General features: G+C 39.9%; 4 protein-coding genes and 2 long non-coding RNA genes across 16 annotated transcripts; 1 reads left to right on the forward strand and 5 right to left on the reverse strand.

Moving 5' to 3' along the window:
• Positions 1–4,874: 4,874 nt before the first annotated feature.
• On the reverse strand, positions 4,875–48,083 carry LOC121895047 (ceramide synthase 2-like). 5 transcript variants are annotated; one of them, XM_042407894.1, is made up of 10 exons: positions 47,802–48,083; positions 40,804–40,922; positions 40,634–40,691; positions 40,417–40,467; positions 28,479–28,571; positions 22,815–22,835; positions 13,476–13,604; positions 12,780–12,886; positions 11,126–11,279; positions 4,875–6,463 (listed from the first exon to the last, which is right to left on the reverse strand). In XM_042407894.1, the coding sequence occupies exons 1-10, from the start codon at positions 47,817–47,819 to the stop codon at positions 6,281–6,283; spliced, it is 933 nt and encodes a 310-aa protein (XP_042263828.1). In that variant the 5' UTR covers positions 47,820–48,083; the 3' UTR covers positions 4,875–6,280. The 5 variants fall into 5 exon arrangements, with proteins under 5 accessions (XP_042263828.1, XP_042263802.1, XP_042263791.1 ...); XM_042407868.1 differs by lacking the exon at positions 47,802–48,083 and adding an exon at positions 43,088–43,518; XM_042407857.1 differs by lacking the exon at positions 47,802–48,083 and adding an exon at positions 43,082–43,518.
• A 1,522-nt stretch (positions 48,084–49,605) lies between these two features.
• On the reverse strand, positions 49,606–55,107 carry LOC121895089. Its single transcript, XR_006095671.1, has 4 exons — positions 54,769–55,107; positions 54,628–54,684; positions 54,086–54,522; positions 49,606–53,458 (listed from the first exon to the last, which is right to left on the reverse strand). It is a non-coding gene; the product is annotated as an uncharacterized LOC121895089 (long non-coding RNA).
• Positions 55,108–55,613: 506 nt separating this feature from the next.
• LOC121895072 (ceramide synthase 2-like) lies at positions 55,614–66,908 on the reverse strand. 2 transcript variants are annotated; one of them, XM_042407909.1, is made up of 5 exons: positions 66,780–66,908; positions 63,990–64,055; positions 62,048–62,228; positions 60,575–60,692; positions 55,614–55,902 (listed from the first exon to the last, which is right to left on the reverse strand). In XM_042407909.1, exons 1-5 carry the CDS (start codon positions 66,862–66,864, stop codon positions 55,891–55,893), a joined length of 462 nt encoding a protein of 153 aa, XP_042263843.1. In that variant the 5' UTR covers positions 66,865–66,908; the 3' UTR covers positions 55,614–55,890. The 2 variants fall into 2 exon arrangements, with proteins under 2 accessions (XP_042263843.1, XP_042263838.1); XM_042407904.1 differs by lacking the exon at positions 55,614–55,902 and having other exon boundaries at positions 59,461–60,692.
• A 4,285-nt stretch (positions 66,909–71,193) lies between these two features.
• LOC121901044 lies at positions 71,194–72,447 on the reverse strand. Its single transcript, XR_006097165.1, has 2 exons — positions 72,225–72,447; positions 71,194–71,799 (listed from the first exon to the last, which is right to left on the reverse strand). It is a non-coding gene; the product is annotated as an uncharacterized LOC121901044 (long non-coding RNA).
• Positions 72,448–76,216: 3,769 nt separating this feature from the next.
• On the reverse strand, positions 76,217–99,770 carry lins1 (lines homolog 1). 3 transcript variants are annotated; one of them, XM_042417654.1, is made up of 7 exons: positions 99,356–99,770; positions 99,195–99,284; positions 94,528–94,660; positions 92,486–93,094; positions 80,625–80,705; positions 80,280–80,466; positions 76,217–77,080 (listed from the first exon to the last, which is right to left on the reverse strand). In XM_042417654.1, exons 1-7 carry the CDS (start codon positions 99,692–99,694, stop codon positions 76,234–76,236), a joined length of 2,286 nt encoding a protein of 761 aa, XP_042273588.1. In that variant the 5' UTR covers positions 99,695–99,770; the 3' UTR covers positions 76,217–76,233. The 3 variants fall into 3 exon arrangements, with proteins under 3 accessions (XP_042273588.1, XP_042273603.1, XP_042273595.1); XM_042417669.1 differs by lacking the exon at positions 80,625–80,705 and having other exon boundaries at positions 80,280–80,463; positions 99,356–99,768; XM_042417661.1 differs by lacking the exon at positions 80,625–80,705 and having other exon boundaries at positions 99,356–99,768.
• Positions 99,771–104,893: 5,123 nt separating this feature from the next.
• Positions 104,894–119,529, forward strand: asb7 (ankyrin repeat and SOCS box containing 7). Of its 4 annotated transcripts, none has more exons than XM_042410200.1 (5): positions 104,894–105,374; positions 106,118–106,247; positions 107,642–107,894; positions 111,606–112,211; positions 117,279–119,529. In XM_042410200.1, exons 3-5 carry the CDS (start codon positions 107,684–107,686, stop codon positions 117,416–117,418), a joined length of 957 nt encoding a protein of 318 aa, XP_042266134.1. In that variant the 5' UTR covers positions 104,894–105,374; positions 106,118–106,247; positions 107,642–107,683; the 3' UTR covers positions 117,419–119,529. The 4 variants fall into 4 exon arrangements, with proteins under 4 accessions (XP_042266134.1, XP_042266143.1, XP_042266123.1 ...); XM_042410209.1 differs by having other exon boundaries at positions 106,197–106,247; XM_042410189.1 differs by having other exon boundaries at positions 104,895–105,374; positions 107,683–107,894.
• Positions 119,530–144,179: the final 24,650 nt, after the last annotated feature.

Here is a 144,179-nt window from a genome sequence, read left to right on the forward strand (position 1 = left end):
TATTTTGAAGTTGAATGATTTCTGTAGCTCAAAGTATAGAGGAGTTGAAAGCTTTCAAAAAACGTACGGAAGAATAACTAGAAAATGCAATTTCTGTAGAAATTGCGTGTGATTGCTGAAAGTGAATTTAGATTGCATAACCGGAAGCTGAACACTATTGAAAAATCTAGCAAGATTAAAATCAGCAATGGGTGGAATTGAACCTACACTCTCATGTTTGTAAGACAGACATGCTATGCACAGAGCTAACATATCACACACTAAAATCAGGCCAGATTCTGGTATTTAGCCTGTTACTTGCATGAAATTGACAAAAAAGAAGTTAAGCTCAGCTCATTAAGCAGATTGACATCACCTGGACTCCTTCATCCTTCAACTCTACTGAGCTCTGCCCTAAGCGGGGCTTGAACTCACAACCTTTGGATCTAAAAGGAGTTGAAAAGTGACACGAGCTTAAACCACTGGACTACCCAGACAGGAGCTCTACAGCTGGAAAAGATGTATTTAACAAAAATAGCAATCCACATTTTAGGTAATATTGTTAATGTAAACTAAAGGGGAATTGACTTATAGTACATGATAAACAATGGAAAGCAACTTTGTACATGACAGCAATATTATGAGGAGCACTGCAGTGAGCAGGTATTGAACACACAACCTTGTCATCTAAATTGAAACTCATCAGAGAACAGTGTTCTAAACCACTGAGCCAACAGACATTCACAAATATGAGAGGAAACAATCTCCATTTTGATGAGGAGAATGTATTTGTCTCAAACTAGAGCTTGAAGCCCAGAGATTTGTACATCATTAGTGAAAGCAAGACTAGTTTAACATGAGAATGAATGATATGTGTAAAAAGTGTTTGAAGGAAGAGAGAATCTGTAAGTTTAAGAAACCAGAGTGAGAGAAGACACACATCCTGCAGACTGTATTGCAGCCAATGAGAACATGACAGGGACTCTCTATCAATTAAGGTTCAGATCTCAAAAAACTATAAGTCCTATGTGAAATTTATTTACATTTTGAGAGAGAGGAGGCTTGTGGCAACATACTGAGACAAGATATGTGCTTGAGGAGAGAAAATTGTGGGAGTGACAGCAGTTTAGAAAAATATTCCTGGTCTAAAATTATCTGTGCTCTCCACTGTGCCTGATCACATGACACACTGGTGAGACCTGAAAAAGTCTGAAACACCCCTGACTGTGGGCATAAATTGCTGAAAAACTACAAAAGATATCACTTAACAATCTGATAACTTTGAAAGTTCAAACTTTTGTGAACATTTTACAGTTTGAATGGCGTCTGTACGATAAGGGACTTCCGAGCAGTTGAGTGTCAAAATGACCAAAGTTCCAACTCAGTTGGACGGCTCGTCCCATAGACTGCCATTATAAATTTTAATGTTTTAAGAAATTATATAAAATCGCTGAAACATGTTACATTTCAGAAAAATACAAGCACACATCTGCTGAATGAGTTGCACAGATTGATGTTTGAATGGTTTTTATAACACAAAGTATGCAGCAGTTGAAACGCAGCAAAAAACGTACGGAAGACGGAATAAGAATAAAGACTGAGAAGAACAATGTGTGATTGCGTCCAGCAATCACACAATAAATAATATTTGGATAACAAAAGTGTGATGAACAGGTCTAAAGTGGTTATGAGATGTAAAATGGTCTTTTCTCTAGTGGTTTGCAGGTGTATTACTGGTTTCACCTGTCTTAATAATACATTATCAAAAATGTATCCCTGATCACTCTCAGTCATAAAGAGGGCATCAACATTCAAATCAGACAGAAACTGTTTCCACTTTTCTGTTGCACACATAGTCAGCCGTCTGAGCCTGCTCCATGACTTGATAGAGATAAGCAGGGTGATGAGCACCTTCCCATGGGCAACAGTGGAATTACAACTAAAAAGACCAGTTCGCATATATGTGAATTATAACAATGCGTAATCATCCAGAAGAGCAGTTGTACTCCATACTATGTTTCATTATATGTATATTTCATTGCTGTAGCATAAAAATGAAACAAGCACTTCAATGTTAAACTATGTGTCAAAATTATAACTCTACCTAAAACATACTGGACTTGACAGGACTATATTTAATGTAGGCTGAAAAGAACATAAAGGATGAATACATTTCCCATAACATGGCAACAACTTCATACTACTCCATGATACTGACTCTTCCTTCACAGTGCTGAAATGTGTGCCTCCCAGGGACTGATATGACAATCACCTGCATCATCCACATACTCCAAACCTCACTCAGTATTTCCATATAATAAATAAACCTACAACCTTCTTCACTCTGTGCTTGCGTTATTGATTTTAGAGGAGAACAGTAACAAATACTTCAAATATTTCTTTAGCACAACAATCATGACATTGGGCAAGAGTAAACGTTCTTTGAAAGACTCTTATCCTCTAGTGATTGTGCTGTAACTCAAATATACAGTGTGTGCTTTAAAACCTTCAACACTTATTGTCTGTGATGTTCAGCTCAAAGATTGTATTGTTTTGCACAAAATACCAAGAATTTTGTTTAAAAATTATTTGTACCTCCATAAATTATTATTATTGCCTTGTTGACACTTGCACTCACCCACATTTCCAGTGCCTTCAGGCAATCCTTGGGTCCATTCCAGAAAAGCAGTTTCAAACTCTGAGATTTAGGTTCCAGAACAGCTGATCAGAGTTTGTTTAATAAACTCTGAATATGTTCAGTCTGAGTTAAGCACGTGCATGATGAATGAAAAAAGCCATCATCAATGGAGCTCTGATGCTACGAGTCACCATGGCAGCAGGTAAATAAAAGGCAGAGCCTCTATTTTAATCCAGTGGATGTAGAGATATTAATGCATGTGTATGTGGATGGTACACATTTATCATTAAAAAAAGAGTCAGAGCAGGGAAAAGTGTCAATAAGTTAACACAATAAAGTTTTTTCTACCTTTTGTAAGGTAGAATCATAGTCACTGTTGCCTGTTGTTTATTTTTTAAGTGTATATGTATTGGAAAATGAGATTCTGTGTGTGAACCTGTTGGATCCTCTGTTGATCAGCACGTGACTATTTAAAGACACACCTGATGGCAATCAAGTACAGAATGAATCTGATGGAGCAATAAACGGAACATGTAGTTCTCGCCTCTTGTTTTTTAATGTAACCCATTAATAAAATAGAGTCAATCCCAATATCCCAGTGTGTGCTGGAATACTATTTTGATTGATTGTATTCGCCCTGCATCAGCTGACACCCAGGAGAGAGGCATTGCTATGCACATCTTCAGGTTTTTGACAGTAAAGTTTTATTCAGTGTTGTCCATTAATTAATCATTTTACATTAATCAATTTACATTTCCTTAATAATGGTAAATGGGCTGCATTTATACAGCGCCTTTCTAGTTTTGCGACCACTCAAACCACTTTACAATACATACATACAACATTCACTCATTCACACGCTTCTAACCTGCCCATCAGGATCTAATCTAATGCACATTCACACACACACACACTCACACACTGCTGGTTCAGTCATCAGGAGCAATTTGGGGTTCAATATCTTGATCAAGGACACTTCCACATGCGGACTGGAGGAGATGGGGATCAACAGCCAATCTTCCAATTAGTGGACGACCTGCTCACACAGCAGCCACAGCGCGCAATATGATGATACAGATGGGTGACACATTAAAGGAAAAACCAACATAAAGTGTCTTAGTAAGGTGTTGAGCCACCACATGCCACCGGAACAGCTTCAATGTGCCTTAGCATTGATTCTACAAGTCTCTGGAACTCTACTGTAGGGATGGAATACCATTCTTCCTGAAGATATTCTCTCATTTGGTGTTTTGATGATGGTGGTGGAGAGCGCTGTCTAACACAGTCCAAAATCTCCCATAGGTGTTCAACAGGGTTGACATATAGTGACTGTGAAGGCCATAGCATATGATTCACATCATTTTCATACTCATCAAACCATTCAGTGACCCCTTGTGCCCCATGGATGGGGGTTTTGTCATCCTGGAGGAGACAACTCCCATCAGGATAGAAATGTTTCATCACAGGATAATGGTGATCACTCAGAACAACTGTGAATTGATTTGCAGTGACCCTTTCCTCTAAACAGACAAGTGGACCTAAACCATGCCAGCAAAATTACCCCCACAGCATAACAGAGCCACCAGATTCCCTCACTGCAGGGGTCAAGCATTCAGACCCGTACCAGTTTCTCCTTTGTGGAGAAAGCCCATATGGCGGCCATGATGATAAAGTGGTGGAATCTTACTGTGTATCAGGCTGTAGACTACATTACATTTTAAATATATTTATTCAGCTTTAATATGATGGGGAAAAACACAGGAGGTAGCAGCTGAAAATGAAAAATAAGTTAAAGATTTAAAACATATATAGATTAAAGACATAGAGACATGATGGTAAGCTCACTATCTGATCCGATAATAATGTGTTTGGTGATTTGTACTTGAAAAGGCATTGAGATTAAAATACAGTAGATTTTAAAGTTTTAGACATCTATTTGTATCTGGGCTGAACAGCATTCAGTGATGCTGCTTGATCCTGCTCACTCAGAAATATTAACATATAATCTCCAATATTATAGGATGATGATGATGTTCCATCAGTGCAACCAATCAAAACATTAGTGATAGAGATAATTATTCATTGATCCTAAGCGTCTAAAGCTTCATACCGATTTTTTAAATTTAAACTGAGATTACACATTATGTGCTTTAAACATTTCAGTGCAGGAGTTGCTCGGTGCACCTTGTTCCTGACAAACTGACAGCTGTCTTGTGTGCACAGAGTCACAGTGTTATAAAAGAAGAACATGCAGAGGTTTTATTCTGAACTGCGGATTTTTATTTGACAGACAGGAAACCTTCACTAATGAATGAGCTTCAATACATGTTTTGATACGGACTGAATGAATGAGGAAATCAAGTAGCGTGTCTGGCTCTGTTAGAGGGAGGAGACAGACAGAAACTCAGGGTCTGTTGAAGAAAACATGCCGGTGAGCAGGTTAGCTTCACAAAGTAAGTTACCATGGTAATTGACCCAGAGTTCAAGTTAGCTCTCTTTCAGGCACTGAAAACATAGAGTTTCCCTCATCTCAGGGTGAACAAACTCAGAGTTGTCACTACCCCCACTTTCTAGAATACACCCCTGGACGTCTGGGCCCAAAGCTGGATGCACCAAAATTCCAGATCCCTGTCTCCAAAAGTCCCATGTTTCCTGCATGGTAATTGATGAATTGCAGATTTGTTAGACAATACCAAACCTAAGAACAAGATCAACCAAACCAAGTCCTGCACGTTTACTGAATCTTGTAGCACCAAAATCCAGTTTAAAGACCTTTTAATTTATGTTGTGCATAGTGCACAATTCTAATAAAACTGTGTACAAACTATTTGACAAACAGAAATCCAGGAGGTACATTGTATTATTCCAGTACAGGAGCACTGGTGGGTTTTGTAGACTTTGTGTACACTGAACATGATGGGAACTTGGAGGTGACATACGAGAAAGGACGGGGCAGGTAGAGGTACCTTAACAGGTTGGGAGTCCCCTAAAAGGCGCAACTCTGGCCAGGCATGGGCCCTGACATACTCCAAAACAGATGCAGATGATGAAAGCAGGGTGGATGGTAGATGGAGTTCTGTTTTTGCTACAGTACACTGGTTGTCTGCATGCACTTCCACATATGCAGTTGATGAATACACTCAGAGTGGTCTTCATTTGGGCAGTCATTTTTGGGCAGTGCACAGATGTCTGTGCGACCCCAGCAGGCATCAGTGATGACAAGAGACAACAAAATCTACATCACATTGACCCTCACCACTAAAAGTTATTATTTGAATTTATCTGGACACAAAGACATGAAATGCATGTACATTTTTCTCATCTGATTCCAATTAACACCCCAAATGTATGTTTTAGATGAATAAAAATGTTCTATCAAACTCATTGCAGACTTACTGGAAAGATCATCACTGGAACGTCCCATTGTTTGTCAAGTTATCTATGGGAATAATTAAAAGATACAAAAAAGTACATGGCATATACCGTAGAAGTTGATTTCAAATCTCAGTTCAAAGCACTGTGAGAACAGTAATGCTTTTTGGGCTAGGTCATGTTCCAGCATCTGGAATAAATCACACATTTTGCATATTTTATTGGTCCATATTGGATGAAATGTATTTAGCACTGTTCTGTTTCTCACATCTTTGGCTCTACTGATAATACTCAGCGTGAGTCATTCTTTGACTGGTAGATGTTTTCTGGTGGAGACAAGCATCCAAAGTTCTGGTCCTCCTTCTCATCAAATGCCAACCCATTGTCAAGCTTGTGCTGTCCTTCTTCATCCTCTGTCAGGCTGCTCTCATTCTCCTCCTCGTCTTCATTGTCACTTCTCTCATCTCTGGTAAGCTGTGATGTAAGAAAGAGAGAAATAGATGTAGAAAAGCAGATATGAAGGGGAGGGTGGAAAGGAAGTGAAAATGGACAGAGAGGGAATGGGTGTTCAGCCAATACAACAAGCAACTGATGGGACCACCAGCCAAAGGCAAAGTAACCAAAACCTCTACCTGAGAGTATGTTTGAAACCTAAGCTGCAGCAGAGAACACTGAGCTGGAGTTTTGGGTTCTTGTAATTTCTTTCTGTTTACTGGCACTCTCTGATGGGTTCCTCTATCAGAAATATGTTTTTTTGCACTAAGCCAAATTTGGCAATGAGCGGGGTCCAAGTATTTCAATGAATAACACCAAATATGAATCTCAGAAGGAGTGGAAGAAGAAGAAGAAGAAGAAGAAGAAGAAGAAAAGGAAGAAGCAGAATAAGAAAGAAAAAGAAAAAAAAAGAAGAAGCAAAACTCTTGATTTTCTTTATAATAATTCATAGTGGTCATCATTGTTGATGCTCTGTTGAGGTATATGAATATACTTTCAGAAACATTTGATGTAGCTTATGACCTTCAGTGAAAACATGTTTCATGACTACATTTGTATTGAGTTTTTATTTTGTTGAAGATCTGAAATGTATCCCATGTCTAGTAATTTATACACAAACACTGCTTCAATGTGAGAAGTGTCAGAACTTATGCTGGAAAACGCAAAGATTCAGATCACATGTAGGATGGCAAAAGTGAGATTTGAACTCTTAACCTTTGCATTGAAAAAGGACCACCTTACCACTCAACTACTGAGCAAACCCAATCACCACTGTGTGTGCACAAGCATGAAAATATCTAGGGACATACCTAGGAGGAGCTTTTGATGGGATGAATTATGAATTGAATGTTGTGTTTACTGAGTTGAATATATACTTTTTGTGGCATTTTACACAAATTGGATATTTGAGATTTGTCACTGAAGATCAGGAATTTGAGTTTGGAAATTGCAAAAGTAGCACAGGATGTGGCATGTCAACTTTAAAGACACAAGAGCTCACAACAGATGGCCAGAAACAGGAGGATGCAGAGACCTTGGTACCAGGCTAGATATGAACAGGTGACCTTACAGTTACAGGGATTATGTGTGACCACTAGACCATCAGGACAGCACAACTGTAACTGACAGCAGTTGACACTAAACATTAACTTAGTTCTACATACAACTGGTAAAGTACTGCATTGAAGTCAATGAGAGTAAATAACTTAATGATCTGTAACACTTAACCATGATGAAATATTTTTTGCTGGTTATCGTAGTGTCATGGTGTTTTTGTAAAATGGCGAGTTATTATAGCGGTCTCGTATGCCTTTGACTCCCAGTGTACGGCCCTGATGGTGGATGCCCTGTCTTTTGTTTTCACAATCTCAATCTACAATGGAAGTCCATGGGAATTAATACAGCTGGAGTTAAAATATTCACCAAAATTACACATTTACAGATAAATAGCAAAATTGTGGGAGTGACAGCAGTTTAGAAAAACATTTCTGGTCTAAAATTATCTGTGCTCTCCACTGTGCCTGATCACATGACACACTGGTGAGACCTGAAAAAGTCTTCAAAACCCCTGACTTTGGGCTTAAATTGCTGAAAAACTACAAAAGATATCACTAAACAGTCTGATAACTTTGAAAGTTCTTTTTGTGAACATTTTACAGTTTGAATGGCGTCTGTACGATAAGGGACTTCCGAGCAGTTGAGTGTCAAAGTGACCAAGGTTCCAACTCAGTTGGACAGTTCGTCCCATAGACTGCCATTATAAATTTTAATGTTTTAAAAAGTTATAAAAAATTGCTGAAACACAGATTGACGTTTGAATGGTTTTTATAGCACAAAGTGTGCAGCAGTTGAAACGCGGCAAAAAACGTATGGAAGACGGAATAAGAATAAAGACTGAGAAGAACAATGTGTGATTGCGTCCAAGCTTTCAAAAAACGTACGGAAGAATAAGAATAACTAGAAAATGCAATTGCGTGTGATTGCTGAAAGCGAATTTAGATTGCATAACTGGAAGCTGAACACTATTGAAAAATCTAGCAAGATTAAAATCAGGAATGGGTGGAATTGAACCTACACCGTCATGTTTGTAAGACAGACATGCTATGCACTGTGCTAACATGTCACACAGAAATGTTAGGCTAGATTCTGGTATTTAGCCTGTCACTTGCATGAAATTGCCAAAACAGCAGTTCAGCTCAGCTCAGCAAGCAGATTGACATCACCTGGACTCCTTCATCTTTCAACTCTACGGAGTTCTGCCCTAAGCAGGGCTCGAACTCACAACCTTTGCATCTAAAAGGAGTTCAGAAATTACATGAGCTTAAACCACTACACTACTCAGACATGCTATGCAGAACAGGAAAAGATGTCTTTAACAAGCATATCAATCCACATTTTAGGTAATAGTTTTAAGGTGAGCTAGAGTGGAATTGAATTATGGTAAAGGATAAAGATGTGAAGCAACTTTGTACATGACAGCAATATTATGAGGAGCACTGCAGTGAGCAGGTATCGAACAAACAACCTTGTCATCTAAGGGGTAGCTGATCATGAGAGCAGTGTTCTAAACCACTGAGCCAACAGACATTCACAAAAATGAAAGGAAAAAATGTCCATTTTGATGATGAAAATGTATTTGTCTCAAACTAGAGCTTGAAGCCCAGAGATCTGTACATCATTAGTGAAAGCAAGACTACATGAGAATGAATGATATGTATAAAAAGTGTTTGAAGGAAGAGAGAATCTGTAATCTTCTTGAAAAGCCATCTATACATCTTGACAGGGCCAAGCCAAAGGTTTCAGCCTATTCGAGCCATCTACATGCCATATGTAGATTGGACCCATGGAATGATTTAGTTGTTTCAACAATCTCACTCTCACTACATCACGTTAAACATGTAGCTTATGTTTTTGCTGAAGTACTTGCCACATAGTCCAATAGCCAAATCACAGTTGTGATTTATTGTTTTCCTATTTGTTGCGTTTTGCACTTCATGGCCACCATAAAAAATAGCATAAAGACGCAATGAAGTGTAACACTGCTTAAGTTTAAAAAGTTATTACGACATATACATATACATAACACACACACATGCAACGTTAATGAGTAACATTACATTTCTGCATCATATAATTTTAACTTGCATGTGACACGGACATTTTGTGGGGTGAGTGAAAATTCAGAATTGAGTCATATGTTGTGCTATACAGTTTCCCAGGCATACATCAAAACAATACACCTATGTGAGTGCCTGACCATGAATGACTGAATGACCTGGCGATCATTTACATTCACTGTTCGACTGCTAATATGTTACTTCATTAAGTTTTAATATTTTTTTCTGGTGATAAAGTAACCATTTAGATTCCAAAGCATGCTTTTGCATCCTTGTAGAACCGGATATGAGTATGAATGTATAGGTGCATGTGTGTATAGAGATGTATGTATAATTTTTATGATGCACAATCATGTATAGATATATTTCTGTTTTTATTAATTTGAATTCTGCTTCTATTCAGTTGTTAACTGTGAGCATGAATACTAATGAACTCAAACTCTAACAGCGATTCACCTATTCATTTTCTATGAGCAGGGTGGGGCAAGATGAGACTACAGACAGTGAGGGGCAGATGCATGATGTAGACAGGCAGAATTCCAATCATATGATAGTTAAGTCAGAGTGCTGCTGCACTGAAGTCTTTTTATGTTCATGCATTTCAATGGTTATGGTTTAGCTGGATAAATACTTCTTCTTTAAGGTGCTACCCTGTAGGCGTTGTCATAGCTGATGTGAGCCAAAAATATAACTACATGTCAGGGCTACAGCAGCTATAGAGATGCCACATGTAGACAACAAGAACTGTGATCGGTCAGCTTGGGCTGCTGTTTCTCCCCTACAAGTTTCTGATTGTGGATGATCACTCACTGCAATCGCCATTCTATATGAATGGATAAAGATAAACACAGTGTTTGCATAGCAGCAGTCTCCTATTCAGTAATGAGACATGGCCAAATATAAGTTACCTGAATGTAATTCCAGTTCTGTAAGTATGATGTAGCTCACAGTCACACTGTATCAGAAAGTACATGAAAGAATGTAAACATAGTTACAGTGGGGAACATAATTAAAGCACAACAAGACCTGATCATGTACGATACATGTGTTGTGGTGATGATATCAAGGTGAACTCAGACGCTGTACTATAAATCAAGGCCTACACCATAAGTATTGACTATCATAAAGCTTTAGGATGGAATCACCCATTCAGATTCATTTTTTAAAAATATTATTTTGGGGGATAATGTAGGAGACTGCTGGAAGAGGTGAGGTGCCTCTTCACTTGACAATGTAGGAAAAACATTTGACAGTGTTTCAAGAACAGACTCCATTTTGTTCTATTTTAAATTCAGTGACCGATCACAACCCAGCAAGTGATGAGTTCATCCAGTCAGGTTGTAGGTGGATTCATGTTCATGATTTGCCATATAGCCTCACTGAAATCATGTCTAATGGTGTCTCAGTGGCTTTACCAGACCACAATGAAAAGAGTGGAAACTTTGCCAAATGACTATTTTACACTAATCCAAAAATATTTGAAAATATTGATAGATGACAGATACGTCTTACTGAGCAGACTTACAGTGCCAAACATGAATTTTCTGATCATGCAGAGAATGAGGTAGGCCCAGAATATGTGCAGACAGAGGAGGACCACCAGCATCACATTGAAGAAGTAGTAGCCAAAGAAGGCGGGGTAGTGGTGAACAGGATAGACCCAGGTACAGTGGATCAGCCTGAAACACAGCCACATTACAAAAGTTGGAGTCAAAAAGTTAAACTCTCTGATCTGTGTACTGTGTAATTATATTACATTGTGTGATTTACCAGTAAACAAATTAAATGCTGTTTGAACCCAAAAGAAGGTTCTGGTTATAGGACCTTCAGTATATTCTTACTTGTATCATATGTTTTTGGATAAGAACCTGTTCAGCAAATACCTTCACATCTCATAACACTAGGTTTTTTTTAGATCCACCAAGATAAAACTAATATAGTCTAATAGCCCTACAACAAATCCTCCCTTCATGAAGGTTCTAATGTTCAGTTTCTACTGACACTGTTTTAGAGAGGCATTGATTGATTGAGGTTGTAGTTTGAGGTACTATTGAATGGTATTGTGTAATACTGAGAGAAGTAGACTACTATGAAGGAGAGAAATGACAGGAAATGAGGGAAGGAAGAGATGTGGTTAGCAAAGGTTCCTTGATGGTTGAATTTTTTCAATGATGGCAATCACAAAACCACACAGAGGAAAACAATGGAGGAACTGTTTTACAGGTACCTGGACTCTCTAGATTATACACCTCTTCAAAAACGGTTGTGGAGCAACATTAGTTTTACAAATTTGACTATCCAGTGCAGGCCAATAGCTAAGCGTTCTAAATTAATCATTTCATATTCTAACCATTTCCTCTAGTTTGAGATAAAACACCCTACTGTGTTATATGATGAGTTTAGAGTAGATGGAGAGCAGCAACATGCAGCTTGTTGGTAAAATCAGAGGTACTCCTGGTAGCTGAAATGCCACAGTGGCTCCTCTCTGACACCCATTCAAAATACAGAACACGGTCATTGCTGAGCAGCAGGCACAGTAATTGCTAACTAGCTCAATGTAAAAAAAAAAGTTCACCCAATAGTGATCAATAAAGTAACATCTCTAAGTATTACACAATACAGCATGAACACAAACTATAGCCTCAACAATGAATATAAAGCTGAATCAACACCTCTGTAGAACAGGTTCATCACAAACTACAAACATTAGAACTTTCATGATATAGATGGATCTCATAATATGACAACCAAGTGTATGTTTTATACTACACTGTATTTGGAAATGCCACCAGTGAGGTAAAAATAATGAAGTGAGCTCAATAGCAAGGATTCTCAGAGAAAACAGGCTGTGATGAACAACATTTGAGTATGCAATACAAACATTGCAATTATTGTCAATGACTGCAGTAACACTTCCTGTAGTATGTGTGCAAACAACCTAATCTGTTTGTAGGTTTGATTGTTATTCCAGTTCAACTGAGCTCATAAAAAAAGTCAAACCCAGTAAACTTCAATTTTAAATTAATTTTTTTTCTTCATACAAGCAGTCAAACTAGTATTCAGTCAAGCTGTGTAGAAGTGTTGACTGCATAATGAAGAAATTATGTGTCTTTAGAGTCTGTTTCATTTGGTGCACAAATACAGATTCACACTCAAACATATATCATTCATCAGCTTACCAAAACGGGAAGATGATCAGTCGTGTAACCATAAACACTATGGCAAACAGAACAAAAAGACTCTGGCAGGTTTTCTCCCATTTGGCATAGTTGAACAGTTTAGCAGACTAAAAGAAGAAGGAGTTGTATAGTTAGTCAACCACATTCAAAGACATAGAGAAAGCTCGAATTGAATTACCTAAATGTGTGGATGACCACCACACATTTTACATCTAATATGAATGTTCGGCACCAATGCAAAGTAGAGAGTGAGTGAGTTTTCACATTCATCTGCTGAAGGAGGAAAGTTTCTCTGTGCTCACCTTAAATTGTGTTAAAGCATGTTAATATGAGCATTATTTGTGACATCACAACTAGTTTGGAGCCAGTTGTGGTCCATTATACAACTTACTCAAGTGTGATGTAGTAACTTGAAGCTTTCAGTGCACATACACTGAGGATGGACTTTACAGTGAAGGAGGAGACATTGTGTGTCCAGCAGCTAAACTTTTGAAATTAATATTTACATATTCAGAAATTGTGGGTTTTTCAATGAGGAGAAGGACTAATTAGCGATTTTAAGAGATTTTAACAAGGTAATGGAGTATTTTTATATGTTTTGATCTTTAAAAGTGTTTGGCACCAAATTTAATCAAGGGATTTGTCGCCCAGTATCAACATTCTATCAGGTGATTGTTTAGCGTTGCTGTGACTGACCTCCAGCAAAACATCAGAGGCATCATGGATGAGCATGACCAGCGTTCCTATACGAATGTAGTTGACACACCAGGAAAATGACAAGAGGACCAGGGTGGCCAAGTGGTGGATGATTTGCTCCTTAAAGTCCTGAAAGGAGAACAAAAAAATTACCTGAGTCAATTAATAGGGAGAACACTTTTAGGGTACATCTCAATTCCCTTTTACATCCACGTTTCCCTCACTTTCATCTTTTCCTTGTGTCTTAGTCACTCGCACTGAAGATGCCAGAGAGGAAACAAGGAGACACGTTTTTAGAGAAATGAGACATCCTTTCTTCTGAAGCAATATGTGAAGCAATGTCTGTTTCTGATGATGGTGGCAGCTGATCACAGTTGGATCAGCTGTCAGTCGGCTTTAACAGCTGTACGACTTTTGATGGAGTTTGTATGTACACATACAGTACTGTGCAAAAGCTTTAGGCACTAAAAATAAAGTGAAGATGCCTTCAAAGATAATGCCATGAATAGTTTTTATTTAAGTTCATATAAAGTTGAGTAAAGTTGAGTAAACAGAGGAAACCTAAATGAAATCGATATTTGATGTGAGCAGCCTTGCCTTTAAAACAGCAGCAGTTCTCCTCAGTACACCTGCACACAGTTTTTCAGGTACTTGGCTGGTCGGTTGCTCCTGCATCTTGGAGAAGTTGCCACAATTCTTCTGTGGATTTAGGCGTTTTAGCTGCTTCTGTCTCTTCATGTAATCCCAGACTCACCCTACTTGAGATCAGGGCTCTGTGGGGACCATTACATCTGTTGCAGGACTCCTTGTTCTTCTTGCTGCTGAAGATAGTTCTTTATGACTCTGGTTGGATGATTGGGGTTGTTGTCATACTGCAGAATACATTTGGGATGATCAGATCCCTGATGGTATTGCATTATGGATAAGAATCTAAACATCTAATGTGCCTAAAACTTTTCATAGTACTGTATGTGCACTGTCCTAATACTAATAAAGTGCCAGAGCAGCAATATTTTCTCTCTACATTCCCTTATACTGTTTGACAAAACCTGTACATGAATGAAAACTTGCATTTTGTATTTATTCTGTGTACAGGTCATTCCTGGTCTGTGTACCCTTCCGTCCAAAGCTGTGTTCAACTTGTTTGATAACAGGATAAACAAATATACAATGCATTATTTTGTTTTTCCGTCTTTCATGAGAATTAAAAAGAACAGAAATCCATATGCTCTTCCTGTTTTTGTCTTCAAATCAGCAGTTGAAATAGAAATTAAACCAAAACCAGAAAACAACTTATTTTTCACTTTTATTGTTATAGCTATTAGGGGTGTTCCCGAATACAAATACATTATTCGGGAAAGCACAAATAGTGGGGTTTTTTTTTGTTTGTTTGGTTTTTTTTACGAATATTTGTTTCATGCAAATATTTTAAAAATTATTAGTTTTCGGGAAGAAAAAAAAACATGTCAAATACCAGCACATAGGTCAGTTACATCGCTATCTCAGTCCCTCTCCTCTGCTCCACTGTTACATCTATCAGCAGGTCTCAACGAGGGGAGTCACATCCACCTGCTACATAAAGCACATTTCTGACTTTGGACATTACACCTGGAGTTAGGGGTGTTCCCCATACATAAAGCTGAGCTCTCTGTGTTATGGCTGTAAAAGTGTGTCTGGTATGAGGCAATGAGTAAAGTTTTAGCTCAGTAGTCAGCACAGTTGTGATCTGTTATGATCTGGGAGACTCCTGTTTGAGACCCGGTGTGGGGACCTCCTTTTTAAGGTAGTTTATTCAGGAACACTTATTGTAACACTTTAATTTTCTAAAATTAACAGTGTAATAAAAAAAAAAAAAAACAGGATTTTTAAGCCTCTTTTCACTTTTATTCAAATACAAATAATTTTGCTGCCTAAACAAATACAGATACAAATACAAATACTGGACCCTCTGCACATCCCTAATAGCTATATTATCTGCCCTTACTGCATCTCTACAAAACATTGTCATTGGCTATGCTTGCTATAGCCTAGGTAGATAGATAGATAGATAGATCGATCGATAGATAGATAGATAGATAGATAGATAGATAGATAGATTTACGCATTTACACATCAGGCATAGCAGTGTCACTTCATTAATTATTTAAATCTCCCGACAGGCCGACAAGATCAGGATCTAATGCTAATTAATGTTCTGTGTCCTTCTACACATCCAAAAGGTCAGCTGTTACACACAGACAGTCCAGGTTCATTCAGTGAAATTGCCGTCCTGATAAATCCTGAGCTCCATCAGAGCTGTCTAAAAACTTTTATTTCAGAAGCTTAAACTGTTAAGCTTAATTCTATTTCCCCCTGGACAGTTTCCTCTCCTGTTAAATTTATAACCACAGTTTTTACAGACGTGTGTGAATGCAAAAGATGTCTCGGTGGGGGGATCACTGCAGGGGGGGTTTAATAGCCAGCACATCCAACTGAAATCACAAAAATGACAAACACAAAATAATGCATTGTATATTTGTTTATCCAAACAAGTTGAGCACAACTTTGGGTGGAGGGTGCATGGACCAGTCCTGCTCTGACACTAAATGCACATGAGCCATTTCTACTGGCAGAATGTGTTTATTTTATTTATTCATTATTTGCATCTGAATTTATTGATATTCTGATTATAGATTCATTATTTAATAATCCAGATTATGATTAAAATGCTGTATAAACACTGGAAATTTCAAGGAAAATGGAAATTATGTAACTCATCAGGGGCACCTGGTGGTTGAATTAACTGGTGATATTCCCCTGCATTAGGCCGTGATGGGTGACTGTGTCGATGCCTGTACAAAATACTGTAAACATCAGTAGCATTAAGTCGCTTATAAAATGTTCGTATTGTCAGTCTTATATTTTGTCATGAATCTGATGTCAAGTCGACTTGAAAACTGTTTATACTTTCATACAACCTATAAGTGAAACATACAGTCTGAGGTATGCATGTGTACAGCTCGAACGTAGTGTGGAGTTAGCTGCTAGCTGTTTTAGCTGTGCCAGGTTGTGAAAGTGTAATGCCCAGTTTAACTTGTGATACAACACCTGTAATGTTATCTACCATCGATCATGTTTATATTAAAGGCTACAGGCATGTATCTCTCTCATCACATTGATATACTTACACTCAGCACACTCATTCATCCATATTGTACATGACTGTTAACTCTCATTTAGCAAATAGCAACAGAAATTGGATAATGTTTACACAAATGTAGAAACCAAAATGGCTACAGGGGAGCAATAGTCTTTATAAGTTCAGTTAACATGTCACAACTTTGTGGGTTTTTGAAAGCCTGTCTGTGGATGTAACACTAACTAATGTTGTGCACCTGTCCTGATAGTGCCTGCTGATACTGTGCGCTCAATGGCCTACTATTAGTTTTCACTATGGAGATTCATGTACACTAACCTATCCATCATAATTTTGAAATGATGTTTGTCTGTTTAGATTGCTCAATGTCCACAGTACCAGTCCAAGAGAGCCAGTATTAAAGAAAAGAGGAAGTAATTGCAAATGTCAAGACATGTTCTTGTTGTCAGTCTCATATTTGTATAAAATATCTTTATTAATCTGATGTCAAGTCGATGTGAGAACTGTTTATAATTTCATATAGCCTGTATTATACAGTCTGGAGTATGTTTACACTCAGCCCGAACGTAGCATGGTGTCAGCTGTGGCAAAGCGTGGTACATTGTGGACGTTGATAGTGACAGTCTCAGCACTGCATTTCTCTCATTATTAGACTCAATTGGCTTCTCTCAGTGTGTAAATAATCCCACTCACCGTCTTAACCACACCCTAGACCTTGTTCTAATTTATGGGATTGAAATTGAACATTTAATAATTTTTCCACAAAATCCTATTTTATCAGATCATTTTTTAATAACTTTTGAATTCCTATTACTGGATTACACACCATTAGATAAAAATGTCCTCACTAGATGTCTATCTGATAGTGTTGTAGATAAATTTAAGGAAGCAATTCCGTCAATACTGAATTCACTGCCATGTCTCAATACTACAGAGGACTCTTATGTTAACTTTAGTCCCTCCCAAATTGATAATCTTATTGATAGTGCTGCAGGCTCACTAAGACAAACACTCGACTCCATCGCCCCCTTAAAAAAGAAGATAATAAAACGTAAGAGGTTAGCTCCATGGTATAACTCCCAAACCCGCAAATTAAAGCAAACATTGCGAAAATTGGAAAGGATTTGGCGTTCCACCAAAGTAGAAGATTCTCGCTTAGTCTGGCAAGATAGTCTTAAAACATATAGGAAGGCCCTCTGTAATGCCAGAGCCGCCTATTACTCAGCATTAATAGAAGAGAATAAAAACTGCCCTAGGTTCCTTTTCAGCACTTTGGCCAGGCTGACAAAGAGTCATAACTCTACTGATCCATGTATTCCTATAGCTCTCAGTAGTAACGACTTTATGAGCTTCTTTAATGATAAAATTCTAACTATTAGAGACAAAATTAACCATCTCCTGCCCTCAACAGGCACCGTTCTCTCCCCAAACACAGGAACCTTGGTAACGGCAGTAAATCCTGACATAAATCCTGACATATATTTGGACTGTTTTTCTCCAGTAGACTTGTCTGAACTAACTTCAATGATTTGTTCAGCTAAACCATCAACCTGTCTCTTAGATCCCATCCCAACTAGGCTGCTTAAGGAAGCCTTACCCTTAGTGAGCACTTCTTTACTAGATATGATCAATCTGTCTTTAGTAACAGGCTATGTACCACGGTCCTTTAAAGTAGCTGTAATTAAACCTCTTCTTAAGAAGCCTACTCTTGATTCAGGTGTTTTAGCCAATTATAGACCTATATCTAACCTTCCATTTCTATCCAAGATCCTTGAGAAAGCAGTCTCTAATCAGTTATGTGACTTTCTACATAACAATAGTTTTTTTGAGGATTTTCAGTCAGGATTTAGAGCGCATCATAGCACAGAAACAGCACTGGTGAAAGTCACAAATGACCTCCTAACTGCATCAGACAAAGGATTTGTCTCTATACTTGTCCTGTTAGATCTTAGTGCTGCATTTGACACAGTTGACCATCAAATCCTTTTGCAGAGACTGGAACATTTAATTGGCATTAAAGGAACTGCATTAACCTGGTTTAAGTCCTATTTATCAGACCGATTTCAGTTTGTACATGTGAATGATGAATCCTCCGTGAAGGCAAAAGTTAGACACGGAGTTCCACAAGGTTCTGTACTTGGACCAATTCTATTCACCTTATATATGCTTCCTTTAGGTAATATTATTAGGAAACACTCCATAAATTTTCATTGTTACGCAGATGATACCCAATTATATTTATCAGTGAAGCCAGATGAACCCAATCAGTTAAACAAACTCCAAACATGCCTTAACGACATAAAGACCTGGATGACCTGCAATTTTCTACTACTAAATTCAGATAAAACTGAAGTTATTGTGCTTGGCCCTAAACACCTTAGAAACACATTATCTAATGATAAAGCTGCTCTGGATGGCATTACCCTGGCCTCCAGCACCACCGTAAGGAATCTGGGAGTTATCTTTGATCAGGATATGTCCTTTAACTCCCACATTAATCAAATTTCAAGGACTGCCTTTTTTCACTTACGTAATATCACAAAAATCAGGCACATCCTGTCCCTAAAAGATGCAGAAAAACTAGTTCACGCATTTGTTACTTCTAGGCTGGATTATTGCAATTCCTTATTATCAGGCTGCCCTAACAAGTCTCTAAAGACTCTCCAGCTGGTCCAGAGCGTAGCTGCACGTGTATTGACTAAAACTAGAAAAAGAGATCACATTTCTCCCATTTTAGCTTCACTACATTGGCTTCCTGTAAAATCTAGAATAGAATTTAAAATCCTTCTCCTAACTTACAAAGCCCTTAATGGTCAGGCACCATCATATCTTGAAGAGCTCATAATACCGTATTATCCCACTAGAACACTGCGCTCCCAGTATGCAGGCTTACTGGTGGTCCCTACAGTCTTTAAAAGTAGATTGGGAGGCAGAGCCTTCAGCTATCAGGCTCCTCTTCTATGGAACCATCTACCGGATTCAGTCCGGGGTGCAGACACCCTCTCTATGTTTAAGAGTAGGCTTAAAACTTTCCTTTTTGATAAAGCTTATAGTTAGGGCCGACCAGGCTCGCCTTGGATCAGCCCTTAGTTATGCTGCTATAGGCCTAGACTACTGGGGGACTTCCCATGATGCACTGAGCTCCTCTCTCCTCCTCCTCCTCTCCATCTGTATGTATTCATGTAACATCAATGCATGTCACTAACTTTGCTTCTTCCCCGGAGTTTTTTGTGCTTTCTCATCTCACAGAAAAACCTGACTCCCAGGCCGAACCTTCGCGGTCCTTCACAGTCCTGATGGCATCCTTCCCTGGCTGTTGCTGCTTGTGCTTGTTGTTGTTTGTTGTTGTGATTGTTTTTCTTCTGTCCCCCCTCCCCCTTTCCCTCTCTCTTTCTCTCTCTCAACCCAACCGGTCAAAGCAGATGGCCGCCCACCAAGAGCCGGGGTCTGCTTGAGGTTTCTACCCGTTAAAGGGGAGTTTTTCCTTACCGCTGTCGCCAAGTGCTTGCTCATGGGGGAATTGTTGGGTCTCTGTAAATTAAAGAGTACGGTCTTGACCTGCTCTATGTGAAAAGTGCCTTGAGATGACTTCTGTTGTGATATGGCGCTATATAAATAAAGATTGATTGATTGACATCCAGATTAATTTGTGATATAACTTGTGACATCTGTATATACCATCAACCATATTTTATATTAAAGGCTACACACATTCACATTCTCTCTAATTGCAACGATATTCTTGCACTATTCAGCACATCAAGCAGGGGAATATCACCAGTTAATTCAAGCTCTGTTAATGTTTTTTCTACACCACAGCTGCCGTGTTGCCTATGTCAAGGATATGATTTTGGTGGGTCTAAATGATGCAAGGTACAAAATGCAGCCAGTGCTTTAAGAAAATATTGTAACATAACGCGTTATATTGCATGGCTGCAATAAATAATACCACAATTCGCTCACATTTTAGATGCATTCAGGTTTTATTATTGTGAAGTGTTTATATGACTATCTCTTTTCTTTCCTCAATGTCTCCATGGCATAACATTAGTTGGGAAGGATTCAGCAGAAACCTTACAGTTGTAGCGATCAGTGGTTTGACTCCAGCATGAGTTGTTTTGTTGTTTTTATGTCATCAGACAGCGAACAATATCTTCATAGTTCAGAGGTCTAATACTTTCATATATTTTTGTCGACACTGAAATTAATGTTCCAACAAACTGTTTCTATTGTAAAGTCTCAAAAGACACAGACAAATTAATGTGATAGAGAAGCGAAATAATTGGAATGTTTATTTCCTGGTTAGTCGACATGGGGACCTCAAAAGCCAACCCTACAAAACATCTGCCTCTATCACCAGTTAATTCAACCACCAGTTAATCCATCATACCAGCACGCAAACAGTTCCATTCATACTTTTCGGGGGTCCGTGGACACATACACATTCCACATGTGCACACTAAACAGTTCTGCAGCGTCATAACTTTCCAGCATTGTCAGTATTAGAAACCGCTGTGCAGTATTTTTCTGATCAGCCTTTCAATGCAATAATCTGCTACTCCAACCAGATTGCTGGATTGTATTTCATTGTCTTGCTGGCACTTAAAACAACATGCCCACACCAACACAGCCCCTTATATTGTTTTACATATCCTGTTTTTAGGGTGACTGTATAACATCTGTTCATTACAGATGAAAAATAGCCTCTTGGCTAACTCTGGTGCATTTACAGCAATGTTTATTAATGTGCACTGTCCCTGTTAAATAAACCAATACATAAAAATAAAACACACAGGACTGTTTTCAGCAAGGGCGAAATTGAAGTGGTTATGGCGTTTTAGACTTTTCTCTGACTTTTGGCTACTTAAAATAAAAATGTCCTGACAGCTCTGATGGAGCTCAGGATTCATTTATAAGGGCTGCTTTATTACAAACAATTCTGACCTCCTTATATACAGTCAATGGTGTAGATGTATAGCATAACACAGAACATTAATCACCGTCAGTTCCTGACCGATCCAGTGTTAATGAAGTTACCACTGCTGTGCCACATGTATAAATGTGTGCACGTGTGCAGCATCATATTTCTCCCCCTCCCTCCGACACTCCACGTTAAGTTCCACTTATTGTTAAAGACACCCTATCATTCCAGTTGCCGTGTGATGCTGCAGGTATTTAATAAAGTCAAAGGAAAGAATCTGACACACAGCCAGCTGTGGGCGACATACAGAACATCAGTACTTCTGCATCATCCTGGACTACATTCAGTGACACCTGAACAACATTACTGTAAGATTGAGACATTAATCTGACATGTTGCAGACTCGCCTGAGTAACATCAATAGCTGTATTTTGACATATGACATATCAGTAGACTATATTACAAATGCGAAATACTAGAGAATTAAAAGAAGCAAAATACATGAAACTCTGTGTGTGCGCACCTCTGCTAATTAAAGACACGCAATTTGAGGCTTTTGTGCTCTCTGCCTTTAATACATTCATGACCTGAACCCTTGTCATGTGCAGCACCATATTCTCACCCTCCCTCCGATGTGACGTTAAGTTTGACTCTGTTACATTAAAATACCAGTTTTGAGGACCAGAAATATGTGGGGCTTGGCTCAAACCATTTGGGGCTGAAGCAGTGGCAGCTCACAGGACCTATGGGACGTACCCAAAGCTTTGGCACCGCACTCACAGCTGCTGTGTTCATTGTTGCTGTTGACATGAACACAAACAAACCTTTGTCTTTTTAGCATGAGCGTTGCAATAAAGGGGCATTTGAGGGGATACAGTGATTCGCAACTTAAGAAGAATGTGAGGAGGGTAAAAGGGGGGGGGGCAATGGCCTCTTACTTTCTATTGTTGCTATGGTGGTTGCTATGAACGCTGTTATCACTGAAATCACGTAGTTGCATGTTAAAAAAAATAATTGGTAATTGTCGGTAACCTCTGAAGGTAACTCATTTTGCTCACCATTTCCACTAAAAAAGAAAAAACAAACAAAAGGCTTAATTTTATCTACTGAACCTTCAAAGTGCTCTCTGAAACTAGGCCTGGGATGGCTTGTGTCCATGAAATAAGAAAATTAAAGCTTTGTCGTAAAGCTAAACCAAATACATCATTGGAAAGGTCTTGGCCTGGGGAGTAACATATGTCAGTATGAAGATTCTGCATGGCTCCTGCTTTGAAATACTGACCTTTGAACCTTGACCTTGTTGCTGTGAAAGAAAATTGAATAGTAGGTTATCATTTTATAAATTTTTTGTATATATGTTACAAATGTTTTCAAACTAAGGAGTCAATGTTTGTTATCAACTGAATGTGATGTAATATCATTGTCATTTTGGGGACACATGTTGGTGAAGAAAACCTACTCCTAGGCTAGTTGAACTCTTGAACCTGTTTCTATCTGAGGGTTGCTTGCTGACCTCTGGGGTTAGCTAGAGATATCTTTGTCTTAAGCCTACTGTTTTAGAGACCATGCTTGTTTGTAAGAAGGTGTAATGGTTTGTGGAAGTGTCCATTTAGGGACCAGACTGTTTTTAGCTTTGCTTCTGGAGAGGTATAAAGCTGTCTAGTTTGAGTTCACAACCTTTAGAGAAAGGACTGGCTTTAGGGAAAGGGCCAGCTGAACAACATGCTTTCTCTCCAAAAATACAAGATGATTGTATTTTTGTTTGTGTTTGGACATTTGTATAATTGTTACTGATGATGTGATGGATTGTACAGTGTTTACAACTGCTTCAACAAGTAACAATGTTTAATGCTTTCTTTATGTCTCTGTGTGCCTCTTTCTTGAGAGTAAATTTCCACAACATTGCATGTTTGAAGGCTTATAATCCACAACTCCAGTCCACAACTGGAGGTGCTGTCAAATATGGGTAAAATGTGGTTAAAATTAATTTTCACCTATTAACAATTAGATATTTAAAATCTGATTACACTAATGTGTTTACCATTCCCTCAAACTCCTCTGTATTTTTCCTAGAATTAGAAGTTGTAAATACTGAACTGAGAGTACACTAATATTTTTTAAAAACTACAATTCCCTAGAGCTGTGCCATGAAGCTTAATACAAATCAGCACCACAGTTGTAGTTCTACCACCTTGCAAAGCAGGGTTGTAAATAGGGTTGTAAAAAGATATAAACACTTAATTTATCAAATATCTAGTACAGGCGAACCAGTAATTACACTGCGTCTAGATGATCTATGTTAAGAAAAAGTAAAGGTGTTGATTTATTTCAGATATTTTAGCCAAAACAGGAGTCGAACGTACCCAGTCTGCCCTCAACACAATGCCCTTCCATGAGTCACATCATCCAACGTTGTGTGCATGTATATGTGTGTGTGTGTGTGTGTGTGTGTGTGTGTGTGTGTGTGTGTGTGTGTGTGTCTGTGTGTGTGGTCCAGGTATTCCTCACGTTGTGGGGATGTAAATCTGTTTACACAGTCATGTTGGGGGGACTCACCTCCCTTATGGGGACAAAAAGCAAGTCCCCTTAACGTAAATCATTAATTTTAGGATGAAGACTTGGTCTAAAGTTAAGATTAGTTCAGGGTTATGTTAAGGTAAGGGTAAGGGTTAGGGTTAGGCATGTGGTGGTTATGGTTAAGGTTAGGATAAGTCTCCAGGAAATTAATGTAAGTCAATGTAATGTCCTGTGAAATGATGGAAACACGACTGCATGTGTGTGTGTGTGTGTGTGTGTGTGTGTGTAATCTTAATCAGTTTGGAATAAATTCAGTGATTAAAAGTAAGTAGCAGATATAATAGTAAATCAAAGTTTTGTAGCTTAATGCAAAGCTGGCTGCCTTCATCTCCATAGTAATGGTCGATGAGGCTCATGGGTAATGTAGCCACTTAACAAAAAAACGTAGTTTCTCAGAATCGAAGGAGAAATAATTAAAACTGGTGGCCTTAACATTAACCTATCGTATTTCTGAGTTTTCAAGAACACGTGTTTTGTTGTGAAATGTGTAGTGGTTGGTGGAAGCAGGTAGCTCTCTGGAGAGCTAATATCTGCAGGGTGTTTCTAGTCGGATAGTTGTTGTGTTGTGTGATTATGCTGGTTATTTGTTGACGTTAGTGGGAGTGAGGCAAGGCACTTGGGAGCGTGCAAAAATGTCACTTCCATTGGATTTTCACAGAAAATCTGGCCCAGGCCCTTCACATAGAAATCAGTCCACAGGCTGTAACAGACAACTGAGAAAGTTGGGGAAGGTCTCATTGTTTACGTTACATTACTACCAGTTCACTCATTGGCAATAAAAAACGATTAATACATGTAAATTGCTGCACAATTCTACGTATAGAACCTTTAAAATAAAACCTGAACATGGTGACAATTCGGAAAATACTTCCAGGAGGGTCCTCTGGTCAGCCAATTGCAAAGCTTCAAATTCTGGATTCCAATTTCATTTCATCCTTGGGGTGTTCTAAAATCTATGTTTTTTTATTGAAAGAACAACATCAACAACAGTTACATAAAATAACACAAATAACATAACAGCTCAGATAACTTCACAATGCACAGACAATGATTCAAACAACATGCAACTATGTGGTTTCAGTGATAGCAGCGTCCATAGCAACCACCATGGCAACGATAGATCCTTCCAACACACAAATAAGCCTTGGACTTGGGATGAAACCCTCCATGCATTGTAAGGAGCTTTCTTGTCATGATATCAGTGGCCTCTATCTCCTCCTTTGGCCAGCTTATTATACCAGCGGGGTATCTGATGACTGGCAGGGCATACGTGTTGATGGCCCGTATCTTGTTCTTCCCATTCAGCCAACTTTTCAGGACCTGCCTTACTCTATGTAGGTATTTGGCTGTGGCTGACTTCCTTGCGGCCTCCTCAAGGTTCCCATTTGCCTGCGGGATCCCAAGGTATTTGTAACTGTTTTGAACATCTGCAATGCTGCCTTCTGGCAGTTCAACCCCCTCGGTCCTGATCACCTTCCCTCTCTTAGTACCATCCGACCACACTTATCTAGTCCGAATGACATACCAATGTCGTTGCTGTAGATCCTGGTGAGGTGGATCAGTGAGTCCATGTCTCGCTCATTCCTGGCATACAGCTTGATGTCATCCATGTAGAGGAGGTGACTGATGGTTGTTCCACTTCAAAACCAGTACCCCTAGCCACTCTTTGAGATGATCTGGCTGAGGGGGTTCAGGCCTATGCAGAACAGCAGCGGGGATAGTGCATCACCTTGGTATATACCGCACTTGATGGTAACTTGTGCAATTGGCTTTGAGTTGGCCTCCAGAGTCGTTTTCCACAGCCCCATTGAGTTCTTGATGAAGGCTCTTAGTGTCCTGTTGATGTTGTACATTTCCAAGCATTCCAGTATCCATATGTGTGGCATTGAGTCATAGGCCTTCTTGTAGTCAATCCAGGCAGTGCACAGGTTGATCTGCCTGGTCTTGCAGTCTTGGGTGACTGCTCTATCGACCAGTAACTGGTGCTTAGCACCCCTGGTATTACTACCCATTCCTTTCTGGGCCCTGCTCATGTATTGGGCCATGTGCCTATTTATCTTAGCCGCTATGATGCCTGACAGGAGCTTCCATGTTGTACAGAGGCAGGTAATTGGCCGGTAGTTGGATGGGATTGTGCCTTTCTGGGGGTCCTTCATGATCAGGACTGTCCGCCCTTGGGTTAACCATTCTGGGTGCGTCCCATCCATCAGCAGCTGGTTCATTTGTGCTGCCAGGCGTTCATGGAGTGCTGTCAGTTTCTTTAGCCAGTAGGTGTGGATCATGTCCGGGCCCGGTGCTGTCCAGCTTTTCATACCTGACACTCATTCTTGGATGTCTGCCATTGTAATGGTTACTGGATCTTGTTCTGGGAGATTGCTGTGGTCTGCCCTTAGATCCACTAGCCACTGAGCATTGGTGTTATGTGATGCCTCCTTCTCCAATATGCTCTTCCAGTATTGTTCAGTCTCAGCCCTGGGAGGATCTGTTCTTGTGTTATTACCTTGCCACTGAGAGTACACTTTGGATGGTTCAGTGGAGAACATCCTATTAATTCTCCTGGCTTCTGATTCTCCTGTGTATCTCTTCAGGCGGGTAGCCAGAGCTTTGCTTGGCAGTCTCCAGTGCCTCAGGTATAGACAGCTTGTTGTACTTCCTGGGTATTCCTTTCGTCCCCACACCTTTCTGTAGCTCTGACAGTTGACTGACTTCTCTCCGTGTTGCCTTGATCTTGGCCTCCAGCCTCCTTCTCCATGGAGGGTAATGTTCTTTGTGGCTCATGGTGTTCATCTTGTAGCCAAGCATCTCTAGGATCACTGTTGCTGTGGTGTATATTAGCTGATTGGTCTCAGTTACGGTCCTAGTAGGGATAGTACGTAGCGCTGCATTCACATCCTCTAGCAGACTTTCAGAGGATACTTTGTCACTTAGCCTTGGTAATCGGCTACAGGGGTGCTGGGTGTCCAGCTTACTTATGATAGTCATTCTTAGGTCAGTTGCCCTTGTGTTAAGGTCGTAAGGGCTGGTTGGGGCTTGGTACCCAATCTCGGAGTGTGGGGAGGATGATGATATCTCCCCTCTGACCTGTCGTCCTGGCTCCCCCTTGATGTAGCATGTTCATTGTACCTCATCAATCTCTAGTTGTGATAGCAGTTGCCGTTTGCGGATGTTGGAACATTGAGCTAGTAGTTGTTTCTTTGTAAGCTTAGATGTTGGGTTTCGAAGCATCCATATATCCCACAACCTCTGCATGTAGCCCCTCTCATCGGGGTTAGTTGTATAGTAGCATTCCAACAGATCCCTATTCTCTGCTCTGCTCCATCTATGTCTTGTTCCAGTAGCCCATTTCTCATCAGGGTGTCCTGGTTCCCCAACACCTAACGCGGACCTTGTTGACAGGTAGTTGGTAGTGTATATATATATATATATATATATAGATAGATAGATAGATAGATAAGACAGTGCCTCCTTCCTGTTAAAAAGACAAACAGTGCGTCCATCCAATCGGCGATGATTCTTGTCGATGGGAGAGCATCCAATCAGCAACAAGCTTTGTCGATAGCAGGTACCTACCTTTTCTGGTAGAAGTTAATGTTGTTGCGTTGTCTGCTTTTGCGGTTGTGTTTTCTGCTTTTGCGGTTGTATTGTCTGCTTTTGTGGTTGTGTTTTGTTATTTGTTGTTGTGTTTTGTGATTTGTTGTCGTGTTTTCTCTTTTGTTCTTGTGTTTTGTTATTTGTTGTTGTGTTTTGTTATTTGTTGTTGTGTTTTTTGATTTGCTGTTGTGTTTTGTCATTTGTCATTGTGTTTTCCTATTTGTCATTGTGATTTGCACTTCAGGGTCACCGTACTTTCGTGAGAGTTACATGATGGTTTGATTGTCCTCTCATTGAAAACATTTTTTGTCAGAATTTGAGGGGAAAATATCACTGAAGCCAGAAGCCACTGGTACCAGAAGCTCAAAACAAGAATTACTAGCAACAGCAAAATAAGCTGTTTGGCATTAGCAGGGAAGATTTGGCAAATTTTTCATGGGCGCAACCCACATACTCAGCTCTGCTGCTCATCCCACAAATGCATGTTCCCTACAAATGTGGCACCATTTAAAAGGGAAATAAATAGGCTTTCCAACAGTATAAGATTTATTGCCAAGTTTATGATGACAAAGTATATGAATGTGACTATATTCACATATAATTTGAGAAACATTAAAATTCCGCACATACTCTGTCAAAACTTCACATTACTTCTACCTCTAACGACATACCTTTTTTAAATTAGAATTGTTAATACAAAAGTAAGCAGATAATTATTCATCAGGAGTGCAGGAGATTGAGCCAACTTAATTTCTGGCCTCTAACAACAACTACTCACCTTTCTCTTGACATCAAAGGCAACGCTGAAGAGAAGAGAGCCATAGAAGCTCATCTCCAAGATGTAGTACCAGTACTGAGACTCCAGCATGGACTGCACAGAAACAGAGACAGAGTCAGAGAGATGGGCATGTAACATGGAGCTACAATGACTCTCAGTCACACAGAGAAAAGGTTTTTCCCTCATGGCTGTGCTCTTTGTCCTAACTCATTTAGCTGAAAGGAAGGGACTGTAGAAGAATCTAGTGTTCACTCTGAGATGTCATATTCCACTCCATTTTTCAAAGGCAAATACAGGCTGATAATGAAGCAATGGGATCATACATACTCCCACTCAGGGCCGGCTAAAGGTATAGGCCATATAGGCAGTCGCCTAGGGCGCCACCTTGTCTTGTGGGTGCTGGTCAACCTCAAAAGAAAAATAAATTAATAATGACTCGCCCATGGGCGCCCTTCCTCATTTTCTGCCTTGAGGTAAAAAATTAACAAATACATAAAGAAAGACAGAAATACACTTTGCACCCCTGTTCCTCACAATGTTTCATCTGCCCTGCACCTGACAAAAGAGGGATAATGCATCACAGACAAAGTCTGTGACGGGATGTCAAGAGGCAGATATTCACATTTTAGTTAATAATGAAAAGGCCAAAACCTTCAGGTGCGCCTGGAAGAAAATGGAGAAAAGAGGAGGAGAAAAAGAAAGCCCAATATAGAGGTATGTCGTCTTATGTTAACATTAAAATGCCATTTTGTGTGTAACTAGCTAGCTAAGTAGCAATAAAGCTAATGCTAGATAATGATGCTATGATAGCTGCTGGACTCAGAAAACATTACAGATTGAAAGATATTAGACTGAATTGCAAGCCAGTAGCTAGTTATCTGGATAACTGCTCCTTCCTAGAATGTAAGGCATTGTGCTGAAATTTCAGTGACCAGTATCAGTGATAATGGCAAAAACTATATCCATAAAAACAGATTTCTGCACTGGGTTGCACCAGCTATGTGTAAGCTGGCATGAGGGACTTCGCACCATAGCACACTGTAGTAAGCTGGATCGATACTGAAATATCATATCAATAAATTAGGTCTCTACTGCATTACTGTGTTGTAAAATAGCAGCAATTAATGAAAAAATGATGCTGTGCCGCAGAAAAACTGCTGTTTTTACCATCACCATCCGTGACATTTCATGATTTACACCTACCCCAGCAGCATGTGTGTAAATATTTCGTTGTTACTTAGAGTTATGTTGTAACTTATCTGGTGGTGCAAGCTTTTCTTTTAGTTATGGATAAATATCTACCGTCCAGATGCACTCAGGAAATATCTACAGAAGTCCCCAGCTGCTGGGGAAGTTACATCTGATCTCCCATCTACACGACTCTCTGAAGCAGGTCAGTTCAGCCAGTTATCTGTGGTCTCTGTGTAATTGATAATACACTGCTATGTTATCATTATTATTGTTGTTGTTGTTGTTGTTGTTACTGAATGTTACAGTTACACCTTGTTACTAATTAAATGTAGGTCTTAGTCAAATTGAATGAAGTTTATTTGTACAGTGCTACTTTATATGCAGTAGAATGGCACAAAGGAATTAGTGCAGTGGTGTAACAGTATGGATGTACTGTATGTTTGAATACAGCTGCAGGTCAAGCAACATCTAACACCATATCAAGCACTTCAGCTACCTCCAGTGAAACAAAGCCTGCAGCAGGTGAGTTCTGTTCATTGTATATTACAGCTGCAGTTATATAACTAATGTCAATATGGCCAAATCCAGATACATTTTGCTATAATTCTATCAAATATTCACAATCAGTTATGAACATACATAACTCATCCTGTACATCTGTACATTTTTGTCCATTTGTCCACAATAGGATGCAAGGGAATCTATTTTTATTAAGCCAGTACTTTGGCCAAACCTTTTCTAACCTTCACAGTGACAGAAAGCCATGGGAATTGCAGCTTGCACACACCCAGCAGTTTTGATGGCATAAACTTTACTTTCATTTCTTTCATTTTTATTTATTGATTCAGTTTTTTCGGTTTTTCATTCACTTTTAAGGCAATATCACCACCCACTGGACCTTTTTCAAAAAGAATGTTTTCAAATGAGCTAGAGCCACACTGCAAAGTTTCAAGTCAAATACCAATATGATCTATTATTAAATGGTTTCTTACATACATGCATTATCATGGTAACACTAGCACAATAAAATACATTTAATCATAAATATAATTTCTATAGTAAGTAAGGGAATATTGCTAACTTAAATACTAATCAATATTAGACTGCAACCATCTATATTTATTCAAGTTGTCTACAGGACACAGTAAAGGTAGAATAATTTATTCCCATCAAAAATAATTTAAATCTGGATTCCTGACCTTTTTTCACTCATGTAATTGAACAGTACTGGTCAACCGTTATCTATAATTTATGCTTTAGATCATGTGTTGTAATTTATGAATCATTGTGTGTCCTTACTAAAGGATTACTAACTATATTTGCATGTATGTTTAAATTTGCCTGCAGGTATAGGAACAACAGACACAACATACACTGTTACTATTCTACAGCCTACAGACACCATCAACTGGAACATATCTTGAGGTATGAGAGTCCATCAAGACAGCACCTATAGATCCTGCTGACTGGCCAGCCCTGTCTGATATGATGAGTTAGTCAGTAGAGGGTCATATCAGGTACAATAAGACTCTGTATTTCCAAAATGACAGGATGGGAGAAGTTCCCAACACCACCACTTTCACAGAAAATTAGTGGATGGACAGAAAATCAAGAGCATCTGGGTGGTATATTCCAAGCAAAAAAATGTCTTTACTGCTTCTGCTGCAATCAATAATGGACTTAATGACTGGAAAAATTGCAGTGAAATACTCAAAACCCATGAAAACAGAAAACACTCTATACACGACATCATGGAAGGAGTAATCTATGGAGTGTAATCTATGAATAATCAAGTGCCATAGTCTTGGATGTTACTAACAGGTGGTTGGTAGTATTTAACAATTTATTCATTTTTGATACAGGATTCGTTTGTTTGAGAAGTAATTTTAATTCATAAAAAAGTAAGTATTTTGGTCTTGAAACCATGGTGGTGTCTGATTTTGTTGTCCATATTTTTACTGTAGAATGAGTGGGTGGTGACGAGGCAGCACTGGTGGGGTAACGTGGTTGGGGGGAGGGGACACCAAATCCTAATCTTACCTAGGGCACCAAAATGGCGAGAGCCAGTCCTGCTCCCACTACAGTGCTGAATGACATCATGAGAGTCAATTTGACAAAGAACTGCAGCCAGAATATCAGACAGATTTATATTCCTTCCATTCATAAAAATTTGAGCACAGCTCTGTTTCTAAATAAAGACACAAGTGTTGTTTCATTTGCAGTCAAAGTAACAATTTACAGGTTTTATGGAGAAGAGAGGCTATAAAATGTGTGCCATTGTATCATAGTTAAATGACCAGGGGACACACTGTTTATAAATGATGAATAAAATAATCAACCCTGCCCCGAATACTCTATGGTTTGATTGTACTGTAAAAGAAATACACAGAATTTTTGGTTGATAGTTCCATTTGTCATCTTACCTGATGCAAGTGATATGAGTGCAGACACTGACATTAATAAGTGTTTTCAGTACAAAGAGCATTCACAGTGGAGAAGTGACAACGTAAAGTATATCAGAAAGTGACAATAGCTCAAAATTGAGTTTAACTGTCATTTTTGTAGGCTAAGATTTCTTGTTAGTCCAAAAAGGTAAACTACATTAGTTTATTGTATAGCAGTGTCATGATGATGTTATGATGAGCTTTGTGAGCATAGTATTCATCATATTATCACAGTACATGCTGATGAGGAAAGTCATGTCACCAGGAGGTGGAGAATTCAAATCTGATGCAAAATACTAAATACTTACTCTATATACTATACAGTACATACTACATGTCACAGTATACTGTTTTTGCAGCAAGTATATAACAAATGAAGCCTACTACATGCCTAATACTAAATGAGAATGACAAAACCTTCTGTGATGGACGTCATATAATCTGCGACCTCAGACAACAGACTGATTTAAAAATGAGAGGAACTGCTTCCCCATCATCTGACAATTTTTTTCAGCTGTTCCCTTGTCTGATTTTCTTCTTTTATAAGATTCCAGCAGGATGTACGCTATGAGGCATGCAATGCTGCCCTTCACATGTGCAGTTCTTCCTTCGTCTGTGTCTGTTTTCTGTGTGCTGTATTGTGGGACAGTAATGTCCATGCACTGCATACTCAAAAAACAATCATATTGGTGTGTAGTATGGATTTGGGACACAGCATGGGATTACTATCTTTCCCACATACTGTTCATGGCCACCTGTCATCACATGACTGAACTTCCTGACTGAAGGCCGCATGGCACTGAACCAGCCTCATTCACTAAATAAAGACTGTGATTTTTGGTTCAACATGTAGTTGCAGAAGAGTGAGAGGATCAAAGAAACACACTGCTACCTGTAGTATTCCTATAATATTCGTATAATATTTGTTGGGACGGGCAGTAGTGTGTTTGGTTATGATCAATAATTCATAATTATCATAGATAATTATGATTTATGAAATCAAGATATTGTTAACCTTAATCAATACTTCAGGGACCAACAGTTGGGTCTGTGAGGAACACAGTTGATTATTTGCAATAATTATCAATTATCGAAGATAATTATCTAATTATAACAATTAATAGAATTATTAATATGAATTGGGGAATATGGGGCACCACCCGGAAACCGGGACCAATAACCAAACAAGGTAGTCTCAAAAAGGGAGTTCAGATAAAATGTTAATATCTGAGAGACATCAACATTCAAGGGTGAACAAAGAAGGGTTGAATTCGAGCTCTGACTCCTTCAATCAGCCACTTTTCACAATATGTTACACACAATAATGACAAAAGAACTTGTCTTTAAAGATATTACAGTGTTTATTAAACTTAGCAAGGTCAACAAAGTTAATGAATGCTCTGTTCAATAAACTACTATTCTAAAATCTAATTCTACCAAGCAAAACACAAACAGCTATGTACAGGGTTGAGCACATGCAGAGGAATGCATGTGTGTGTGTGTGTGTGTGTGTGTGTGTGTATGTGTGCGACAAGATGGCAACGGGGCCTGACGTGATGACGTCGTCGGTCTGCGACGCGGACGTGACTGTGGGAGGAAGTCACATCACACGAGAACCGAATGGCGAAAGTACAGTGGTGTCTTGGATAGACCAAAGCAAGATGGCGCCGCCTGGTGGTCGGCATCTTGCTTTGGCATTTCGGCAAAAAGATGTCGGTGCGTGTATGTGTGTGTTAGTCACAAGAGAAAGGGAAGAAAGAGGGAAAGCAATCATGAGGGGAAGAGAAGGAGTTCCTTTGTCCACAGACAGCATGCGTGCGGACGGCATTCTGTTATGCACGTTGTCTGGTTTCTGATCAACAAAGCAACTTACTTCCTCACGCACGGTGGCACAAACACAGCAGTAGTCCCAAGCGGGACAAACACAAAACAGTCTAGTGTGATGAACACAACTAAACAGGCAGCAAACTTAAAATACTGCTCAGAGTAAAGCAGAGAAAAATGGACTTGGCGGTCCGTCAACTCACACAACAAGAACAACAGCAATAAAGCTAAAAGCTAAATGCTAAGCAACAGCACTGATGCTGAAAAAAACACACAACTAACACTGCCTCTGCCCAGACTAATGCCTCTTACTTGGTCGCTTCAGAAAGCGAGCAGGGTATGTGTGTAGTCCGTCTTTCTGTCCGGCCCTGTCCTTGGCTCGGATGCAGACGGTGGCCGTTCTCGCACGGTCGGCGAAAATCATGGCAGCTGGCTCTCAGTGGCGTGGCGGAGAGAACAGCAGAGTCGACTCGATGAAGAAGAGCGGGGCAGAGAGGTTCCACATCTTCCTGAAGAAACTCCGTTTATGAAGTTTATAGATTTATAAACAAGGTTCGGGAACAGAGACCAAGCCGAGTACACATCCCACTTCCGCACTACAAAGTATTTAGGCACACCCCATCCGTTCTTCTCCCCTCGTCTCAGTTGCAAGTGACCCGTGACAGGGTCGCATCGCAAACGCTTACCCCTCGCCCGCGTTCCTTGGACCACGTTCCCCAGCAATACCATCCACGACTCGATCCTGCAGTACCAACAAGATACCTCCTTCACCACCACATCCACGCAGAGGCCGTTTACACCGCTGCTCCTCGGAAGAAAAGCTACTCCCTCAGACGCCACACTGCTGATCAGCTGGGACCCATACACACCCACGCTTCAGCCGATTCCGACCCGGCTCGTTTTCCTTCAAGCAACATCTTCAACCGGACGCTCACTCACCTACAGAGTGCTCCCAAACAGACGGACACACCGTTCCAGCGAAACAATAGCGTTGCCAAGCTTTTCCAACTCTACGGAAACTTTTTCCTCACCTTTCCGGCCGGCAGTTCAAATCGTCCCGCTCTTCCGGGTTCACCGCCTAACGCTAACCAGACGCACGCCGCACACCGATGACGTCACCACGCTGACGCTGCCCGCTACGACGGAGCCCCGACTCTCCAGCTCCGGCCAGGGCACACTCCACTTTCCTTTCTTCCCTCCTTTTTTTTATTTTTATCTTCCGAATTAACCCTTCATCCCATTTTCCTGCTTATTTATTAAGTGCTCACGTAACTCCATGGTTCATACTAACTCACTTTTCTGTTTTCATGTTTCTTCGTTAACGCTTCTACTTCTCTTCAGGAACTCTCACCCTCTTCTCTCCAAACAATGGGCCATCGATCATCCCCAGCGTATCATGCACGCATTCTACCCGACTCAGACACCACCTCCTCGTCTCAAAAGCCGTGCTTTTCCTGCTCCACACAGCCTCCAGCTCATCACCGATGTATCCAGCTGCTCACCTCCGGGTTCCCTGCCCAACGTCTCTGATACGGGGCACACCCACGGCACCACACTGCCCACTACAGCGGAGCAGCGGACGGCTCCCACATTTGCCGAGGGCCAGGTCGAGCGACCTCATGCCCACAGCCATACATGCATCCCCTCATCCTTCATCCCTCGACCCTTCATCCTTCAACCCCCATCACTATCATCTCTCTCTCCTTTCCCTTCCTTTCCTCCCTTTCTCTCTCTTCTTTTCCTCCCTTTCTCTCTCGACCAGTATGCTAAATATTTCTTTCTTCCCCCATCCCTTCATCCCTCGACCCTCATCCCCTCATCCCGCATCCCACGACCTCGACCCTCACCCCCTCATCCTCACACCCCCAACCCTCTCCCTTCCCCCTCCATCCCTTCCCCCTCCCCTCATCCCTCTAAGTCTATCCTTCCTCCTTTTCCACACCTGCTCTTCCACCACTCACCCAATAAACATCCCTCACCCCCCCCCCATTCCTCATGCGTCGTAAGTATTCCCTTCATCCCTTCATCCCTTCATCCCGCGACCCTCATCCCTTCATCCCGCATCCCACGAACTCGACCCTTACCCCCTCATCCTCACATCCCCGACCCTCTCCCTTCCCCCCTCCATCCCGACCCCCTCCCCTCATCCCTCTAACTCTATTCTTCCTCCTTTTCCACCCTACTTTTACCCTCACCCTTTCATTTTTCATCCTTACCTCCTTCCCCCCCCCCCCCCTCGTTTTTGTTTGTTCTTGTTTGTTTGTTTGTTTGTTTGTTGTTGTTTTTTCTAACCCAACCGGTCAAAGCAGATGGCCGCCCACCTAGAGCCAGGTTCTGCTTGAGGTTTCTTCCCGTTAAAGGGGAGTTTTTCCTCACCGCCGTCGCCAAGTGCTTGCTCACGGGGGGAATTGTTGGGTCTCCGTTAATTAAAGAGAATGGTCTAGACCTGCTTTACGCTAAAGTGCCACGTGACGACCTCGTCGTCATTCGGCGCTATATTATAGAATTGAATTGAGTTCCCCACCCTTCATCCCTCCAACCCTCACCCCTTCATCCCCCGTGCCTCCCTCCAGACTTTCTATCTTTTCCTCCTATATCACTTCGGCCTCCATCCTCCCATATTATCCATAAAACAGCACCTTTTTCGTTCTTCGCTTTCTAGCCACAGCCGACACGGCTCACTCAAATCCATCCATTTTCTTTTCATCCATTCTACCTTCATCCGAATCTCAAGGCACCATGGAGGGTGTGCCCTCACTCTTTCATTGCCGTCAACCGACTATTTAAAATGCTTCAACACAACGAATCATCTCCAATACAACCATTCATCATCAATTCAGTGCTCCAGTCAGCCTCTATTCCCCCACCACTAGTTCATGACATCAGCGGGCCACGGAGCTTCCTTCTTCCGACCCACTCCATTCGGTTAACTCCAAAGAGCCATCCAGACCATCAGTTTTCCTTTAAACGGTTATCCCACAGTTCGCACTCAGCCCCCACACCCAACCATCTCCCCCTTTTTCCCCCCTTCTTCGACTCCCTTCATGCAGCAGGCTTCATAGGTCCTGACAGTCTCAAGCCCCATCACAGGCTACTGAAGTCTTGACAGCTAAAGCTAATCGCAGGCCACGCACTTCTCTTCTCGCTTCCGACGGCCATCGTACCCATCCAGGTGCATCACGCCTGTTGATACCCACGTACAGTATCCTTCCTTCAGTGGTGCCTATGTTAGGTGCAGTGGCCCTCAGAACCCCACCAAGCACGGTCCATGACACCACTATATCATAAAGCACTAATCGCCATTAACTCCAAAGAACCATCTCAACCGCCAGACCATCCATTTCCATCCATTTCGTACGTGATTGTCCCACAGTTTCCACCAAGTCCCGACACTCGACCCTTCCGGAGACAACCACAGTGCCCGTTCTCGCAACATACAGCTGCACTGACCCAGTGTCTCTCTCTGTTTCCGGGGCTACAGCAGTTTAGGTGGTTCACCTCCAGTCGGCCACCTCAACTGCCCCCTCCCCCACCCTGCTCGATGAACCACGTCAAGTCATCATCGAAGCCCTTCTTTGGGGGAAAAAGAGGTCTTAGTCATCCTCGTTCCCACGCTATATTGTTGCTGACCATTATAAACAAGAAATCCTCAAGGACATCATATCCAGCCTCGCTCCACACTTCGGCATGTTATCCAAAGGTCAGTAAGGCCGAACCCAGCCTTAAGTCGAAGCGCTTGCCCCCGACTTCATCATCATCATCATCATTCATCATCATCCTGGCCTGCTATGCCAGAATTCCCCGTACAGGCCGCCTGCCTCCCTACCCTGACAAAGTCGTAGAATCCGCGTCTCTACAGACGTTCTACAGCATGCAACGACGTCTGATATTCCCATTCATTCTTCGGAGACGAGGACGCAACTCCCAGACACCCTCATATTTAACCTTAAGCAAGCAAACCAACCAGCTTGGCTTCTCTTGCCCCACTTTTCTATTCACGTAAATTCTTATTCGAGCCTTCAGAACAATTCAAACCTACATAAACCAGAGGCTAGCCCACCACGCATATCCACAAGACCCGCTCTCCACCGCCAAACCAGGCGAGTTGCCACATGTTCCTGGTTGCAAACCTGCAAGTTTTGCACAAGTCGGCGATTTTTCCAGAACCATACTCCAGCCACATTCTTGAACACATCTCCGCATGAAGTTCTTTTGGGGGCTCTATCCAGGCGATGGACTGGAGAGACAGTTCCCCCACTCAGAGTCTCAACCTCTCCCCCCTGTTCCCTCCTACCTCCCTACTGTCGGCAGTCGTCGTCCAGTCGACATACCATACATCCATCATCGTCCCTTAACCCTCCATTCCATGTTCCTCAACTCTCACACCTCACCCCTTTCCTCTCCCCATCGCTTCATCCCTCCATCCCTAATCCTTCATCAGGTTCTCCAACCCATCCATCAACATATCAGCTCTCTTTCATTATCTCAATTAAACTATTGAAATCTAATGTTCTCGGTGTGGTCTCAGTTAGTGAAATGAAGTTTATAGATTTATAAACAAGGTTCGGGAACAGAGACCAAGCCGAGTACACATCCCACTTCCGCACTACAAAGTATTTAGGCACACCCCATCCGTTCTTCTCCCCTCGTCTCAGTTGCAAGTCCCTCCCACCCTAACCCCTCTTTTCATCAACCATCCTTTCTCCTCTGTTTTAACACAGGAACAGGGGGGCTCTATCCAGGCGATGGACCGGAGAGACAGTTCCCCCACTCAGAGTCTCAACCTCTCCCCCCTGTTCCCTCCTACCTCCCTACTGTCGGCAGTCGTCGTCCAGTCGACATACCATACATCCATCATCGTCCCTTAACCCTCCATTCCATGTTCCTCAACTCTCACACCTCACCCCTTTCCTCTCCCCATCGCTTCATCCCTCCATCCCTAATCCTTCATCAGGTTCTCCAACCCATCCATCAACATATCAGCTCTCTTTCATTATCTCAATTAAACTATTGAAATCTAATGTTCTCGGTGTGGTCTCAGTTAGTGAACTTCCTTCTCGAGGGAATTTGGGGACACTGGTTGCAGCAGCGGTCTCTCTCGGATCCAGGAATGTGTTCGGGTGAACACAGGCGAAGTCTCCTCTTGTCCGGCGAGGGGAAAGACTTCGATGGGGGGAAAACACATGCGTGGGCTACCCCCTTTCGTCAAGCTGACTCACAGAGGAACAGAAGTTACCCCTAGCTCAGCGACATGGGAAAGGTGTGTTTTTCAGGGTGTGCTCAGTTTTTAAAGGGGCGGTGATGTCATAGCTGCGTCATAAGGACGCTCTGCTGTGCAGGAGCATCTCCGCCAATGAGAGTCTGTATGTTGACTGTTCCCTGCTGAGGTGTGAAAATTGCAAAGCATCCTTGGAAATGGAGTTTGCAATGGACTCCCATTGTCTGTAAGCAGCATTTTGGCACTATTCCTTTGTCTCGGGGGAAACAAAGGAAAAAGCACCTTGTGGTCAGGCCTCACAGGTTACATGTAGGCCTTCTCTGTGTGACCTTGTGGTTTGAGGCCCAACATATTTCTATGATCATTCAGTAGTGTCTGTGCTGGTAAAAGTGCACCCCCAGACCAAGCCACCTCTGTAACAAAATATTTCAAGGGAGACATGACTACAGATACAGTTTTTGCTACAGGTGATACAGATGTGTAACCATGGAGTGGAGCAGGTAATGTGACTGAGGAAATTACACTGATCACACTGTGCTCAGCTACTACAGTTACATCATTCCAGGTAAAGTTTATATTGTCAAAACTCCTGTGTGTTTTGAAAAGTAAGCATTATAAAAATGCTTAATGTCCACACACAGTAAACGAATAGGCCTACAAAAAATATGTATTTAACATAATAGCCGTTCTATTAAATCAAAATTATAATCGCAATTACAATACCAAGAATTAGGCTAGGCATATATGATAATCCTGCAGTCCTAGGGTTAGGGTTAACCCTCCCATTGGGCCATCCCCCCTGTTAAAAATGAGCAAATCATCTACTGCTTGCGCCTACTGACTCCAAATAAAAATCTAGTTACCATGGCATGATATTGTGCTTGTACTCTAACCTGCTCAGACCACAGCTGCAAACAACAATATCTGGCAGAGTCACACACACAAAATCTGTTAAATTGTGTTTTTTTTCACGCTGATATCTAACTTTCATCTGGTACAGATTGGTGACATTGACATTGGTGCCATGGTGACATTTGGGCACAGTCTGTCTAAGATGCAGGCAAGGAACTTGAATCCTTTTGGGCTGTTGTTGAGGTTTTTTTTAGGTTCCTAGCGTATTCATTTAAGTAGAACAAGGTGGAAGATTTCAACATAGAGCCAAACAGTTACTTGCTAAATCAGAATAAGAGGAAAAAGCTCAGCAGAAAAGAATTGTGTTTGAATTTATGATGAATGAATGTGATAATTATTATATACACACCTGCTTTGGAAAACCTGTCCATACTTCCCGAGTGTCATAAAACCACTCTTTCTGCAATAACATGGAGAGAAAATCTTATCTTATTTGTACAGCTTATTTGAAATGTAGACGAGTAAAGCTTTTATTTAAGATATACTGTAGAGCTCCACCCACAAGGCTGCTATAGGCTTTAATGTAACCACAGCTGCCTCAAGTTCCAATCATAGCAGCTACTCACATCGTAAAGTGCTACTATTCCTCCAATGAATGCCAACAAGTAGAACATAAATCTCCAGCTGTAGGAAACAGAGGGGAAACATGTATAGGCTATGAGTATCTGAGGTTATTATTGCATAATTGCATTGCATTATTATCTCTCTCTCACACACACACACACACAGTTGTGACCTGGCCTCTCTGAACTTCTTCAGGACTCCAGGACGGTCCTGACTGCGTCTTCTTCTGAACCAGCGCTCAACTTTTCTCACTGACAAACTGCTCTTCTTAGACAGCCCATCAATGTCTGCCTGGAAGGGAGGGAGCACACACACACATAAACACACAAGCAAACAAGTAGAGGGATTAAAATGTGTAAAATTTAAATGTATGTTTATCTTTCAGCAGAGGGAACATCCCAGTGTTTCTGGTATGCCTCCCTCTGTGAAGAAATAGACTGCTGGTGGTTGTACTTTGTTAAAAAAATTTGTTCTGAATCAATGAATACGATCAGCAATGATTTATGTAAATGAACTAGTGTCACCAGGATGTTGTATATGAGAAAGGGTGATGTGTTGCTGTTGAGTTTTTAAAATCATTTTTCCAAAGCTTTGAGTACCACAAATAAAATGTCATTCCCCTCCACTGTACAGGGAATTGGAAAATTTGTCAAGCAGACATCAGCTAAATGTTTTCCCAGATTGTGAAACTAGGAGAAACTATGGCACATAGACAAAATATGGTTTTCAGATATGTTTTTAAAAAATCTTGACAGAGTCCTCCACCTAAACCTGTAGTGGGGAGTTTGGTGAGAAAAGATCCTACCTCCAAAATATTTATTGTAAAATCTAGGATCAGTTAAATAACCATCATCAAGTCAGTGTTAAGGACATGATGGAGTAAACTCAGGTGAAATATGACCAGACTTCTTAGATATAGTAACAAATCTGGCTGCTGCATTTTGGACCAAATTAACAGCTCTTGCTTAGGCAAATTCCTGACAGTATGGCTCTGAGAAATTCTTGGATTCATGTTTGGATCAACAAGCAACATTTCAGCCTTCTTGGTATTCAATATTCAATTATAAGTAGTTTTGTTCTGATATTGTTTGAAGATGCATGAGAAACACAAAACAAAAGTGGACAAAGTACTGATCCCTGTGAGACACCACAAACACCACCTTGGTTGTAAACCAAGCAAGCACCAGCCCCCTGAAACCAATAAGGTCCTCAAGACCTCTAAGAGTTAAAGTTGGTCATATCTACATACATACACATCTGCAACATAACTTGTGATTTTTTTTATTGGTTGTGGGTGAGGGGGAGCAAACTGACTTTAATCTTAGAATTTAGAATTTATTTTTTCATTTTGCATATACAAATTCATAATTCATAAGAGAGAGGAAGAGGTGACTTTCTGTCAATTTGATGGATGAGTTGACCTTTTGACCTTCCGGTATGTCCTTCCGACCCTGCCCCCAAACCAATCATAAAGCGCCACGTCATTGAAGTCCTGCCCCAACTATGTACCAATCAGAAACCGCTGCATTATTGAAGTCTGCACTTCCTATGCACCAATCAGGAAGAAAGTGGGTGGGTTTTAAAAAGATTAATAAGAGGAGAGAGTTTAACTGCATTTATCACTGAACATTTTTGATTGCATCAAAAAACAAAAAACAAAAAACCTCAACATGGCAAAGGGAACATCTGAATCCTTGGCTCCTGATACGAGTAATGAAGAAATAGTGGAACTACATAACAAACTTGAGATGATCAAGAGAGCTCCCATAGCAACGATGATCAGCGAGACGCCTGTGACGAGTTATCACGAATCTTGGCCTGTTCCCAAGAAACGTATTATACATTTGTGTCGAATCCAGACGCCTGCGGCTACCCCTCTTCAGAGGGAATGGAAATTAGATGCGGGTGGCGCATGGGGTTATGCGTTCAACTATAGCGCAAATGAAGTGTGTTTTTACCAGTTGGACGAAGGGGAGAGTTTAGGACCTCTTACTGTCAAAGCAATGCTCAACTCGACGGATTGGACTGTGTTTAATATGGTGGCTTCAGATAATCTCAAAGCAACCCACGTACATGTGAACGAGGAGGAGGAGGAGAAAGATGGAGTGAAAGAGGAGGAGAATCTGTTTGCAAATCGTCAGCTGTCATTGACTGACGGACCCAAGGACGAATTTGTCTTGGGAGTATTTCAATTCTGAACGTGGGGTATTCAAACAATCACTACGCCTTCCTCTCACGGTTTGGTTGAAAATGATGGACGAAAATGCGGTAAGGATTAAAGACCTCTTTGCCATCAGTCAGACCTCAAGAGACATTTTGCTTCTGAAGAAAACTCTCTTTGCTTAGACGGTTCATCCTCTTTCATAAACCCTGCCCTCCTCTAACCCGGCCCATTTAAAAGACTTGATTGAATAGACTGAGACCAGGCTCTGAGAAACAATGTCTCTCACTCTTACACCACCATCTTCACCGATCCCTTGGACTGTGCAACCTGCTCGTCCATCTTCAGCGCCGCCATCACTGACATTACCGCCGTTGTCACCAGTCCCTCCGGCTGGGTGTCCTGAACATCCTTCTTCTTCAGCACCACCCAACTCACTGTCACTGATCTTCTCACCAGGTTCACTATCTTCACCGGGTTCTTCTTCAGCATCATCTGAGCCACCCGACTCACCAACTTCTTCTTCTTCAGGATCTTCATCAGATGGCTCTCCACGTAGAGGTGATGATGAAGCAGACAGGGTGCTGACCACCATATTTCTGAAGACGGTGAAAACTGTGGTGGTTCGTCTGTTGGGTACTGCCGTGATGGATGACGGATGTCAAATCAATCATCCGAGTCAGAGGCAGCATGAATGTCTGGAGGAACTTCCCGAGTATTTCTACATGACTCACTTTGAAGAGTTGAACAAAAGACTCTGGACGGATTGATTCATTCCTGCCATCCAGCAAGCCCTTGAAGTACAATGTATTCACGTGTTTGACAGCAAAGTCAAGGGCATTTCCGAGGCCTTTCTTTACGAACTCAGATACACGAAACACATGTCACACAAAATCGCCAAGCTCTTCTTTAAGCTGACTAGAGGAGAGATCAGAAAAATAAGGGCTTTGCACGTAGTGGAGAATTTTTTGAATGATAACTAATGCAGATGGGTAATTACTTGGGAAAAATGGCCACGCATATAGAGGAACATGTTGCCATCGGTCAGTTAATTGATGTTTTGGATCAGGTTATCAAAAACAAAACGAGTGATGTGATCAGAGATGTTAAAGGTGTTAAACTGGAATACATGTTGGATGTAGTACGACACATTAGCGCAAGGACTGTACATGTACCGTGGCAATTGATGGTGCAAAACACAATGCATGCCATGAAGGAACGTTCAGTGTCATTTTATGAAATCATGCGAGAGATGAATCCCTCAAGTGTCTGATCTGGTTACTCTGTACACTTTGTTTGTAACCATCTCATCCTGGTAGCTTAGGTGGAGTTGAATGACTCTGTAGAGCCATGGAGGATGAAACGGGGAAAAAAGTAAAGACTGACAGAGTTAAAGATTTTTTATCTGAGCAAGATGCCCATACTCTGCATAAACCAGCCAGATTACATTTTCCTAGAAATAGAGTTTTTGTACCACGACCTCTATACCAATTTCAGGCAGACCTTTGTGACATGCAAGCCTTAGCCGATCATAACGACTGATTAAATTATCTATTAACTGTTATAGATGTATTTTCAAAAAAGGCCTACGTACGTCCGCTAAAGAAGAAAACAGGCTCTGAGGTGACTAAGGTGTTTGATTCTGTTTTACAAGACAGTCAGACTCCTGAAAAGTTAAAAGAATTCTTTGACAAGACTTTTGAGGCATTGATGAAGAAACGAGGTATTAAACATTTCGCAACAGCCAGCGATCTGAAAGCCTCGGTGATTGAAAGAATTAACCATACGTTGAAAACTAGAATGTGGAGGTATTTTACGGTTAAAAACACCCGTAGGTATGTAGATGTCTTGCAGGACTTGGTTCAAAGCTATAATAACAGCTATCATAAAAGTATAAAAATGACGCCTAGGCAGGTGATGACTGAGAACACCCTCCAAGTTTTTCAAAACTTGTACGGTTCACTTCCCATACAGTACCAAGAAAAGTTAAAGATGAATTTTAAACAGGGAGATCTTATGAGAATCTCCAAACTGAGAGGAGTGTTTGATAAAAAATATGAACAGAGTTACACCGACGAGATGTTTACGGTGTCAGAATGCATACCGCGACTACCCCCTGTGTACAGGTACATTTTACGAAGCAGAGTTGCAAAAAGTAAAAATAGCTCGAGATAAGAGTTATCAAGTGGAAAAAATTTTGGACAAGTGGGTCGTGAGAAGGTCATTGGTATGTTGGAAAAACTGGCCTGAGAAATTCAACAGCTGGGTTAAGGCTAGTGACCTGAAAAATGTATAAAACACCATAAGTGACTCTCAGGACATCATTACATCATGGATCAAACCTCAGGCGAGGGGTTTTATGTCATCCTACCCTCCAATGCTAGTATCGATGTATTTAAAAATAATACAAGTTCCAGTTATCATGTGGATTTAGCGCAACATATTGATTTAGAGGGTCCGTGGGAGGTGGCCTTGACGGAGATTTCATACCCTCATACCTGGTTTAACCTCCCTATAGAGTCAGGGTACTATGAATGGAGGAAAAAAACCCCAACACCCTGACACCGAGAGCGAAATCCACTGTCAAAAGATTAGAGGGGGCTATTACGCCGATGTGAATCAGTTCCAGAAGGAGTTGAATGCCTTTCAAAGAAAAATAGGTTCCGATGTTTACATAAATTTCAGCCATATTCACAGAAAATTTGAATTTCAAGCGGGAGTTCAATATCATTTGCGTTTTTTCCCGCCCATGACTTATATGATGGGGATGAAGCCAGGGGAATGGTTCAAGTTTGACGATAGGATGGCTCCCTACCCACGGATATAAAGGCGGGGATTTATCAACTTTACTGTTATAGCGATGTGGTATGTCATCAGTTGGTAGGTGACGCTTACGCTCCACTCTTGAGAACCGTCGGAATACAAAGGACATACGGTGACATAGTCACACCGTCTTTCAACCCTGCCTACTACCTGCCTGTGGCGAAGAAACACATTGAAAACATTCATATCGAGATTAAAACAGATCAAAACGACCCGTAAACCCGTAAATTTTACATTTGGCAAGTGTATTGTAAAACTCCATTTTAGACGAAAACCTAAACTCGAAAACCTCCTCCCTGAAAAAATGATAAACCACGATCCTCACCGTTTTGTGAGCTATAATGAAAACCAAGCGGGGGGCGCACTCTGTTTTTTACGGCTCGCCCGTCATGTACGGGAGAGGGATATGCTCTATATTTTCAAAATTATTTTGTTTTGTTTCACCTATGGTGAAAAGAGATTTTGCCATCACTAAACCTCATCTTAAATCAGCCGCTAAAAACACTCAGAGGTGATTAGCCACGCCGTTGGTAAAATAACGGGTCAACAGGAACAGGGGTCTCAAGAAGGATTATGGTTATTATTATTAAGGATTATGGGGTATTATGATTATGGCTAGAAGAGCGAGGAAGAGACCTCCCGGGCAGCACGTTTCAGAGGGATCTAAAAAACGTCGGCGCACTGAAAAGATAAAATCAGTCAGTAGAAACAATCCTAAAGGAAGGAAGTCTACCCACGCTGCAAGGTCCAGAGATATCTTTTAACACTTCGTTGTTAGAAGCAAACAAAGATGGCTCTTTTACATCACAAATCGGCTGAATGCAGTATGGCGGAGCAGGATTTATTTTCGGCCCCTTTGACACAGCTATCTATCGAAGAAAAGCTGTACACAGAAGTTTTACCTTTATTGGCCATTACTGACAATGGTCCGATTGTCCGTTTTTTATTCCCAGCGACGGTGAAAAATATTTGGATTTGAACGACACCTTGCTACACCTCCAAGTAAAAATTACCAACGCTGACGGCACGGACCTGGCCAACGACATCCCCATAGGTCTCGTCAATCATCCTCTGAATACAATTTTTGGTCAATGCGACGTTATTCTAGGAGATAGATTGATATTGCAATCCAGCGCCACTCACCCCTACAGAGCTATGATTGAGACCCTGCTCAACTTTTCAGAAGATTCATTAAAAAGTCAGTTCAGCGCGGGGTTATTTTACAAAGACACGGCCAGCTCTATGGACTCTGTGGTAACAAATAACGGCCCAAACAGAGGGTTAGTTCAGAGAGCACGGTTCTCCGCCAATTCTAGAGAGGTTCATCTGTTGGGCCCTCTTCACGCTGACATATTTTTCAGCGAGAGGCTTCTTTTGAACTCTGTGGATTTGAGAATTAAATTGAGCCGGGCTAACGACGCTTTCAGTCTCATGTGTGCCCCAAACAGTAATTTCCGATTAAAAACACAGGGAGCCTCTCCGTTTATCAAGAAAGCTACCGTTTCCCCCGCCGTGCGTTTAGGTCATGCCGTGGCCTTACTGAAGGGTAACGCTCTTTACCCCTTATCCCGCGTTAATGTGAAAACTTACTCCATCCCTGAAAATTCACGAATATGTAACCAAGAGAATCTCTTCTTGGAAACGATACCTAAATACATTGTTTTAGGTATGGTGAACCACGAAGCCTTTACGGGGAGAAGAGATCTGTCCCCCTTCAATTTTATCCATAACGATGTGGAATACCTGGCTTTGTGTCAGGATGGCAGACAGGTTCCTGCCAAAGTTTTCCAGCCACAATTTAACCAGGGGGTATCCTTCAGAGAATTTTATAATATGTTTACAGCTACAGGGAGACACCTGAAAGATTTACCTCTGAGTATCAACAGAGAGGAATTTGAACAGGAATACTCCTTGTTTGCGTTCAATCTCAACGCCGGCGAAGACGCTGACGCCTTGTCCCTCATTTCCAACGGAAGTTTAAGACTGGAGATGAGATTTAGAGTACCCCTACCTCATACGACCACCATTATTGTTTACGCTTGTTACGAATTTATTTTAGAGATCAACTCAAAACGACAAGTGTTGGTGGATTATTACTGAGAAAATGAATAATCACAAATTGGAAGGTCTCATGCGTCATTTATTGGGTGATGCATTTTGTGGTGTGTGGGCCTCTGACCAGTTACCTTTACTGACGTCATCATGATGATGTGATTAAAAATGAAAAATATCAATGTTGTATAAGGAATCAAAGAGCTGATTCTTTCCACCACACCGTCTGTTCTTTAGAAATGTTCAAAGATTGTTACCACTTTTAATAACGTGTGTGAAAGAGAAAAAAAGACGGACTAAAGACCATATCGTTGTACGAATCTTTCATTATTTCATTAAATTCATTCAAATTCAATCCAGCGTGGGGATAAAATGATTTTTTTCCGTTTTCTTTTCATTGCCTTTGCCGGCGTGACTTCCTCTTCAACTTCATCTTTTCCTTCATACAATCCCTCAGTTTTAAGCCGACGATATTCCTCTTGAGCTTGGGGGTTAGTCACCGAAGTTAGAGGGATGTTGAGTTCTGATAGAGTATTTAAAAAACCTGTTCAACCCTTAGGAGGTAGGGTCTGTGATTTTTTTTTTATAAGAAGCGGATAGATTTTTAAACAAGTCAATCATGTGTGATCCTTTTATCGCTTTTCCCTTATAAATAAACTCTCCCTTCGACATCCACCCGTCCTCGCTTTTGGCTAATTTATTCATGATATACTGAGCATTTTTACGATCGCGAGGAGGAAGGTTTTGTAACTCATCATATGCCATTTCATCCTGGCTGCTTCTTCTTCTTTCCTCTTCTTGTTCTTCATTTTGAGCCAAGGTTCTATTTCTGTCGTCAGAGTCTTTAGCAACAGTCAGAGCTACCTTCTCCCCTTGTTTGATCAGGGTTAGGTATCTTTGCAGCAGAGTGTTGTATTTTTTATTTTTTTCATAAGGATTCAACCCCGGTTTGTTTAATATAGCCTTCATTTTCACATCTAAATCATTTTCCGCCGTACATCTCACAGATGGAGTCTGAGCGACCAAAACTGTCTGACTCATACGATTAAACTGTTGAGGCGTCACCAGGCGTCAACATCTTTTGACTAGCCCTCTGTGCCATTTCTTTTTTAGTTTTTATTAATGAGTCCTCCTATGAGTTGTCCGACGATAGGAACAACCGCTGAAAGCGGTAGTGGTAGAAGAAACCCTCCAGATTGTTTCATCAGAGCCTTGTGTTTGCTTTTTAGGCTGTTTTTTTTTATCCGTCAACAATTTGATAATTTTCTTTTGTCTTTTGAGTTTGTTATATTAACTTGCTAACAGGAGTATATTGCCCCTTAAAACATTCAGAGAGAATTCGCACAGAGACTGAAGAAAGTCTGAGGAGCAATGACTAAGAATATCTTTACGTCTCCGAGGTGTAGCATAATACAAAGCTTGCAATAAAGGAGCGTTTCTTTTTATCCGTGCTGACATGTCGAATTAGGTAGATCTTGATATGGGTAGATAGACGACCGGCCACTGAGCAGGTAACAATCCCGACCTCAGTCTGTATTGCTCTGGACAAGTAGGGGTGAGGTTGATGATTAAATATCCATGAGGATCTTTAGTAGCATCTTCAAAACTTTCTTCAAACTTTTCTGAGAAGGAAAAATTTGTTGAGCTAAGATATTAATCTGCAACTTGTCTCGCAGGTTTTTAAACTCCAGGTAATTGCTGTTCAAACTGATGGTCCAACTATGTGAAACACATTTTGCGTCAACATCATGAAACTCATGTTCTTGTGATGCCTGTATTGTGTGAAAATCCTGACTACTTCAGGATGGTCGGAGGCTTGAAAAATGACATTGTCCAAGATAATCAAATGATTCTGATCAGGAGGAAACAGGCTTTCATCTTCGAAAGAATCAGGTAGTCCTTCAATAAATTTAATATTTTTTATTCTTCTTTTGCAGTTCAGCATACATGGGTTGAAACAAAGTATAAATCCATACAATATTTTCAGGTATCCGAGACAAAACATCTTGACAATTTTCCAACACATTTTTTACAAAAAAAGTTTTTCCACAACCACTCGGACCCACAATCTGACATGAGAAAGGTAGTTGCAATCTAGGATCAAAATCAATTTCTTCTGCAACACCCAAGTGTGACATTTTTTTTTTTTTTTTTTTTTTAATATCCAAAAGGCAAGGTTTGACCTGTGGGAAGCAACCGTCAAACACCACTCGCAACTTCTTTTGAAATTATGAGTTTTTCAGAAGAAAACACTTTTTATCACGCACAATGTTGTGCTGAGGGGTTTCAATGAAACCCTCTGCAGTGAGGTTTTGCACATATCCCTCCACCAGCTCTTTGATGCTATCAAAGTTTACCTGTTCGCAACATTCGCGAGTCTGAGTAATGCCTTTCACACGCAGCACCACTCGTTTGTTTGTAGGCTGATAGGCATAACTTTTAGGACCCACAGCCACAAAGTCCTGTATGCTATCGTCACCCAATTCGTCTGTCAAATCCCCCAAGTAATTACCCAATTTGAGTCGAGGTTCTCCCTCTTTTGTGACATATATCAAACTGTCTGTGTTGTAGTAGAGAACCCGCTCTTGCATTTGCTTCAAATAGCTGTACAATTTTAGACGGCCATAGGCTGTGGTGAATGCTGCGATGAAGACATTATCGACCTTGTTTGGGGGTGCGATATAGCGATCACCGTGACTCCATTGAATGAGAGCCGTTGTGTCATTGAGGAATGAAAAGTATTTGATTTTGTACTTTTCTGAAAACATGTAACTGAAAAATTCTTCAGGGTCACTGATTAGAGCGGTCTGATTCAGGCTACTTCTCTGCGCAAACTTACCCAAAAAGCTATTTAAGCAGAGTTTAGACACTTGTCTTTTAGCCAGGTTTGATTTAATTTTGTCAGCGTCCAGCAAAATACCCTGATTGGTCATGTAATCATTAATGTACTTTTCTCTACTTTCCTGATCGGTAGCCTCAGGGGGGTAACCTGAAGCTTCCTGTTTACCCTTCAGAAAAGTGTGCATGTACTTGACAAAGATAGAATCGCTCTGTTGATAAAAGTGCCACACCTCAGTGATCTTACCTAATCAGTACCCCATCTCCAAGGCCTTGTTAAATTCAGGAGTGACCCAAACACCTGTCAACGCTCTGGCGTCATCGTTGTGTGTACATGAACCATCCTGAAAATTAAGCTCGGCGCATGTACAACACAGGGCGAACACCAGTTTACCAGCAGCTGTTCTGTAAGGTAAAACAGGGAAAAACAAACCCCGAGGTGGGTAGACAACGGCCCTGATTAACCCAAAGTAGTTTTGAGGCTCTTGGAAATTTGTGTAGATGATGTTAGGGCGTCCTAGAGGGTAAGGAAATGTGCAGTTGACGTAGGGATACAAGGATGTCACATCTACATACTGTACAGTTTCATCCAGCGCCACTGTATACCTCAGCCTCACAGCACTCGTCCTACTGCCATACAGAGCATCGCGGGGTGAGAGGTTGAGGAGCTTTGTAATGCTCAAGAAACTCTTTCAACCCCTGATGGGTTTTTTTTTCATCTCAACCCAACGATGCTCTCTCATGACCATCACTGTGATGCCATGGACAGACTGTAAAACCTGTAATTTCTCCTCACAGACCGCATGCAACTCTTCAACCATGGTAAAAACGACCCAGAAACTCCCATGCATATTTCACACCTTGCACCTCTGCATAACCATCTACATAGTAACCTATCTGTTTTTCACCCTTGTTCAAAGCGTGTTGAATAAAGATGTTCTCTGTACGCGCAACCCACTCTAACCACTGACTGCTGGCGTTTGAAAATTGAAATTTGAATTGCCTGCGATAATTGTCGGATGATGGAACGGCCAGGGTATTGGGAGGCAGGAAATTTGTGCGAAACACTTTCATGCAAGCTGAAGCAATGGTGACGCAGCTGAATGGGTCTACACTGGTTTCATCAATGTAGCCTTTTCTGAAAATGCAGCAAGCCTCTGAGAGAATATCCACATCATTTTGACAGTAACGGATAGCTTCTTTTTCAAAACTGAACATGCCGTGATGCACCGTCTCATACCATGTGTCAAATTCAGTCTTTCCCTCTTTAGTCATTTGCCCGACACCGTAAGCCTCAGGCTGAGGGAAGGGACCTATGTAGTAAAAATGATTCTCTGAGCTAAACCCATGGGGGAAAAAACCCTTGGTTTTATCAGCATAACCTAAAGCTTTAGGCATGGCCGATAGACGCATGGTGAGAAAGCTGAGAGAATGTACTTGTGGTCGTAATCAGTGTGAAACAAATGACTTTGCTGCCTTGCATGGTGAGACTAGGCTTCATTTTCAGAGCGAGCATGGTTTTGATCACAATGTAGCTGTCAAACCCTTTAGCATTGTGAGCAATAAAGATTGATTTTCTGTACAAAGGTTGCCTGAAATGCATGATAAAGCGTTCAGTGCAATCCGCACCCTGAGTGTTCCATCTTATACCTTCGAGCATTTTTGTACATACCAAAAAAGGGACGTGTACGCCTGACAAGTCGACATACGTCTCAAAATCATAGAATATTAATTTCTCTGTATGTTCTGTTGACGTCGGCAAAGGTTGTATGTAGCAGCAGTGTACCTTGTTCTCTTTTTCAGACCCCGCAGATTTTTCACTTCAGTGTATGTTTTTGCCAACATTCTTTTACCGCCACCTCGTCGGTTTCTAATGACCTGAGCTACCAATATCAGATTACTGTCAACGTTAACAACCGTGTTGGATTGTACACTGTGTTCTATGAAAGACTGGAGTTGGTTTTGATCATGAGGTTCGCCGTTCAAAATGACAGAGGCACCATTAGGCAGACTCAAGCTGCACCAGGTCTTGTCGCCCAGCATGTTGGAAGGCTCTTCGACTGACATCCTCTAAGATATTCATCACACTGCAATAATATGCAGCATAATTAGCAATACTTTGATCTCTAAGGATGTTGAGAGGCTGAGTAATTTCAATGTTGTTAAATCTATCACGCCTCACCACCCTGGACGGAGATGAATTTTCCTGTTGTGCTGTATTTTCAGTAATGTTACCACCGTATTGTTGATTTTGTTGTGAGTGCCCTGACTCAATGTGTTGCAGGAAATCTGTCTGATTTTCTAAAAACCTTACAGCATTGTTTAAAGCGTCAAAGTAATCAACAGTTTCTGATTCATTTTGTGTTTCAATTTGTACATCGCTTAACACCGAGGGTTCAGAAGGTTCGGATCTGGGGGGTATTTGACTCATTAGCTCTTGAAATTGGTTTATGACATTAAGATTGGTGGTAGCATTATTGATATCAGGAAAGGGATGATCGATGTTAGAACTAGCAGAGTTTGGGCTGAGAGGTGACAGTGTTTCTTCTGATTCATTAACTTTGTCAATTTGGTTTAAGACTCTATACAATAGCATTATCGATAGCATCTAAGAAGGTAACAGCTTTAGAACTGGTGGAGATTTTGTTTATTGACATTAGTGTTTCCTCTGATTCATTATCTTCACACAATAAATTTCGGTTTGACAAACGTTGGTTGTCCATGATAAAAAAAAAAAAAAAAAGTCACACCCGGTTACATAGAAAAATGATCTTTCTGGTACATTGCACTTGAATTACACATACAGAAAATTACACTCTCCCCCTGTTGCACAAAGACAGCATTTGGTTCATAATCTGGTGTACTTCACCTATTAAACCAATCATCTGCTGCATCAGTTCCTGCTTCTCCACGCTGCTTCTTCTACACCCTTCATGATGACGACACCGTCCTCCTGGTGAGAGAGAGAGAGTTAAGTTTTGTGTGTGTGTGTGTGTGTGTGTGTGACGCAGAGAAAAAAACAATCGATGTAAGTAAACAGAATATGAAGCTTTATACATAGATCATGTAAGTTATCTACTTATATATGTAATCAGAAATAGAATATGAGGCTTTAAATCTATGACCGATATAAGTAATCATACTTAGTATGTATGCTGTATGTGTATTTATAAGAACCTTGTGCAGTGTTAACATAAATGTTAACATTTGACATACTGCATCAGAGTTAGCTTTTAGCTCGTTTTCATTGGTAGTCTTTACAATTAAAACATATAAGGTCACAATAACAAACAGTACGAAGCAAAAACAACATACAGTACACGTTATTCAGAATGTATAAAGTAATCAGAAATAGAACATGAAGCTTTACGTGTAGGTTCAATATAAGTAATCTACATATTATATGATGTTGTTCAAAGTTTTTATCTTCAAATTTCATTTGTAAAAATGGAACGTTATGCACGCTGTGTTGCGTTTCGAACCTGCTTCATGACGTGGTAACATCCTGTTTACACTCAAGTTAGCGGGGAGTTCAAACAAGTTTCTTCCACAATGAGTTAAAATAAAGAAACACACTTACTTGCGATGTTTTGTCCTCGGCGCCTGGCTCTATGACGATTCATCAGAGGTACTGGTCTCGAAGGTCCGTTGTTCGACCTCGCCGTTTTTTCTCTGCGAGGTCCTTCACTCGCTCGACTTTCCCCGGGAGGACTGGATGAAACCCCGGCTTCTGCTGCCGGGGATGTAGACTGAAGACTCTGAGTGTCGTCCCCTCTCTCACAGCGTCTGTGTCCGGATGAGTTAAACCCGGGCTGGATGGCAAGATTTCTGCGGTCGGGGAAGGAGGTGGCGTGTTTACACCGTCTTCAACCCAAGGATTTACCCCAGATGTATCGGGCGACCTTAAGGCCTCAGGAGTCGGCGGAATCGGATGGATGTCTGTGGTGGTGATTTGAAAACTGCGTGGTAAGTTTTGGCTCAAAATACACCGAATTTCTTCCAAGTTTTCCGCCGAAACTATGAGAAAACGACAATCAGAGACACAAGTTGATTCATTTTAGGTAAGCAAAAAATACAATTATTACAGATTATGTGAAATGTGTAGAAAATGTATATACTTACAATAATCATCTGTAAACCCAAACGCAAAAGGGCTCTCTGGAACAAAGGTATTTTGCTCTGTAAGAAATTGGCTTTTTAGAACGATGAATAACGACAACCAGAAGAAATTAAAATAATAATTTGTAAAGCGCGTTCAAATACCGGCGTTTTCCATGACTCTCTGTCTCTCTCTTCAGACGGCTTCTATCTAGTCGTCTTTTGAAAGACTATTTATGCAAAAATCTTTTGTTTTTCCATCTGTTAACCTTCACTCTTTCAGAACTTTAAAAACTTTACCTTTTGTGTGTTTTAAAAACTTTACCTTCTGTGTTTGTGTGGGGATGGGGTGGTTGTGTCAGGGTGGTTGTCTATTGTAGATGCATCACGGAACCTTACACCTTGTTTGATCAAGTTCCAGTAATTTAAAAACTATACTGTGTGTGTGTGTGTGTGTGTGTGTGTGTGTGTGTGTGTGTGTGTGTGTGTGTATGACAGGGTAGTGTCTGCTTTTGGTGCATCATGGCATAAGATATTGTTAGGTTTTGTTTGATTCAATATGTGGAGACTACGTTTTGCTAGGTTATGTTTCTGAATCAGGTAACTTGGTGGTATGTCTGTGAGAGGAAATTGATACGTGTGTGTGTGTGTGTGTGTGTGTGTGTGTGTGTGTGTGAGAGAGAGAGAGAGACAGGGTAGTGTCTGCTTTGGTACATCATGGCATAAGATAATGTTTAATTCAATATGCACAGACTACAATCCATAAGGTTTTGTTTCAGTTGATGGTACGTGCCTGAGAGAAATTGATGTGTGTGTATATATATATATATATATATATATATGTGTGTGTGTGTGTGTGTGTGTGTTATATCCCTAATAGTATACATTTGTAATCTTTTAAGAAAAGAGTTGGGCTACAGCCGGTCATCTGACCTGACTTCACCTACCAACAAACCATATGTTTCACTCCATTACATAGACGGCTGATGATGATGAAGCTACAGAGCTGTGTTTTTCCTGCATACAGAGTCTAATTACTTCTGTTTGTAACTCAAACACCAGCTACAAAAAACATGGTTTGCTCATTTACTCCTCTATGAACAGGGCTGATGATGTTGAAGCTACAAACCTGTGTTTATTCTGACATAATATCTTAATTGCTTTTTCTAACTCAAACACCAACCACAGAAAATAAGAAAACAGTATGGTTCACTCATTACTCCTCACCCTTTTGATCTCTTCTCTTTACAGACCTGTAGAGATGCAGTTGCTGACCTGTGCCACTGATCAGTGCTTAACCTGCATACAGAATGTTAAGAATTCTAATCAGCAACAACAACCCACTGTCTCCCTAATTGATGCACAGGAAGGGACAGGACTTCAATGATGTGGCGCTTTATGATTGGTTTGGGGGCGGGGTCGGAAGGTCCGGCCGGAAGGTCAAAAGGTCAACTCATCCATCAATTTGACAGAAAGTCACCTCTTCCTCTCTCTTTTAAGTGTGGTAGTTAAGAATTTGAAAATAATTAGATTTTTCAGAAACATAATTTTATTTCTTTTCAAAGTTATGCAATTATATTTCTCGTGCTCTATTTTCTTAACACATAATTTTATTGTTATTTCGGTTATGTTGCTAAGGTTATTACTGTGGAGAATATCCAGCCAGAGTGTAAACAGTACAAACAGGTAATGTGTTTTCTATTTCTGGGTTGATTGTGCGTCGATCTATTGATAATGCCTCAGGGCTTCTGTAGGGGGAATTGCAGGGAAGTGTGTGAGTTTCTTCATCCCTCTTCCCTCACTATTTTCCCTGTTTTAAGGTAATTACCGTACACAAAGCACTATAAACTTGGTGACACAGATTGTTGATACTTGTTATTTGTCATTGTTGTTCATTGTGAGTGAGAGAGGTGAATTTTGTACTTTTATGTTGTTAAAGAGTTTCTGGCTAACTCCGTCACCATGTAAGCTAGCTACTGCTATTGTCTCCCTCTAGCGTCGAACTGTTGTTCCGCCATTTTCTGCATTTGAGCTTGTCACTGAGATATCTTCTATGAGATTCTTAAAAACATTATTTTATTGCTGTAAGGAGTCAGTTCATGTGTTAGGTAAAATATGAAAGTTAAAAAGGTAAATGTATTTCATTTAAGTTACAGTCTATGTTGGTTAAAAATACAATTTACATTATTTAGAAAAAAACAGAGGATAACTTAGTTGTGGAAACTGTGGTCCTGAGACTGAATATATCCATACTGAGAAAATGTGTGAATTTGGTTGTACTGTACATAATTAAGACTCAGTGCAAACGAGTGAAAACAAGAGAAGTGTGCGGGTTTCTTCATCCCTCTTCCCTCACTATTTTCCCTGTTTTAAGGGCACAACATAAGCACACAAAAAAGAAGAGACAGAACCTTAAATATAGCAGCTCAGCACGGCTCAATAACCCAACTTAAAGTTTTTCTGCAGTCTGAAAAAAGTTAGATCTCGAAAGGTAACTTCAAACAACAAAAACAAAACAAGACAAAAAAGAAAACAATTAAAAACAAAACAAAACAATCAAAACAAACAAAAACAAAACAATCAAGACAAAACAATCAGAACAGGACAAACAAAACAATATATATCTAAAACAACTTACATATCCTGTACTCTGTATTTCATGTTTGTTCAATATGTTGTTTTTAAACGTTCGTTTAAACTTACTAAATGTTTTACATGTTTTCAGTTCTTACTACAGCTGTTCCATAAATTAACTCATTTGACTGTAATACAATGATATTTTACATTAGTCCTCACTAATTGTTTTTTGAACATGCAAATTCCCCTCAAGTTTTGTTGATCTTCTCTCATTTGAAACGACTTTTGGATACTTTCAGGTAATAACTGAATTTTAACTTTGTACGATTTATATACTGTTTTAAAGTCGACCAAATCTTAAATTCTCAAATCTCAAATTTTACAGTATTGCAGTTTGATATTTTAGCTTTGATATAATTTATATGTGGCTTCCAACATAATTTATTATCTATTATCACTCCAAGAAATTTAATTTCAGACACTCATTTATCATGAGTTTCCTGCTTGACTTAGTTGAATGCTTCCCAAAGATTATAAATTTAGTTTTACTTAAATTCGGCGTCAGTTTGTTAGAATCAAACCAACTGTTTAGCATTTCCAATTATTTTCCTACTGTATCCAAAAGTTGTTCCAAATTCTTACCACAACAAAATACATTTGTATCATCTGCAAATAATATAGTTTTTAATATTTTAGAAACTTCACTTATATTATTTATGTTCAAAATAAACAACAATGGTCCCAACACTAAACCCTTTATTTGCACATACTGATACCTATTCTCCTGGTAACTGCTTAACCAAGAGAGTGCTACCCCTCTAATTCCATATCTTTGTAATTTCTTCAATACTAAGTCATGGTCAACAGTATCAAATGTGTTTTTAGGATCCAATATTCTTTATCCACTGCATATTCTTTATTTTCTATTACAGTTGATATTTCCTCCACAAATTCTATGAGTGCAAATTAAATTGTCCTACTAGGTCTAAACCCATATTGCTGTTCACAAAGTCTATTATGTTTTGTGATAAATGTATCTTACCTTTTTATAGAATGTTTTTTCCAGTATTTTACAGAACTATGCAAGTAAAGAAACAGGTCTGTATTTAGAGAGTACATGTCTGTCTCCAGCCTTATATATAGGTATGACTTCAGCTGTTTTCATTTTGCATGGAAATACAGTGTTTGGAGAGACTGATTACAAATTTGTGTAAGAAGTTTCACTACAAACTCAATAATATTTTTAACCATAGACATATCAATTCCATTCCAGTCTGTAGACTTCTTATTCTTAAATGTTTTAACAATATCAATAATCAATAGTTTTACTTTCCACATCATCTCTAGTACCAGTCTTTGCAATCTCCTTAGCCAAACCAGGACCAACATTGACAAAGAAGTCATTAGATTAATCTGCAAATAAATCCATATTGTTAATAGTTGTATTTTTCTTTGTCAGGAAATAGGTTGGGTATCTTGTTTTTCCAATTCCATTTTTAATAATGTCAATCAATACTTTCCATGTATTTTTTAATATTATTTCTGTTGTCCTCCAGTAATTTACTGTAATAATCCCTTTTGTTGCTTCTCATACAGCCCATTCTCACTCTCATTCTCCCAACTTGCCATACTGGTAACATACTGAGGCTTGGTCAGGACCCCATGGCGTCACTTCTTACTGCACTGGGCACCCCTTTAGCGTCATTGTTCAATGTGAAGGGTAGTCTGATACACTTCTGTTGAACTCCAACAACATCTGAAATAGATGCCATGAGACTGATGACGTCTATACAAGATGACAAATTTCAGCCTGGTCGCCAGAATAAAACGTTGGCATTGTACATTTCTGCAAACCACAGATACATTGAATATCTACATTTCAACAACTGTAATATGTAACATCAACATTTCTGAAGTGACGTACTTCACATGACATCTATATAAGGTGACTTTCTCATTAGGAGGTGGAGGGGTTGGTGGATGGCTTGCAACGTTGTTGACAGAAAGTTGGAAATCTGAGAGCTGGTTTGAGACGACCTTGCCATTTTTATTTTATTTTTTATTTTAACCCAAACCATGAGCTTTCCCCAACCCTAACCAAAGTCTGCCTAAACCTAACAAGACCTTAACTACAGTGTTGTCACACATAAAATATAATTATTTTTTGACAGTGACTGCCGTGATACTGCATGTTGAAAAATGATGCTAAAGGGGTATCCAGTACATTAAAAAGTGATGCCATGGGGTCCTGACCAAGCTTCGGTATGTGACTAGCTGGGAATGTCTCATAATACTTGTCAGTTTGTTTTTATATGTTTTGTATGTGTGTTCTGCTTTGTTCTTTTCCTTAAACATTCTTTTTATAATGATTTTGTCTTCTTGCATTCCCTTAGTCAGCCACGCTTTTTCAGCAAATTTCTGTTTTACTACTTTGGTTACTAGAGGATACATTTTTGTAGAGAGTGGTTGTTATAGACAAAAATGTCTCAGAGGCTTCATTTACATCTTCCACACAGACTTTATTCCAGTCTTGTTTCATTAGGTCTTCAAAAGAGTTAATTGCACCTTGTGTTTTGTGTCTAATTGGGTTTTAAGTTTAAATGTCCTTGTTGGTACTAATACAGCTCTGAATGACTGCAAAGACCGGCATATGGTCACTTGTGTCATTTATAAGTGGTTCACTTACTACTTTCTTATCAATAACGTTGGTAAATATATTGTCAATCAGTGTAGTACTATGTGTTGTTATTCTTGGCCGTGTAATGGAGTGATATAGATTCATACTGTACATTGAGTTAATTAACTCTGTAGTTGTATTGTGTTCAGTCTGTTCAATCTACAGTAGGAGACAAATGATTCAGCTTGTTTTCATGGTTTTGGCTGTCAGTTATGAACATTTTCACTACCCCAGAGTCCAATAGCACAAGCAGCATCAGATAATCCAACAGGTTTAAAACAAATCAAAAACACTTTAATACAGTTATCCTAACCACTTATAAAGGAGTGAAACCCAAAGATAATGCACCTGATATTCTTCCACAGCAATGGAAAACTGGTCTGAGCTCATGTTTGAACCAGTAATTAGTTCTGGAAATCTGTCTGATAGCTCATTTGGTTCCCCTGACATATATGTGGTAAAACTGTGTCTAGCAGAGATGTCAGGTCTGCAGGTGTCCGCAGTAAAGCAGAGTACATTATATATAATGTTACCAATAAGTGATAGGTATTCTGGGAAAAACTATAAAAATTAGGTTGTAAAACAACTGACATTTTGAACTGAGATATGAACAGTGTAGTTTCATTTTGCCATGTAGTTAACAGTAATGTGTCAGTGGTACAGATATTCAAACTGTCACGAGTCATAGGACTGATATTTGAGTGGGACTTTGCTTACCTGAGCAGGATATCTGCACTTAGCAGTGTAGTACAGTTCCAGGATGGGGTGGGTTTCTGCTTTCAGATGGACTCTTTGCTTGATCCCAGCAGAGACTGCAAGTGGTGTTGCTATCCAACTGGCACACACACAAAGGCTTCAGTTCTAACTGGATACATACTCTACCTAACCATGAGGAGGACTTCAGGACACAGTATATTAAAGAATGAGATGCAGTTTGATTGATAAACAATAAATAATAGAACTATTTTCTATTTATTTATTTTTCACTATTATTATTGTTATTAGTAGTAGTGATAGTGGTAAGCAGCAGTCTAGTGGGTTTTACAGTAAAGGACCATAACAGCCATTTTCTGTGTTGTACCATAAAACCCTTCTACTTTTTGTCACAACATCATTTTTCAAACCATAAGACAGAGTCTTAGAAATCTAGGATATTTCTGTTGTTCCAGGCATCCATGGATTCATTGTATATCTGGTGCAGACTTTCAAATTAATCTGCACTTAAGATGCATCACTTGGCAAAGATAATCACTTTAACAATAATGAATTTAGACTTGAAGTAACTTAAAGTGTAAAGTTTTGAGAGTCTGTTAAATGTTCACACCATACAGAATGAATGGAAACCCAAGCCTGCCAGGAACTGATGGAAAACATACATCAAAAATATAAACCTGCATAACTTGCATTCAAAAATGTAAAATATACAAGAATTCTAGAGGGAGTGTTGAACTGAAATTCTTGAAAATAATCAAGATACTGTGGTAGTATTATGCTTCTAACTAAATGTATTTGCTAATGCTGTTGTACATAATGTAACTTTTAGGCGACAGGGTTGACAGCACCCATAGATATGAAACTGAAATCCATCTTCTCATCTTATTTCACAGTAGAAACAAACCTATTTACCAAAAATGCTACACTCTTCTTTTGATTGAAATTCTTTGATAATTTATGGTAATTTATGTTGTATTTAAGAACTGGGGCTGGAGATATTCCACATTTTTGTCATTTTCAGCAAATCCCTTGAAAAGACCAAAACCAACATGTTAGTCCATCTCAAAATATTTGGTGTTCTAGTGAATTTTTCTGGCAGCAGGACAGTGTGTGTGGGATTGAGTCAAAATAAACTACAGTGTGTCTGTGTTCATGGTAAAGAAGGAACATGTCACCCAGTGCAACAGTGTGGTTCATTTATGTGTTTTAATAGTTGGTGAACAACAATGGGTCTCTATGACACAAAGGAATAAGCTATATCAGGCTTTGAATACACACACAATACTTGTTAGTTGATCAATTCATTGTTGGTTTGAGTCTAAACATGGGACTTCCTTATAATAAGGAAAGTACAGAATATCACCAGATGTATCCTTTAAATGGTAATATACTGTCCAATTCTACAACAGAGTGAGTGATATACTATCGGTACAGTATAACCATGGGGAGAGTAGGTGCACAGCATGAGGATCTTACCTTTCAAACAGGTATCTGATGAGCAAGAAGGCAAAGGCGCAGGGGATGGTGACATAGAGATGTGAGGCTTTGGCATAGACACGGCCCTCCCTGTCCTCCAGGTCTATCCATGTCAGATTCACTGGCAGCCAGATTCTGTCCCACCAGAACCACTCATACAACATGTCAAACATCCTCCACCCTAACAGAGCCACCAGGTCACAGAAACACAAGGGAGTATGTTACAGTAGATTAACTACCAATGGAAATGCAGCTAATATCTTGGACAGGACAAATTGTCCAGAAACAAGGAGGTAATGAACTGATATCCAAGGCATAAGCCCTTTAACACCAAATGTGTCAACAAGGTTAACGTCCATCAGGAAATGCTGCAATCTTTGGACACTTCATCCATTTCCCTCATCCACGATTCTCTCTTTTCTTTCTCTTTTCTTTTAATAATTATAAATTATTACACCATACTGAGAAATTACTATCCGAATGTTTAACTATGAGTTAGTTTTATGAGATAGATGGAGATAAGATAAGATTTTACAAAGAAGCTACAACAAAAAACAAGCAAGCAGCCAGCGATCACAGTTGCTACAGTTACTGTAGTGTACATAAAGTTCTATTTCCAAAACAAATATTGACTCAGTGATCCCTCCCTTATTGTCAAGACCACTTCCACGCCTAGTTTAACAACCCTTTCTCTCACACAAAGACAGAGAGACCAACAGACAGAGAAAGAGAAGTGGAGAGAGGGAAAAGAAAAAAATGGACAATAAAATCCTGGGTTGCAGCCTAGCAACACATCACAGTACAAAGCAGTTAAAAATGGAGTCAATATGTGGTGTGTGTGTGTTCAGTTTGGAAGTAAAGTAACATAGAGGTACTGGGCTGACACAAGCTGATAAGAAATCTAGTTCTTTTCAGCAGTAGCTCATCCTGATGGAAGGATTTTTGTGGCCACATTACAGTATAAGCATTTCTACTCCAAACCAAAAAAACCTGTTCAGCCCGCATGTTGGACAGACAACACTCTGTCTGACTCAAAACATCAACAGTGAGATGTGTTGGGCACAGAAGTGGACCTTTAAGTAAACATACATAGCAATGACTCAAAAGTTTAAAATATTCAATTGCAAGTAGAAGTATTGCATGAATAAGTTTACTTGAAAGTAAAAAAAACATTACTTTATAAATGTAAATGAAATTGACTTTTTGATCTGCAAAGTAACTACAGCCATCAGCTGTCATATGTCCAACATGAAGGACACTTAGTGGATAGTTTTTCATTGAAGTAAAGTAAGCAATGACAAATAAAACCTCAGAATCATCAGTCATCAATAAAAAAGCTCAGATAGGTTTCTCATGACCTCGGGCTTTACATATACACCTTAAAAACACAGTTCTTGACTTGTGCCTTAACTGTTTGGTTAGTGCTTTGAGTGACATTAACAAAGATTGGGCTCTAGTCAAAGTACTTGTCATTCCACCTTTACATAGTTGCTGGCCCTACAAAGCTTACCTAACAATACAGGTCCTTCAAACTTTCAAACCGAGATGGTAAACTGTTCTCAAACATCTGAAATGCACAACTAATTTTAAAACCAAACCTTTTGATTTCTTGGGTAGACCACACATTGTGGATCTCACTGGATCTTTGTGTTGATCTTTCCCTGAGAACAGGGACTTCATTCATCCCAACTCAGCCATGACAAAGCTCACAGAGACTGAGAGCAAACTTCACTAACTGCTAACTGTAGCATCTTTTTGGATTAAACCCCCCCCCCCCCCCCCCCCCCCCCTTTGGCAGTCTTTGACCTCTATCATCAACACTGGAGATAAATTTACACCCGAACGGAAAGCTAAAAACTCTCACTCTGTCACTCATTCAAGCTAAAAACAAGGTGAGGGCTCATTAATCACACTCCAAGGTCACAGGAAAACACAGGCTTACCTTCACTGTCAGTGCCCCCAGATAGAGCAGATAAGGACTGTTTCCACCTTGGCTGCCTGCTGTTTGCTGTGGGAAATGGTGAATGAAACACAGATGGTAAAATCCTCTATTCCCCTGCTACGACAGGCAGCCAGCCACACTCTCTTTGTTTGACATTCTTTAGGGTCACACCCAGAACAGCCACTATTACCTGAGAAGGGTTTTTTCTCCCCTCCAGGAAGTAGAGGTAGGCTAGCTGATTGCCACAACACACAAGCTTTTTACTCCCTGCCCTCAAGGGATCTAATAACCTTGTTTGTACTGTGTTCCTGATAAAGTACAAAAGCAAGTTCTCCCATAAAACAAACCTTCCAGCAAATGAAGAGGCAAGAGGGAAATGATGTTAACTGTTGAATGTCATTTGATAGGCTTTTACAAGAACACAATTTAGGCACAGTATATAGGCAAATTGGTGGATAAACTATGAACTCCAGAAAAAAAACCTTTTCAAACATTACATTTTCTTTATAAACTGTTATTTGTACTAACAGTTACTGGTGGGTGTTATTACCTGCTGGACATTTCTGCCTGTTGCACTTCCAAGGAGTGATATCATAACTGTGATAAATTTCTTCTGTTTTCTGCACTTCTGCACAGCAACTGATCCTTCAGATCCTTAAACAACCCTGTCTCCTAGAAATTAAGTTCATACACTACTAGACTGTTTTCCTAACTGTCATGCATTAATCCTAATCACTGCCTGGATTATGATCAAAGGTAAAGTTTTTTCGAATTAATTAAGTGCTACATTTATATATTGCACTGATGTCGCAGGGAGGAGGTTGGGGTGGACATTGGACATACAAGAAGCAGGACTGTAGCACTAGAGAATGTGATGCACATCCTGAGTCCTGCATATGTTTAGGTTTAGACAGCAAAAGAACTTTGGTTCAGGTTAGTGAAAGATTGTGGTTTGCCTACATGTTAATGAACATGTTGTGCTTCAAGCCACTGCAGACTTTTTTATGTATTAAACCAAGACCATCTTTCGTTAGCCTTCACCAAGTGCTGCCAGAGTCTAAACACAACCATAAAAAGTTTAATAATTTTGTTGCTACTACAAGCTGATATTGTACTTCAAGATGTAAGGAATTTATTGTATCAAAGTATGTGCCTTAACTTTTGTAGACAGCTGAAGGACATCTGTACAATGAATCTTGTTAGAGACACCTGGTAGTAGAATTGACTGTGTCAAATTTGTTTGGAGGTCATCAAGAGTTTTGCATTGTTCATTGGTAAGGCTATGTGCTTTATTATTTTATGACATTGTTACTTTATTACTTTATTACCCTCTCTCTGTCAAATTCCTACTAGGACATACTGTATTTAAGCTGAGACTGTTTGGTTGTCCAGGAGAACAGCTGTGTGCCCTTCTCCATGCTGGCATGTAAGAGTAAAGAGAAAGATTCATCACTGTGTTTTTAATTCTTCAGAGAACTTCAATTCCCAAGAAATTCTCCTACAAAGATCAAATATTTTGGCAGAAAGAACAAAAATTAAATGTTGTCGCTGAACATTTCAGGCATACGTTCAGTATCAACACTTTTGTAACTTCCCAAATATGCTAATTAACTACACTTTCTCATTATGTTGAGAGAAAACGTCAGCCAGCATTATGTTTCTATCAAAATGTTTTTTCTGCAGCAATTCTACTAGAAATTATGTTCATATACGACTAATATATGAGCATAATTTCTAGGAGCAACACATCATCTGACTCTTCATTTGTCTCTTAAACTAATTTTTACTCATGAACTGACATTTTCAATTCCTTTTAGTGCTTAAACCTTGTGATAATTTAACTGCTTTCAGTGCTTATACTTAAGCTAACACTTCAACTACTTTCACTGCTTACACTTCAAATAACACTATTTTACAGTTAAACTGACACCAAATCCTTTCAGGACTTCAATTCAACAACACAACATTTCAATTTCTTTCAGTTCTTAAACATCAACTCCTTTTGGCCCCCTCAGTTTGACTCATTTTAGTGCTTGAATTTCAACTCACTCTGTATTCAGCACTTTCACTTCAGCAACTTCATACTTCAGGTTCAATGCATAGCTTAGACATAAATTGTCCCTTCCGCCTTCATTCAACCCTTAAACTTCAACGCTTCCATTTTAACTGTCACTTTTTTTTTCCCTGTGCTTCAACTTCAGGTACAACTTGACCTCATTTCATATCTTCAGCTTTTACTGCAGTAAACAGACATTCCAAAAGCTACAACCATGAATTAGAAATTTTCTGTGGCAAACACACAAATATTTTAAATATAAAAATGTGCCTTTAGTTTACAATATGTGATTTACAATCATGTAATTTCCTTCAGGCTAATACCTTTTACTGTGATATTAACTATGATTTTAACTCCTCTAGACTGATATCAGCTTTAAACAGTGCAACAAGTAGGTATGTTGGCTTAAAGTAGGTTTAGAGCCAGCTTTATCCCTGTGTGGTTTAGGTTGGGTGTTTATACTGACAGCAAACAAAGTGCAGGTACTCAATGTCAAGCTAAAACCAATTTAGCCCTTTAATGACACTCCCAACTAATGATTAACATGGCAGCAAGATGGATAAGTACAGAACCATGGAAGCCCTTTAAATCTTTCAAACATGAAAGTTGTGTTAAAAACTTTTTTTTTTCTTTTTTTGCATATCCTCTGTTGTAGTTATTATTCATATATCCAAATGTAATGCAACACACACAGAATATATATAGATTGATGACAAATTAAATTAAAGACCCACATAAAGTGTATTTATAAAGTGTTGTTCCACCACTGGCAGTAGGGTCTAAGAATGGAGATGTTGCTAAATCAGTCCATCTCCCCATCCTTCACCTTGGCTCAGAGCTGCATGATCTTGAAAACGGACACATTGCCAAGAAACAGGTATGAATATTCATCACCCACAGAGGATAGATTTGACTTAAATTCATCCTACTTCACCAGGAATTGATACTATGTAGATCATAACGTTTTTCTGTCTTGGGATTTCCTCTTTTCAATGAAACAGCAATAAAATGGGTTCTATCCTATCTGACAGGTAGATATCAAAAGGTGGATGTTCATGGGGTGCGTTCTAGTCTTAAATCCGTGACTTGCCATGTCTTCCAGAGATGTCCAAGAGACAATTTTCTTTTCATGAAATATTAATTATTAAAAAATGTTGCATTACTGTACAGAATATATGATGAGTGACAAGTTTCAGGATAATTCAATGAAGCTATTTGTTGGGTCTTGGCTGCATGTTTTGCTATCATAATGATTATCAAAGATAATCATTGATATCAACAGAAACTATCAATAAGAATTAATAAGAGGGAACCACCCTGGGGTAAGGGTAAAAGATGGCCAATTGATTAATTCAGTCTCATAACATTTACTAAGCTAGTAAATGTTATGAGATGCTGAAAGCATTCACACTAATAAACTAGAAAATGCAATTTCTGTAGAAATTATATTTGATTGCTGAAAGCGGATTCAGATTGCATAACTGGAAGCTGAACACTATTGAAAAATCTAGCAAGATTAAAATCAGCAATGGATGGAATTGAACCTACACCCACATGTTTGTAAGACAGACATCCTATGCACCAAGCTAACATATCACACAGCAATGCCAGGCCAGATTCTGGTGTTTACTCTGTTAATTGCATGAAATGTATCAGTAGCAGTCTGATTAAGCAGATTGACATTACCTGGACTCCTTCATCCTTCAACTCTACTGAGTACTTAACTCTTTACACAATAAAGAGTTAGAAGAATCACACACATTGCAATTCTGCAATTTCTAAAGAAATTGCGTGTGGGAGCTGCAAACCACCAGACACAGTTGCTGCTGCTGCCATTATATAAAATCATTATATAAAATCATTGGAATAAGTTAGAGATGAGAAAAGTAATAACACACATCTCCTTATGAGGATGTATATTTTGACATTGAAATGAAGTTGATACAACAAATCGTGTAGGACTAGTTAGACTACAAAAAAAATGGCGAAATAATGATAAATAAATAAATAAATAAATTAGAAATGCATTTCCTGCTGAAAATGCGTGTGAATGCTGAAACTGAAAGGAATCGCAAAGCATTTCTGAAAATACTAAACACTTGTTCAGGATCCCCATCTGTACAAATACAATGTAATTACCATGGCATGTTACATTTAAGAGATTTGGTAGTTAATAAGTAGTATGGCGGTGTTTTATTTATGACCACAAGGTGGGGCTATTGGTGCCATGATTCAGTATGTCGTGCAGATTCTCATGGAAAACCTGTGTACCGAGTTTCATTTCATTAAAGACAGCAGAATTGCTGAAATATCATGTTATGAGGTTACTTTAGTGCCCCCTTTGAGCAGAACCTTATGAACCTTATGAGTTACACACTTCTGTAAGGTCACCTTGTGTACAACATCCCTAAATTTGGTTGCAATCTGATTCAGTATTGAGGAGTTATTGACCATTAAGTGCATTAGGCCACGCCTTCAAAACTTTGCTAACCAATAACAGACAAACCGTAAGTGATATCTGTAAACAAATGACAAAGTCCTCTAAATATGGTATGTACCAAGTTTGGTAAAGATTACATGAAATATGTGCCAAAAGAAGCAAAACATGTGTTTATCAAAAAAAAAACCAAAATGGCAGAAAAATGTTATGGGCGCAAATGGGCAGGGCCTATATCAATCTAATCAGAATCATCCAAGGAATATCCTGACCAAATATTTTTTTGATAGGTCTTATTGTTCATGAGTTATTAGCCAAAACATAAAACATTTAATAACTGACCACATGGTGGCGCTATTGGTACAATGTTTTAATATGTTAAGCATTTCCAGATGGGACACCTATACATCAAATATGAGCAGTTTAGCACTTTTAGTTTTTGAAATATTAGCTTTTAAACATTCCTCCCATAGACTTTCCATTATATATTTTAATATTAAAAAAATATATATAAAATCAATGGATTATGATAGAAAGCTGAAAAGTAATAGCACACCTGTCCCTTAAGAGCTGAACATTTTGATATTTGAATGGTTTCTGTCTCTCAAAGTATAGAGGAGTTGAAAGCTTTCAAAAAACGTACAGAAGAATAAGAATAACTAGAAAATGCAATTTCTGTAGAAATTGCGTGTGATTGCTGAAAGTGAATTTAGATTGCATAACCGGAAGCTGAACACTATTGAAAAATCTAGCAAGATTAAAATCAGCAATGGGTGGAATTGAACCTACACCCTCATGTTTGTAAGACAGACATGCTATGCACAGAGCTAACATATCACACACTAATATCAGGACAGATTCTGGTATTTAGCCTGTCACTTGCATGAAATTGACAAAAAAGCAGTTCAGCTCAGCTCATTAAGCAGATTGACATCACCTGGACTCCTTCATCCTTCAACTCTACTGAGCTCTGCTCTAAGCAGGGCTCGAACTCACAACCTTTGCATCTAAAAGCAGTGAAGAAGTAACATGAGCTTAAACCACTGAACTACCCAGACAGGATCTGTAGGATTTGAAAAGATGTATTTAACATGAATAGCAATCCACATTTTAGGTAATACTGTTAATATAAGCTAAAGGGGAATTGACTTACAGTACATGATAAAGATGGAAAGCAACTGTCATCTAAATTGAAACTCATCAGAGAACAGTGTTCTAAACCACTGAGCCAACAGACATCCACAAAAATGAGAGGAAACAATCTCCATTTTGATGAGGAGAATGTATTTGTCTCAAACTAGAGCTTGAAGCCCAGAGATTTGTACCTTAGTGAAAGCAAGACTAGTTTAACATGAGAATGAATGATATGTGTAAAAAGTGTTTGAAGGAAGAGAGAATCAGTAAGTTTAAGGAACTGCAGTGAGAGAAGACACACATCCTGCAGACTGTATTGCAGTCAATAAGAACATGACAGGGACTCTCTATCAATTAAGGTTCAGATCTCAAAAACTATAAGTCCTATGTGAAATGTACTTACATTTTAAGAGAGGGGAGGCTTATGGCAACATACTGAGACAAGATATGTGCTTGAGGAGTTAAAATTGTGGGAGTGACAGCAGTTTAGAAAAACATTTCTGGTATAAAATTATCTGTGCTCTCCACTGTGCCTGATCACATGACACACTGGTGAGACCTGAAAAAAAAAATCTGAAACACCCCTGACTTTAGGCTTAAATTGCTGAAAAACTACAAAAGATATCACTAAACAAGCTGATAAAGTCATAAATTTGAAAGTTCAGTTTTGTGAACGTTTTACAGTTTGAATGGCGTCGTACGATAAGGGACATCCGAGCAGTTGAGTGTCAAAGTGACCAAGTTTCCAACTCAGTCGGACAGTTCGTCCCATAGACTGCCATTATAAATTTTAATGTTTTAAGAAATTATATAAAATTGCTGAAACATGTTACATTTCAGAAAAATAAAAGCACATATCTGCTGAATGGGTTGCACAGATTGACAGTTGAATGGTTTTTATAGCACAAAGTATGCAGCAGTTGAAACGCGGCAAAATACGTACGGAAGACAGAAGAACAATGTGTGATTGCTGGAAGCAATCACACTATAATAAAGATTTGGATAACAAAAGTGTGACTTCTTTCGGCACTGATGTAGAACTGTGGCAGTTAATCCCTAAGGCTGTAACTCCTCATTATGTAAGAATTGCCTTCAGCCACCCTGCCAGCAAATTCCTCGAAGAGAGTTACTTTCGTTACACTGTCCCCATCACTAACAGCAATTAGTAGTTGTTTTTTTTTGATAACCTCAGCTTTGCAGTCATTGTCAAAACTCCAAGATGTAACTCTTTCCTGAGGGCTTGTGGCCAACTGTGTACAATTAAAGGTCTAAAGATGAAAATTGGATAATGGTACTATCAACTGTTAGTTGTGTTAGCTCAGTGGTTAACAATGCTGCTTTATGAACAGTAGATGGTTAGTTCAATCCCCTAATGGACAACTTTTATCTTGGTAGACAAAGACGACCCTGACAACAGCATTGTTGTAATTGGAGTTTGAATTCATGTTATGTCCTACTTTTTTGCAAACATTAATTTTTGTCTTGTTGATTCACAATCATAAGTTGAAGTCCTTGCAGTGCAAGAGGATGTGGTTTTTCAACTTCATAACCAATAATCATCATATTCAAATTCAAAATTCTAATTCAAAACAATTTTATTAATCCCACTCGGGAGATTGGTTATTAGCACTTAGTTACAAGCTTGTTGTACACAGAAAAACACAAAAACATACAACAACATACATGTGTGTATGTGTGTGTGTGTGTGTGTGTGTACTGTATAAACATACCTGGTTTCTACATACTGCAGTTTAGATTAGTCCAAGGCTAAGTATAGAAATGAGCTAAATGGGTGATAGTTAAGCAAAGAATATGAAACATACATCAGGGAAAATAAAACAAAGACATGAAACAAGAGTTAAATTGTCATAAAATACAAAGCAAACATAGGTGTTTGGATCCTATGAGGTCAGGATCAATAAATGTTAACATCACCTCTTCTTCAGAGAAGCAATAATTTTGTCCATGGGTTGGCAGTATATTCTCTCATGTTGCTGCTTGTTGTAACTGTCCATTGTTGAATGGAAACAACATTATAACCAGAACACAGTGCCTTAATTAAGATGTGAAGGGCTGTTGTCATATGACGTTTTACATTCTCAGTGGCTGTAGAACTGCAGTTTCCGATTATCTGTTCAGTATTTCATGTGTTGGCAGCATCACAGTAATGTTATGGAGGAGCCCTAAAAAGAAAAACAATAAGAAACTTTAAATATGACATTCTTATAGACATTTTTACAGTTATAATTTGAAATAACTTGCACAAACAGTAATGTCAAAGTGTCTCTGTTAGTTGGTTAGTAAAACACAGATCTAATTATCTTTACAACTAATTTAGGGAGGAACTCCTCTGCATCAAGGAGGCAGTGTCACCCTGAATATCACGACTGTTCTGTGACAATTTGTTTCCCGCAGCAGTGTGGCTGATCACTTGTGAAAGGGTCAATAGTAATTGCTATTGTGTGCAGCAGTTGATGTACAAACAGTGATGTGGAAGCAGCAAGATGGAGCTGGTAATGACAGAAGAAAAGAGTATATTGTTGCAATAAATTGAAGATGATTCAACAAATCAGCTTTATAATGTATATAATACATAACAGTCAAATACCTTAAACACCACTGAATGGCAGAAATCAATTTTCTGTACAGCGGCACTTCACAGAAACTTTTGGAAGGCTGCAAACACCCATGAAGTTCATTCAGTTATCTGTTGTAGGTTTCTGAGCAGCCCTCCAGTGTGAAATGGGGAGACTACAGTAGGAAATACCTGATGTAAGAAATGAATTACAATTAGACAATGTGACAGACAATAAAATAATCAATACCTGAAGAATTATTGCTCAATCAGTAATGAACATTAATATGTACTGCCAACATACCACAATTTAAATTAAAAATAAAATAACTTAATACCTCATGTTCTTTTGTGAGAAAACGTCGGCACTGACAGAGGGAAAACATGTCTCGTGTGACCTGAGAGGTGTAACATCTGGTCCATGGCAGCATGATGTCTCGGTTATAAACAGATCCAGTGTCTGATGACCAGACAGCCTTGAAAAAAGATTGGAACTAGCAGAAGTTAGAACATGCTTATGTGTGCTCCAGGAAGTCATGGTTCAGACAGTTAAACTGGTGTTGCAGTATTTGGTCTGTGACTGTTATGAAGTGCTCCAGTACTGCACAGTGCTGTATTAGGGGAGGCAAAGACTGGCAGGTATTGACACAGAGGACATAGGAGAACTGCATGTCACATTCCCGGACAACTAACCTAACAAAAAGTCAAGTTAAACTCAATTATATTCTTGGGCAAGGACATCCACCCTGCCGGGGAGGGTAGTAAAGAACTAGATGGGATTAAAAGTATCGGTTATCACCTGGTAGGTATCAATATAACAAAATGCATGTGTTACATTCAGAATACATACTTTCCTCTAAATACCAGCAGCTGTACACAAATACTGTATAAAATGTGAAACAGTTTTGGCCTATACATTTATCAATCCTGACCCACCCCGATTTTCCTGCCAAAAAGGTTAAAGCTCAATAACAATATTGTTACCCAAAATGACAGAAACCCTAACATAATTCAATATCCAGATAAGCTATCAGGTATCAGCTATCAGGTAGGTACATTGCAAAATAGTTGTAATGTACTTATCTTATAAAACAGTTGACCTGTTGGAGAATACCACTCAGAATTCATAATTATAAAAACTGATATATTGGCACCATACCATAACCAATATATTGCTGTGGTTGAGAGATAAAAATGTTGTCCTGCAGTGTGTTGTTTTTTCATCAACAAAACACTTGTGCAGATCAGTTTAACTTTAGCATAGTAAAACAGTCACATCAAGTTTTAAGGTTTAGTGGTGAGGATCCTCCGGTCCACCCTCCCTCCCATCCCAGCCTCAGAGAGACTAGGTCAGCCGGATGGGGTGCTCATGCCTGGCTGCGCAGAGGATAACCCTATACTCTGAAATTTGTATTTGTAGTTTTACTTTTTGGCTTCTCCAATTATTGTTTACTTTCATAATTTGGTAAACTCTATCATTATGATACTCTATTTCATTTTATCATTGTTAATTTAAATTATTCGATCTCTTGAATCACACCACTTTACCATAATTATTATATGTTGTACACACTTTTATTTTTCATAATTAGTCAAGCTCCAACGATAGTGTAACTAGTTTTTACACAAATATCTAATACGATGCAAAAAACCTGATTCACTAGTACATTGATCTTGAATTATCTTTAAGTCTGACTGTTCATCTTTAAAAGTTTGAAGATATTAGACAGTAGACAGGATTGTGATAACTGTGATATGTTTTCATGACACCAGAATGGAGACAATGCTGTGGTTGAGAGATGAAAATGAGGTCCAGCAATGTGTTCTCTGTTGTTGCAGCAGTGATGAGTTGTGCATATCCCCTTGATTGAAACAGCTGCAGAATTGGCTTACTTGTGTGAGACAAAAGATCCTCATTGAAATTGCCACAGAAAATGATGGGGTGATGATCTATGATCTCCAGCGCCTCCAAAGGGCTTCCCATGTTTGACAGGAATGATCTCACACTGTAATCTGGAGGTCTGTATACAGCTGCAATCAGTGCACTCACTGGGGCTTCAACCTTCAAAACCATGAATTCAAGGTCAGGTACATTATGTATGTACTGAATTTCACATACTTGAATGTGATTTTTCACATAAACAGCAACTCCACCACCACCGCTGTTGGCCATTTGTGGGAAATTTGTGTAGGAAAGGTGTCTGTTGCGTTTCAACATAATGTAGCCCTGTAAATGCAGACTGTCTGCAACAAAGGAGCCATGTAGGTGTTCTTCTCAACTCCTTTCAGATCCAAAGGTTGTGAATTCGAGCCCTACTTAGGGCAGAGAGAGTTGAAGGATGAAGGAGTCCAGGTGATGTCAGTCTGCTTAATGAGCTGAACTGCTTTTTTGTCAATTTCATGCAAGTGATAGGCTAAATACCAGAATCTGGCCTGACATTACTGTGTGACATGTTAGCTCAGTGCATAGCATGTCTGTCTTACAAACATGAGGGTGTAGGTTCAATTCCACCCATTGCTGATTTTAATCTTGCTAGATTTTTCAATAGTGTTCAGCTTCCAGTTATGCAATCTAAATTCGCTTTCAGCAATCACACGCAATTTCTATAGAAATTGCATTTTCTAGTTATTATTATTCTTCCATACGTTTTTTGAAAGCTTTCAACTCCTCTATACTTTGAGCAACAGAAACCATTCAAATATCAAAATGTTCAGCTCTTAAAGGACATCTATGCTATTACTTTTCAGGTTTCTATCATAATCCAGTGATTTTATATATTTTTTTAAATATTAAAATATATAATGGAAAGTCTATGGGAGGAATGTTGGAAAGCTAATATCTCAAAAAGTAAAAGTGCTAGAATGTTCATATTTGATGTACAGATGTCCCATCTCAAAATGCTTGTCAGTTATTAAGTGTTTTGCGTTTTGCCTAATAACTCATGACCGGTAAGTCCTATCAAAAAATATTTGGACAGGATGTTCCTTGGATGCTGCTGATTAGACTGATATAGGCCATGCCCATTTGTGCCTTAATTTTTTTCTGCCATTTTGTTTTTTTAAAGAAACATATATTTTGCTTCTGTTGGCACATATTTCATCCAATCTTCACGACATTTGGTATATACCATATTTGGAGAACCCTGAATAAAAATTATTCATTTGTTTTCAGATATCACTTACGGTTGGTCTGTTATAGGTTAGCAAAATTTTGAAGGCGTGGCCTAACACACTTAATGGTCAATAACTCCTCAATACTGAATCAGATTGCGACCAAATTTGGGAATTTTGTACACAAGGTTACCTGTCAGAAGTGTGTAACATTTCAACATTTTGCCTAAAGGGGGTGCTAAATTCACCTTATAACTTGATATTTCAGCAATTCTGTTGTCTTTAATGAAATGAAACTTGGTACACAGGTTTTCCATGAGAATCTGCACAACATATTGAATCATGACACCAATAGCCCCACCTTGTGGTCATAAATAAAACTCCACCATACTACTTATCAACCACCAAATCTCTTAAATGTAACATTCCATGGTAATCGAATTCTGTTTGTAGAGATGGGGATGCTGAACGAGTGTTTAGTATTTTCAGCAATGCTTTGCGATTTATTCCAGTTTTCAGCATTCACACACATTTTCCGCAGGAAATGCATTTCTAGTTGTGTGATTGCTTTCTTTTGACCATTTTCCCCATGTGTATCAATACAATCCCCAGTGCAGACATGGCTGTGGATATCAGCCGTGCATGCAGTTTATACTGCTTCGAGTGCTTGTGAATGTGCGAACCAAGTGTACAGTCCATGCAGTCATAAATTTTGGCATGCATGTGGAGGTCTGCATGTTTGCAGATAAAAGCAGATAATAAAATTTACATCACATGGAGATTTGCAGCTGCATGGCCACTGAAAGTATCATTTGAGCTCAACACATATACACAAACCCGAACCACCTGCCCTATGACCAGTTTTGATGTAGCTACGACACCAACTCACAAGTGAGAATAAAACACACATAATATACTGTGTATGTATCATTTATTGACTTGTGACTTGATGTGAGTGTTGGGAATATTTCTCTAGTTGTGCTAAGAGCTTTAGGAGAGAGGATGGGTTGTATGGGAAGAGTTTCTTTGTCTGCAGCCTGGTCACCACCTCTCTGAGCTCTGACAGACAGAACATTGCTCTGGCTAATGTTTCACAGGACACCTGTCCTGAATGTTTACTTTGTCCCACTGGCAGTGGTGACCCTCCAGGTCTTCTTTCCATTGATGAGATAGGGTCACTCCGTAATTCTGTTGAGTCAGATGACACATGCTCTGTCTGACTGATAGATATCGGTGGACTACATGTATCCTGTTTGACTTCCCAGTCACTAAATCCACTTTGCTCACATAGAGACACCTCTGGTCCCATGTGTCTCTTCCAGGTTTCCTGTGAATCTTCTGAAACCTCCATGTTATCAGGATCAGACTCATCAGAACTGTCATACTCTACAAGGCGAGGCCCTGGGGCTGAATTGAACCCTTCCACTGGTGGTATAAGAGTTGTGGGCTGGAAACAAAAGCCGGATTCCACTTGATTTTGGCAAGACCTGGTTCCTGTCTTCCATTCAAATGTCAGCCCAGACACAGCAGCACCACAAGAAGCAGTCAGTGACACTCTTTGACATGTGACAGTGAAGCCCTGCCAGTCAGTCCTGAGGTACTTAAGGTACCGCACAAAGTATTCCAGAAAGCAGGTTTCCGTGGAAATGAGGAAGTCGAGGAGGATGCTATGGTCAAAGGAGATGCTCTGGAGCAGAAGCAGGAAGTGGCAGTGAGGGTTGCAGCCAGAGGCACAGGCTGCTTCCAGCACAGCAAAGTCATCCAATCCAGAACAAACTCTGCAAGGAGAGGCAAGAAGTTCATAGTCAGCTCAGTCTGCTAACACTACACTTATGCACTCAGACTGCAGCAGATGATGTCATTGACTAGTTCCTCTTCTCATCTTCACTGGTTTAGTTGTGGTAATCAGTGAACTCACCTGTCATAGTGTTTGGTCTGAGTAAAAATTTGCCTCAAACATGATGTTAGTAAATATGTTTGCCAGATCCTTTTCTGCTGACCTTTTATTAAATGCCTTCTATAAACTTTTAGTTTATAGAAATGTGAGACAATCCAGGTGGAAAGTGACACTCTTTGAAGCTCACCACAGAGCCAAGTGAGTGACACTGCGGGGAGCAAATGGTGGAAATCTAGTCGAGCTAGCCAGGGTTCAGGTGAGGCCTACTTCCATTTCTTGTTGAAAAGTTGATATAGCTAGAAGGCTCAGTGCTTACAGCATCCTCTTGACCTAAAACAAATGTTTTTTACCTGGCCATGACAAGAAGTCCTTATGAGACATGGAGTAGGTAGCATTGCTAGGTTCATCAAGCTGTTAAAGTGATGCTTTCTGTCATTCAGACATATTACATCCAGACATGTTAATGTTCCTTGTGGCTTTATTCACACATTACAGGACATTTATGGAAAGAGACAATGCACATGCGATATTTGGTACCTGGTGTGAGAGACAGAAGGTGTGTTTCCGTCCAAATGTTTTTATTTGCATTTTCAATTTGTGTGCTCCTCAAAGTAACACAAGAAACAAACAGAAATGCCATATTTCCATCATGTTTCCTAAATCGTTATTCACTTGTTTGTTTGAGCTTTGATTGCTGCTATTTTAATCACATCATCTCATTGTATTCTATTCTACTGCAATGGTTTAATGGCCCCTGACTGGAGAATTAGCTCCACCAGCTGTTTATCTTGATGAACCAACTACTAATATTCACATAACAGCAGTGGATGGAAATGCACATTAATTAGAATTTTCTTTTGCTGAGTGTCTGGAAATTCGGTTAAAATTTGCGTTACATTTGGATGGAAACCTAGCTAGAAAGCTTGCATAACCTACAGGCTCTTTCACAATGTTTTCTCTAGAGCTGTAGTCTGCTGGTTGACTAGTCGATTAGTTGGTTGATATGCTCTCGTCCAAATGAATTCTCATTTGTCGAATAATCTCCATATTACTTTCAGAAGGAGAAAACATCAATAGCTTTCCAGGATTAATCCATTATTTCCCGCGGCGGGAGGGACAGACCAACAAATTACCTGTGAAAATGGGGGTGTATTCAAAACACCCCCATTGTTTTCACAACTTTGAACTCGCCCAACATAATGGAGACTGCTGCTGGGTCTAACTGTACTGAACGTTTACTGAACGTAGTGAATGTTTACTGAATCAGTGTTTCTCCTATATTTATCACAATAAGAACTCCCAAGAACTCCCACCAGGCCAAGAAAATATTTTTTAATGCCAAAAATATCACCAAATATCCATTCATTCGAAAATCAATAGTGTTTGGGAGTCTCTGTGCAGCGCTGTTCCGGTACGTGAATCAACCTCTGTGTTGCCTGGGAAATTATTAATAGAGTACCTCCGTTAAGGAATACGACATTGCGTAGTGTATTTGCGTATTGAGTGGGAAAGAGTGAGCGGCAGAGAAGTGACGGTGGATGCAAGTGGAGCAGAGGAAAAGGTTAGTAGTAAGTTGTCAGTCTGGCAGTAAATGTACAGTACAGGCTACAGTGTGTCAGTTAATAAATGCTAAAAAGTCATGTCTATCGTTTCCCCAAGTGCTGGAAAAGTGAAGGAGGTTAGCTCCAAAGTTAAAGCAATGGGTTAGCCTAACCTGAGGGCACTAAACAGAGAAATAGAGAACAAAGAAATGTGTGGCTGCTGAGTTCACTGTGCACTCTGTCCTGTTACATCCACCGTCCCCCTCCCACCCCCCCACGACTAATCGATTAATTTAAGATTATGTACGATCTCAGTCGACCAAGATTTTCTTTGGTTGACTACAGCCCTAGTTTCCTCGTTTATTCAACTGATTTTGTGTAGAAGATATGATGATTTATATATAAAAAAAGTAATGTTAGAAGATGGAACGAGACACATATATCTGCATGACTTCCTTGTGCTGCTGCAGCCTTTCAGACCTCATAAGATTGCCATTGTGACTTACATATAAGTGACCAGTGTACTTATTCAGACATGAGACAGACATGTTAAATTGCCATCAGATTAACATAAAGGGGTGCATGTCTGAAAGGGGGCATGATGTTACATAGAAATGTAACGCAAGACTCTATCCAACTCAACCTCATTCATATCACAAAAACATTCAAAACATTCATCAATTATTCACATTATCCTCACAGGTACAGACATACTAAATGCTTATATGGTGAGAGGTAATGAAAAGATTAGACAATTAAGACATTTCATTCATTCATTGATCTATCTGATAACCAGACTATCAGGGCTCAACATTAGTCTACTTAATTGTTACTTAAAGAATCCTCGTCCTCCACTTGTTAGCAGATGTTTTGTGTTGCATTGCAATTCTCCACTGATTGACTGTTCAGGCCTAACTCATCTCAAATCTGCCTTGTGCTCTAGGTTGTAATACTTTTGTGTAGTTAATTGTGTTTCAGCTTTTACTTTGTTTGTTGGTGACCTTTCAATGGACAACCAATGAGATGATAGCACTCCATGATGTAATCTCAAAGTGACTTGTGACAGATAAAAAGCTCATTCTCTGTTATATTTGCAAGATAAGGTTTCAGGCTCCCAAGCCCTTGCTGATCATTGGATCTCACCTGTCTTCTTCTCAGAGGGAGTTTTTATTTTTTTATTTTCTGGTGCTTTCCTCCTACCTGCCATATGTTGCTGACTTACACTTCTGCTGCAATTTGCCTCACCTCGTAGTGAGCATAGCTCATACTGCTGATTATGTAAATGGAGCTTTGCTGAAACAGTGTCATTTTGATTCTGTGTTGACAACACATTCAAAAAACAAATATTTCATACTAATTCTTTTTGAGTTTGGTATAATGGGTCTGCGTTGGTACGCACAGCTTCGGGAAATGGCCACAGCCTTACACTCTGACACCCACATCAGTAAACCACTTTTTCCAATTAACTCTGTTTGTATGTCCTGTAAATTCAAAAAAAAAGAAAGAAAGTACACTATTTGCACTGTGTATCTGTTGTACCTGTGATGGAGGAATATGGAGAGGAAAGCTTTGGCTGCTTCCATCATGTCATCGTCCTGTTCTCCAAACAGCAGACTGACCCAGCAGCAGCAGTGAATGACCTCTGTCATCTGGACGCTGCACCTTCTCAGGAAGGCCAACAGAGTCTGTAGATACCCATAACCCTCTGTGACACTTTGCAGTCCTGCTGGAACAGGATAGAAAAGGTATATTAGTGTATGCTTTCCATGTACATGTGAGAAGAATGCCCCCTGCTTTAGAAATGTTGCAAAAGAGGGTGTCCAGAAAATCTGGACCACAGCTGCTTCCAATGTACCACTGAATTCAATTCCTCTTCCTACTTACTGGCCCATAAAGATACTGGTGCTGTAATGTGGCGTTGGAGCACTGTCTGTCCAGAGTCCCTTTGAAAATGCATACCTCGTGCTATCATCAAAACAGGACAGAAATGCAGGCATAAATACTCAACTAAAGTAAAAGAAGCTACAGAAAGGTTTTTCATGAGTTCTCAGATTCAAACTATTTTCAGCTGACCCTCTGAGGCCTGAACTCTACACTACTGCCACAAACCACCACAGTATAAGTCGTGATAAACATTCATCATATACTGTATGTATCTTATTAAAAAGCAGTAGTCCACAGATTTTGCATTTAAAATTAAATTTACTAGCCTCCATGTGGACATTTACTAGGAAAGGAAGGTCTCATGCTGCATTCATTTCACTTGAGCTAACATGATTACAAGTTTCTGACTCGTAAGTACTGTTCACACCAACATCCAAGTCAGAAGTATGATTGGGATACTGGAGATTTTTCGGAGGACTGAAAAGACAAACTTGTATGGCTGCTTTATATCAGCCAAAGTCAGGATGTCTCTGCTACATCCTAACCATTGTTTTTAATGTCATGCTCAGTGTTGCTCTCACTCATACTGAGTATTAACAAAATATAGAGAAAACTTTAAACTGCACTACTCAATATTTTTAGTGTGTGTAATGTGTAAGAGGTCAGTTATAGTGACAAATCCACAGAGGATTAACATCAACTCTGCAGTTCCCCTCAGTTCTTAAGAGCTTTTTAGCATCTTTCAGCCTATTGTTTTGGTTTTACGGCCTGCAACTTTAATGTTTTGTTGCAGTCTCATGTCTCTCATCCAAGTGGTTTCCAGCAGCAGCAGCAGCTGTTCTCAGTGAAAAAGCTCTGATAAATCCACTGTGCACTACCTGCTCAGCACCAAACAGCAGATAGACACAGTTAGGAACTAGCTGGTGAACATTTAGCAGCTAAGAAGACAAATACTTTTCTCAGGAGTTGGTGGAGACCAAAACAGAGCTTACGGAGATTGAACACATATTAATGATAATGTTGCTCTGTGAATGCTGGATGTGAAAATAGGCAACTGTTCAATGTAATAACTTTAAAAAGGTGATAATATGTCAATGTTGTGTTCACAGCTTGTTCCTAGAACATAAATTAATGCAGCTTTAATCAAAGCATCTTGTCACTTTCAACTCATTCCTTTCAAGCATCAAACCATTTACACTGTTCAATCCAGCATTAAATATTATACAGTACAGGAAGACCTCCAGGGTCATGGCACAGTGAGGACATCTTTCCAAAGCTCTCCTCATCTTTTGCACAATTTATTCCTCTAAAACACTTTTTTCTTTAGTTAATATATAACTAAAAGTACTATTACTGTCACTGTCATTCTCTGTCCTGTAATCATGTCCACCAAAAGCAGCAGGGTTAAAAACACCAACAAGCCCAACCAGGCCTCACTATCTGAACTGTGTACTAGCAGGCTAAAAACGGGCACTGCTAGCTTGGAGCTGACACTGGTATTGAAGGAGTATCAAAGTGGACGTGGCGACAGTGGGATAAAATACTAGCAGAGTTACGCTCCCCTGTATCAACCCTTCGAGCTACTGTCTCTGCGCATGTCAAAAAAAATGTGGACATCAGAACCTCTCTGACAGACATGGGCGGGAGAGTCACAGAGCTTGAAATGTCTCACACAGCTCTGCAGGCAGAGAACACTAAACTACAAACCAAGCTGGATATTCTTTGTTGGGGTGGGTGAGCATCCTCTTGATCTCTCTGTTATTTTTTGTTTCTTTTTGTATTGTTTGTATCTCTTTTTTTCAGGTTTCCTTTTTGTCATTTTATCCCTGTCAATTACACTCATCCACTTTAACATATCATACACTTTCACACTCTCTTTGTACTGCATAGCATTCTACACCTTGGCATCCTGCCCTGTATTTTACAATGCAATGTACAACCATTAGTATGGTTAGGAACAGCAGTAGAAAGGTCCATTTTATTTCATGGAATGTGAAATCTTTATATCACCCTGTGAAGAGGAACAAAGTGCTGGCACTGGGGGTAGGAATTGCTTTCCTTCAAGAGACACACTTTCGCAGGGCAGATGTTTTAAGAATTCAGAGGAGCTGGGTAGGGAAAGTAATCCCAAGTTTGATTCTAGGGGTACAGCTATTTTTACACACAAAAGTATTTCTTTTGAAAGTGACACAAAATAATTCCTGGCAGATTTATTATTGTCACAGGATAGCTTTGCAATAAGCGGATTATCCTTTCAAGTGTATATGCTCCCAACTCGGATGATTGTGCTTTTATTAATTCCTTTTTTTCTCTTATCCCCGATATTAATAATCATCACCTGGTTATTGGGGGTGACTTCAACTGTGTTCTCTGCCCCAAACTCAATAGGTCTTCATCCTAACCTGGACCCCTAACTAAAATGGCCACAGCTGTTATTAATTTCATTGGATAATATGGAATGATAGAACCACAGCATTTACATTTCCCTACAGGTCAGGCCTTTTCTTTCTTCTCACCTGTTCACCACACTTTCTCTAGCATTGACTACTTCATTTTAGATGTAAAATTTATACCTTCTTCGAGTCCTCCCACCTATCATAGCATAGTAGTTTCTGATCACAGCCCTCTGTCCTTTGAATTACACTTCCCTGATGTTAGGGCTGCTCGATTATGGCAAAAATAATAATCACAATTATTTTGGTCAACATTGAGATCACAATTATTTAACACAATTGGTTTTTGACTCTCATTTTTGCCAATTGCCAATGCCGATATATGCACATATTTTTTTTCCACCTGGCTGAAGAGATTATTACACATGCAATCATAGACTGTACTAATGATCAAGAAAGACAATATCTGAGGGAGGAACTTAGGATGACTGGAGTTCAGGAGCTCAGTATTAAAACTTTAATGAACCTGCCAAGTGGGTGGAGCAGTAGTTTTCTCTGAGTTTATTAGATAGACAGGACTAATGTGAAGGATTTAATCTTTGGTCCACAGTCTGAGGCAGAGGGTGGCGGTAATGCACCTAATACGCTGGTTGCCAATCACTATCATAAACCAAAAAGAAGAAGAAGTATTTTTTTTTTTTTTTTTTGAGACAGAGTGGTACATCCTGTCAGCCGAGAGGTTTCCTATCTGTGCAGCCGAACACCACAGCACCTCCACGGACTATTACATCCTGACGGTCCCGGTATTTCCTCCGTAGGCTCCACTTCACTCTGCTGCCCGACAGACCCGCTGCTTCTTCCCACTTTAACCCGAATAACAAACCAGGGCTCGGTGCTCCGGTTGTATCCAAACGGAGAGCCGGGGCTAACGTTATCTGGGAGGCTAGCGGAGGCTAACTGGCTGTGCTTCCCTCCGGTCATGCTGCAGCTAACGTTCTGCTAGCCTCCAGCTAGCCCTGACTCTATGTTTGGATCCAGCTGGATTACCGAGTCCTGGTTTGTTATTCAGGTTAAAGTGGGAAGAAGCAGCAGGTCTGTCGGGCAGCTGAGTAAAGTGGAGACTGTGGAGGAAGCACCGGTTAGCTTAACTACAGGCAGAATCACTCGCTACAGTGGACAAGGAAATAAAACAAATTAATCAATAAGTACAAACACTGTTGATTTCTCTCTCTGTGGAGCCGACATGCAAACTATTTTGGTTCAGTAAACTTCAGCTGTCAGTCAGCCTGGTGAAGGCAGATTAGCCGGCTCCTGGTCAGCAGCTGTTGCGAACAGATGGCTGGTTCTGTGGACAGAGACACTCAACAGCTGTCAGAGGCGTTTAGTGAGGAGCAAAAGTGCACCGTTGTAAAGGAAAGGGGTGTGCTAGATTTGCAACACAAGACAAAATTAAAGCTGTAAGCTGTCAGGCCACGGTGCAATCGAAGGGTTTCTGTGATGGGCATGTAGATGTCTTCATACCCGGGCTGTTTTTCAGACAGTGCAAGAAGGAGATAAACATCACTTCCTTTGTCCACTATTTTGCCTGCTGCTGGGGTTGCTTTACTGAAATTTCGTTGGGGGTGCTATTCAGCCAGTTTGCGTCACTGATGGAATACTGTCATGTACACGTGTTCAGGCTGGGAGTCTAATCAAACATGTAAAGTTTGGTGCAGACTGGAGCATTTACAATTAAAGCTGCAAGCAGCGTTGAATGGGCCTTCACGCCCTTGTGCACGTCGGGCCATGGTGCAATCCAAGGGCTTCTGTGATGGGCATGTAGATGTCTTCAGACCCAGGCTGTTTTCAGACAGTGCAAGATGGTGATAAACATCACTTCCTTTGTCCACTATTTTGCCCGCTGTTGGGGCTGCTTTACTGAAATTTCGTAGGGGGTGCTATTCAGCCAGTTTGCATCACTGATGGAATATTGTCATGTACACGTGTTCAGGCCGGGAGTCTTATCAAACATGTAAGGTTTGGTGCAGACTGGAGCATTTACAAAGAAGTTATAGCAACTTCCTCTGTCATGGTGAAACATCAAATCTCAACAATGTGAGGATGAGAATTTTCTGCAGGGTGAGACATGACTGCCTTGCTCACACCTGTGTCATAAAAATCATGCAAGTTTTGTGACCATTCACTTGAATTTCAATTAGTAAATTGAAAACCCTTAATGAGTTTGTGTGTAAAACAAATTAATTTCCTAATTTTCATCAAGTCTATTTTTAGGAATGTAAAGACTTTTAACTATGGATGCACGACATTGGATTTTTGCCGATATCCAATATGCTGATATTTCCAACTCATTGTGGCCGATTGCCGATGCCGATATATGCACATATTTTTACCAGCTGGCTGAGGAGGCTTTTATTATGCATTCAAGCATAGATTATACTATGATCAGGAAAGACAATATATGAAGGAAGAACTTAGGAAGACTGGAGTAGTGAGGACATCTTTCCAAAGCTCTCCTCAGTTCAGTTCAGTTCAGTAGCTCAGCATTAAAGTTCTTACCTCATATAGGCTATAGTCTTTCTTGATCATTAGTACAATATATGATTGCATGTGTAATAGTCTCCTCAGCCAAGTGGGAAAAAATATGTGCATATATCAACATCGGCAATTGACAAAAATGAAAGTCAAAAAGTAATTGTGTTAAATAAGTGTGATCCAATATTGAACAAGATAATCATGGTTATGATTTTTGCCATAATCGAGCACCCCTAAAAACAACATAAATTGTGAGTGTGAGTGTGCTCCTAAAGTTATATGCGTGCTCCTAATTTTTTTCATTTAGGAGCACATGTACTCCTTGAAAAAAAAAGTAAGGATTGAACACCGCTGTCAGATGTGTAGAAACACTAAGTAACTGGAGTGTGAGGATTGAACACTGCTGTCAGATGTGTAGAAACACTAAGTAACTGGAGTGTGGTGCAGTCCAAGGGCTTCTGTCACAGGCATGTAGATGTTTTCAGACCTGGGTTGACAGGTCTTACTTTACCCACCCCCCCACCCCCATTCTCTCTCTCTCTCCCTCTCAGCTGGAGAGAAGGATTTCAGAGTACTTTTCTTGTGAAATATCCTCATAAATCCCATAACTTTGGCCAAATCTTACATTAAAAATCACATTTTTTTGTGGGAATTTTTGTCATGAATCCATTGATACAGGTTTGAAAGTGGTTGGACTTATAGTTTAGACGTCAGACACCCCAGTTTGGCACAAAGTCCTTGCCCAGAGATTGCCTCCCCATTGGTTTACATTGTAAGGTGTGATGTCGCACTTCAACTTTCAGGGCTTACTAGATTTAAACCGTTCAAGTTATTACAAAGTTTTTAATCATTTTTGTTCAGCACAGTGTGATAAGTCATGTATTAAAGTTTGAAGCCGATACCATTAATGCCCTAGGAGGAGATAGCATTTATTCAAGGTCCAAAATTGGCACAAAGTCATACTTTCATGGGTGAACTGCGGACTTCCTGTTGGATTTAGGTCAGTGGTGTCAGCGTATGATTTGTAGGTCTTGATGAGACGAATAATTTAGTTTTGGTTCAATCTCTCTACAACATTCCTCTGGGCCGTGGCAGCCATATTAGATACATAGGTGGCGCTATAGAGCACATTTTGGCACTTTGGGGGAAATTTTTCACCAGACCTGATGTGCATGCCAAATTTGGTGAGTTTTTGAGCATGTTTAGGGGGTCAAATTAAGGGCTGAAGTCACGTAATAATAAAGAAAGAATAAGTAGAAGAAGAAGAAGAAAGAAACAAACACACAAAATACAATAGGCCCCTTTGGGGCTCAGGCCCTAATTACTTGAATAACAATAGGACCTTCACACTGCTAGGTGCTAGGGCCCTAATTAAAGTGGGCCCTCACACCCTTCCGCACGTCGGGGCACTGCAAAGTCGTAGGGCTTTTTTTGTAGGCAGGAATATATGTTAAGGACCAGCCTCTTATCAAACATTGCATGATGGATTTAAATATCAACACCTATTAAGTAAACATCATGTTGCTGTATATCAACCGTAGACCAAACCTTGAAAATTTCATGTGAATCAGATGATGTTTGTCATATAAGGCTGACTTCCTCTTGCCAGTAAGTGGTGCTATGACTATGACTCAATATTGACATGTAGATGTTTTCAGGACAGGATTCTTATCAAGCATGAGAAATTTGGTGCAGGTTGGACAATGTGCATTCAAGCTACAGCAACTTCCTGCTTAATGGCGAAACGTCAAAGTTTACCGTGTGGCCATGGCAAGAGCGTTTCGCGAAAACTCAAGATTTTGATAATTTTTGATCACAATCTAGTCTAGATGACACACACTGATTTTGAAGTCGTTATGATGAAGTCTGTAGGAGAAGTTCGCTAAAATACAAGGCATGCAAAATCGCCAAAATTGACCACTACATTTGAAATGGCCGACTTCCTGTGGGGTTTAAGCTATGGGTCCAAGAGACTTTTTTGTGCGTCCTCGCACATGATTTTCATACGTGTAGGTTTAACCTGGCGCAGGGGCTGCTTCACTGAAATATTGTAGGGGGTGCTGTTGAGCCATTCTGCCACATCCATGCCCGCCACCTATCCACTATTACAGACTTTAAGACCTGTCATGTGTGTGCCACATTTTGTGAGTTTTCAAGCATGTCTAGCACCATAAAAACAGCTTCATACTTTGTGTGTTGCCATGGCAACGGCTTTTGACAAAAACTCAAAAGCTTCAGTAGTTATCATCATCGAGGTCTTACACCTTGGCTGACCAAATTGTATGTGTTTCTGACTAACCTGCAAGGAGTAGTTAGCAAAAGAGTGGCATTTAAGACTTCCTGTTGCCAGTAGGTGGTGCTATGACTAAGACTCAATATGAACCTGTCCTTGTCTTCAGACTGGGACCCTTATCAAGCATGGGAAATTTGAAAACGATCTGATCATGCAGAGTCAAGTTATAACAATTTGTTTGTTAATGGCGAAACACTGAAATTTGCCGCGCCATCACGGCAAAGGTGTCCAGTGAAAACTCACCATTTTCACAATATGAAATCATCAGAAACTTAAGGCTTTTCTGACCTAATTTCAGATGGATTTGTTCATCCTGTTTGGTACAGCTCATAAAAGTACAGAACATGTAACTTCCTGTCGCCAGTAGGTGGCGCTATGAGTATGTCTCAATATTGACAGATAGATGTATTCAGGATGGGACCCTCATGAAGCATGAGAAATTTGGGGCAGATTGGACAATGTACAATGGAGTTATAAGGACTTCCAGTTTTATGGCAAAACATTGAAATTCAATCGCAACAGCAAGGGCGTTCAGTGAAAACTCATGATTTTAATAACTTTTGATCACAAACTAGTCTAGATGAAACACAAAAATTTTGAAGTCAATCTGATGAAATCTGTAGGAGCAGTTTGTTAAAATACAAAGCCAAAAATGGTAATTTAATTTAAAATGGCCGACTTCCTGTTGGGTTTACGGTTTTGCTCCAACTGACTTTTTTATGCGTCTGGGCATGATACATGTGTGTACCGATTTCTGTGCATGTTGGTGAAACATGCCACAGGGGATACAGTTTAGGGGGCGCTGTTGAGCCATTTTCCCACGCCCATGTTCAGGACCTATAAAATATCAAAATTTTCACCACTTCTGATGTATGTGCAAAGTTTAACAACTTTTCATGCACGTTTAGGGCCTTAAAAATGCATTTGTTTTGGATGAATAATAATAATCCTTACAAATATATCATTAACTGGCTGGATCAACCTGATTAAGATGAATATTCTTCCTAGATTTCTTTATTTGTTCCAAAGTGTTCTGATTTTGATTCCTAAAAAACATTTTAATCACTGGACCAAATCCTCATTGGCCTCAAATGGGACGGGAAGACCCCCCATATTTGTAAATCATTTTTACGGCCAAAAAAGTTGGGAGGTAAGGCCATGCCTCACTTTCTTCACTACTATTGGGCTAACAATATCAAAAACATTATAATATGGGTCAGTGGTGGTGCCGAGGCTCCAGTTTGGGTAAAATTGGAATCTTTTAAATTGAAACTCCCCTCCTTGATCTCTACCCCTTTACCTCTAAGTTGCCCACACATTAAAGATCTAGGTACAGTTTCGCAAACATTTCAGATTGCAGAACACTTCACTTCAGGCTCCTGTTCTTGCAAATCATCTCTTCTCTCCCTCTATGTCTGACCTGGCCTTTCAGGCCTGGCATGGGAACAGCATTAAAGCTGTTAAGGATTTATATGTAAACGGGATTTGCATCATTTGAGCAATTGTCAGAAAAGTATGCAGTGCTGCGCTCTCATTTTTTCAGTACCTACAGATTAGGCACTTTGTACAAAAAGGCAACAATGCTTTTCCAGAGCAACCCACTAGTACCCCTTTAGATACTCTTTTAGGATTTAATGGTAGTCTCAAGGGTGTCATCTCCTGGAGTTATGATGTTATCAAAGCTATCAACCTGCAATCTCAGAACAACCGAGGGACAATTTGGGATCAAGATCTAGACCTGTCTTCTGCAGAGGAACAGTGGGCTTCAATTCTTGACTGGTTGCACATGTTTTGGTCATGTCTTTGAATCCCATAGCAACATTTATTGGATTGGGGCCTGAGAACAAGGTGTGGCCGACCGAAATGGGTAATGTGGTTACCTTGCTACTCTGTTAGCTCGATGTTGTATCCTCCTCAATTGGAGGAGATTGGTGCCACCATCCCATACAAGATGGCTTAGAGAGATTATGTTTCAGTTGAAGCTTGAAAAAAATCAAATTTACAGTAAAGGGCAATGCAAATAAATTTGAAAGAGTCAGTTTTCTTACCCACTATACTACTAGACAACCTAACCCAAATAACAGAGTTTGAGTTCATAACCTAATTCTTTCTTGGTTTGGAGCAGCACTGTAGTAGTCCAACTAAGAGTTATTTTATAAAGATGAGAGAAAACTTTTTAAATTAAAAAAAAAAAATCTTTACTTTTGAGGATTAAGAAACATTTAAAAACATATGAAGTTATGACACTTTAAAATGAAGAAGAAATATTTAAGATACTGCACTCTTTCTAGGCAGCAATCAAATTTAAGCAAAGTTGTGGCAATGACCAACTTAACTCCTTTCTACAAAAGGTCAGATTTCCTTTAGTTGTATCCCTTCCATTGAGGCATGCCTTCAGATGACACTCAGGTGGATTTGATCTACTCATCAGAGTAGTTCAAGTAACTCAACTTGCAGCCAGTGTTCACCTGTGCCTTCTTCCAATAAATCAGTGCTTACTAAGTAGAATTGTGATAGTGGGAAACATGGCATCAGAACTAAGTTAAAGTGTCGTAGGTCAAATTGTTATTCTAAGCAAAGAGGGGCTTTGTCAGCGTCAAATCATGGCTAGACTAAAGGTTTCTAAGGGGGCAGTGCATGGAATTCTAAAACGCTTTGTGGAAACTTGATCAGTTGTATCCAAAGCAGGATCAGGCAGACCAAATGTGACCACACCATCAGAGGATCAAAAAGTTGCTTAATTCCCTGACAGATAGAAAAGCAACTTCATCACACATACAGAATTTGCTAAATAAACAACGCAAGCCTCCAGTCACTAAAAGTAGCAAGCAGCAGCTTCAAGTAGCAAGTAGCAGCTTCTAAACCACTTCTTGGGAGAGGAAACAAGGCTTGGGGTGGGCTAAGAAATACCAGCATTCCACAGTGGATAACTAGAAGAAAGTCCTGTTTACTGATGAATCCAGGTTTGAGATTTATGGCAGTAACAGAAGGGTGTATGTAAAGAGATGAACAGGAGACAGAATGATACTGCAGTGTATCAAACCCACAGTGAAACATGGTGGTGGGAATATTCAAGTCTGAGGGTGTTTTACCTACTCTGGAGTGGGACACCTGCACTGAATTGACTCCACCCTGACCCAGAAGAAGTACCACTCCATTCTTTAGAGACATGCTGTACCCTCTGGTTTGCAGCTTTGTGGGGAGGGATTCATATTGCAGCAAGATAATGACCCCCAAACGTACCTAAAAGCTTTGCAAAAACTATTGAAGACTAAAGAAGACAAAGAAGTCCTGATTGTCATGCACTTTCCTCCACAGTCACACTGACCTCAACCCCACTGAACATTTATGGGGGCACTAAGAAAGAGACTGAGGCCCTGTTTACACCTGGTATTAACATCTGTCTCGGGTGATCCGATCACAAGTGGACAGCTCTAAGTACGTATAGAGATCTGATCACTCAGACCACATTCGGAGGCGGTCTGGGCCGCATGTGGCCACATTCTTTTAGCAGTGTAAACGCAATGCGTCCTGGGTCACATTGAAGGACCACCTATTCAACTGACATCCTCTATTTTCCGGCAGACTGGGCAACAACCAGTTTGATAACAGAATAAACAAATGCATTATTTTGTTTTTCATGTGAAAAAAACATAATCCACCTCCTGTTTTTCCCGTTCTCCTAACTGGTTTTCCTCTTCAAATTGACAATGGGAATAGAAATTAAACCAAATCCAGCAAATAACTTGTTTTTCACTGGTCTGTCTAAAAAAAAAATATTTCAGAAGTTGAACGTTGCTAGATAGTTTCCTCTGTCCTGTCAAGTTGATTTCTACAGTTTTTAGTTTTGCGGCGCTGCAGGACATAATGAGCTCAGGATTTATCAGGAGGACAGCAGCTTTACTCTAAACAGTTTCACTGTATGAACCAGACTGTGAGTAACAGCTGACCTTTTCAATGTGTAGAAAAACACAGAACGTTAATTAACATTAAATCCTGGCCGATCCTGTCAGCGTGTCAGAGATTTAAATAATCTATGAAGTTACGCTGCTATGTCTTGTGCGTAAATCGCACAGCGTCCCTTAATGGAGGCAGCTGAGGGGGGATGGCTGCATATAACTCTGTATATGTGTCTATATTCTGATGCAGTGCTAGAGCAAATCAATAGGACGGGAATTTGATTTTCGTGAAGGGGCACAATGCATTGTATATTTGTTTATCCTGTTATCAAACAAGTTGAACACAGCTTTGGACAGAAGGTACACAGACCCCCGATCCTTCTGCTGGTTAATAACGAATGTATTTGGTCTTTGCAAACAGTAATGATGTAAGTGTTTATTTGCATATAGAGCAGGGAAGTGAGATCCGATAAGAAGTGGTCACTCAGGATGCATGTGAAGATGCATGTTAATGCCAGGTGTCAACAGGGCCTGAGAAAGCCAAGCATTCTGTGACACCACAAGAAGCTCTTTGGAACATTGTCAAATCATGCTGGGATAACATGGCTAATCAGGTTTTGCACAACCTTAAGCTGATATTATTATTTGCAATGAAAAAAATAGCATTACATAAGAATCTTGACACAGACCTTTGGATACACTGTCTGTGTGTCCCTGTGTTGTCATTGTGTGATGGATTCTCACCTGTTCCAGCAGCTGTTTGGATGTGAAGCTCAAGGGACTTGAGAAGAAGCAAGCTGACAGCTCTCAGCATCACACAGTCTGGTTTCTGACCTTCACCTCCTTGGCAAAGACTGGTCCCCCCAAAGAAAGAAACAGACTCCGCTTGAACACTCAGTAACCAATCAGCAGCCACTGCTTGTAACACACTCTGAGCCAGTATACTCATATCAGAGCTGAAGTACTCATGTTTCAGCCCAGTGGACAGCATTTCTCCTAAAGCCCAATCCTCTCCAGCCTTCTGAAGCACAGCTCTCTTCAGAAGCAGCAGTACTCGCTTTTTGACAAAATGTTCTGAGGAGCTGCTGACTGTTGTCAGGAGTGCTGAGGAGTGAATATATGTTAGTCTCTGACTCTTCAGACAGACTCCAGTTCCACATATAAAACTGGATGCAGTCAGCACCTCCAGTAGCTCCAAGAGAAGGTAGAACGTTGTTCCCCGGTGAGTGCTGCTGGTCAGATCCACTGAACGCTGTGTTACCGCCTTTCTCTCTACAGGAAGAAACTTAGAGCATAAAGCACTCAGGCTGGAGTCAAAGGCTGCCAGAAGTTTCTCAAGAATCTCTGATCTCTCTGGAAGAAAGAACATGCATTTTTTATGAGAGATTATACACTACAAGACAAGAGTCATACTGCAAGCAACCTGGTGTATGGGTTGCCCTCTCTAGCTTACACATAATTTTAGTAATTGATTAATCTTTCATTAATGAATAACTACAAAGTTCTTGCACTCCAATAAATCCTATTGGTAGGTACTGGATGTGGGATATAATATAATAAACTCTGAGTATGAAAGGACCAAAAAATCCTGCACATTGTCGATCCCTGCCAGATTCATGAGGAAAGTTGCCTGATGAAGGTCTGAGGACCAAAATGCTGTTAATAAAGTGAGTACAAGTCATCGACAGTGTGCAGGATTTCCATTAATGAAGCAAAATGCCTCTGGTAGCAGCTTCTGTAATGTGATGATTTTCTTTATTTTCACCAGAGCCTTTTTCATAGAGGACATTCTGACATGTCACAGTAGGAAAAGCACAGGTGTAAATAATAAAAGTAATGATGGCTGACTTCATTTGTTTGCTTTGGTTTCAGGGTTGTGGTATTGCGCATGTCTCACATCTGTGCTTTTCCTACTATGACAAGTCATTTTGACTGTCTGCTGTGGATAAAAAGGCCTGTTGAAAATGGAATGTCTTTGAGTTTTGGACAGTTGGTCTCACAAAAAAAGAAATTTTGAAGATTTAACAATTAACTGATTAATAGTAAAAACATCCTGCATTGCTGCATCCTAACACTTAGACATTTCATAGACTGAGCAGCTCCAAAAATTTGGTGCATGAAGAATATTGAAAATATGAATCACTGGATGGTAGGAAATTTCAGCCTCTTCTATATCTTCAGGCTTCTAGTGGCAGCACTGGTGCTGAAACATATGCCAATAAATAACAAGAAGCTGCAGTGCAGAAATGCCAAATATTAGTTTGAAATCATTGTTTGTCCACCATAGAGCACTGAAAAGTTGCTAAATGCCCCCCCACCACATATCTTAGTCACAATTTCCTTAAAAACTAATTTAAAAGATCTTTGTCCAAACTTACTGTATTTTTGCTAGGTGTTAATATAAAAAAATAAATATCGGTCATCTAAAAATAATGATGATCTACCATCATCGTTATTTTTAAAATTTCAATATCACTATCTGTATTGGCCTGGCTATAGTTTGTATTTTCAACATTCTTCCTGTAACAAATGTTTGGAGCTGCTCAGTGATGGTTATGTCATAGTTCTGGTAGATAGCAATGCAGGACTGTGTTGCACAGCATGATGGTCATCGATCCCGGAAACAAAAGCAGAGAATATCTGAGCTGCTGTTAGATGATAAACGTGATGCTCAGCTAAGACCAACAAGCTTGATGTGGGCAGAGTATGACTGTCACACAGATGTAAGGTAAATGAAAGGACAGATTCTTCTCATAGTGTAAATGTGCAAAACTAAAAGGTTTTACCTTGATGAGCTCCCTTAAGAAGTCTTTTTAAGACTTCAATCAGTGACCACAGACAGGCATCCAGTTCAGTGCAGGGGGATGACCTGTGAAATAGCTGCACACATTTCTGCTGCCACACAGGACTGACTGTACCCTAAAAAATGAAAGTATACAGTATATTGTACAATGTTAGAATATAGTGCAGTATGTCAGTGTGCTACTACAGTATATGACGCTGGTATTGGACAAATAATCACTGCTTATCAATGCGGATCAACTCAATTCCAGATTTTTATATACTGCTGTAAACCCTCCCAGCCCTACATCTGAATCATTTCATCTTTTGACCTAGTGCATGTCCACATCAGTAGGACAGCTTTAAGCTGCTCTTACTGAAATTGTGTTGTTTACTTCATGTAAAAACAATAAATGGGCTATGAGTGATGTTATGGTATGTACACAACCTAAGAATTTGGATGGTTGCACGCTTTTGTTCCTTCGGCTCTGTGCTTTAGCAGATAATACATTAAAGTGCAATGTCTCAACTTTAATTTGAGTAGGTTTTGATGTTTCGCTATGTTAGAGGAAATTGCTATAACTTTAGTGTACATGGTCGGATCTGCCTGAAACTTTGAAAACAGTCCAGGCTTGAACACGTCTACATGATAATATTCAGTCAGTGATGCAAATTGGCTCCATAGTGCCCCCTACGACATTTCAATGGAGCAGGCCCAGCAGCGGGCAGAATAGGTGATTGAGGAAGTGACATTAATCTCCCCTTGCAATGTCTGAAAACAGCCCAGGTCTGGGGACATCTACATGCCCGTGACAGAAGACCTTCACCAGTGCTGTGCCCCGACATACGCAAGGACGCGAGGGCCCGATCATCATTGCTTGCAGCTTTAATTAGGGCCCGAGCGCTGACCAGCGCGAAGCCCTCTTGTATCCAAAGGAATTATTATTATTAGGGCCCGAGCGCTGACCAGCGCGAAGCCCTGTTGTATCCGAAGGAATTATTAGGGCCTGAGCCCAAAGGGCGAAGACCCTGTTGTTTTTCATGTGTTTGTTTCTTTCTTATTATTAGGGCCCAAGCGCTGACCAGCGCGAACTTCTACAAACGTGTACCAAAACTCACCAAAATTGGCGTGCACGTCATTTTAGTGAAAATCGCAGATTTTATGGGTCTCATAAAAAATGCGGGGAAAAATGGCTCGACAGCGCCACCTAGAAAATTAAGAAAAGCGAGTGGTGTGCATATATATTATGACCAGACGCACCAAAAACTCTCTTGGAGCCATACCCTAAATCCAACAGGAAGTCGGCCATTTGGTTCAAAGTTGCGATTTTCAGGCCAATTTTGCCGTTTGAAAAGTTATCAAAACGGTGAGTTTTTGACATTGCCGAAGGGGTGTGGTCGGGCGGAGAATTTCGATCCTTCGCCGTGAAAATTCAAACGGCCATAACTCCGGCATGCAGGATCCTAAGAGACCCAAACCTTTTGTGCTTGGAAAGAGTCCCCTTCTGAACACATTCCTGTGTCAATGTTGGATCTAAGTCATAGCGCCACCTACTGGCAACAGGAAGTTACATGTTTTACACTTTGACGCTCTGTGGGTCGCACGGTGATGGGATCCACCTCAAATTTACTCAGAATAGCCTAAAGACCTTGGAGATGGTATATTATGAAGTTGGTGACTTTTCGTCGAAAGGTGTTGCCATGACGACGCGGCGAATTTCGATGTCTCGCCATGAAATTTCAAAGCCTTATAACTTGACTCCACATGGTCTGACCTTTTCCAAATTTCATATGCTTGTTAAGAGTCCCGGTCTGAAGACATTGTCAGGCCCATATTTAGTGACAGTCATAGCACCACCTACTGGCAACAGGAAGTATCATGCGTCATTCTTTGTTGTATTGTAGGAAATTTGGCTGATGCACCTGAAATTGACTCAGCTAAGATGTAAGACCTTGGTGATGCTCCAATTAGCAGTTCATGACCCATGACCAAACGCCGTTGCCATGGCGACACATCCTTCGCTATGAAATACGATGCTGTATTTTAGGGACAAGGGATGGGTATACAGTCATGAAACTTGACACACATGTCTGGAGTGACACCAGTTAAAATCCTGGATAGGTCATTTGCATAGGCATGGCAATATGGCTCAACAGCGCCCCCTTGAAAAATTCAAAATTGTAGCCCCGCCTTCCAGATTAACGTAGAAAAATGAAATTCACAAGGCATATGTATCATGTCAAGACGCACAATAAAAGCCTCTTGGAGCCATATTGTAAGTCCTACAGGAAGTCGGCCATCTTGATAAAAGTGGTCATTTTTCGCGTTTTTTTGGCCATTTCGCATACCTTGTATTTTAACGAACTCCTCCTACAGAATTCATCGTAACGACTTCAAAATCAGTGTGTGTCATCTACACTAGTGTGTGATCAAAAGTTATCAAAAGATTTAGTTATCATTGAAGCGTGTGGCCGTGGCGTGGCGTTGAGTTTTGATGTTTCGCCATGACAGAGGAAGTTGCTGTAACTCTAGTGAACATGGTCGGATCTGCTTGAAACTTGACATTTGAGAACAGTCCAGGCCTGAACACGTCTACATGATAATATTTAGTCAGTGATGCAAATTGGCTCCATAGCGCCCCCTACGACATTTCAATGCAGCAGATCCAGCAGCAGGCAGAATAGGTGAATGAGGAAATGACGTTTATCTCCCCTTGCACTGTCTGAAAACAGCCCATGTCTGGGGACATCTACATGCCCGCACCCCTTCACCAGCGCCGCGCCCCGACATATGCAAGGACGCGAGGGCCCGATCATCGCTGCTTGCAGCTTTAATTATTATTATTATTATTATTATTATTATTATTATTATTATCATCATTATTATTATTATAATTATTATTATCATTATTATTATTAGGGCCCGAGCGTTTACATGATAATATTTAGTCAATGATGCAAACTGGCTCCATAGCGCCCTCTACGACATTTCAATGAAGCAGCCCCAGCAGCAGGCTCCACTTCACTCAAGCTGCCCGTCAGACCCGCTGCCTCTTCCCATTTAACGTGAATAACAAACTGGGGCTCGGTGCTCCGGTTGGATCCGCATAGAGAGCCGAGGCTTACGTTAGCTGGGAGGCTAGCTGGCTATGCTTCTGTCCAGTCGTGCTACAGCTAACGTTCCACTAGCCTCTCAGCTAACATTAGCCCTGGCTCTCTATGTGGATCCAACCGGAGCACCGAGCCCCGGTTTGTTATTCAGGTTTAAGTGGGAAGAAGCAGCGGGTCTGACAGGCAGCTTGAGTGAAGTAGAGCCTGCAGGGGAACCACCATATCAGTGAGAAACAGTCTGTCGAGGAGCTGCTATGATCGGCTGCACAGATGGGAAGGATGTATCACTCTGTTTGGGGAAAAAAAAAAATCTTTTTGATTTATAACGGCAGTTGGCAACCAGTGTATTAGGTGCATTAACGCCACCTTCTGCTCCGGAGTGTGAACCAGAGATTAAATCCTACACATTTAATCCTGTCTGTCTAATAAACTCAAAGAAAACTCTACTGCTCCATCCACTTGGCAAGTTCATTAAAGTTTTAACGCTGAGCTCCTGAACTCCAGTCTTCCTAAGTTCTTCCTTCATATATTGTCTTTCTTGATCATACTTAGTACAATCTATGCTTGCATGCATGAGAGTCTCCTCAGCCAGCTGGAAAAAAATATGTGCATATATCGGTATCGGCAATTGGCCACAATGAGTTGGAAATATCGGCATATCGGATATTGGCAAAAAATCCAATATCGTGCATCAAAGTACAAGTTAGCACATTTTAGACATATTAGAAACTGTCTCTCTTTTGACGCAGCTAAGATATTTATGCATGCTATGATTCTTTCCCATATGTCTTATTGCATCACATGTTGGAGTCAGGCTGGAGATGCAGCCATAAAACCTCTTGAGTCCTTATACAAACAAACTCTAAAAACTCTAACAACAAAAAGCCAATGCATTTCCATCTCTGTAGGGTACTGGAGAAATACAATTTACTGAGCTTTGAGAATTTTAGATTATTCTCAAATTTGTGCCTAATTTATAAAATTTTAAATGGTCTGGCCCCTCCTTCACTATGTGACTTTGTGCACACTCGCTCAGTAAATTCTATCAGATCCTCCAGATTATCCTCTATACAAGATTGTACCATACCATTTTGTCACACTGCATCTGGTCAGTCAGCTTTTTCTGTGAAAGCCACAACTCAGTGGAATACCCTACCTGATGATAAGAATTGTAGTTCAATCAATACATTCAAGGCCAAATTAAATCTATTCAAGACCATTCAGCTGTGTGACCACTGAGTCTAAACTTCATCTATGGTCTTCTCATTAGCACAGGTAGTCTTGCTTTTAATTTGACAAGTTTACATTATTCATTTCTAATTGACATTGTGGGTGTATGGGATGTGCTCTTGTGTGTAGCTTTGTATTTTGTATGGTATGTTCTTTGTGTTTTTTCCTTTGTACTATTTGTTGTTGTGCTGTTGTATGTTTTGATTGTGGGGGACTGCAGATGTAAATTAGCTTTGAGCTGACTCCGGTGCAGTGCATCTTTTATGTTAAAAAACTGTAAACTGTCCCAATACAATCAATCAAAATCCAGACTACAGCCATGGGTACTCACAGATTTGTGGAGATCATATAAAACATGTGTTGATACACTCTTTGCTGCCAGATGAGAGATGGTCTGGTCCTCAGCCTGGAACTGATGAACCTGTGAGGATAGTGAGATTTTTAGATGTCACTATAGAAAACATTTGTTTGTGTTTGTACTCAGGCACTCACTAGCTGTGACATGAGATCCATGTCTTGAAACAACACCCTCAGGATCTCCACGCAGTATGACGTAACCTCTGGAGTCAGGCTCTCAGCTGTCAGGCTAGAGGTAATCTTCTCCACCAAAGTCAAACTGATGCAGGTCAGCTCCACACTCTTGTCATGGTAATACCCTCTGTCCTCTCCGGCCACCCGTCCACACATCTCTGCAAATATCACACACGCCAGATCTGCAGCACGTTCACTGGGACATGATCCGCTCAGAAAACATCTGTATGCATCTGTGAGACAGTCAAAGCGCGCTGTCATGTCTCTCACAGAGTGTCTGCTGCTCCCGGGCTGCTCCATAATGCTATTGTTTCCGCGTCATCCTCAGCCACGTGATGCACGCGGAAGCAGCACTACAACAAATAGGTCAAGAAGCTACGTCAAGTAACCGAGAAGTAACAAGGATTCGACGGGATGTGTACTTCTTAGGCCTTCAAAATAAGTCCACTCTGGAGGCCAACTTATCGGCATCCGGAACTAAAGGCTTATCATACTGTTGATGTTACATATTACATATAGATACATACTCTTGAATCATCACAGTAACATTGTCATTGTCGTCATAAAACTTTGTCATTGTCAGTGAAGCTTTTACTTTGATATGTGCATTCTTCAATAGGAATTAGCTTTGACCGGAAGTCTTAATTTTTTTTCTAAGCAAGTTTCAAACAGTCCAGCCAGTACAGGGAACAACATCTTAACATTTTAAACATATACTCAGAAGGACAACATAGTATAAATAAAACAAATATAAGATAATAATACAGTGAAATCAAATCATACCAAACAGGTTGATGATTTTTCTTTGTTTCTTTTACATTTCTGAGGGACTTTTTAAAGTTTTGGACAACTTTGAAAATTCATGAAAGAAAAGAGACTGTGGTGCATGAGGTTGTTTCTACATGATTCAGATAGTGCTTTTAGTATGGGAGCATGAAATAAAAGATGTGTTGGATAAATACCATTCACAGTTTTATGTCTTCTCTTTCACTTTTGGAGCTGCCAGATAAGATAGACAGAGGGTTCACCTTTTAGCCCCCAGATAAGCGAGACATCCAACTAGAGTGCTAAATAAATGACATTCACTATACAAACAGTGTTTTAAAGAAAAGTAAATGACTAAATGATTGCATTTTTGGTCATTCAACATTTCAATTATTGTAACAGTGGGTGACTGTGTTACAAATTATAATTAATAAGACATTTAAGAATTGCTTTGCAGATATATTCCCTAAAATGAAATCTAAAGCGTATTTGATGCTAATCAAAGGACAAAAGTTCCCAAGTGTAGGCCGCAGTTGTGGATAATGTAGATGTCCTCTGAGATGCAGCAATAAGACTATAATATAATGAATTGGAGAAGGAGGTTGCGCTTCAACAATGGAATTCTCAGTGGAAAGCTAAACCCAAAATCCAGTAGGCATGTTCCATTGGAACAAGACTATAATATAGTAAGCCCATCAATTTAACTGACTTAATTCCAATTTTGAAATTTGAACTCAAATTCTGGCAGAGATTAATCTAAGGGCACAACTAAATCAATGAATCAGCAATGAGTTGTCTGGTAAATGCCATTAGGTGCTGATCATGGCAGTGATATGTTTTGAGGAGAGGATGACTGCACACTGTGCTCCAATGATGCAATTCTATCAGCCATGTGCAAAGATTTGAGGATGGACATGTCCCTACCAATATAAAAGTGTTGCTGGATTGTCCCTACCAACATGTTTACAGATCTCAACCAATTTCGCCACTCCACCTAATGTTAAGGCTTGTGTGTTTTCTGCAAAAAAGTGCACTATTATGATAAAGAGTAAAAAAGCAGGATATGGGGGATTTTCGACCTGATGATCTGGCAACCCTCAACTTCAGGCTGTATGCATTGTTGACTAACAGCAGCCCAGCAGCAGCAGCAGCAGTGGAGTTGGTGAGGTGGAGAATCTGAAGCGGTTGGTATTTATAATTTAAATGTTCCAAATGTCCCAGAATTGAAAATGACAAAACTAAGATCATTTGATATTATATTGAATTTCAGAAGTGGTGTTTGTGGTTTGTTGCTCAGACATGCTATCTAATTAAACAATTTTATTACTGTTGGTGAAAATTTCTCCCAAAAGCAAATTAAGACATCTAGTCCTTTTTAAAGAACCAAAGTGTCAGTAACAATTGAGCTTAGTTAAAAAGAATGTTCTCTAATCAATCCAAACATTAATCTTTGAAATCAGTCTGAGAAATATTTATTTAATGCCACCTCTCCCCTTTTCCATGAGTGGATCAAGAGCAGAGTTATTATTACATATGTGTCATTATGACATGAACATTATTTATAAGCTATATTAGCCATTAAAAAAATCAGAGAGTAAATCATGATACAAGTTTAGTTTCAGGCAAGTCTGCAAAAGCACAGTACACATATACAATTATTTTGGGGCACAAAAAATGTCTATATACCAAAGTTAAAAACCAAACCTGCGCCCTTGCTATCAACAATGTTTCCACCTTACCCTCAGAGGTTTCAAGAGAGGCAGGAACCTGAGAGACTGTATAGTCAAGTCAGATTTACTTAAATCTCCTGTGCATACATTTGAAACAACCCTTAATAGATGGAAACCACCTCTGTGGTGCATGCAATAAATGCAGCTGAACTTACTGACGTTCCTCATTCAAATGTCCCACTACTGATCTGTCCCTATTAAAGGACAGGTTCACAATTTTTCAAGCCTGTCTTAAAACAGCAGTCAGGTGTCAATATGAAGTGAAAGAGGTTTTCCTCTCTGTCATCATTCCTCCTGTTCATACTAGCTATTAAAAGATCCCCTTCAAATGTGCTTTCAATGTAAGTGATGGGGCAAACATTTTTTATAAACAAACAAAACATTTTATGCAAAATGCATTTAAAAGTTGATCTGAAGCTTATATGAGGCTTAAACAGTCTGAGTTAGTCATATCAAGTGGATATCTGCCACAGTTTTTTTTAGCATCAAATTTCCTCTTTGTCCTTCCTTGGACAGTGTTTCCCCATTAATCTGTGGTAGAAGAACAGTAACAAAAAGAGGGACTTTGGCATTAAAAAGACTACTTGATTTGACTCATTCTGAAACTTCACAGGAAGGGACAGGAATGATTACAGCAAGAAAAACCTGTTTCAGTGTTCATTCAGGCACTTGAGGGGTTTCAACACAAAAACAGTAACATATGAGCAAAACCAGTAGTGGATTGAAAACATGTATAGCAGATCAATATCAGATGTATACATATGAATTTCCCTTTAACATTCAGTTTATTAGAAAATAATCATTCTACTTCATCTTCACCCTACATGGGCAATAAATAGGTTTGTCTTTCCCAGAAAAGGTGATAATTTTTAAAATCTGCTACTCAGATGGACATCACAGTGGATATTCTGATTAAAAACCCTGTCACAGTCTAATCACAGAATCTGTTCTCAAACCCTTTTTGGAAACTTAGTACTGATTTATCCATTTCAGAACTATAATGTTCATTTGGACTGATCGTCACAACAATGTTTAAACAGTACTTACATCATATTAAAAGTTTACACATGGTATGTACTAGATAGCTCTACATACTTGTTATGCATATAAATCCATTAGACTTGTCCTGTTTTTCCTTTGGATGAAGTAATCTGTTTGTATTATGTATCGATATTTATTCAGTTCTTTAAGTTGGGTTATTGAAACATTCAAACACTTTAGAGCTGCTCTCAGAGGTATAGTTCCCATGTCATGTCTCTTGTTTTAAATTTATGATGTTTGTGTTGAAATTAATGTATTTTTTCAAGCATTTTTTTCCTAATCTTCAATAATTATTTGTGATGAACTCAGGTGTACTGTATGACTTGTTGATGATGTCACTGATTGTAGATTGCCATCCAGTGGTGTTTGTACTAGGGGTGTGCCAGAATACAAATATATTATTCGGCAAAGCACAAATAGTGGGGTTTTTTTTATGAATATTTGTTTCATACAAATATTTTAAAAATTATTTGTTTTCAGGAAGAAAAAAAACATGTCAAATAGCAGCGCGCAGGTTGGTTACATTGCTGTCTCAGTCTCTGTCCTCTGCTCCACTGTTACATCTATTAGCAGGTCTCAACAAGGGGAGTCACATCCACCTGCTACATGACACACATTTCCTAATATGGACATCAGTCCTGGAGTTGGGGTGTTCTCCAGATATAAAGCTGAGCTGCTGACACACTCCACACTCCATAACCTGTTGTTCCCCTTCTTCTTTCCACAAAGTTAGGTTATAAAAAATAGGCAATACATGAAAAATGCAAAGCAAGAATCGCCTTTTAAGTTCTTCCCTACACGTTACACGATGTGTTGTCTATGTTATGGGTGTATAAATTGGTGGAGGTCTGTCTGCAATGAGGCAATGAGTAAAGTTTTAGCTCAGTAGTCAGCACAGTCATCTATGATCTGGGGGACTCCAGTTCGACACCTGGTGTGGGGATCTCCTTCATAAGATTTATTTATTATTTATATATTCATGAACACTTATTGTAACATTTCAATTTAAAATTAAAAGCGTAATAAAAGCAAAAACAGGATTCTTAAGCCTTTCTACTTTTAGTAGAATACAAATACAAATAATTTTGCTGCCTCAACAAATACAGATACAAATACAGGCTGTAAGGCTGTATCTGCTGCTTGTGTTAAACTTGCCCTGACAAGACCAGATGTCAATGATAAATGTCAAATGTCAGCAATACACTAAAATCAGAACTTGTGTAACATCATCCTCTTTCCCAATAATTAAACATTAAAAACTAAAAATTAATCTTAATGACAAAATCAGGAATAAGAATGTTAGACATAGGCTGAACGTGAAGTCTATCCCAGCAGCCAATCTCCAAACAGTGTCCTGATATAAAGGAAAGGAATGTCACTTTTGTGATATACTGTAGAAACACATAAACTTTCACATGTTGAGAAACGTCTAGGATCTGTGCTGCCCTCAGATGGTCAGGAAGGCTGTTCCACAAGCTTAGCACTGGGGGCCCCGTGGTGCAGAGCTTAGTACTGGGGGCCCTGTGGTGCGGAGCTTGGTGCTGGGGGCCTGGAGGAGCAAGCTGCTGGCAGATCTAAGGGTGTGGGTGGAGGTTTGTGGTGTGATCAGTTCATGTCTGTAGATGGATTTATACGTGAGTAGCAGAATTTTGTAGTCAATCCTGAAGGAGACAGGGAGCCATTGCAGTGAAAACAGCATTGGTTTTATATGTTTGTGTTTTTGCATTCTCATCAGGATCCTGGCAGCATTGTTCTGAATGTACTGGAGCTTCTGGATGCTCCTGCCAAGGATCCCTGTGAAGAGCGCATTGCAGTAGTCCAGTCTGGAGGAGATAAAGGCATGGACAAGTTTCTACGCATCTGACAGGATTAGAGAGGGGTGGAGTTTAGAGATGTTTTTGGGATTGTAGAAAGAAGTTTTGCATAGATGTCTTACATGGTCATCAAAAGTTAGCTGAGTGTCAAACCCAACATCTAGATTAGTGACTGAGGAAGAAAGGGGGATGTCCTGGCCGTCAAAGGTCAGATGACTGAATCTGGTGTGGAAGGAGAGCTTCAGTTTTACTGCTGATTAACTGGGAGAAACCTTTTTTTTTACGCCTATACTAAAATATACTGTGAGCCTAAAGTAATCTTTCATATATAAACGGTTTTTGTAGTGGGTTTAGATCAGTGGAAATGGCGCTTTGATTCTGAAGGATGAAAGACGGAAGTCGTATTGTTTTTGCTGTTGGGGTCACTGATGATCACACAGACACTTTGTGGTTAAAGCTGATTGTTTAACAGCGAAAAGATGTTCGACGCTGTTGAAACAGACATTTAGGGACGTCTTAATAGACAGCGTTGCTTTTTAGTGTCGAGTTTGAGTTGAAAGGGACAGCAATATGATTCTTCCCGTCTGGATGCTGATTGGCTAAGTTAAACGTCGGCTCAGCGTCTGTCAAGTAAGTCTTTGTTTTATACTATCAAATGTGCTGTGTTTCCCACGAAGCGTGTAGAATGAACGTTAATATCGATGCAGGCAGTGTATTGGGGTTTATCAAGTACAGAAAGTCAACACAAGCTAGCGAGCTGGAGCCAGTTGGTTGGTTAGCTTGCTGGCTAACCAGCGTTAGCTAATAGTCTGGGATAAATATAGCCCTGAATCAATGAAAAAATCTCGCATTCATTACATTTTCTGCGACGTGTGAAAATAATTATCTTAATCTGCCCGTCTAGCTCCATCGGCTTTTTGTAGTTCTCGTTATTATTTACTTGTGAGTGGTTTGCATTGTTGGATTTGTTAGCAAACAAAGCCATTCTATTGTCCATTGTTTTTCATCAGCACGTCTAAGCTAACCGTAAACATTGGTGTTTCGAGTCGTTAGTGTGATGACGGGAGGTGTTGTGAGGTTCTCTGCCTTCTTGGAAAACCAAGGAGTCATCAGGTCTTCACACCAAGGCGTTTGGTCAACTTGAGCTATTCATAATAGCTAGTTATACATCCCAGCAATCCTCGCCGTTGACATTGTCAAAGGCGAGTCATTTACCGTTATAAGTAGTAATACTGCATCTATAACAAGTCCATAACATTTTGTGCTGTTAACTGCGTAAACTAAGTAAAGATTGACATTTAATAATTCTGATGCACAGCTTCCCATCTTCGTTGCCGACTTGCTGAAATGACAATGTTCTGTGTGTGTTGCAGGAAAAGTTATTTTTGAGCCCAAGCAGAGCACATTCTTAGACCTCTCTCAGCCTTCCTGACAGTGCAGCTGTATTCACAGGTGCAGCTCCGATATGACTAAGAGAAGCCCATCTCTTCAGCTTGTCAAAAGGTAAACTTTGGTTTTTATCATATTGTGCTTTTACTTGGCAGTGGTCAACAAGTATTCTTATAAAAAACGACAAAATAAGTAATGCTTCTCATTTTTCAAAGCTGTTGCTCTGTCATTAGCTTAGCTGCAGTTTAAGTCAGGTTTAAACCTGTGTTATCTGGAACAAAATCATGTGGTCTTCAAAACACCATTGCTGTATCCTTGGAACCTGTGATTAAAGGCCCAAACGCACTGAAAGGGTCTGACGCACGCATTTTGAAGTACACCTATGTTTTAAATGGCCGAACACGTACCAAAAGACTTTCTGAGCTTCTGTTTAAAGTAAGGCTGCAACTAATGATTGTTTTCATTATTGATTTATTTGTCAGTTATTTTCTCAATGAATTGATTAGTTGTTTGGTGAATGTAATGGTGATGTCAGTAAATTATGAAAAATGTTTGTCTGTGAGTATACATGAACTGCCTCTGTTGATGGTCTGCACTTGACACTCTGACCTTTTGTGGACATGAACAGATGACAAAATTTAACTCACAAAGATTCACACAGCTATGCGAAATGAAAAGTATAATTTACACTTTACAGCTTGTCTTCACAGGAGGTGCTGCAGTAGCATTTTTCAATCATCCATCTCACACACATCTGATGTAACAGATGTGTTCTTATTTTAATCACAGGCCATGCAAAATCTTGCATTTCACTTGAAGCATATTTTAGACTCTAATGTCCATTTTCTTCTGTTTTATACACGTTACTGCAGTGATGTATATGGAGCTCTGATCACTGCCAAAATGCAGGTGATCTACACACACACTACTGTACTTCACTGCATCCTGTATAGACATGTGGAGGACTGAAGCTGCTGCTTCTTCTCTACTAACGCCTGCCTATGTAGACATTGTCTTAGTCTGAGTTTAATTGAAAGGCAAATGTTCTACAATACATTTGTATGAAAAGTATAGAATGACATTTTTGTTGGTTATAGCCAAAAGTGCGACTAGACTAAATGATAAAACAAAGTGTATATTGTTCCATATTGAGTATAAATATGTTTTATATTGAAGTTTAACACCTGACAAATATCTATGAGGGAAAAACAATAAACTTAGTGCTAAAAATGTACAGGAGTTCTCTGCCTTCATTTGCATGGCTTGATTCTCCTTAGCAACTGTCCAACATGTGTGCATTGGACAATATTCAGTCTGAGATGACATTGCACTGACATGTATTTGAAATCTGCATATTATTTTGGACAGCATAAAATTTTTATTGCAGTTGGTGTGTGTAGGTCACAAGCTCTTGGCAGGCACGTCAGAAACTTCACTTGAGACACACTGCACATACTCAACCAGTTCTCCAAGATATAGAGAATGTATTCACCAATTTTTCCTAACAGAGGTTAGGTACAGATGAACATTCCCATTCGAAATGTGACAGGATGCTGAACCATCACTGCAGAAGGAACCCTGAGCTTCATGAGGAGCTGCAGATCCAGGCTGCAGTGGCAGCGGGGGATGTCTGCACTGTCAGAAGAATGCTGGAACAAGGATACTCACCTAAGATCCGTGATGCCAACGGTTGGACACTGCTCCATTTCTCTGCTGCCAAAGGAAAAGAGAGATGTGTTCGAGTATTTCTGGAGCATGGAGGTCTGAGGTTTTGTCTTTTTTTCTTTATTTATTTTTTGTCCTGCTGCTGAAGTTGGCTACATTTTAAAGTCCAGCATTTGATGTTGGCATTATGCCCTGACAGCTTGTCTTAATGCTAGAGGGCATTATTTTACTGGAAGAGACAGACTTATTCACTTGTTAAATGTAAACCAGTCAGAGGCCTGTACTACGAAGCAGGATTTGGGCTTAGTGAGGTAACTTCAGGTTTAACTCTGGGTTTTCGGGATTATGGTGATTCACTTCTTACGGGGGTACATCGCCATAGTAACTTATGCTGAACAGCTAACCTGATAGCAACCTGTCAACACCCCAACCACTGACCAGTCAGATCACTGGTAATAAAGAGTCATCATTCCTGCAGGATCCCAACATGGACAAAAGTCCTGAGTTACAATAAAGTGACAAGTAATAAAGAGCAAAATATATTTTTATAGGTCTGTATAAACATTTTATTGTTCCAGGCTTTCTATTTACTTAACTCACATATAATAATTCCTATATGTATTTTAAGCCTTATTAGCCTACTTTTAATATGTGGACATTATTTCTAGTGTTTCTATTCTGTTGTATGATTACAGGCTATCGTTTACATTTCACTTCGTTGACTATGACTTTTTGCTGTCCCTAAAACAGAAGTTTCCTGCAGGTACTTGGTATCACTGGTTCATCTCATATCACATAAAGTACTTCATTCATGGTTCTGATGATATTGCTCATAATTAACAACCCCGCCTCTTTCACATGAATGCGCTTGTAGCTGGATAGGAAAACCCGGAGTTGACTGAGTTAGTTGATAGCCAGCTTCGTAGTACTGGTTATCTGGACGGCCAGTATTGGGCTCAGTGAAACCAGCTAATGAAAAGATATCCTGGGTATGTTGAACTTGCTTCATAGTACAGGCCCCCGGTTAAAAAACACATACATAAGGTGCTTACCTGGCAAGGTAATAGGCCCATTATATTTACATACAACAGTCAGACTAATATCCCTTGAAATGCTTAAAAATGCCTTACAGGTACAGAGAACTTGACCTAGAATATAGAGATGTCCCAAGCCAATTGGTCATATTTTTAAAGATCAGTCAATCAAATGCTGATTCTTTCAATATATACTCTACTGTGTTTTGTCCACCTCAGCCTGCTAGTATTGCAGTGCTGCTCTCCTTTACAACAGCTCACAGTGCAGCATTTAACTGCATAAACAAGTGAAATTTAGAGTATGTGAAAATGATGTGACTCTGAATTCTGATGCCCTGGTTGGCTCAATACATGAATTTGCCAAACTCTGACTCTTAAATCACTTTCTCATTGGCTAGCAGTGTACAAAACATTGTTTTAAGCCAGCACTGACCATCATGTAGACGGTGGCAGATCATATCATACTCAAAGATGATTAGTGAGGCAGGAACCTCCACTCTGTAACACAGCTGTACAATCACTAGATGACTGAGTGTTTCTGTGGTTCCAGCAACTCCAACAGAGTGAGACGACAGCTTCTCTCTAGTGGATCACATAATGTTAAATTGAGGAGTCGCATTCTCCAGTTAAAGCTGGAATGCGGGACTTTTACATATAAATGAACATCTGTTACATTCAAGCCCTTGCCAAACAAGTTCAAACAATACTGATTAAACCTATCACCGCCAGATAAATCTCTCTGTATTTTACAGTATACAGAGTTTTGAAATCTGGTGGCTGGTTTGACATTCCCATGCTGGCGCACCAGTAGTAATGCATTTTATGTCAACCAGCAATGATAGTTTCCCCTCAGATTTGCCGGGTAACTTATGTCATATTTGGCATCCTAACCCATCTCGATGTGTGCTTGGCCTTCAGGTATCTTCGTTTGACCGCAAGGTATACTGAGTATGCATGGCTAAAAGCTGTTGTAATTTTTACTTTATTAAGATTTAATATTTTTTTCAGGGGTGAAAGTAACCGTTTAGATTCCCAATATGGAGCTGTGAGGAGCCGCTGGCTGGATGAGACCAGCTGGTCGGCATATGTCATAAAGCATGTGTCATAAGTGTTTTTATAATTACTCTCACTGCCAGAAGGGGGAGACAAAAGTTCCGCACTGCAGGTTTAAACTTTCGCTCATATCTTATCAGTAATTGAAGCTGATCAGTTTAAATAGTTTTGAACCATGACCTTCATTATTTGGATTAAGTTGTTCATGAAAAAATGTGCAAGGTATATATTTAATCAACATTGCATATCTTCTGCTACTATGTAAATATAAGTATCTGCCTGGACTCGGTATCAGCAGATACCTAACAATAAAGGAGTAGGATCGGGATCAGGGCCAAACCACTTGATCAAGACATCTCTACTGTAATATCTTTTTTTCAAAGCATTTGAAGTCACACATTACATCAAATCACCACATTTTACTGTGTACATGTCAATTTCATAATTTTAGATTTACTGTAGCTTTAACTTTATCTCAATGTGTGCACATACACAGTAAAGTAAACCATTTGGGGGCAGTGCAACAAGATGTAAACTCAATATTGACAGTTGCTTATTTACATATCCATCAGACACAAAGCAACATTATGATTATTTGTCATGTGTCTGTCCACCTGATGAGTGTAAGCTCTGGTTTGGTCTCCACCAGCTCTCTTTAGCCACTATATGTTCCACTATGTTCACCAGGTAGTCTCTAACTGTGTCTGTCTACTGTTTGGTGCAGGGCAGGTAGTGTACAGTGGGATTATAAGAGCCTTTTTCACTGAAAATAGCTGTCTGGGAGACTGAACCAAAACACTAAAGTTCTGGCAATAAAACCAAAACAATGAGCTTAAAGAGGCTAATAAGCTCTGTTGAGCTGAGGCGAACTGCAGCATTGGTAACTGTTCTTTGTGGGTTTATCGCTTCAAGTGCTTTAAATTCACATTACACGTCATTTGGTCCATTGTTAATATAAAAATTTTGCAGGTTTTAATCAGAGGTCAAGTCCATCAATCCACGTTGCTGTTACAGAAATACACAAAATACAATAACATGTCCAAAGAAACTTCTCATACTCCTACAGTATGACCTCTATCTCTGCTGACCATTCAAATGCTCAGTGTGTAATGCAGGCACACAAGCTTCCAAAATATATTTTTCACCACTGTCTCTACAACAGCTCTGATTAGAGGTGAAATTTAAATCAGCTGTGAAACCAAGAAATCTGTTACTGATTTCTGAAGTAGAGTTCATGAAATCTTGGGCCTCTATTCTGTTCCCATTTGAAATTGACTGAACAGTCAAAGAGGCTTTGAAGGTTTGACATTGTTGACTAGTTGTAATGTCTAGATTTTTCTGAAGTCCACTGAATTGTATTTGTCAGAATCCTGTGAGTGTAATGGTGTGGAATTACACCTAGAGGGCACTGTATGTTAGGACAACTAGTGTGAAGTGGTGAAGAGTTTCTTTGAGGCAGATTAGGGTGTAGTTGGACTGTAGAGAAAAATACATTTTTTTTGTAGGGGGGAGTTATCCTTATTCAAATTCAGTGTCTAAAGATGGAGGATGTTGTATGCTGTATAGATTGTAAAGCCCCCTAAGGCTGATTTGTGATATTGGGCTATATAAGTAAAAATTGACTTGACTTGAGCTGATCACAGATCACACCCTCATGGAACAGCTCCTGCTGTTTTTGACTTTACTCTCATTTCCACTCTTTCCACTCTCCTCTCCACAGCTGACCCCACAGTGAAGGACTTTATTGGTGGCTTCACGGCACTTCACTATGCTGCTATGCATGGCAGAGCACGCATTGCCCGACTGATGCTGGAATCTGAATTTCGCAGTGACATTATCAATGCAAAAAGCAACGATGGCTGGACGCCACTGCATGTGGCTGCCCACTATGGTCGAGACTCATTTGTACGCCTCCTCCTGGAGTTCAGGGCTGAGGTGGACCCGCTTAGTGACAAAGGGACTACACCACTACAACTGGCCATCATCCGTGAGCGCTCCAGCTGTGTACGGATCCTCTTGGACCACAGTGCCAACATTGACATTCAAAATGGGTTCCTGCTGCGGTATGCCGTCATCAAAGGCAATCACTCATACTGCCGCATGTTCTTGCAAAGGGGAGCAGACACTAATCTTGGACGTCTTGAAGATGGCCAGACCCCTCTGCACCTGTCAGCCCTCAGGGATGATGTGTTGTGTGCCCAGATGCTCTACACGTACGGGGCTGATACCAACACCAGAAATTATGAGGGCCAGACACCGGTAGCTGTATCTGTTAGTATGTCTGGAATCAGCCGGCCCTGTCTGGACTTCCTGCAGGAGGTCACCAGTAAGTCTCACAGACACTACACAAGCATGTCCTACAGCATTTCATGTAGGTTCCTGTTCTCACCCACCCTTGATTATTTTAATTTATTTTAAAAATTGAATATGATAATAATTATAATGGTGCATTTTATCTGACTAGCGTTTATGAAATTCCCAGGTATTGTATTTAAAAAATGTGAACCACAGAGAAGCAGCACATTTGAAGAGTTCTAACCAGCAAATGTTGGTTTTCTTGTTAAATTACTTTAGCTATTCTTCTTTAAATTAGTCATCATTTTGTGAAATACATTTTTGATTAATTGGCCAACTAGTTTGAAACTCAAATGAGGACAAAAATGCCCTCAGATGCTCTTATACTGATCAATTCGATGGCATCTGAAGTTGAATGATTGTGACACTGCTGCAGTTAATATTTTAATATATCAATTAATTCACATCTTTCTGTGTTTATTTATACTTAAAGTACTGATATTGTACTTATTTGCTAGTATTATTTAGGTTGAAATAGTGATTATTAAGCTGTAAGCTAGTGGGTCAATACCAATTTTTCATTTATGCAATTTTCATGTTTTTAAATGAATTGTCTGATGGTAGACATAGTAGAAACAATTCAACTGATTGGTATAGAAAACCAGAAGAAAGATAAATATAAATCTTGTCATCCACGAGTTGACTATTGGCTGTTTTGCACTTATTTTACTTGAGTTGGATGTGCAACATTTGACTGAATCTGGGATGTTATGATAATTTTTTTCCTGCAAAATATTACATTTTCTTATCAGGACATTATGATTTGCAGTATGAGTTCAACTAGAGACTAAAGCGCTGCATTTGTATTGCTGGAAATTATTTTCCATGTTAGACCACCTTCTTCATGTGATTTATTTCTCCCTCAAAAAATCATGTTCATAGCATAATTTATGCCCTTGTTATTCATTCTTCGTCTGGATGGTTACTCCATTTAACCTCCAGTCTAAACTTGACACCCTAGCATTAGGCATCTGACATGTCAAAACCTCTGCGAAAACCTCCTCTACCACCAGTGTCATCCGCCTTTGGTGATCGATATAACAGAAAGAAGAGCAAATTACAGAAAATCACAGCTCATTGAAGTACTTGTACTGACACGTTTTCATTTGCTGATTCAAATTGTGTGGGACGCAACCCTTATTCAAAATGCAAGATGTATTGTGATAGAGAAATGGGTATCCCTGTGTATTTGCTGTGAACAAATGTGAGCTTTGATTGTGAAGTTAACACTGTATATGTAAGCATGGATGCTAGCCAGTGTTGCATGCCTGTTGGCTAATGCAGTGTTGCACAGTGAAAAGTAAATGCCCTTAACCATCAAAAAGAAATCTGTGAAAGAGGGTGGGTTGTAGAAAAGGATTCCAAGTTTAGTACAAAAAGTGATAGAGCTTTTTAATGTAAGCTCAGAGGGTGAAAACACTGAGAAATGTATAGAGTGAAAGAGGGCTGCTTGCCAACACCAGGTTATAATTACCAGTGTTTAGTGACAGAACAATCCCAGGTTGGAGGAAAAGAAGAACACATTACCTGAAGCATTATGATTTAGAAGGAACAATGGCTGCATTCCTCCACTGGCCCCTGAATTTTGATATCAAAGATATCAAAGGGCTCTGCACTGATTCAAACAAGCCCTTTCAGAGACTTCAAACCATCAGTCAGATCACATATCTGCTGGGTTATTGATTACACCTCCACCACCTGGATTAACCCATCTGCCAGGAAAGGCTTGTCTCATACTGCTGCACACACATCAGTGCTGCCCTGTAGGTTTTTCTCATGTCAGATACAGCTGCATGTGCAACTGTCCTCATTCAAAGGGTACAGTTTCAAGCATCATCAGGATGATCATGCATGATAGTTTATTGTCCTTTCCACTGCAGGAACATCAATCTGTACAACCTGGGTGTCTTACAGAGTGGGACATTATATACACGCAAATGTTGCATCTGGTCTTAATGTGTTAAAGAGGTAACAGTGAGACCGACCTCATCATTTTAGGCTCTGACTCATATGCCCTATTGAATCTGAAGGAATTCTTCTTCTTCTTCTTCTTCTTCTTCTTCTTCTTCTTCTTCTTCTTCTTCTTCTTCTTCTACTTCTTCTACTTCTACTTATTCTACTTATTCTTCTTCTTCTACTTATTCTTCTCCTTCTCCTTCCAAGAGAAACGCATTTTTGAGGGGCTGAATGTGTTCAAAAACTTCGAAAACTCTGAACATGGGTCAGAAGTGGTGGAAAAAATGTAATATTTTATGGGTCTTGGGCATGATGTGGCAAATAGCTTGAGGGTGCCCCCCTGAAAATTTCAAATTAAAAGCCCCCACCTTTAAATTTTACGTAGATGAACAAAATTTTGTAGGCCCATGTATTCTGTGCAGTTGCACAAAAAAAACCTCTTGGAGCCATACCATAGGTCCAATAGGAAGTCAGCCGTTTTGAATTTATTTTGCAATTTTTGTGCAGGTTTGCCGTCCAGACGTTGTATTTCAACAAACTCTTCCTAGAGATTTAACCGAACCAACTTCAAATTGGGCCTGTGTCGCAATGAAAAAGGAAGTTGTTGTAACTTTGATGTACACTGTCCAACTTCCACCAAATTTCTCAAGCTTGATAAGAGTCCTGGTTTGAACATATCTATGAATCTATCTGCGTATTTTTTTGCCATTTCCAGACATTGTATTTTAACAAATTCCTCCTAGAGATTGAACCTGACTGACTTCAAATTTGGTCAGTGTCATCTAAAGGCCTTTTTAATGAAAACTTATCAAAATCTTGAGTTTATACTGAACTCCCTTGACGTGGTAATGCGTCGAATTTCGATGTTACACCATGAAACAGGAAGTTGTTGTAACTTGAAAGTTTATTGTCAAATCTGCACCAAATTTCTCATGCTTGATGAGGGTCCTCACCTGAACACATCTATGTGTCAATATTGAATCATAGTCATAGCGCCACCTACTGAAAACAGAATATTACAGTGATGTTGTGATGCTTGTGAGTTTTCATGGAATGGTGTTGCTGTGGCAAATTTCAGTGTTTCGCTATGAAACAGGAAGTTGTTGTGACTTGAATGTGTATCACTGAACCTGCCCCAACTTTGCATTTGCGAATTGGTCTGGTGATGTCAGGCTAGCAAAACCTGTGACAATGCATACATGTTGCGCTGTGTTTTCCATAAGTTCCTGCAATGGAAAAAGCCTACTGTAGCTCTACTAGTGTTTGAGCTTCGTGTTTTTTTTGGTCATAGAATATAAACTCATACTTACCAAACTATACACTTTATTTTATGCAAACAAAATTTGACAAAGACAATTTGCTGTTAATCTCAACAGGTAAGTATAGAATCATAAAAATCAAATCATAAAAATGCATTCTGCACTGCCATGGAGGCATGCAGGTAGTCTATAGAGGTTTTAAGACCTCTGCTGCCACCCCAGCACAATGACAGTGAATGGAATGGTATGCCTTTTAAGCTTCATGATTCCATGGAGACTGTAAACTGACCTGGAGTTGTGTTATCATTACAACCTATCTGAGCTGACTTTTCTGTGTTGAAGGGAGGAAAATGTCCACAGCAAAGGAGTTACTTTACCGACATTAGACTGATAACACCCACACACACCACTTCCTGGAATCAAGGGGATTTTTCTTTTTACTGTTTGCATACAGCTGATAACAGAGTGGGTGCTCAGTGAGTTTTGGGGAACTGATTAATGCCTTTGGAAGGGTGTTGGAAAACTATATAGCTGAAAGAGGAACAAATTTTTTTCAAATCCTGTACACGTTTTGCTGCTCCTACATAGAATAGAAATGAGCTGAACACCTTTCAGTGTTACATCACAGTAAAAAGTGGATTTATTGAACTGAATCAACACACAAACAAGCTGTAGTTGCAACAAAAACTCAATATTCTTAACAAGCTTATGTTTATTGCAGGGCTGTTGTATTGCATCATACAGGTTTTTCTGGGCTCAGTGTATATGGCATACATACCTACAGTCATTCCTATGACAGCCTAAAAACATGAACGATAGCTGACTGAGAGTTATGATAACGTGACATGTTTCCACGTGGCCACATGTTATTACACACATATTACCTTTTTATAAATGTTGGCATGGTGGCCTGTTCTCATGATTTATCCCTGATGTTTTGTTGCTGCTTCTTTTCTAATTCTCAATGGGATGATAGATAATGTTGTTCTTTTTTTCTTCCAAGGACAGGTTATGTTAGCTAACATTATTGGCAGAGACAGAATGTACTGAAATACAAGATGCTGCTAATAAGTCCAACAGGTCAAGCAGCTAAATCAACTTCTAAAAAAGAGATATTTTCGGGCAGTAAAGAATATTCTATTTTGTCTTGAAAAATGGTAATTCATGCTTTTTTTTCATCATAGTTTTTGTTGAGGAAATTCACACTGATAGAGGGGAGATAATGTGCAGATCACCTCTCAGACCAAACCACGTCCCCTCTTGCAGGGGAGGACATTTCTCATCCTATATTAACATTAACAGTAATATTAGACTTGGCTGTTGGCTTCCCGACGCAATTTCAAAAAGAGAGACAGAGAGTGGTGGTCGAGCAAGCTAGGGAGTGAATGAAGAGAGGGAGCGGCGATATTTTCCGATCGTTTCATGTCAGTTACATTCTAAAGCAGAAATGAAACCATTGAACACTTAGCTGATGATTTACTGTGGAGACAGACACTCTTAGTTTCCTCTCCATTTCTCTGTTTCATCCATTCATTCATTAACTCAAACATCAGAGTCATCAACAGTAAATATAAAGAACAACAGGACAAATATGTTGTTTTTTCTTCATGTGTTATTACTGCATTTGAAATGCTGCAATCATTTTCTAATTCATCATGGGTTGAATTTGCAGGAAAGTAAAGTTCAAAGTTCCAAAGTATCAAAACCTTTTGTCGAAAAGGGGCTTCAGTCTTTGAACATGAATCAGTGTAGTCATAATCTAATCATAAGGTAATAATGAGCTCCCTCTCTGGTGTTAATAACTGTTTCTCTTCCTCTCTTAGGACAACCGAGGAGTCTACAAGACTTGTGTCGCATAAAAATCCGTCACTGCATTGGCCTTCAAAGCTTGAAATTCTTGGAGGATCTACCAATTGCAAAGGTTATGAAAGACTACTTAAAACATAAGTTTGATAGTGTGTGAAGGCAACATAGAGGAGAGGTCGACTAAAAACTCTGCTATCATTTATAAAGACTATGCAATCACTATGCTAGGCCTGGAAGGATCTCCACAGGTTGGTTCTGTACATGCTGAAGGGTAGTTAGTCCAGTTTGTTCGTTCAGTTCAACACATTAAAAGTGGAGGTTTCAGTCTTTTTACTATTAGAGCAGTGGCTAAAGAATGGAAATGGATCCACCTCATGTGAACAAAGCTTATGTTTTTTGAGTGAAAAAGAAAACCTCATTTGACTGCAGATAAGAATGTGACTACAATTAGCATTATTACCATTTAAGTTACTGTAAAAATGTGCATGATATGTTGTGTTATGTTATGCTGGGTCAGATTGTCATCAAGTGCGTACTTGCCAATGAGTCTAATTTCCTTCCTCCCATCCTGTATAACATCAGAGAAGTTGTATTAAATAATTATTTGAAAGGTTGATTTGAAATGAGGTTTTTACTGAGTTGTAGGAAGTTAAACTGAAAGTGCTGCAGTCATGATAATTTTCTTTCTGACTCAAAATGAGTGTCGAGCTACATGGATAATGAAAGCTAGAAAAATCTCTACAAGGTACAATCCCTGATTTTGTGTTATTATCCAACAGTTCATCCAAATCCCAAAATGTCCTGGTTCCAAGCCACTGAGTTACCACCCACTTCTCCAGTTGGTTCTTATGTTCTATGACTTCTTAAACAAAAAGCATGCATGTTGTGCCCATTGACAGCTATGTCTGACAGTTATAGAAACTATTCATCAGAGATTTGTAGTCGAGATGGGCAATGTGGACGTCATATCCCTACATAGCTAGCTACATAGCAAGAGAGAGGCAGAGTTACTTCGTGCAGTTCTGCTTTGAACAGAAAGTGGGAAGAAAAACAGAATCTGTAGCTACAGGCGGATTGGAGATGTGGACAATATGGTTTGTCTGATTTATTTCTATCAAAGCACAGTCTAAGTCAAGACTACAATAGCCACATTATGTAAAATACTACTTCAATACTATTAAAACAAGCTCATCTATGATCTGATCATCTAATAGCCCGATAGTTGATTGTTCTGACAATTAATCAGGCGCTGAACACCCTCACACTGAATGTCAAAAACAGCAGCAAATCTGCCGTGAATTTAGCTCTAAAATTTAATTGTGAAATTAGTGAGAAGTGAACAGTTCATATTTAAAATCAGGCTTAATCTGAAATGTCATAGTGAATGAATAGGAAGCGAAATGACAATTCAGAAATGTCCTCACAGCTAACTGCTGATGTTTTGGAGCTCAACTGTTGAATTATACTGAATTAATTAAGACACAGCTGAGAGAAAATTTTAGGTTTAGGGCTGCTACTGGGTGCTCTAATAAAATCAGGGAATGTATCCTTGAAAATAATATACACAACATTGATTGACTCTATCAGGGCAATGTTACTTTTTTTGTTATCTTATAAAAGAACTTGCACAGATGCATTTTTATGTTATTGTGACCCAAGCAAGAATATAACATGCAGTTAAATTATTTTGGATGATTAGAAATAATTTGATACTACCAACTGAAGATTGACATCATTCTGTAGTGCTCAACTATAAACCAAGTTGCTTCATCCATTTCTACATTATATGTAGTACATTTGAGTTTGGAGTGAGTGCACTGTGATAGAATTCCACTCTGAAAGCACCACATTTACTTAAGCAGTTGTTGATGGAATCCTGAATAATGAAGTCTGTTTTGGATAACACTGGCACACAATCGCTAGAAGCTACAGTCAATGTAAATATGTTACATGTACAACAAATATTTTTGTAGAATTTATTTAAACAATGATCTCTGGTATTAATGTATTTAAAGTTCGGAAAGTATTGTGATCTGTTTGGTGTGACTCAAATGTTTCTTTTTTGTGTGTCTGAGTTCAAATACTCTGTTGTACAAGAATCATTTGGATTCAAGTGTTTTTTTGATTTTATGGCAGAACTGGGTGCTTTCTTAAAATCATCATATCTTGCAGGTAACTTTGTTGTGGAGATTATACTGTGAATTTCTCATTTTGACAATTCAAAATAAAATTTAGGATTTGGGGGTTAAATAATGCCCACACAGGAAATACTTTTTTCTTTGTTGCTGTGCTGTGTAAAACGTGTAGTGAAATTAGGTGGCTCCTTAAGTTGGTTTTCCTTAAATGCTGTATTCACAAGTCCTTTCTAACAATGTTCACTTGCAGTAAAGGTCCAGTGTGTAGGATTTAGTGGCATCTAGTGATGAAGTTGCAGATGCAACCAACTGAATACCAAGCATGTAGGAGAACCTATGGTGGCCATGAAAAACGCTCAAGGCCCTCTCCAGAGCCAGTGTTTGGTCCATTCTGGGCTACTGCAGAAACACGGCGGTGCAACATGGCAGCCTCCATGGAAGAGGACCTGCTCCCTATGTAGATAAAAAGGGCTCATTCTAAGGTCACGAAAACACAGCAATTCTTATTTTCAGGTGATTATACATTAATTAAAACATACTTATTTATATTATATTCCGTTTCTGCCATGTCCATTCTACTAGATGCCTCCAAATTCTACACACTGCATCTTTAACATGTCAATGTCATATTCATATTTGAATTTGCATGTTTGTCTGCAGCTTTTTATTGGGACGTTTTGTGAAAAGTGCACGTATTGAAATGCTCTATGCAGATAAACTGAGAAATACCTTCCCCCTGCCACATAAGAATTTGCTCATAACAAGACTATAAGCAGACAGTGAGTGGGTTAACAGAAAAATGGAGAGTAAGTGTGGAGGTCAGGCGAGTTACAGATAATTTCTTTTTCTTTTTTTTTTTTTTAAATAACTGACCACAACCATAAAGATACACCCCTGTGTCCCATTTCAGGGGCAACATCTGTCAAAATCTGACTTTCAAGATGGAATACAGCGTTCCAGGTTAACAGGACGTGTCCTATTTTAGCCTGAATGTGAAGGACACTCCCGTAATGTCCTTTGTGTTCCTAAATCTCCCTTTACATCGAGATTTACCAAAAGGTCACCGGAACTGATATTGTTCAATCAGACACAGACTGGACAATATCAGAATGGTGATTCTACAAGTCTCTGGGACTCTTCTGGAGGGATAAACACCATTCTTCAAAAAGATATTCCCGCCTTTGGTGTCAGTCCTAAATCTTCCATAGGTGTTCAATTGGGTTGAGATCTGGTGACTGCAAAGGCTATAGCATATGATTCACATCGTTTTTATACTTATCAAACAGTGACCCCTCGTGCCCTATGAATTGATGGATTGTCATCCTGGTAGAGACCACTCCCATCAGGATAGAAATGTTTCATCATAGGATAGAGGTGATCAACTTTGAACAAGAACAACTTTGTATTGATTTGCAGTGACCTTTCCCTCTAAGGGGAAAGCAAAATGCCCCCTGAAGAATAACAGAGCCACCAGATCCCCTCACTGTAGGGGTTAAGCATTCAGGCCTATACCAGTTTTAACCATTTAATCATTAATTAATTAATTATATATATGTGTGTGTGTGTGTGTGTGTGTGTTGGGACCTTGCATGGTAGCCCTTGTACCCATTCAGTGTATGAATGTGTGTGAATGGGTGAATGTGATTTGTAGTTTAAAAGCACTTTGAGTGATCGGAAGACTAGAAAGGTGCTATATATATATATATATATATATATATATATATATATATATATACACACACACACACACAAATTATATCCTACTCTGTCAGCCCTTTGAGACCTCATGAACTTAGATTTTGCTAAGGATCACCTCAATTTAATAGGTCTTTGCAAGGTTAGAGAGTCTTGTTTGGTGCACAGGTTCAGCTCAGTGGCCCTCAGCCCTACTTCTGTAGGCTGTTAAAGAGACAGCTACTGAGATGTTACTATAACAATCAGGAGTGTTAGTTTAACTTTTACTTTCACTAATTTCAGAATGTGAGATTTGTTTTTAAACACATGACCTAGCTTTTTCATGTTGGTCTAGGAGAAATTTTAATGATGACTATGACTGCTAAATCTGATAATGGTACATTTTTAATATTAAAAGTTTGGATGCTGCTCCCTCTCTTTTGACTCACTTTTTGGCAATGCAGTATTCTACCAGAATATTCTCCACCACACTTAATTTCTGCTTCATGTTCCTTACTGTCCATCATTCTGTACCTGATTCTGGATTTGATATGATGCCATTTTGCAGGAGCAGTTTTGTATTGTGTGTGAATGAGTCTGTCATACATTTACTGCCTTGTCCAATCAGTTCCTCAGCAGACTTTGGTTGTCACAGTCAGGGAACACTTCATACATGTCTTATGTGGCTATCAAATGGCTGTAAGTCTTCCACACCATTAACTACTGAATGTACAGAATATGCAGAATTTCAAATAAAAAAACAAAAACAAAATGTGAATAAACTAAAGTTAACATTTCATTTTGCGTGTTTGTGATGAATTCACAGTGAGAGTTTAAACAGGAAAGAAATGGCAGAGGCTGCCCCTATTTTGACAGTAGTTCTACTTTTTAAGTTATGTACTTACTGGAAATATGGGTTTTTATATAGGACTAATTTGCAAATTAGTAGTTTGAGTTCTGTTTTTTTGTTTGTTTGGGGTTATTTTGTTTTTGTTTTTTCTACAGCAATCACATGCATCTCAGTCTAAATGGTGATTCTGGCTTATTACAACATGATCACCTGACAGTACTTTCTTCTTCCTGTGTGGAAAGTCAGTATCAACTAATAATCATCACCACTGAGCCTGTTCATGTCATTCCCCTCACAATGGCACAGTGCCAGGGTGTTGCCTTTCAGAGGATAGCTGTGCACATGTGTGTGCCTGCTTGGCTCAGAGTGGCTGTAAGATTTTTCAGTCGTGTATTTGATTGGTCACCGTTGCCCCCTAAAAAACAGAAAATAAAAGCAACAACAAAAAAAAAAAAATCTGAAAATGGCACTTAGTCAAGCATCTCTCTGAGTGCTGTATCACTTTACAACAGGCATTTTCTCTTTCTTTATTTCCCCCTCCTTTTTCCCTCCGGAATGCTGTCTTAAAAGAAGTGGTTTCTGCTTTCTCTCCATTTGTTCTCAGCGGGACTCAGTCAAACCCTGTGCTGAGCGGAGGTGACCTAATAGTGGCTGTGATATACTTCTGTCTTACTTTACCAAATAGGGTGCTATCATTGAACAGATCACTGGTAGCATTACATGATAAAACAATGCCATCCCTCTGTGGGCCAGCAAGCCTTCAGACAGTAGGGACAATAGCAGCTTTGTCAGGAGTCTGTAGAGCTCTGTGTGCTGTCTAAAAATATTTAAATGCCTACCTCATACAGCACCTCCATACTGTCCCACCTGTATCAAATATGTGCATATTTCAACCATGATGTTTGATTTTATGCAAAAATCATTTATTCAACTTTGTTAGATTAATATTTTTGTAAAGTCAGTTTCCTGTTAATGCAATGTGAGAAAGGGAGGTCTTTCTTCAGGCCACATCAGAATAATACACTCCGCCAATGTCTTTCTATTGTATTAGACGACAGACTTGTTGGTAAAATTCACCAGCTCTAAAAACCAATATACAGAGCACCTGCAGTGCTGCTTGAAAGTTTGTGAACCCCTTAGAATTTTCTGTGTTTCTGCATAAATATGACCTAAAATGTGATCAGATATTTACACAAGTCCTAAAACTAGATAAAATGAACCCAATTAAACAAATGAGACAAAAAAAACTTTTTCATTTATTTATTGAGGAAAATTATCCAATCTTACATATTAGTGGGCGGCAAAAGTATGTGAACTGGTGGTAACCCCCTTTTGTAGCAATACAAACTAAACGTCTCCAGTAACTGTTTATCAGACCTGTACATCAGCTTGGAAGAATTTTAGCCCATTCCTCCTTACAGAACAGTCTCAACTCAGGGATGTTGATGGGCTTCTTTGCATGGACTGCCTGCTTCAGGTCCTTCCATCAGGACTTTGACTCAGCCATTCCAAAACATTATTCTTTCTTCTGCTCTCACCATTCTTTGGAAGAATGACTTGTGTGTTTAGGGTCATTGTCTTACTGCATGGCCCACTTTCTGTTGAGCTTCAGTTCACAGAGGATACCTTGACATTTTCCTGAAGAATGTGCTGGTACAACTCAGAACTCATAGCTCCTTCAATGATTGCAAGCTGTCCTGGTTCAGAGGCAGCAAAGCAGATCCAAACCATGATACTACCACCATCATGTTTCACAGATGGGTTAAGGTTCTAATGCTGGCATGCAATGTTTGCTCATTGCCAAACATAATGCTTCTCATTCAAGCCATAAAGTTCGATTTTGGTCTCATCAATTCACAGAACATTTTTCCAATCACTTTCTGGCTTATCCATGTGTTCTTGAGCAATCTGTAGGCAGTAGCAATGTTCTTTTTGGAGAGAAGTGGCTTTTTTCCTTGCAAATCTGCCATGCACACCATTGATGTTCACTGTTCTCCTGATGGTGGACTCATGAACATTGACTGTAGCCACTGCATGAGAGGCCTTCAGTTTCCTAGATGTTACCCTGGGGTCCCTTCTGGCCTCCCAGAGTATTACACACCTGCTCTTGGTGTGATTTTTGTTGTTCGACCACTCCTGGGGAGGGTAATGGTGTTAGACGTCTTCAATTTGCACACAATCTGCCTGACAGTTGACCAGTGGAGTCCAAGCTCTTTCAAAATGGTTTTGTAACCCTTTACAGCTTGGTGAGCATCAACAACTCTTCTTCTAAGGTCCTTAAAAAATCCTTTATTTAAGCCATGACACATTTCCACAAACCTGTGTTGTGAAGCTCAGACTTTGATAGTGAAGACCCAGATTTCTCTTCTTTAAATAAGGCAGGGCCTCCCAGACTCACACTTGATTGTCATCCCATTGATTGAAACACGTGACTCTAATTTCCCCCTCAAATAAATTGTTAATCCTAGAGGTTCACATACTTTTGCCAGGCACAAATATGTAACATTGGATCATTTTCCTCAATAAATAAACGAATAAGGGTAAGGTTTTTGTCTCATTTGTTTAACTGATGTCTTTGTCTAGTTTTAGGACTTGAATGAAAATCTGATCATGTTTTAGGTGATATTTATGCAGAAATAGAGCAAATTCTAAAGGGTTCACAAACTTTCAAGCAGCACTGTATATGTACAATATTTTGTACATTTTTCATCATGTTTTCCAGATTTTAATACATTTTAATGCTGCACTAACAATGGATTAAATGACTATATAGAATATTAAAGGAGTCACTCATAGTGACAAGCCCAAAGAGAATTGTCTACTCTGCTGTTCCTCTCTGCTTTACAGAGCTTTTTAGCCTCTTCCAGCTCATTATTTTGGTTATTTAGCCCACAAACTCTCACCAGCCTCGTTTCCAGCAGCAGGAGGCAGCTGTTCTCAGCAACAAAAAACCTCATAAATCGCAGACGGACAAGTAAGTGACTGGTGGAAGAACTTATAGCCATTTTCCACTGCAAGAAGAAGAACGTAAAGAATTGTGATGTCTGTCCATCGTCACAGCTTTTGCTTTTGTTTCCACTTTTCTCTGCCCACTTTGGGGACATTTTCCTGGACCTAAATTTACTGTTCAGGAGGTGATACTAAATCCAGTTCCAGGTAGTGTATGGGGTTGGCAGGAATGCTGTAGATTGTGATTCACACAGATGTGTCGTCACATTATGACAAAGATGACTACAACTAACACAGTAACCTTAACAGTTCCGCCATTTTACAACTGCATCTGTGTGGAGCAGGTTAACCAATAAAAGAAGACTTAAGAATGCTTGTTAGGCAAACCAATAGGCCCTTGGTATCAGAGAGAGCTGCAGTCAGACGTTAGAAATTATCAGCATCAGCAGACATTCCCCCCCAACTCCCCCCAAAAAAAGGATCACAGTGCTTGCAGTTAACTGAAAAACAAGTGTTTGATACACTGGACACTGTTTTTTTGCGACTAAGCTCAACCCCCCCCCACTCCCTTCAAAAAAACTATGGCTATGGGACACCTCAGATAACAGGTTGTTGTGTTCCCACAGTGGAAAAAGCCTAGCAGCTAGAGAGACAGATATTTTTCTAAGGAGTTGGTGAGGACCAAACCAGAGCTAAAAGGAGAGTGAATATCAACTTTGTAAGGTGATGATATGTCAGATGTTGTATTTTGAACTTGTTCTGCTGCCCCCAAGTGGCCAAAGAATTAAGTAATGAAGCTTTAATTCATTGTTTTCAAAGTGGCAATATATTGTTAACTGACTGCTGTTAGATCATAAACGTGAAATAATTTGTACTTTATGTCTTTGCTAAAAATACATCCTTTGTTCTGATTCTGTTTGAGAATACTTGGGTACTTCAGAACTCACAAGCACATATTCAAACTAGATCCATTTGTTTGTCTTGCAAATTTACAGTGAAGAAAATGATTTAAGATAGCTTCATTTCAGATGCACTCAGGCCTGTATGTTATTGCTGCAAGATGAATGAAACATATTCGTCCTCCAGGAAATGAGAAGGCATTCCAGAAGCTGCCATTGGCACGCTTCCACCGGGCTTTCTCAAGGGACTCTGTTTTTTATTGCTCAGTCCAGGAGACAAGCAGCTATCAGGGGTCAGTGGTGTGACATTCAACTGCCTTCTGTCAAACTCTGAGAAAACAAAGAGTCTCTTTCTGATGGCCTTCACCCCCGTTACTATAACCAGCTATTAGCTGCACAATTTTTATCAAGACTTCATTTTGTGGTGAAAGCACTTCACCTTGTTGCCAGATGCACAGGCTACTGAGGCAGAACAGAGTGGCTGAGAGGCCAGTGCAGGAATTCCCTCATGCTGGTATCCCAAAGCCGTCCCTGACTCACTGCTGCCTGCCTTTTTATGGACAGTGTTAATCTTTTTATTAGACAAACTCAAAAACAATTTAAACCATGTACTCTGTCTCTAGATGTCCTGTCCTGTTGGTTTGCCGGGTTATATTTTCAAATGGCAGCCTTGTATTTATCTTATAATTTTTTGAAGTGCACTGTTTTTGCATAATGTTGTATAATGTTTTTAGGGATAATCTTGTATAAACATAAAAGTACATATTTAAAAAAACATGTGAATTGTACTAATTGTACAGATTGTATGAGCCCTGAATACATATCAGGTGTAGACTGAAAGCAACTGCCTGAAAATATGTTCCTGCGGAGCACAGTATCTACTGATGTTCTCTTGATGACACACCCAAGGCTGTGATATCTCAGAGTCTTGACATATCTGAGATTTCTGCCTCCGCCCCAGTACAATGAAAGAGAATAGAATTTAGGTTGTACTGCTCAAACTGCAATAACAAACTGCTTTTGAAAAACTGAACAACTTTTGCCAGAAATAATGTGCATGTTACTCTGGATATTAGACAGACCTCACTGTCAACAGTTTTCTTTGAAAATACTGATATGTGATCTGTATCTGGATATCTTATCAGGAAAACATATTTTAATACAGTTGTAAATGCACAAAGAATATACTGTAATCAGAGTAAGGTCAGATCAGCCAGACCACCTCTGGACGTTGCCTCTATCTGTCATGTGGCCCACGCCTTTCACGTCTTAGAGGTCCCTTGAGAGTGCACAAAATGGAGATTACAAGACCACTTTTTTAATACCAGGTATAGATGCAAAGACCTGTGGTCAGATGTCTTTATCCAGATACACATCATATTTTAGAATCAGGTGGAAATGTGGTAATTTTCTAGCAAATGACTAGTCCCAATGAAAACTCTTGACAGTGTGTTCTGTGGATTAATTTATGTAAGTAGGACACTAGATGACAGTTTGGGTGAGCCAACCATTTAATATGATGTATATACACTCAGCATGCACTTTCTTTGGAGCACCTGCACAATCTACTACAATCCAATACAACAGCTCTACAATAAATTCTACTTTTACAAAGCTTTTATGTTTTCAGTTTTTGTTGACATTTTCAGAAAGGTGATAATTCTACTCTACGTTTATTATTGAGGTTGTAGTGGGTGGTGGTTGTTAACTGGAATGCATTATATTGAAAAGTGTTCCTAATATTTTGTTCACCTCATGTACATTAATGGAGTGGACATAATATTAAGAACACTTTTCAATATAATTAGACTGCACCAGTGTTCCTAATAAAGTGCTCGCTGCATGTATACTACTTCACAATAACAGAAATGACACATTCGCATAGGGGTAAATATTGACAACTTCCATAATTATCATGTGTGACCATCATTTGCAGGTAAAATAAAAAGGTTACAGACAGTCTGCTTGTGGGCTGAGGACACAGATCTGAGATTGCTTCTGACTTGCACTGATAGAAATGACACAGAGTAATACAAAGGTCACACAGTCATTACCCACACACTCTAGGCAATTATGAAAATCCCTGCCCACACATCCACTGCTGTATTTTTTCTCTTTTCACAGCACATGCTGTCTTCTTTTTCCACTTTTTTATGCTCAGTTTTATTCTATAATTTTTCGTGTAGGTGAACAAAAAATAAAACCAGCTCTTGGCACATTCTCACATTCTAACGAGTTTAATATTTCTTTTGAGATTTTTGCATTTCACATTTCCAGTGGCTAGATGATGATGGAAGCAGTGATGGCTGGTGGTGATATTGGGTGGGTGGGCTAATAAATGCATTATACCCATCAATAGTTCATGTTGCAGCAGCATCACATCCAAGATACCAAGTTACACCAACAACACTATATACAACACTATAGAGAATTACCCACAAGAATAGCCTGATGCCAAAAATCCCTCTGTATCTGTCTTTGTCTTTCTCTCTTTCTCTCTCTCTCTCTCACACACACACACACATGCACACACACCATTTGACTATTTTTCTCTGTACACATTAGCACATGCCATTTTCAACAAAAACAAAATATGCAAGGATGATAGATGAAAGGTAGAGTAACAAGCACTGTTGTTATAACTGTATTTCATTCAATCTGGGAAAAAGACTACAAAATGGTTCAATATTGTATGTTTTCAAGCATGTGTTTGCAACGCAGGACAACAGCATGTCCAACTATGAACATTAAAGTCTTGTCTTGATGTTATCTAAGAACAAAACTAGCTGTATTGGAAAGAAAAGGCTCATGTCTGTTTCTGTGCACTGGTGCTGAGTGCAACGAAGTTGGCTGGACTCATTTCGAACCAGATGGTGGTGCAGCCTCCTCTGCTGCCGCCTGGTGTGGTTGGTTCTTTGGCCACTCACACTGGTCACTGCCCGGGTTTCTGGAGTGACTGACAGGCATCATGCCTCTGAGCTGAATGCATGTTCACTGATACCCTGGAAGTCTCTGTAAATGCAATTAAACAGTTCTTTGACAAAAAACATCCAGTGACACAAAACATTAAACCTGGATAAACAGATGTTTTGTTCTCCTGTGAAACATGCAGAAACAAGTAATGAATATAACACAATATCAGAAAGTAGTTATGGTTGGTCATAATTAATGTGATGTCTTCAATGTCACACCCTGCCTGGACTATGTGTTTTTTGGTCTCTGTGTTTTTGTATTCTTTGGGGTTTCCTGGTTTGCACTTCTGTTTAGTCCTTCTGGTCATGTGGGTTTTCTTGTTGTACTTGGGTGGTGGGTTTGGACTGCCTTTTGTTGTTTGGCCTGGCGTGTTGTGTACTTGGGTTTGGGTTCATGGTGGTTCTTGGACGGGTTGGTGTGGGTTGTATTTGGAGTTTTGTGTTTTCTGGGTTTTGGTTTTGTTGCTGTGTTTCCCTTGTGTGTTCATGTGCTCCTGCTCATCTGCCCTGCATCACCCTCGCTAGCCCTGCTCTGCTCTGTGTCTTCCCCACACCTGCCCTGTATCAGTCTCGTCAGCCCTGCCCTGCTTCCTGTGTTTCCCTCAGCCAATCACTCCCAGCCTGCCCTTGTGTCTCGTCACCTGTTCCCCATTCCCTGATTAGTTTAGTCTGTATTTAAGGTCTGGTTTTGAGTTGAGTCTTTGTTGGATCATTTGTTTTGTTCAGCTTGTCCTGTCCTGTCCTGTCCTGTCCTGTCCTGTCCTGTCCTGTCCTGTCCTGTCCTGTCCTGTCCTGTCCTGTCCTGTCCTAACCACCTCAAGATTAAAGGTTTTTGTCTACCCTGCAATCTCTGCATGCTGGTCTCTGCAATTGGGTCCATTCCTGCTACTCAACCTGACATTCAAATTTTTGTTTGAATCCAATTATATTCAATTTACTATCATGTATGACACAAAAAAGCCTAAAATCCTCATATTTGAGAAGCTACAACAAGTACATTTTTGGCATATGTCCTTAAAAAATTATTATTTGTTTATCAAAATAGTTGCTGATTGAGTTTCTGTCAATCGACTAATTGATTCATTATTGCAGCTCTATTTTTTGTCATCCTGTTGTCAGCAGAAATAAGCAGTGAACACAAAACAATGTCAGAAAATAGTTATAATAGATGATTATATTTGCCATGTCATCACCATTCATAAAGCAATGTGTTTATGATTAACTTTACTACTTTTGCTCTCAAAGTGCACCAGATTTATGCATTTAACTTTAAAATGTACAACATTTTCTTATGGGGGAGCAAGACTGTGGACACCACTAGAGGGTCCAAGGTCAACCCACTACAGTCTCACAAAATCCTGTGGGAAACACTGGGTAACCACAGCAAAAATAATATAGAAGACAGGCAATATGTCAACAGGATGGCTAAAGGAAATGTGTGTGATGGTCTTTTAAGAGGTCTAAAGGCTTGGGCCCACCTTATTTGAAGAGAAGCTCACATTGATGACCTTTCTGGAATGTCGACAGATTAATTACCATGTCATTGAAGTCCGGTGATTTTTGAATGAAGTCCTGCTCAATAGACAGCATAGCCAATGTGTTCAGCCTATCCTGTCCCATAGTACTTCAGAGAAATTATTTGATCCTCTTAAGTGTACTGAAACACCTCTCTGATTCTGCTCAGGTCACAGGGGTTGTGTTTGCTATTTGTGTTAATTTCAATGTTTCAGAAAAAGTACTCTGAAGATTGTTCTCAGTCAACATCCTTAAAAGTGACATTGCAGATTTAAACCCTGCAACTCCACACCACTGTACATCACCATCACTTTTCTGTTTCTCTCTGCAGATCATTGGGAAATGTTCATTTGCAATGTCCAGCTGCTTCAGGGGGAAACTGGTCTTAACCTTCCTGTTGTCTTTCCGTCGACCATGCAGCTTTTGTCCTCACGGGTCAAAATTGACCCGGTCTAGTTTGACTGTTTATAAAGCATGTAGTATAAATTATCACCCAATTCTGTGTTACATCTTTTTAGCCAACTTCATTACAACTCAATACCATGAGTTTTACATTTATTTGTGGAATTTATGGCCAATAGACCTCATTTACATGAAATTATACCTAATTTTTGAGTAAAAAAAAGAGCAGAAATTATGAATTAATTTAATTATATCTAAGATCAGAAAATATGTTAATTGATGACAGACTGGTATATGTAGAAATTTAGTCAGAATACTGTTAAAAACCATTTCAATTTTTTTAATGGCAGCATATAATAACACCTATTGTCCTCCCAGGTCAAAATTGACCCACTCTCATTTGACTATTTATAAAGCATATAGTACAAATTATCACCCAAAACTGTGTTAGCCAACTTTAGGGGCTAAGATTGGGTTACACTGGTATTTGTGGCATGATCTGTAGGGGTTTAAAGACAAAAGTCAGAGCTGAATCCTCAGAGCATTAGAGACAGCATCATGTGCAGACAACTGTGATTGATAAAGTTTCTATTCTCTGCTTGGTCAATAAATATTCTCAGCATAAAACATCAAAGGCCCCTACTTTCTTCACTGATGAGTTGGCCATTGATCAGTGTTTCTCCATAGCAAACTGGGTTTCAACAGCCCAAAGACATGGTAAGTACAGAATTTTTTATTACTGTGCCTTACTGTGTCTGCGTTTGATGAAATCATAAAGAAACCGTGTGTTCCTTGAACTATAACATTGGTTTGAAATTGAATTAAATAAGAAATTAAAGGACCTGACAAAAACTCAGTACAGTTAAAGAAAATACAGATATTGTAGAATATCAAATAAAGTTGGTAACAATTAGTTACAGAACAGAGTGAATGTGGCTGTGAAGAATAAAAAAGACTGCGGGTTGTGTTGTGTTGTGACAGAGTACTATGCTGTAAGCAAAGCTGCAAACAAGAGCTGTAGAAATGATGAAAATAAAACAACGGCATGCTGATTATTTAAAGGCCTGTGCTAAAGCTATGATGTATGGCTGGGCAAAGTGCCAAGCTAAAACTCCCTCTCCCCACGCTCTGCTGACCATTTTAGCAGAAGATGCCACTCCCAGATCAACAAAAAATGAAAAAAGTGCTTTTAGCTTATTCACAACTGTCAAGTACAAATCCCTATTCAGCTGTTAATATGACTGAGCAAGCTAGTTCACTGCAGACACAAACAGAAGAAGAGTTTCTCCTTCTAACTACAGCCGTTGAAGGGCAGAGGTCACAGACTGCGCTGGATAGGGACAGACCCGTGTTCACACGAACACATTCCCGGATCCAAGAGAGACCGCTGCTGCAACCAGCGTCCTCAATTTCCTCGAGACGGAAGAAACGCTTCTTCACCGAGTCGACTCTGCTGTTCTCTCCGCCACGCCGCCGAGAGCCAGCTGCCGTGTTTTTTGCCGACCGTGCGAGAACGGCCACCGTCTGCATCCGAGCCCAGGACAAAGCCGGACATAACAACGGATTACACACAAACCCAGCTCGCTTTCTGAAGCGACCCAAGTAAGAGGCATAAGTCTGGGCAGAGGCAGTGTTAATTGTGTGTTCTTATCAGCATCAGTTGCTGTTGTTTAGCTTTAAGCTTTATTGCTATTGTTTTGTTGTGCTGTTGACGGACCGCTGAGTCCATTTTTCTCTGTTTACTCTTAGGAGTATTTTAAGTTTGCTGCCTGTTTAGTTGTGTTCACCACGCTAGACTGTTTTGTGTTTGTCCCGCTCGGGACTACTGCTGTGTTTGTGCCATCGTGAGTGAGAAAGTAATTTGCTTTGTCGATTAGAAACCAGACAACGTGCGTTACAGACTGCCGTCCGTACGCGCACTGTCTGTGGACAAAGCCGCTTCTCTTCCTCTCACGATCGCTTTCTTCCCTTCTTCCCTCTCTCTTCCGACTAACACATACACGCGCGCGCACACACACATACACGCACCGACATCTTTTGCACATCTGATGGTCAGATAACGTCGGACAAAGCTTTGCTTTGTCTTTCCTTATCCGCCATCAGACACGTGTGTTTTTCACAGAAGTGGGTGAGTGCGAGACGCCGTCCACCAGGCGGTGCCATCTTGCTTCTGTCTAACCAAAACACCGCTACATTTCTGCCATCCGGTTCTCGCGGGACATGACTTCCTCCCATAGTCACGTCCGCGTCGCAGACCGACGACGTCATCCCATCAGGCCCCGTCGCCATCTTGTCACACGCACGCTCACACACGCACACACACACACACACGCATGCACATGCATTCCCCTGCATGTGTCCAACCCTGTACATAGCTGTTGTGTTTGTTTGGTAGGATTAGATTTTAGGATAGTTGTTTATTGAATGAAGCATTTGTTAACTTTGTTAATTTTGCTAAGTTTAATAAACACTGTTATATCTTTAAAGAGAAGTTCTTCTGTCATTATTGTGTGTAATATTGTGAAAAGTGGCCGATTGAAGGAGTCAGAGCTCGAATTCACCCTTCTTTGTTCATCCTTGAATGTTGATATCTCTCAGATATTAACATTCTAGGTGAATTCCCATTTATGAGACTACCTTGTTTGGTTATTGGTCCCGGTTTCCGGGTGGTGCCCCGTATTTGTTAATTCATATTAATAATTCTATTAATTGTCATAATCAGTTAATTATCCTTGATAATTGATGATTATTGCCAATAATCAACTGTGTTCCTCACAGATCCAACAGTTGGTGCCCGAATTATTGATTAAGGTTAAAAATATCTTATTTTCATAATTCATAATTATCTACGATAATTATGAATTATTGCTAATAACCAAATGCACTACTGCCCGTCCCAACAGAGAAACAGGAAGAGACGAGAGAGGGGAAAGAATTAAGCAAGGAAAGAAAGACAGAGCCGATGAAGAAAGAGCTAGGAAAGCTGCTGAACTAGAAAAGAAAGTCAAGTTGTGACTCAAACAGCAGAAGGAACCGCAGAAAAGAAAAGCATTAAAGGAGGCACAGCTAGCTGCCATAGTTGAAGAGCAGGAGGCAGACCCAAGCGCACCGGAAGACAGCAGTGAAGCTTCTGAGTCAGAATTAGAGACATGGAACCACATATGAGGAGGAGGAACTTGACACAGGCCATAGTGATGAAATGGGGCCCGCAGTGAAGCCCAAGACCACGCAGACACAGAAACATTCTAATACCTTGCATGCTCCCCTCAGTTACAGTAATTTTAGAAGGCGAGGAACAATTAGAATGACACTATCAAGGGAGACAAGACAAACAAAATATAAGACAGAGACGTTGAAAGCCCGTGTCGGAATTGTCATAGTCATCTTCAATAAATGCTCCAAAAATAATGGTTGGCAACACACCTGTCTGCAAACCATGGACTCCCTGTGAAATCATGGATATAACAATCCAATTACTAGCCCAGACGAGTATTGGATATAGTTAAAACAAGCAGGCACTATTAACAGCTGTCTAATACCTGATGTTCAACAACTAATCACATTCACATACAAAACTGAGTGGGTCTTGTTGCTCCTGGCTGTGAGCCACAATAACTTGGAAGTATGGTTGCCCAGTGCCAGGCATTGAGAGGAGCTGCACCAACTTCTCAAACACAAACAATAACACACTTAGGTGAGGAACTGTACATGTTATCTTTAAGTGAGCACATTCAGTTACCACAAAGCACATTTGTTTTGCACCTCACAGTAAGGATCTTCATCAGAGCTTTTGGAGATTCCATCAATTTTATGGGCTAAACATAAAAATCATGGAGAACTCTGCTCTGCCTCATAAGGTCACACTCAAGCCTGATGCTAAGCTACCAATGATCAGACAGTACAATTTGCCTCAGAAAGCCATTGCAGGAATTGAAAGTGTCATACTGTTATGGCTAGGCTAATGAACCCACGAGCAAGACACTGAGGCAGGAGGCAGCGAGTGAGGTTGGAAAAGGATTTATTTGCAAGGTGGAAAAACTGGGAGACTGGGGCCAAGGTCTGGACCGGTAGCTGGGGAACCTGGAGGCTTGGGCTGGGCGTGAGGCTGGGTATAGGGGATGGAGTGGGGAGCCAGGTAGAGGGATAGGCTGAGCCGGCGAGGCAGGAGGACTGGAGACAGCGTGGGTCAGGCTGAGGTCTTCTGCAGGCACAGAGAAAACAAAAGTTAGGCAATTGCTAAATACTGACAGAAAATTAATAAGTAGGCTGGAAGCGTGACTGATTGTAGGAACAGAGTCTACGATCTGGCGGTGAGTAGGAGGTTGCACCCCATATTTAAGCAGACCTCCTGATGAATGGCAGCTGTTCGCCTGACTCCCACACACTTGTCTCCACTCCTGCAATTAGCACCCATAGAGAGACACACACACCCACTAGGAGGAAGCAGCAGTGGAGGGCATGACACATTCAGTCTCTATTGGATCAAGGTGTGCTAGTTCAAACTACCAGCCCATGCAACACACCCAACTGTCTTTTTGCTGTAGAGACCTGCTGAGTGTGGCCATAGAGCGACACTGGCTAAGTTGCAATCCTATCAGCCTGAGGTGACATACTTGTTTTGAAGGATGGATGCCGCCTTTTGTCACCAGAGAGGGTGAAACTGCTAGCTAACATGCCTCCCCCCACAACCAAGAAACACATGCGCTCTTTTCTGGGGATGGCTAACTATTGCAGGCATTGGGTCTTTGAGTATGCAACTATGGACTCTGTTTTGTGAGCTGCCACACTGCAGTCAGCTCCTCCCGTGGTGCAGTGGACTGAGGAAATGCACAAAGCTTTTCAAAACCTGAAACAGGCTCTCACCACAGCTCCGGCATTGGGTTTGCCAGAATATCATCAGTTGTTCCATCTACATGTACATGAAAGAGGTGACTTTGCTAGAGGCATTCTGGTGCAGAAACATGGGTCATATTACCATCCAGTTGCATACTGCTCCTCTCAACTAACTGCTGTGGTCCTTGGTATGCCAGGTTGCCTAAGGGTGGTGGCTGCTGTGGCAATTATGATGGAAAAATATCCCATTATTGACTGTTGTTCCACATGCAGCACTACACATTTTGATGTTGAGGTGCAGAGTGTGCCCAGGTTGATGAAGTTAACGTTCACACCTGCTGTATCTTTGACCAGACCTCTAGAACTGTGGTGTTCCACCAAACAGCAACTGAAAAGTTATCCCGATTGTAAACTGTGGGGTGTTAATTACCAAAAGGTTCCGGGGGAGCTAAAAAGCTGTAAGACCATTGAGAATGATGAAACTGATGAGGATGATAGTTTTCTCCAGAGTGGTCACTTTTCATCCATAAACACAATTGGTGCAGCTGAATCTGAACCAAAGATGCAAAATAAAGCAAGATGCAGTGTTCAGCAGCCAGTAGTGCAAAAAGCTAATTCAGCCCTTAGCCTGATGCTTGATTATGCACATGATCATAATCTCAGTAACTGTTGGTTATGTCAGATAGCCAGGCATATAGCCAGCTTCATACCTATCTAAAGTCCTAGAGAATTATCTTAATGCCTCAAGTAGAGCTATTCTGGCTGAACACAAAGAGTTGCACAAAGTCAAAACTGTAGCTGGTCCAGGTCTTGATCACTCTTGTGGTTGTTGTTCTCCTCTTTATCCTCCTCTGTTCATGTGTACGTTTGATAATCAAGCTGATAGTGAAGAAGACCACAAGGTCTGTAATCCAAGCACCCCAGGTGCATGTAACTGTGTGAAAGGAAGGATGTGTGATGATATCGTTCAAAGGAAGAGCTGGCGAAGTTCTTATTTTGAAGACGTTTATTAGACGATGGCCATCGGGTCCATTCCATATACAAAGATGGTCTGGGCAACATACCACTGTCAGTGCATAGCATATGTAGGGTTACACATCTGTATCTTATCACATGAATAACATGTTTTCCATGGGCACTACTTCAGTTGGGAGCCATCCATCAAGTGATTGACAGCTACCTCTCAACATATTAAGTGTCACAACATACCACATCTGGAACGGCTCCCATCTTGACCATGGACCCATTGTTTGTATCTATAAGGCCCCCCCGAAGGGCTATACCATATTACCTAAGGTGACATGCAGACTCTGGAATGTTTATGTCACATGTCCAACACCCAAAATCAGTAACATACATAGGGTCAGATAAAAGTCATACTAACACTGTGGACACCACAGCTACCAATAATGTGGGTATGAGGTATTATGATTTTGCAGGTTTTGAGGAGTGGGCTCAGCATCTTGGACTGGATGACATTTCTTTGGAGGAGGATGATGAGGAGGAAACTCCAAATCTGTAAAAAACACTTCTAAAAAGCTTCTAAGAAATGAACCAGAGAGCCAGATAGACTAAAGGTATGTTTATTTGTACTGAATAAAGTTGGAAAAACATATAATTTTCTATCTGCAGACAACATCCCAACGTACTGCTACCTCTTTGTTTTATTTTTAGGTTTAGCTTTATTTTGATGATTCTAGCTTTGCTTGTGTGTGTAATTGTTGTTCTGAATAAAAAAGAAAAAAGTCCAGTAATCAAGTAGAGTTAGAAATTTTAGTAATCTGCTTAAGATCCAGCCAACTCATAGTTTTCATAGACATGATTGTATCTTGATTATGGTCAAATGTTTGTAATTGATAATTGGTGAAAATTAAAATGATTACTCCGAAAGGATGGACTCCACACCACCATGCATCGTATGTGCTAGTAACCTCTCCATGGCGGTGACCCTCTACTGTGTGTAAAGTACATGGGTTTAAGACTCAACAATGTATGGATTATGATGATGACTATTGTGATTGACGTTTTGATTTTGATTGAAGTTGTTAATCTAGAATGTTTAGTCATTTGTTTTATTGTTCTGATGTAATCAAGTAGGTTCATGTCATGCTAGGGTTTCATCTAATATGAGACAGAATAAATTTGGTCTTTTTCCTCCCCATCATTAAAGGAGTTGAGTAGGTGCATGTGATCTGTAACCTCTGTCATGAGCTCCTTTAACACCTTGGTGTTACTGGGGTTCTTCATTTACTTGAGAGTTTGCGTCTTAAATGCTCTTGTTGGCCAGAGGGCAGAACTCATGGGTCATGTGGATGTAGTGTGGTGGTGGTGGGGATGAGGAGGGTACATAAGAGGGGATTTAATCTATCTCACTGATTGTATGAATTGATCTTAACTGAATGATGTATGCTGATTTGTTTTATTTAAAAGTTGATTTATATATGCACTCCTGATTTCCTGTGTGATTAAGAATGATTCTGAAATGCATGTGTCATTTCTACTCTGTAAATGCACTCTGACGGTATGTAAATTTAATAATTGGAATTTTCCATCTTTAAATGCTAAGAATTGGGTTATACTTGGTCAAACATGGGCCTTGAGGTCACACTAAAATTCTTAAGTGGAAGGAGACATTCTCTCCTCTCCTTGAGACTCAGAGTAACTGTCTCTGATGTTTGGGGAAGCAGAAGCCTCTCTGATAAAGGGTAAATCGGCATTGCCGTGGTTACCAGGGTCAGGGGTGGCCTTCCTAGACAACACAGATAGGTGGCTGTGTAGATTCCATTGGCATAATCAGACATTCAAACCAGAATGTGCTGATGGTGACCTGAAGCTCCATGCAACATGACCTAAACTAACACAGGTGAAGTGCAGTGTCTTGTTTAGAAACTAATGAACCAATAGACTAATTTTTCATATTGTGGGATGATCTGTTGGGGTTAAAGACCAAAATCAGATCTTCATCTTCAGAACAGTGAGAGAAGGCATCTTGTGCAGACAACCTTGATGTTTACTGTTTCTGTTCTCCACTTAGCCAAGTGTTCAATAAATATTCTCAGCGTAAGACATCAAAGGCTCCTGGACAGTCTCTTCACCCATGAGTTGACCATTGACCAGCATTCCTCCAAAACAATATTTTTTGTACTGGGAACAATGTGTGTCCAAAATGAGGGCTTTTACACCTTTTTACAGATCTCACCAGTGTGCGATGTGATCAGGCTGAGTGGAGAGCACAGATATTTTTAAGCCAGAAAAGAAAAAATCTAAACAGGTCTTACTCCCACAGGTTTAACTTGTCAAGCACATATCTTACATCAATATGTTGCTACAAGCCTCCTCTCTCACACAATGTAAATACATTTAATATGGAAATTATAGTTTTTGAGATATGAACCTTAATTGATAGGGAGTCCCTGTCATGCTCTCTCTGACTGCAATACAGTCTGCAGGCTGTGTATCTCCTCTCACTCCAGTTTCTTAAACTTACAGATTCTCTCATCCCTCAAACACTTTGTACACATCTCATACATTCTCATGGTAAACTAATCCTGCTTTCACAAATGATGTACAAATCTCTGGGCTACAAGCTCTAGTTTTAGGCAAACAAATTTCTCATCAACAAAATGGGAACTTTTTTCTCCAATTTCAGGGATTGTCTGCTGGCTCAGTGGTTTAGAACACTGTTCTCATGGTCTGCTGTCCCTGTTAAATGAGAAGCTTATGAGTTTGATACCTGCTCTTTGCAGTGCACCTCAAAATATTGCTTTTATGAACAGTTATTTTAGACATTTATCATGTACCATCATTCAATACAACTTGAGTGCTTATTAATATTACTACTTAAAATGTAGATTTATATGGATTTTAGAGACATCTTTTAGTCTTATGTAGTGTGTGTCTGAGTTGTCTAGTGGTTTAAGAGCATGCCACTTCTGTGACCCTTTTAGATCCAAACGTGAGTTCAAAACCTGCTTAGGGCAGAACTCAATAGAGTTGAAGGTGAAGAAAATGCAGATGAACACAGGTGCTATCAATCTGCTGATTGAGACTGCAAAATATAGTCCTCGTGTTTTGGGCACAGTATGTCATTCATCACATTGCCTTTCAGCCACTTGCTTGGTGATTTGCGCAATCGGGTTGCAGCTCTTCCTGATCATTTTCTTCAGGGTCTGAAGGTGGTTCTCAAAGTGGAGGCAGGAGATGTCATTTAATGAATAGCCAAAAACTTCAACATCGTCTGCCACATGCCTTAATGAATTTATGTAAAGTATGTAATGAATTAATGTACATTGTACACAGGGAATTCATCACTGTATAGCTCTGCACTGTTGCACTGCTGCATGAGCTCCTTGGCATAGGGAAGATAGGCCTGTCTCTTTACATTGTCTGACTCCAGGAGAATGGAGGTGGCATCTGAGAGAGTCAAAAAATGCTTGTAGTAAGCCTCTTCAACTACACCCAAGAGAACAACTGACCCTGTGTACAGAAGGAATTGCCATAACTCTGTCACCTTCCACCGGTCCAGCTCTTTAAGAAAGTGTGGCTGTCTGGAGAACTCAGCTTGAATTGCACCCTGCAGCATGACCAGTCTTTCAGAAATCTGCTCTTTTGCTCTTGGTCTAAGTTTGCAGACATCAGGGCCACACAGCAAAAAAAATGCAGCAATCTCTTTGTCACTCCAAGGCATATGAGATGCATTTAATCCAATGGAAGCTGCTGTACACAGAGTATGCCAGCATCAACTAAAGGAGATGGCCCATGTTGGTGCTCTGGATACTGGGGCTGGCTGAACCTGAGATCAGTCCTGGATTCATGACTGGCTATGGACAGGAATGTTTGTTTGTTACTTGATCTTACTGCATTTTCCACACAACGTTCATAGCCCTGGATGGCATTGTGGCCCTTGATGTTCTTCAGAAAGGCCCTGATGGGTGCATCACACAGAAATGCCCTAAACCTGAATGTGTGCGTTGTGCTGTCATGAGTAATGCCATTGGTGTGCAGGTGTTTCAGCTCTGCAGCCAAGTCCAGAATCTTATAAACAGGTTTTGGCTTTCATGTACCACAATAAAGTCCAACGAAAAATGGTTGAGAGTCATGGAAATTTGCAAGTATTGGCCACAACTCTGTTCTGCTGGACTTGAATAGTGGAGTCCCATCAATATTTATACTGAGTTCTATGTCATGCGTTAATATACAAAACAAGGAATGTGGCACTAGCAAGGCCAATAGCATTGCATTTTATACTAATATGGTAACTAGCTCAGGGTGTCTACAGGTATCAAGATATCAGCAAGTTAAATTTAAGTCTTCAAGACTTTTTCATGCAACAGTTTAATTAAATTTAAGGCCAAATTTGCAATAAAAAATAAGCAATAAATGTGAAAATATAGACATTTCAACTTGACAACATAATGGACCAAAGTTTACTTTCTGTTGCAGTGTTCGCTAATATCAGTAACTGACAGGAAATAAACTTGGGCCCAAGCTGTTCCCTAGCAACACAATTCTATAGGCATTAGGGCTGAACAATTAATCAAAATTTTATAGAAATTGCAATATGGCCCACTATAATTTTCTAATCGCAGGAGGCGCAACATTTTTAAAGGCGAAATCTGTTAAAATACCATTTTAAATTTAATATTGTGCTGCAGAGATATCCTGGCCTAGACAGCATATTCTACACTGTGTGCTGCAGATCCCTGCAAAAATTACACAATGATTTGAATGTCTTTCAATGAAAATTAGAAAAATGTAAAAATTATAATTCCCTCTGATATCGCAAAGTCAAAAGTCAAAAAATAAGTCAAAGTCAAAATGATCGCAATTAGATATTTTTTCAAAATCGTTCATAGGTATTTATAATGAGTAAATACACATATTGCCGGTTCAAAATGATCAGTAAGGCAAAATGACAATAACTGACTTGAAGAACCTTTGCCAACGTATGTTTGTTAATGTAAACAAATATATTTGCCCTTAATGATATTAATCACTACAGTAGTCTTGCAGCCAGAGTCTGAAATGAACTTTTTTGGCTCACCTGCCAAGGACTCCTGTAGGCCTGCTTTTCATGATAGTGTAATGTGCTATCTGGCCATGTTGAGACTACATCAAGGTAGAATGCTAATTTCATGCTAAAAGTCATATAGACCCTGGCTGTATTATTATGGTGGTTCTGTGTTTCATAGTTAACACATGGATTTTAAATAAACAGGTAAATCCCCACCCTAGATGCAAAATATGAACTGTCACTTATTACATATTTTATTGATTTATATGTCTCATTCTGACTAAGTCAATCAAGAGACCCATGTCTGAAATTCACAAACACACCATTTAAATCATAACGCACAAACGCTATTGGTGTCTGCTCATTTAGACAAGTTATTAACTAGCAAAAGCTATTCTTCTGTCTCAGTCTTAATGGAGCCAGCTGAAAGTTAACACAGTAACTTTGCTCGAGCAAGCTAAGTCCCACACGAGTGGGAGGTAAAGATGATGTGTGGCTGGTAGCATGATGTGCTCACCAGCAGCAGGGCTATGAGTTAGCTAACGTAGCTGATGAGCTCAGGCAGCTTGTTTGCTTACATTGTCAGCATCCATCAACTTCAGTACAGCACAATTTAGTCACTAGCCTTGCTAACATGGATGTCTAATGCGTTAGCTAGCAATTCAATTCAATTCAATTCAATTCAATTCAATTCAATTCAATTCATTTTTATTTATATAGTGCCAAATCACAACAAAAGTCATCTCAAGGCACTTTTCACATGGAGCAGGTCTAGACCATACTCTTTAATTAACAGAGAGAGAGACCCAACAATTCCCCCATGAGCAAGTACATGGCGACAGCGGTAAAGGAAAAACTCTAGGTGGGCGGCCATCTACTTTGACCGGTTGGGTTGAAAGAGAGAGAAGAGGGTGGGGGGGGGGGGGACACAGAGAAGCAGAACAGCAACAGCAACAACAACAACAATAGATACATGACTAGCAGCAACAAACAGCAACAACAGCAGGAACAGCTGGTGAAGGACAGAAGAAGGATGTCAACACATGAGCATGGTTCATGGGGTTTCCTGTGGATGAGAAAGCACAAAGATCTCTGGGGAAGAAGTCAAGTTAGTAACATGCATTAATGGTAAAAGAATACATACAGATGGAGAAAAGGAAAGAGGAGCTCAGTGCATCATTGGAAGTCCCCCGGCAGTCTAGGCCTATAGCAGCATAACTAAGGGCTGGTCCAAAGCGAGCTTGGTCGGCCCTAACTATAAGCTTTATCAAAAAGGAAAGTTTTAAGCCTACTCTTAAATGTAGAGAGGGTGTCTGCCCCCGGGATCAAATCTGGAAGGTGGTTCCACAAGAGAGGAGCCTGATAGCTGAAGGCTCTGCCTCCCATTCTACCTTTGGTGACTGTAGGAACCACCAGTAAGCCTGCATTTTGGGAGCGCAGTGCTCTAGTGGGGAAATAGGGTACTATGAGCTCTTTAAGATATAATGGTGCCTGACCGTTAAGGGCTTTGTATGTGAGGAGAAGGATTTTAAATTCAATTCTTGATTTTACTGGAAGCCAATGCAGCGAAGCTAAGATGGGGGAAATGTGATCTCTTTTTGTAGTTTTGTCAGTACATGTGCAGCTGCGTTCTGGACCAGCTGGAGAGACTTTACAGACTTGTTAGGGCAGCCTGATAATAATGAATTGCAATAATCCAGCCTAGAAGTAACAAATGCGCGGACTATTTTTTCTGCATCTTTTTGAGAAAGGATGTGCCTGATTTTTGCAATATTACATAAGTGAAAAAAGGCAGTCCTTGAAATGTGTTTTATGTGGGAGTTAAAGGACATATCCTGATCAAATATAACTCCCAGATTCCTTACAGTGATGCTGAAGGCCAGGGTAATGCCATCTAGAGTAGCAATATCATTAGATAATGTGTTTCTGGCCAAGCACAGTAACTTCAGTTTGAGTTTGGTTGCAGAAAACTGCAGGTCATCCAGGTCTTTATGTCCTTAAGGCATGCTTGGAGTCTAGTTAACTGATGGTTTCATCTGGCTTCACTGATAAATATATTTGGGTATCATCTGAATAGCAATGAAAGTTTATGGAGTATTTCCAAATAATATTACCTAAAGGAAGCATATACAAAGTGAACAGTATTGGTCCAAGAATAGAACCTTGTGGAACTCCATGCCTAACTTTTGCTTTCATGGAGGATTCATCATTAACATGTACAAACTGAAATCGATCTGATAAATAGGACTTAAACCGGCTTTTATGCCAATTACATGTTCTAGTCACTGTAGTAGGATTTGATGATCAATTGTGTAAAATGTGGCACTAAGATCTAACAAGACAAGTACAGAGACAAGTGCTTTGTCTGATGCAGTCAGGAGGTCATTTGTGACCTTCACCAGTGCTGTCTCTGTGCTATCATGCGCTCTAAATCCTGACTGAAAATCTTCAAATAAACTATTAGTATCTAGAAAGTCACACAACTGATTGGCGACTGCTTTCTCAAGGATCTTAGAGAGAAAGGGAAGGTTAGATATGGGTCTATAATTGGCTAAGATGCCTGAATCGAGAGTAGGCTTCTTAAGAAGAGGTTTAATTACAGCTACTTTAAAGGACTGTGGTGCATAGCCTGTTACTAAAGACAGATTGATCATACTTAGTAGGGAAGTGCTAATT

Source organism: Thunnus maccoyii, chromosome 1 (genome assembly GCF_910596095.1).
Source record: "Thunnus maccoyii chromosome 1, fThuMac1.1, whole genome shotgun sequence".
In the NCBI taxonomy this organism is placed as follows: domain Eukaryota; kingdom Metazoa; phylum Chordata; class Actinopteri; order Scombriformes; family Scombridae; genus Thunnus; species Thunnus maccoyii.

What these genes read in the sequence shown, in the direction of transcription:
- lins1 (XM_042417654.1), bottom strand. Translation starts at nt 99,694, where the DNA reads ATGGAGCAGCCCGGGAGCAGCAGACACTCTGTGAGAGACATGACAGCG. An exon ending in TCTTAAGGGAGCTCATCAAG is followed by an intron (nt 93,095 to 94,527) that starts GTAAAACCTTTT and finishes TCTTTCTTCCAG; the next exon opens with AGAGATCAGAGATTCTTGAG. An exon ending in CCAAACAGCTGCTGGAACAG is followed by an intron (nt 80,706 to 92,485) that starts GTGAGAATCCAT and finishes TTTTGATGATAG; the next exon opens with CACGAGGTATGCATTTTCAA.
- asb7 (XM_042410189.1), top strand. Translation starts at nt 106,210, where the DNA reads ATGACTAAGAGAAGCCCATCTCTTCAGCTTGTCAAAAG. An exon ending in TCTCTTCAGCTTGTCAAAAG is followed by an intron (nt 106,248 to 107,682) that starts GTAAACTTTGGT and finishes GAAATGTGACAG; the next exon opens with GATGCTGAACCATCACTGCA. An exon ending in CTTCCTGCAGGAGGTCACCA is followed by an intron (nt 112,212 to 117,278) that starts GTAAGTCTCACA and finishes TTCCTCTCTTAG; the next exon opens with GACAACCGAGGAGTCTACAA.
- LOC121895072 (XM_042407904.1), bottom strand. Translation starts at nt 66,864, where the DNA reads ATGGGGAGATGGACTGATTTAGCAACATCTCCATTCTTAGACCCTACT. An exon ending in ACTTTATAAATACACTTTAT is followed by an intron (nt 64,056 to 66,779) that starts GTGGGTCTTTAA and finishes CATTTCCCACAG; the next exon opens with CAAACAGCAGGCAGCCAAGG. An exon ending in TGGGGGCACTGACAGTGAAG is followed by an intron (nt 62,229 to 63,989) that starts GTAAGCCTGTGT and finishes TGGCTCTGTTAG; the next exon opens with GGTGGAGGATGTTTGACATG.
- LOC121895047 (XM_042407857.1), bottom strand. Translation starts at nt 43,387, where the DNA reads ATGGTGGTCAGCACCCTGTCTGCTTCATCATCACCTCTACGTGGAGAG. An exon ending in GGACAGGTTTTCCAAAGCAG is followed by an intron (nt 28,572 to 40,416) that starts GTGTGTATATAA and finishes GTTTCTGTGCAG; the next exon opens with TCCATGCTGGAGTCTCAGTA. An exon ending in AACAAGGTCAAGGTTCAAAG is followed by an intron (nt 13,605 to 22,814) that starts GTCAGTATTTCA and finishes TTCTCCTTTCAG; the next exon opens with GACTTTAAGGAGCAAATCAT.